This window comes from Leuciscus leuciscus (assembly GCF_965113295.1).
Source record: "Leuciscus leuciscus genome assembly, chromosome: 21".
NCBI lineage: Eukaryota > Metazoa > Chordata > Actinopteri > Cypriniformes > Leuciscidae > Leuciscus > Leuciscus leuciscus.
This window is the reverse complement of record NC_138745.1, coordinates 31,077,111-31,221,289: the sequence shown is the minus strand read 5'-3', so window position 1 is coordinate 31,221,289 and position 144,179 is coordinate 31,077,111. Positions and strand designations below refer to the sequence as shown.

Here is a 144,179-nt window from a genome sequence, read left to right as displayed (position 1 = left end):
CAACGCAGAAATAAGCATTTTTTTTGTGATTGTGTGGGCATTTCCAATCCATTAGCTGCTATAGTAAATAACTGGAAGAGTAACTAAATGCATCTTTTTTTGTTTGTTTGTTGCCCATTAAGTTTCAAATGCAAGGACAACATATTTTTTATTTGTGTTTAATTATCTTGTTTTTTCCAAAAATAGACACTACCAAGTTTTCATTAAATTTATAACAAAGAAAATGTGTAATATATACAGATTACTGTGATACAAAATGACTCATTATAACTCCTACATGCTAATTTTCCAGGTCTCGTTTGAAAAAGTTAGTCGCTGAACCTCCAGGCAAAAACCACCTTAGCTAGAGAACTTAGTTCTCCATCTCTTATACAATGATTCACTGGTGCAAGCTTCTTGAAACTGGTTTCTGCATTCCCAACCAATTGTTTGTGACAGTATATCATAACCTCAGATGTATTCTGTAATTTCAGTAATAGCGTCGCATCAGTGAGTCTGTTGATAGTCTTTTGATCATCAGAAACAAAGTCTCTGAAGAGCATTAATGAGGCACTGTGTCAGGCGTGTTAGCGTTTCCCCATTAGATCCTGTGCTTATTATTCCATATTCTGCATTATATTTACACAATAGCCTTCACAAAACACCTGATGCAGGGATGTTTTATATTTATTAGTTCAGATAAAAAGCCTTCCTTTAGGAATTAAGCTGGAATAGATGCTCCCCGCTCTCATTTCCATAATCTAATAGTGTGTTTATGAGGGAGAGTGTTTATGTCGCTGTCTGCATAGAAATGATGCTAGCAGACAAAAAATGAGTGCAAGAGAGAGAGAGAGAGAGATAGAGAGAGAGAGAGAGAGAGAGAGAGAGAGGGGGAAAGGAAGGAGGAAGAGAAAGAGAGTGTTTAACATCCTCCTCAAGACGCATTGTTAGTCTCAGTAGACGTTGAAAAATATACACACACTCTTAAACACATGCATACAGGCATGTATTAATAATTTAGTAGCAATGTCTCACTGGGGTTCCCATATGAAATATTATTTCCTTCATTAATGGAGTTTAGAAGGGGACAGAGTGCAGTTGCTCTTCTCAGCAACTGAATGTAATTGTGTGTCTCTCTTCTGAACTCAGAGCCAGAACCCCTGAACGCTCCGGCTAAACAAGAAATGCACACATAATGAAATATTCATCAAAACAATTGAGTGTAATAATTGTATTGACAGTGGGGCAGGCTTTGTGGTCAACTGTGTGTGTGTGTACATCTGTTTTTGCTTGAGGGCGTGTGTGTGTGTGTTTGTGTATTCAGAAATGTTTGTGTAGGAGTGCTTCAGAGGTCCTTGCGTTTGGACTTGAATAGATTGTGAAGGTCTGGATGCAAAAAATGTCATTCAGAATACCCATAATTGATTTTTATTTTTATTTTATTTTATTTTTTTGACAGAAATACAATGAGCTCCAAGGCTGCTAAGCAATAGTACATGCTTCTGTAATCAGTTTCATTTTTAAAAGAGATCCAGTTCCCAAAATACTACATTACTGACAAATTTGAAGTGAAATCCACCAATCAGAACTCACTGTCACCATGGAAATGGAATTTGCAAGCAGAGTGTTGATTAATTGTTGGCAGGCTAGAAAAATCTAGATACCTGACTAATGTTAGTTAATATGGGATATTAACGGACAAGAAAACATTTACAGCCGAAAAAAGAAAGAAAGAAAACTAAGGTTACACTTTATTTTAAGGTGTCCTTGTTACAGTTTTATTAATTAACAACATGTACTTACTATAGGGTTATTACAATGCGTAACAAAGACACTCTAAAATAAAGTATAGCCAAAACTAACATACTGATATACATTTCCAGATATAACTAACCAGATATATAACCAGATATAACTTAACAAAGGCCAGCTAGTAAGAGCTGTGTCCTTGTAATCGCACCTCCCATACTGTAGAGGCCGGTTCGAATCCCGCTTGGAGTGGGTTGAGTAGGACTGGTTACATTGGTGCCGTGACCCGGGGGAGTGAGGTTTAGGGGGGTGAGTGTAACGGAGGCCAACTTGTGCGGGTAAACCTAATTTCCCTGATCTCAAGGATGCACCAGCGACAAATGCTATAGAGACTGTGGTCTTTAGTGTCCTTGTTAACATGTCTTCCTTGCCAGAGACGACGGTTTCGAATCCCGCTCGGAGCAGGTGGAGTAGAACCGGTTACAGAGAATAAAACTTTTCTTTACTGGTGGATGTCTAGAAATAGCATGTCCTCTCACTGGAGATTGATACCACCAGTCGTAGGCCAGACTTGGTGCTCTGGTCCATGTTATCGTAAACCATCAGAAAACCCTATAGTGCAGACTTGCAACAGGGCAAAACACCATAATGCATTCTTTATAAATTGGGTGAAGAGCTTTACAGCAACATCCACCATCAAACAGCTGATGTAGCCTGAGATTTATGGTCGGTCAAAAGGCCAAAACATCTCCTGGGTTTCATAGTAATGTCAAAAAATTAGGAGACACAACGGGGATGCCAGAAGTCATTATGAAGCTAATCAATGAGCCATGGAGAAAGGAGTGTGTCCACTTCAAAGCCTCTTTATGTCAACCTTGTGACATATTTAACATACAGCAATTTCAAGCAAAGTGACACCCAATGGCTAACATCAAGACTCAGAGATGTTTGGTTCGATTCAAGTTGTACCACTTTTTTTAAATTCCACTTTGACAAAATTGTTAGGGGAAAATCACTGCAAATACAAACCAATGCCACCGAAATGGTGGGTGGTAAACAGACAATGCTGGAAAAAATCAACATGTAATTGATATTGCAGGTAATTTTTAATGTTGTTTACTTCCTATTCCAAAGTTTTAGCAATGTACAACTTTCAGTTTTTAAAGTTTCAGCTTTTTCCCTTTTTGCAAAGAAGAGTCGTATGTTCTCCAAGGCTGCATGTATTTATAAAAAAAATACAGTAAAAAAAAAAAAAATTACACTTTAAAATAACAGTTTTCTGTATTAATATAGGCTACTTCATTTTATTTTTTGCTTTTTTTCTGTAAATGCAAAGCTCCATTTTCAGTGACCATTTCTCCAATCTTCAGTGTCTTGATCCATCAGAAATCATTCTAATATGCCAACGCATTCTCATCCCAAGGCGTCATATATTGACGCTTTTGACATTTCGTCTACATCGAACGCACATGGCACCCTTTAGCGTCAATATGAGACGCAGATAGAAATGGGCCAGAAGGCGCCTCCTAGCGGTCTAACCCTATCCCTACACTACACCTAAACCTACCCATAACCGAACAAAGCTCTGTGCGTCTCATATTGACGCTAAAGGGTGCCATGTGCGTTCGATGTAGACGAAATGTCAAAAGCGTATTACTAATAGTTAAAAATGGGTATTCTGCTCTGGATAGTGGGTATATAGTGGGTATATATATATATATATATATGAAGGGTATATAGTGGTATATAGTGGGTATATATATATATATATATATATATGTATATATATATATATATATATATATATGAAGGGTATATAGTGGTATATAGTGGAGATATATATATATATATATAAGTGCCATCTGGAATTTTCTTCTTCAATGATAATTTTTATCAAGCTTGTATATTTAAATTCAGTAATTTCACTTAAATGGCAATGCAAATTAGCTATTAATTGTCATTTAAGTGAAATTACTAAACTTAAATATACGAGCTTGCTAAAAATGATCATTCTAGAAAAAAAATTCAGATGGCACTTAGAGGCTTTTGCATCTGAACTCTTCATATATATATATATATATATATATATATATATATATATATATATATATATATATATATATATATATATATATATATATATATATATATATATATATATACAGTGATCTTCTGTTCCCTGTAACAGCTCTCATGGTGAAAGCAGATACCTCACTTTTAAAGACAGATTGGCAACTGAGACTAACAAAAGAAGGTAATTGTCACTTATTGATTCCTGTCCACAATGACTCTCTTTAAAAGCTCGACAATACTACAGCATAAAGCATGTTCCTTCAAGCTGGTCTTTTCTGTCTTATAATCGAGAATATGTCTTCTTAGAAAATATGTCAATGTCTATGGCCTTGATTCAGTCTGAAGATGTAGCTACATGCATTATTTGCGTGTTCTTTGGGGACATTTCTCTCCAATAGCATTAGTAAAGCTCTTGTTAACGGCACATATCACCTTGGCGCTAATGTCCTCAAGGAGTTATTAGTCTTGTTTAAAATAACACAAGTTTAAATAATTCATAATTCAGGCTCATTTAGCTGAAACAGGGTGGGTGTCTCTTAGCGAGCAGGGGGACAGGTCTTGCATTATAAAGACTATTAATATTCCATAAGGCACATAAGCAGCTCGACTCATTTATCCATCACGTCATAATGAAGGACTAACACCTGGGAGCTTCCATGAAACAGGCTGATGTCAGATGACTATATTAGTGTGTTACATTGATGTGTCTGTGTGTGTATGTGCATTTAGGCGATACTCATCAGATTCAGTTACTCCCAAATTCCCAGAAGAACAACCTGCCCAAATTGCTTCTTTCTCCCTTTTTTTCCACTCTGCCACCTAAACAGATGTTGACACTCTCTATCCATCTAAGAGTCATGGACAATGCCCTGTGGAGGACTGACAGGGGAATTGAGGCTGATACACATATTGCTTCGCTCACGGTCACTGTAGGCACAGTTTGAAGTCAATATCCATCATTTGAATTGCAAATTGGTACATTCCCCAAAATCACCTCACTGTTTGCAGGGGATGAATGTGAGGACAAGGTCATGGTTATGGGATTAGAAACCCTGACCAGGTACTTGTCATTTACAGTACAGACATTGGCTCTGCTGTTATTATAATTAAAACTCTAATGGAGGAATTCACTCAACAGTCAACACGTGTCGTATTGAGCACATGAACCTGCTTATTCTCTAGTGACCACACCCAATACAGCTTTTAGGACTTGAGTTTTATTTTATATTATTTGTTTATTTTTCATCATACCAAACCTTTATGCTGTTATTTTCCCTGTTAAATGCAAAAGAATTTAGAATTATCTCACAATGCTGACTTCTTTTCATTCAATTGCGAGTTTTGCAATTATCAGAATTGCAGAGAAAATGGCAGAATTGTGTGCTGATTTATTTTTCTCATAATTGGACTTTATAACTCACAATTGCAAGTTTATATCTCATGATTAAAAAAAAAAAATTTAAAAAAAAAAAAGAATTTTGGGATATAAACTTGCTATTGCAAGAAAAAAGTCGTAGGATTTTAAGAAATTGTAAGATAAAAATGTATTTTGTGTTTTTATTTTATTTTATTATTATTATTATTATTCCGTGGTGGAAACAAGCTTCCATACTTTTTTCATACTGGTCAAAAGTATATTTTAAAATCAGCTTTGCCATCACAGGAATAAATTACATTTTAAAATATATGAAATATGTCTCACCTCAACGTCCTTTCCCTGTCCAATTCCATGATTTTCTGTCTGTCCTACATTAATTAAGGCTAAAAAAGACCAAATTGTATGGAGGTCAAGAGAGCTCAACGCGCCACAACTGAAGAAAACATGCAAATAGAAAAACACCAGCAAATTAAGAAAACATCTTCATTAGTTTGACAACACATGGGCTGCAAATACTCACTACAAAACCAAATGCAGAAACGCGAAACCGGTAATATACATTTGTTGGATTGAAAATAATCCAAGATATTTTAAATGAACAAAGATATTTGCTTTACTGTTTCCACCCCCTCTTTCTACCGCAAGGACCATTTGGAGTTCCTAAAGGCACAGAGGTTTCTGATATACCCCTTTTCCACCAACAAGAACCGGGTGCTGGTTCAGAGCTAGAGCTATTGCCAGTTCGGAGTTGGTTCGACTGACGAGCTTACTAAGAACCGGTTTGCGTTTCCACCGGCCAGAGAGCCACAACAGAGCTATATCTTACGTCACTGCATACGTATCATGTTGCCCAGCAACGCTAGTACGGCAGCGCCAAACACAAACACACCAGACTTGTTCGAGATGCATGGATCGGCTTCTCGCAGAACGATCAGCACATGAAATCAAAGCGATCAAAAAGCACAAGGAGTCGTATGATCTCCAAACACTCCCGCAGTTCTGATCGGTCCACGCTGCTCCGATGCATCTCGAACAAGGCATCAACAATAATAGATGTTGCGTTACTATGGATGCGCATGGGTTTGCGAAAATAAATCGGCATCCAAACACGGCGAATCCAACGCGTTCGTGCAGCTCGCCGTAACTTACATAGACGGATATTATAATCGAGCTGCTATTAGCTCGACTAGCTGCTATTTAAAAATGGCGGTCACAAGTTTCTCTTCAGTCTTGTTGGCCACGGTAACCCCGCCCCCAGCCTCTGACGCAAGCGGTTCTTTCTTGGCTCCGTTCTAGACCCTGCAATGATTTGGTGCTACTTAAGAACCACTTTTACTGGTTCGGAGCTGGTGCTTTGGCGGTGGAAAAACAAAGAACCGATTTGAAACTAGGCTCTGGCTCCGAACCAGCACCAGCTCTGCCTTGGTGGAAAAGGGGTAATAGTGATCTAGGCCTGTAGGCCAACATGTTTGTACTTTGGGGGTCGATGAATTGTCACACCTTTAGTACAGTGGGGGAAGTGTAATTATCTGATTGGTCAGTTTGAATGTCTCACATCTGGGTTTTAGTCACATGGTCAGGAAAGGATAAAACAATATTGAAACTGTTGCTCTGTCTCTTTGATGCTCTTGCTCTCCTTCTCTGGGTCTCTTTCTTGGGGCTCTTTTCTTATTCTTGGGGCTCTCTCCTTTTGCCTCCTCTTCTCTCTCTCTCTCTCTCTCTCTCTCTCTCTCTCTCTCTCTCTCTCTCTCTATCTCTCTCTATCTCTCTCTCTCTCTCTCTCTCTCTCTCTCTCTCTCTCTCTCTCTCTCTCTCTCTCTCTCTCTCTCTCTCTCTCTCTCTCTCTCTCTCTCTCAACATTTTACATGCTGGGTAAGATTAATGGTATAAGTTATCATCTCATACATCTATTTTGTAACTATTTTAAGTGTAACCATAACCATATTTTGTCACCTTTTAAACCTTTTCAATTACAACTAATGTGCTAACTAGTTTTGCAATACAATATCATCACTCTCTATAGCAACGCTCTCCCACATATTAAGCTATTGTAACTGCGCTTATTTCCGTCGTTGGTATAAGTGGCAGTGGGTGGAATAGACAAGAAATGTGCAGTTTTCTACCATCTTGCTAATAACGTTTCTTTAGTCTTTCGGCAGTCTTGCAGCTTGAACCACTGCAGGAATCCACCCTTACACATTAATGTTTATAGTGACCTGTCAAGAAAAAACAACAACAACAACACGATAAATGTAGTCCATGTGACTTGTGCAGGACATTTTATGTCCACCGAAAGCTATCCCTAGTTTAATGTGATGAGCAGACTGTAATTTGATTGTGATTGAAAGTGAGTATTCACTATTCTAAATCAAATCACAAAAATATTGCAAAAAAAATTGCAAATAAACGCTACTGCAATTCAGTCTTAAAATCTATGAATTTTACAAATAGATCCCTTAGGGGGGTTGGGTGGATTTAACTGCAATAAAAAAATAAATAGCATAAATAGCATGGCAAGATCTTATGTTTCTTAAACGTATTACATTTTGTACACCTGTCTAAAAGCAAGTTTGCTGTCTTGTGCTCAGAAGACGCTGTTTGCAGAAGATTAAGCGCATATTCCTTTCATCCGAACCACCCACCTGTTTCTGACTAAAGCTCATCTTTTGGAATAAATCTATTCCACACATGAAAAAAAAAAAAAAAAAAAAAAAAAAACTTTTTTGCACTCTTAATTAGTAAGAGTGGAACGCATTTGTTTGGATCACTTTTCATTATGTCACTCATCTGAAGACATTTAGAAATTATCTAATGCGAGAGTATAGCAATGGAAATCTAATTACAATCATGCGCCTGTGGAGTGCATCCAGGTTGTCAATGTGCATCTGTATAAATCATTTATTTTGAGTTGGATGTCATCCAGCTCCTTGTCAAATCAAATCTCATGATAATCAAGATAACCACAATAATTAAATCTGGTAAAATGTATTATGCGATGCAAGAAGCCTAAATTTATAAGCAACTTTTTTTTCTTTGAGGAGACAATGGAGGCAGTGCCTTCTCAAAAACAAACATTAGAATAAAATGTTAAAAATTGAAGAGGAAAGCAGTCTCTCTTGAGCTTTTTCTGTTCTCATTGAGATTCTGAGGCATGAATGCGAAAGGAAACATACAGCCAAAAAGTCACACAACAGGAGGCAGTGTCTCCATCTTGCTGTGATTGGCTGAATGTTCTCAACCACTCCACAAATTTGCCTTAAAATTGAGGAAAGAGGTGGACTAATTACAAATTAAATGGCACACCCACTCAAAAAACACCACTTTTAGTGATGTTCAAATCAGAATGAACTTGAAATGACTTGAATCTGTGAGTGAGCCAGTATTTAGCAAGCTCCAGTTTGATTAAATTCAAGGTGCCCATTTCATGTATGCAGCCATAATTGATAGAAAGGAAGGAAGGAAGGAAGGAAGGAAGGAAGGAAGGAAGGAAGGAAGGAAGGAAGGAAGGAAGAGTGGCGTTAGGCTGGTTACTGATACATAAATACTGATTGGTTTTATGGCAATATGTGACACGTTATAGTTAATTTCCTTCAGTGTGAATGCTCTGGATTGGGACACACACACACGTGCATGCACACATCATTGACACAATGCAATCTCTAGCCGCTTACCCTAACCTTACCCATCAGAACTAAGTGCCTAACGCAAACCCTTACCCTAAACCTACCCTTAACCTAATTATAACCTTATCCCTAAAACCAAGTCTTGACCCTCAAACAGGCCTTTAAAGGGGTCTCAGAAAGTGAGGACTGGCCAAAATGTCCTCACTTTACTCTCTTTGTCCTCACTCCAATGGTCTAAAACTCAAACTGGTCCTCACAAAGATAGTTGTACAAGTACACACACACACACTCCAGTGTCCAATGCAAACTAATATCCTTTTCATGATTTATTTCACACCTCAACCAAAGAAAGTTGCTCACCTTACATTGCAAAGACTGCAAAACTAGTGTATTATACTACTGTTACACAAACTACAGAGAACAAGATTAAATCTTTACTGGTAGAGGTGTAACGGTACACAAACTTGACGTTTCGGTACGAACCTCTTTATTGAAGTCATGGTTCAGTACAGCAGGGGGGAGTAAACTGAACACAAAATTGCTTATTTTTTCTTCGTTTTTTATTAAACAGTGGTTTATTGAACATATTGTGTCTCTCTCTTTAAATAAATTCAATTATAATTAACATTTTCTTAAGGATAAAAAAAAAAAAATCTATCTCAGCTAGCTAATACTGTACACTATATATAGGGAGCCCTTTCATTACACACTACAATTAACAACAGAGCCCAAACTGTTGAATGCATTTGCTATTTATTTTTAGATATACTACAAATTGCATTTTTTTTTTTTTTCTCGATTGCTAAAACACTATAACTGGTTCAGTTGGCCCAATTTCCCAAACCATTAATTCTGTTCTAGAAACAAAGACACATTTCTCAAAACATTTAACACATTTCACCTGTTTTCACACACTTTCCAGTTCCCTCAATGTTTTCTGCAAAACTCTACACATAAATGCCCTCATTTTGAGAACCATGTTCTCATTCAGAAAACACAAACACTTAATATAATTACCTCATTTTTCACACTGTAAACTCAAATAGCACACATGTATCCATGTGTAAACATTAAGTAGCAAAACAGATGACACACCAATCAGAATCTCAGGGTAATATAAAATAGGGCCACGGGTGATTATGTGCTTTGGAAAATGAATCCTAGTGGTGGGTTACAAAGAGGAAGAGGAGGAGGAGAGGATAAGAAAAATGAAGGGGAAGGGGTCAAAGGATGAGGGAAGTTGGTCTACAGGGTTTTTATATTACTTACACATACAGTATAATTACAGTACACAGTAGCAGTAATTTAGATGAGAGAACTTTCACTATTCTATGTACAACAAATTCTGTAGCACATCTTGTACATCCTCAAACTCGTTATTGTCAAATTGATTTGTAGCCAAGTACTTCTTACATTTTTGCAGAACTGAGAGATGACTGCCTAGGGGAGGGAGAGAAAGTCTGTTGTCAGAACACTAAGAAACTGCTCTAGTATGGCAGAAATAGTCATGTCAGTACTGCAATGCAATTTGGCTGAGTTTGCAGAATTTTCAAATTTTTTACTGTAATTGACAGTATATTGTATTGTATTGTATTGCAATTCCAAGTTCATGTTCAATTCTTTGGTATTTCACCTTTTGTTATCTACTGCAAGATCACTTTACAATAGTGTAATGAAAATAAACTTTTCTTAAAGCTTATTGTTGAATTTCACTGTATCTGCACCCCTCTATTACAGTTTTTCTCGATTGTTTACACACATTTTCTGGTACTTGAGACACAATGACCACAACATGTAACTCATTCACCAACCCCCTGAACCAATTCTGCTAAACTACAAGCACAATTCCTGCTTTACACTCAAATTGCACTTCTAAAACACACTTTTTTTCAAAACACTACACACAATTCTCTGCTTTTGGCACAATTTTCATGCAGAAAATCTCTTGTTTTCACAAGGAACACACTGCCATTCAAATATGCACACTGACTCATCACATAGGCAAACACCCGTCACACAGTTTTACAATTAGCAATCAGAGCTTTAGCATAAGAGGGCAACAGGTCAGCTCTTCAATGGAGCAATGGATGCCAACATTGGATTTTTTTTTTTTTTTTACTGTAACTGTATACAATAAATTCTTCTGTTGTTTTGTATGTAGACCACTGTATGTACAACTTTGTGTTGGTTGGGATGTACACTGTGTACATTGTTTTTGTGGGGAAAATAAAATATATTTGTTACCATGTATTTGTGTGTTCTGAGTATAAAAACAATATTCTCAAATATTTTACAACACACTTATGTATGTACTGTCTGTAGTAAGTGTAACACTGAACAAAAAAAGGCCTAAGTCATTATGATGAATGGAGAAGAAGTGTTTTCCATTCATCATAGTGTTTTACATTGAGCACATCAGTGTTCAACTGGTTCTTATAAATGTCTATTCATATGATGGTTTGTGTGTGTCATTTGAAAACAAAATACCATTTTGAGAAGAAATAACATTGTTTTGAATGTAAAGTTTCATTTTGCAGGAGAATTGAGGGGTTTTGCCCATTGTGTGTGTTTTTGGGGGGGATTTGTGTGTAGAGTTCTGAGAATATGAGGCATGCTTTCAGAAAATGTGTGTAAACAATCGAGAAAAACTGTAATGTTGTATACTGTAATAAACATCAAGCAGTAAAATGATACCTGATTGACAAAATTAGTTTTTTTGTAACAGTGTTTTGAATTGATCTCATAGTGTTTAAGACTATGTTGAAGTGCATGTGTTTTGAGGGCTTGTGTGTCATGTTTGAGGGCAAAGTTTGTTTTTTGAGTGGAGAGCTTCATTCTGACCTGAAAATAGGAAGTATGGGGAATTGGGTGAGAAGTTGTGGATTTGTGTTTAAAGTTTTGAGAAAAGGAGGCATAATTTCAAGAAATGTGTTAAAGGAATGGAGAAAAACTGTAATAATCAAAACTAAAAAAACAAACAAACTAAAAACTTGTAAATATTCCACTTAATTAAGGTTTTTGCATTAATTTCTCCAATTATAATTTTTTTTAAATATAATCATTAACACAGTTACTGTCAAACTTGTTTTCATAAAATGTATTTAAACATGTATTAAAATAATTAATACATTACTAACAGGTGAAGCAAATATAATGGATATGTAAGCTAATATAGTGCATATATTTAGTGAAATGCCCCCCTCTAGAGTTAATTTCTCTTGTGAACTAACACGCTGTGACAAATGACTTGCTTGAGTAAAATGTAATGCTACGTGAGATATTATTCTCAAGCTGTTTTATAAATGTCTTTCCACGTTTGAAACACTGATAGAGAGATTACACGTAAACATATGCCTAGATCGTCTGTTCTTCTTCTTCTGTGCTTTCTGTGCAAACAGTGTTGCATTACCACGTGCGCCCCCTTCTGGATTGGAGTGTGGATCGCCTGTGACTGACTGTATTCGTCGCCTGACTGTACTGAACTGTACTGTACTGACTGTACTGAAACAGCGTTACTTAAAGTTTCAAGCGATATTATGATGGCAGCTGACTCTAAAAAATATACAGTGCTGGTCTTATTGGACCTCTCATCAGCTTTTGACACAATTGATCATAATATTATGATTAATAGACTTTGTAATCTGGTTGGTATGTCGGGATCAGTTTTAAAATGGTTTCTAACTAATTGTTTAGAATGAAGCTCCAAGGACATAGCTAACTCGAAGACAACACCTAAGCTCCTGAGGCTCGGTTGGACAGATGAGCCTAAGTCACCAATATATTGTATTATCTTTGGGATTTTACTTTCAGGGCCGATGATTAGTGTTTCTGTTTTGTCGGAATTCAGACACAAAAAGTTCTCACATAACCACTGTTTAATACTAGTCAGACTATTAATTAAAGAAGACAATTTAAACAACTCAGTTTCCTTAAAGGAGCAATACAGTTGGATATCATCCGCATACAGGTGGTAAGATATGTCGCTAAACTGACTAATAACCTGACCGAGAGGAAATATATACAAGAGGAACAAGATAGGACCCAAGACAGAACCCTGAGGTACCCCACACAACAACTCTGCAGTTTCAGACATGATCTGATTCACATTAACACTAAAGCTTCTACCAGACAGGTAGGATGAAAACTGCTTTATTTTTCATTCATTCATTATTCATGCGTTCATCTCCTCCCGTTTAGACTACTGTAACAGTCTTTTTACGTGTTTGAGTAAGAAGGATCTTCATCGTCTCCAGGCTGTTCAGAACTCTGCTGCAAGGCTTTTAACCCACGTTAAGAAAAGAGAACACATCACACCTGTTTTAGCATCACTTCACTGGTTACCAGTCCAGTATAGAATTCATTTTAAAATCCTGGTTCTTACCTTTAGAGCCTTGCATTGCCAAGTCCCTACCTACATCACTGACCTGATACAGCTTCACACTCCTACCCGGAGTCTCAGGTCTGTAGATCAGATGCTATTAGTTGTTCCCCGCACTCATTTTAAAACTAAAGGGGACCAGTCATTCCAGGCAGTCGCTCCCAGGCTGTGGAATGCTTTGCCTCTTGTTCTACGTTGCGCAAACTCAGTTGATTCTTTTAAAAAACAACTGAAGACTTTGCTCTTCAAGCAGGCTTTTGGTTAGTCGAGGGGTTTTTATGGTTGTTTGTTGTGTTTGCTGTTTGTATTTTGTGGAATGTATTTAAATTGTTCTTGTATTATATTTTATTGTGAAGCACTTTGTGATGTCTATCTGTGAAAAGTGCTATATAAATAAATGTTACTTACTTACTTACTTACTTATTGACTGTATGCACCGAACCATGACGGTTTGTGACAAATACATGTACTGTATTCCAGGACTTTGTTGTCCTGTGACATTTTTTGAAACCCAAGTTGGAAAAATAAATTAATCTTTTTTATTTTTTATTTATTTTTTTTTGCTGCATGCTTTCCTCTCAGTAACGAAATAAACACAAATCACAGCGGTGACAAAACTGTATTTAAGAAAGCTTCTTATCATAGTGATGTGGATATGTTTGCACCAGCTCTGCAATTCTTCACTCCAGTCAAGTCGCTTCACATTTATTTCTATAGCACTGTATACAATAGTGTAGAACAACTTTACATATTTTGTCAGTGTCTCTTTCAATTAGAATTACAAATTTAATTTCAGCTATAAAGTATGCATGCTTTACTTGCAGATATCTGATCTCGACAGACTGAACAGAAGAAATGAACCAGAGGAGATTTCCACATCAAAGAAGGCGGAGCCTCAGAGCACACCTACCTATTACATAACCGCCAGAGACCAATGGTAGTACAAAGATGTTTACCAGTCAGAGCAAACTTTTCCGGAAAGCTGTTTTGAACCAAAAAATTACAAAACAAACTTTGTTTTGGCCTGATTTTGTTCAAATGATGTCACACCAGTTCTTCATTCTTCGGTTTTGCTTGAAGTCTGGGCCTTTAGTTTAAAGGTCCCATGACATGAAATTTTCACTTTCTGAGGTTTTTTAACATTAATATGAGTTCCCCTAGCCTGTATATGGTCCCCAAGTTTCTAAAAATTTAAATCGGTGTAAATCGAGCTTTTGCTATCTTTCTCTGCCTTTGAGAAAATGGAGGCTCATACGCGCTGATCTTGAATCTCCTCCTTATGACGTCATAAGGAGGAAATGTTACCTCCCCTGTCTCTGCTTTGCCCGCCCAGAGAATATTTTCCGCCCATGAGAAAATGCGCTAGGAAGTAGGAACGCGCGTGCGCGCGATTTTAGTTTGTCCACAAGAGATATCATGGCTTTTGAGCGAGCGAAGCATAACAATTGCTCAATAATTGGATGTACAAATGAACACCGAAGGGTCAATACAGAGCTGGGCTCGCTGAACGTCTGAAACTAAAGTCTGGATCACTCTCTTTGGCTCAGCTACACACCTCGGACAAGTAAGTCAACTAATGATATATAAGTGTGTTGCTTTACTGTTTATGGTTACCTAGATTTTACACGTAGAATGTGGCTGTAACATTAGCTATGCAGCTATGCAGTTTATGTGTGTGAATACACACACTTTAACGCGAGTGTTGTACACGTCTTTGTTATTTGGATAACCGTTTTCCTGTTGGTTATATGGTGCGCGCGATATCCGCATTTCAAGATCGCAGAGCTTGATGTAATTGTAATAAGAAATACAGACGTTACAGATCTCTCGTGAAAAGGCAACAGTAGGTTAGTTAGCTACATGATAATAACTGTAAACCATCCGAATAAAGTACCGTATCCAGACATAATATTTTAAACTAACCATTCGGAAACGTCTTGCTGGAGCCGCTGAGTTGCAACTTCTTCATCTGTTGCTTCTCCATCTGGATCAGATTCTGGGTCAAACTGAAATGCTTGAAAGACTGCGTGTCTTCGTGCCATTGCTATATCCAACGTAAACATGCACGCCACGTTACCGTTGCGCAAGATGGTCAAGGCCACACCCACCCTCCACCTTGCGCTGCCTTTCTCCTCCTCATTAGTATTTAAAGCTATAGACACCGAAACGGCCTGTCTGAAGGAAGCTCATTCTGGGACTGGCTTGTAGTGGCTATAATTCTGCACCGAGGCTGAATTTTTGGAAAGAGATTTCAGATACAGTACTAGGGACCACTAAGGCCTATATTAAAGCCTACAAAAAGTAGCATGTCATGGGACCTTTAAGAGATTCAGGCCCAACTTTGTACTCTATTTGTGGAAAGTACACCGGGACCAAATGTCAGACTGAATGGGGGTCACACAGCTAGACAATTTCATGCAAATCTTCACAAACCTGCTTATCTCTTTAAAGAAATGCTATATTGTTGCTCTCAGAGATCTGGATCACTAAAACAAAGCAAAACCCACAGCATGTCAAGGAAAGCATTTATCGACAAGCGGTGTAAAGCCTCATGCCAAGGCAAATTTAAAGCACACATATAGAAAACAACAAAGTGAAAGGGTTACATACTTTGGGAGAACTGCCTGCACTATCTGTTGTTGAAATGGTCATCGCCCGAGGAGTTCTATACAGATAGTCAGAAAGCAGACCTTTTTTCTGGACACAAGCGGGAAAGAAGAGAACAAAGGTCAAACCTATCTGACATGAAGCTGCACGGTTGAAACACAGCATAGAGGCATCCAATGCACAGGACAGATTTTAGAGGGAATTATATATAGGTTAAAGTCAGCATGAAACAGAAGTTGGGATAAACTTTTCTTCCCAATAGTGTGCAGCATAGCCGAGTTAAATTGAACAAGAAAAAAAATGTATAGGGTGGTACTTGATTTTGTCCTTCGGGAATTGATTGGATGATTGGATGGTTGTGGTTTGCTACTGCTGTGATCTCATGCGAGTGACAGGTTGTCCCGCTCTCGCATCAGTAAACACGTAATCAGAGAAGAGAAGAAAGAGGAAGAGAAAGTTATTTTGATTAAATATTATGAGGTCACGTGAATAAAACATAAAAGATGTGCACGGATAAATCTTTTTATGATAAATACTGCAATATTCCATAAAAAAACAAGAATTATCAATTTTAAGGAGCACCTTGAGGAACGTTGTGATGGAAAAACATATATCTCAATGCTTTTGCGTTCCCTAACAAATGTTTTACGTTCCCCAGAGAAACTTTGCATTTGCTCACAAAGGACTCAAAAGTTTTGCAAGCGAACGCAAAGTTGAATGGGAGAACGCAAAATCATTTTTCCTCACATCTCAGATTTATTTATTTTTTTCCATCACCATGTCCCTTTAGGGCTTCCGTATATATATTTGATTTCATGGTGACTTTAGGTCTGAAGCCACATTGATGTGTTTTATCATTATTATTCATTATTAAGCACTATTGTGTTTTATATTATTATTGATGTTGTTGTAAAATGTATCCAGTGTGTGAATATCACTCATAGCTAATCTACCAGTTAAAAATATGACCATCAATCAACTGCAAATAAGAGCAATCTGAAAAATGCCTCTTTTTGAAAGTCTTACAATAGGAAAAATGTGGGGTCAACGTGGTGTTCACGTTCACTGAAGCAAATTATTTCATACCACTTTTAATCAGAAAGGCCCTCTTAACTTCTCACAATAATTTTGACGCTTCACACTGACGTTTCATTGTGTGTGTGTGTGTGTGTGTGTGTGTGTGTGTGTGTTTGTCGTGGTTATCACAGCTTTAGACTGTGGCTCTGAGTTCTTGATGGATTCATCATCATCGAGCTCTTGCCCCTTGTGACTGCAGCAGCGCAGATGCTCAAGGTCACCGGTAAAGCTCATCAAAAAAAAGAGGGGATGAATGGAGAATAGTTAGAGATGATAGGGTAATTTGAAGTGACAAATATGTGTGTATGAGCTTTAAAAGCCATGGGTATGTTAATTAACTAGCAGTAATTGGCTGCCATTTAAAAACTGTCTATTGATCCTCTTTAATGCTGGGATTTATAGCCTCGGAAGAGATTCTTTACTGGGATTCCTGATTGCCCTTCTTCCTAAATGAAGCCTTTATGGATTTCCCTCATAAATATTATATACCGATGCTTAAAGTATGCAAAACAAAGTGCTGATTCAGGATTACCTTTCAAACTTTCAGCAGAAATTCTCTTTTTCCATGTTTCTGAAATTACATTTGGGATTTGAGCATATTTAAATTTTTATTCTCATAAATCAAATGCATTCAGTTTTAGTTTGGAAAAGTATTTTGTTGTTCATCTTTCACAATAGATAAAGGCCAAACCCATCAATTTATTGCAACGACTGTATTTCCCCAGAGAAATCAGAACATTTAACCATCAGGAAGATAAAACAAGTACATCATGGTCAAAACTAAAAGATAAGTCAAATTCTGTGGAGGTGGCAAATACTATATTAATTCAATCACTGTTGCTTTACTTGTATAAAGCCAACGTCAGCATTTGCTATAAATAGAAAATGCATTGTGTGGGTAATTCACTCGTTTTGATGTTCCTATAATGCAGGGAAAACTATGCAGTTTAAGGTCTGTGAAGGACCTTGACCTTGCAAGAAAGTGATGCAAACAGACACTTGTAAAAATACATGCTGTAGTTTGAATTTCAAAAGCTTTTAACAGTTCAGACTTCAAATTCTGAATCAATGAGTTGCATTCAAAGCAAACCAGTAATAGCCATGCATTACAGTAATTCACTGGAAGTTTTCAGGAAGAACAACAATAACTTTTTATCTCTGAAGAACCATATAGCCAACTCAAGAATCATATAAGCTTGGAGTAAAAATGTTTCTGATAAAAATATGGTTATTTGTCGAACTAATGAGAACCTTAATTTTTAAGAGTAGCTATATGTAATGATCCCGGTGTTGTTTCCCAGGCCTGTCTTGTGTTTTTGGACTTTTAAGTTGAAGTGTCCTTTACCATTGTTTATATGTTCACTTCCTGTATTCAGTTCCTGTTTCCCTTGTTTTGCCTGTCTTGTTTGTTACCATAGACACCAGTGTTAATTTCCATGACAACTAATTACATGCACCTGTCCATAGTCAGCCCCTTTGTTATCTTGTGCATAAATACCCTTGTGCAGTGGCGGTTCTAGACCATTTCAACTGGGGGGGACCAAGCTGGGGCCAGTTGTACTGTTAGAGGGGCTAGTTTAGACCTTATTGATGTCATATCATTTACTGCACTGCACTATAGGCATTAACAGGCAAAATACCATGTTTACAATCATTCAACAATGTATTTGCATTTCCATTATATTTTTTAGATTTGCATTAGCCTACATATTCAGAATCAGTCACATTAACTCTATTCTATGATTTTTGTGTTTTTTTGCAAAAAGATCAGCAAATTCATCTAGATTTAAGGCCTTTGCCTTGACTCAATACTTATAACACCTAAATTGCTTAATCTGTCATCTGACATTGTGGACCTGAGATAGGTTTTCACCAGCTTTAGTGCATACAATATAATATACAATTAAATTATGCTTATTTTAAATGTATTGTGCAGGCTAGGTATAAAAAATATAGGAAAAACCATGATAATATGAAACGCTTCAAAACAGAGCGCACAAAGCGCGTATGCGCATCGCGGGTGCAGAATGATGTGCTCAAAGCAACATGGAGTCACAGTGTCCAGCGCTGCGCTGCACAAGTGCTCATTGAAAAGTTCACGGCACAAAACGAAGAAATGTCGAGCACACAAATCCTAGTGTAGCCTATATCTGTCCAACAGTTTATTGATAATTTGTTTCTTCACATAGTGAAGTTTTAAATTCCAGTTATTGTGCGTTTGATGCCGATTCATAGCCCTTGTGGTATGAACAGGCACACGGTAGCGAGTCGTTTTAAAACAGCAACAAACATAAAATACAAATACACAAAATAAAGTCATTTTATGCAAATCCACAGCCTTTTATCTACAGATCAAGCATTATAATGTGAATATATCATATTGGAGAGAGTTGTACCGTGCATCCTGCTGTAACCGGACGAGGCGCGCGTGCTGTTTGAATACTGAATGGAGAATGATTGACAGATAATGGAAAACGAGTTTCCATAAACTTTAATTTAATGATGTAAATAGACTTCTGTCCCTCACATTAAGCTATGGAATGGCTTCAGATGACTTTGTGAAATTATAATCAGACCCTCTCAGACCCAAGTCACCCAAACTGACGTGAAAAAGAGGCGCAGAAAAGCGCGCTGTTTGCATCCCTGTTTAAGTAAAAATATTCAGCACCATGAGTTTGTTGATCATATATTTGATCCTTTTTCAAACTGCCACAAACTAACAAACGGCCAGGTTAAGATTAGCTGATCTAACGTTACACTTCTGTAATGCATTTAATACAAATACAACAACTGTACTCACCTCTATATTTCCTTCTTTGCTTTAACTATAATATTCGCGCAAAACGTCCACCAACTTCTGAATAGAAAAAAACCTGCAGATCCGATTTAAGCAGTCCCTCTAGGGTTACATTTGTGTTCCGTGTTGCCACTGTCTAATAACGGATCATGTGAAAAACAACGATAGCAAAATATAGTTTTGCAAAAATTATTTCACACTCCACATTTAGGGGGGCCACAAGGGGGTCCAAGCTTGTTGTCACAGGGGCACTGCCCCCCCCCGGCCCCCCTCTAGAACCGCCACTGCCCTTGTGTTTCCGGATGCTGCAACAAGTTCCTGTCCTGGGTTTCCTGGTGTAACATGGTCACCCAATGTTTGTTTATCTTGTGGATTATTAATATTAAACCAATCTGCATGTGGATCGTCTTCTTTGCTTCAACCGTGACACTTAACCTGATGCATTGCAGTTTGTCAGACTAAGAGAAGCACGTTTAGAGAATATGTCCTAAGTCAAGATAATAAAGATGCATATTTTACTTTAAAACATTGTGTTAATACTTTATAAAAAAATAAAATAAAAAAAAAGTCCTTGAAAATGATCTAAAAGAGCTTTCCAAGTCACATCAGCATATCAGGAGCCCAAAGCTGTTCAATTAATTGATAGATGAAGTTTTGGCTGTGGGAAGAATTGAAGAGAGGATGGTGTAGCATATATCTGATAGGACGAAAGAGTCTTAAAATGCTGACGTGATCATTAAACTGTAGATCAGAAACATAAGTGTGGTGGAGTGTAGAGACTTGAGCTCCCCTATCAGCAGATGAATAGATCACACGGTGTCTTTGATTCAATGTGCTGCTTCTGCAATTTTTGGGAGTTTAAAAAGCTTTTGATCGTGATGGTCTGCCAATGCAATTGATCTGACCTTTGGACACTGTTGAACTATTTCTTTACAGGGTCATTTGAAGATATTGGCCAGTTTTCTATTGGCCTTCATTGACACTCCAGATTAACATCAGTTATAGGCTACTGTATTTATTGTAAAACGTGAAAAGCCTGTTACCTTGAAGAGTTTCCTTGATTTGACCCTTAACATTTATGTGTGTGTGTGTGTGTGTGTGTGTGTGTGTGTGTGTGTGTGTGTGTGTGTGTGTGTGTGTGTGTGTGTGTGTGTGTAACCTATACTAGTTAAGTCATACTTTATTAAAGGGACTATGTGTAGCTTTTTAGGTATTTTATTATCTAAAATCAGTATTTTTATTCATAAATATGCCCTCAATGGTGTACAAATACCTATGCCAATGATCAGACTAATCCTCGTAAACGAAGAATTTATTATCTTTATATACATGGGACGGGTAAGTCCACGGAGGCTTCCATGTAGTTCCGCCATCTTGAAAAACTATAATAGCAGAGAGGGACAAAAAGTACTAGGCCAACGCGTTTCCACAACGCGTTTTCGTTCAGAACCAGCGTCACGTGACTGAAGCCAGCAGAAGCGGAGGAGCAGAGCAGTGAGAGGCGCTTGTCACTGCCGCGGCAAGTTTAAAAGGCTGCACTGCACGGTTATTTATACACCGTTCATTCATATGCTGAGTCACAGGATAAGGAGTCCTCGTCGTCGAAAAAGTTCAAAATAGACCGTAAAAGGAAACGTGACCGGAGATTACAAAAACAAGGGTTAATGTCGGGATAGCTAACGCAGGAGAAAGCTTTCAAAAGAGACGCTGAAGTTTCCTGCTTTCTTCTCGACAGGTAAGTCAATGTTACGGCCTTAATTACAAGCTTTTTTTTCATTGCTTGGTTGTGTACTTTATCACGAAGCAAAGAGGACACGGAGACTGACAGAATAGACAGAGCAGGTTACTTATGATATAAAAAAATCTCAGCTCTCAGATTCTGTCACTTTTTATTACGAAATTCAAACAATATATACTGTTTTTGGCGCTTGTAAATGTGACGCGAGTCACGACGGATCCCTAGCGGCACGTGAACCGATCATCTCTAGCTAGTAAATAAACACAAATGAACAATGTTGAAAGATACAGTACAACTTACCGAAATGTATATTCCTCATACATTATATCGACCAATCAATCAAACAAATGGTAAACAGCTGGAGAACAATTATGTATGTCACAACATTTACCTCAGGAAAGCCATTTAATGACCATAATAAAGGCTAGCAGCTAGTTGGCTAGAAAAAAAGAGCTATAAAGAGTATTTTGCTAAATATGTGTACTATATTACATATTTATTATATTTGTATTTATATCATTAAATAAAGTTATTATAATAATAAAAAAACGCATTATGTATCTTTCTGTATGTTTACAGCATTAGGTGAGTTGTTTTTTTCTTGAGAAAAATTAATGCCTATCTTGTGTAGATATCCCCCCACCCCCCGCTCCTCCATAAATCTCACTCCAAGCAAAACTCAAAAGTTGGCAGCTATGTTATATAGACAGTAGAACATTTATAGTTAAAAGTTAAACAGACTCTTTGATGAATAGCAGCTATTGAGTAAAGTAACGATAGAGAAGGCTCTGATGATGATGATATCTAACAATGCACGTACTTCAAAAAATATAACGAGTAAAGAAGGCATTACTAGTAATTACCATAGTTAATGTTTTTCACAGTCAGTAATTGATAACTAACAATCTTTTTTTCGTTGTTTCAAGTTTCAGTTTCACCAAGAAAAACTCGAAGTGCTATTATAAGACATCCTGTCATAGCTTTTTGGTACATAACAGCTACCGTAGATGCAACGCGCATTTGAAAAAGTGAGGCGCTGGAGAGCATTATTCATTTGAATGCAAAATACAATTTCACCACTAGATGGGAGAAATTCCTACACAGTGTCCCTTTAAAGCTAGATGTTAATTTGTTAAAAATGTAAAAGGTTAAAAAAAGTGTTTGTTTTTTTTTCCTCTTTTTCTACAATTCTGTCAGAACTTATTACATTTAGCCATGTATGATAGTTTAACTTATTAACATGGACATGCAGAGGCAAGGAAATGTTTGAGTTTATCTTTATCTGCTATGGCAACATGTTAAAAAGAAAAAGAAATGCAAATGGGTAAAATATATAAACACAAAAAAAGTAGTGACCAAATTATCCCTTTTCTATACATATCATTTTGTCATTCTAACAGATACAGATAATGTATTTGGTTTATAACAGTGTTATTTTAGTTTATATAATAAGCTTTTATTTATATATTTTGGTTTTATGCTAATTCTATTTAAATTTTTTGTATTTCTATTATGTACTTTTAGCGTTTTATATATATATATATATATATATATATATATATATATATATATATATATATATATATATATATATATATATATTGCTATATAGGTTTAATTACATTTTTATTGCTTTTTTAGTTATTTATTTATTTCCAGGTAATAGTTGTAATGCTTTAGTCATTAGTTTTTCAACTAATATTTATATTTGATTAATTTCAGCTTTATTTCTATGAACTGAAATGTTTTAAATAGCTTTAGTTAGTGATAATAACCCTGTTTCATATCATACCCCTTGTTACAAAAAAAAAAAAAAAAAAGTGGAATGTTTTGTCAGAAATGTTTTGTAGTATACACTTAAAAATGTTCTTTGAAGTGCCTGATGTAGTCAATTCTGCTTCACCACCTTCTGATTAGGTCATAACAGAAACAGTACAGTGTCAGTGTTACTCAATCCAATAATCCAAAGCCCTTCCTAGAAAATGGGAGAAAGTGATGTTTTTTCCCTCCTTTTTCTTCTCCTGAAAACTACATTAGCCTTTCACCTGTAGCTCACAGCACTGTTTGAATAGCTCCATTCTTCTCATCTACACAGTCAGCCTTTACTTACATTCTCACAGTCCCTCTATTTCTCTGTTTCAATCTATCTGTAGCCCCCTGAATGTCTTTCAATCACTATGGCAGAAATGGGGTGGAAAGAGAGACAGTGAGAGAGACGAGCGGAGGCTCCTTGGAATGTCGATCCATCATCAGTAGGACGGGTCTCAACTGAGCTCAGTCACGCTGTAATTTCTCCGTTTCTATTGAGACGCTCAGCACTCCCCCTGTGTCCTATTGACAACCGAAAATGGCTTTGCCAACCTGACTGACAACTTTGTCTACCTGACAAAAAGCATAAAGCTGAGGCACAGAGATTAGACCTATAGAGCTGTGGAGATTACACTCTTCTATAATGTTGCATTGTATTAGGGACGCCATTGTGGTGATTTTTGTGTATGGAGGTTTTGTGAACTATTTGTGTTGTCTGTGTGTGTTTTTTATTGCGCTCTGTGTGGGTTTCTCTGGAACAATCTCTTTGTCTGTTTTCACTGTACTTTGGGCCTATTTAAAGATGTTACTTCTACCTTTCTTGGCCCTCATAGAAGCTCAAAGTCATGGGTCTGAGAAAACTCATTTCACTTTCTAGATGGAGGTATGAATGGGCTGAAAGGCACCGCTTCCTTTGAATTGATTGAATCTATTTTACTGTCCCTTTAAAAAAGGTACCCTTTTCTTTATATTTTTTAAATCTATTTATTACACAGCTCTCTGGAACACTTGATTGTGGTTGGTCAGTTGAAACATTGAGCAGTCAAATATTAAGTATATACTGTATATTTGACCATTGCCCAAGACAACTGTGTAAGCAATATACAGTAGCCTACAGGCCAAAAGTTTGGAAATATTACTATTTTTAATGTTTTTGAAAGAAGTTTCTTCTGCTCATCAAGCCTGCATTTATTTGATCAAAAATACAGATTTTTTTTTAATATTGTGATATATTATTACAATTTAAAATAATTGGTTTTCATTATACTTTAAATTATCATTTATTTCTGTGATGCAAAGCTGAATTTTCAGGATCATTACTCCAGTCTTCAGTGTCACATGTGACATCCAGTCTATCACATGATCCTTTAGAAATCATTCTAATATTCTGATTTATTATGAGTGTTGGAAACAGTTCTGCTGCCTAATATATTTGATGAATAAAAGGTTAAAAAGAACTGCATTTATAAAAAAATAAAAAAATAAATGTAATAATATAAATCTTCTTTACTATCACTTTTTATCAATTTAACACATCCTTGCTGAATAAAAGTATTGATTTATTTCAAAAAAAGAAAGAAAAAAAAAATACTGACCCCAAATTACTGACCAGTAGTGTATATTGTTGTTACAAAAGATTTCAATTTGTATTTTTTTTTTTTTTTTTTTTACTTTTTATTCATCAAAGTACCCTAAAAAAGTATCACAGGTTATGAAAAAATATTAAGCAGCAGAACTGTTTCCAACTTTGATAATGAATCATCATATTCGAATGATTTCTAGAGGATCATGTGATAGACTGGAGTAATGATCCTGAAAATTCAGCTTTGCATCACAGAAATAAATGATAATTTAAAGTATAATAAATTGAAAACCAATTATTTTAAATTGTAATAATATACCACAATATAAAAAAAAAATCTGTATTTTTGATCAAATAAATGCAGGCTTGATGAGCAGAAGAAACTTCTTTCAAAAACATTAAAAATAGTAATGTTTCCAAACTTTTGGCCTGTATTGTATATATATATATATATATATATATATATATATATATATATATATGAAAGACAGCAACACTACGAGTATTTGAATGTTCAGCCACAGCTCATTGGCCGCTGATGCAACAGCAACCAATCAGCTGCACGATGCAGACGACGATGCGATTGCTACCAAATGTTAAAGACCTATCAGCCTGCGCCATCTACAGTTTCATGTCAGAACTTTGAATTTATATAAATTTTCTTTTTAATGCTTCTCAAACCAGTCCTTGAGTCATGCACCAAATATTTTGGATGTCTTTCTTTTTCGGACACACCTATTTTGAGTCTTGGAGTCTCTGCTAATGAACTGATGGGTTGAATCAGATGTGTTAGATGAGGGAGACATCCAAAATGTGCAGTGGTGGTATTGTCTCCAGGACTGATTTGAGAAGCACTGTTTTAATGGATTGTTTTTCCTTTGAGAGACAATAAATACCAGTTTCTCTGTCCTGTTACAAACAACAAAGCAGCAACGTCTGAGACGGTCTGCCATATTGATTCATGTTGCTTTACTGTCAGTCAGCTGTGTAGACAGGCTGATCGCTTGTCGAGCCTCTTGTGAAAATTACATTCATTATGTCCTGCTGCAGAGCGTGATGTTCACGCTAACAATACAACACTGCAGGTATAAAAAAAAAAAAATGGAAAGATAGGTTTCCTTGCAGCCTCCTCACAAAATAATACGTTTTTTTTTGTTGTTGTTGTTGTTTCTTTTTTTCTTGTCCATATTTTTCTTTTGAATAGGACTCTAAGCCATGTCCTAATGGCCTAGAATCCTCATCTCTTTGGCCTAGATGTGTTTCATCCCATGAGAGTAATTAAGTTACCTGTAAATATCCACTTCCTGGTCATTCATCCCTGCAACATGAGCATGTTTCTTACAGTAATTACATTATGGCTGCTCTTCCATAAAGCAGTTAAAAAAATTAATTTGCTTCAGTGTCAGGAATGTAGTTTGGTAGACCATACAGAATGGATTATTGTAACAAGAAGCGCAAATTTAAAATCCTGCTATGCATGACCCTACTCAAACTATTTCAGACAATGCATCAACACATTTAAATTTAGCAGAGAGGATGACACAATGGGGCGAATTTACTAAAAGGTTGCATCACTTTTGCCCAGGGTATTTTAGCGCAAAAACCTGCAAATTCATTCACAATATATATTAAGCAGGTGCTACAGTAATTGGCGTTCATTTTAGCACAAACATGCCTCCTTTCCGTGTAAATTAGCTTCATTTTAGAGTGCACAAAAGTCAGTGCAAATTGCCTGGATCAATTACAGTTGTAATATTGACACCTACCATAATCAGGCAGTAAACAAGTTGGATTTAAAATAGATGTTTGTGTTCATTTTCAAGTGATTACGGCTGCCATCGAATTGTGATAAAATTATAGAGATGAGTATTAAATAACTGGGCATATATCCAGACTTAATTTAAATATACCACTTCAATCAAATGCACATCCACCATGTGCAAACAACTGGGAGGATGTTGTATAGAAGCAGCACACCTGGAGCAAAAGAGAGATGAGAATGAGCCAGTAACTGAGCATGTGCAAAACAACTTTAACAAATTGGTTAATTAAATACTTAATTATATCACAATTAAACGCATATCCAAAACACAATGAACACCATACGCCATTCAAATTACCACAAAATAATATGATTATTATTGTGGTCAAGTTATTGATTTATAAGAGACCGACAACGGCTATGATATTGATATTCAGACCATAAAGTAAAGTATGGTACTATTTCAACATCTTCACTTCTGTCATTCATCTGCTGGGATCCTGTTGACAGTGCAGATAGGCTGACTAGATATAGGCTCATAATTATCTCACTTACTGTCATGCTGAGAAATATACTGTTGGTAAGACCAATTACATGGAATATCATTTGATGCCTATAATGATAAATACAGCAGCATGAATGGTTATAATTTATTGGACTATACAAATACACATGGTGATAAAGAGTCATACAAGTGACGCAATTATTGTTTTCGTTTTGAATCAAATGTTAGGTAAAAAAAAAAAAAAAACATTGGTTGTCAAATACATTTTTGTCCTTCCCATGGTAACTTGCCCAAATTGCCCTAATTATGGTAACAATGAATAAATGAATGAGGCATTTATATAGCACTTTTCAAATGTACTACTGTACACCCAAAGCGCTTTTGACAACAATGAATGTATGGATGATTTTTTTTTATGTTTCAGTTTTTTTTTTTTTTTTATCACACACACACACACACACACACACACACACACACACACACACACACACACACACACACACACACACACACACACACACACACACACACACACACACACACACACACACACACACACACACACACACACACACACACACACACAAATGTCCCCACATGGTCAAAAATTACTACTGGTCCCCACAACCTTAGGGTTTACCAGGACCACACACACTTTTTGTAGGTTGATGGTCAAAAAGCAGCATGACGATTCTTCAAAAATGATGTGTTCCACAGATAGAATAACCACATATAGGTTTGGGACAACATGCGTGGGAGTAAATAATGTCAAAATAAAAATTTTGGGGTAAACTAATTCCTCCAAAGGAATTACCCTGTGGAGTCATGGAGAAAAAGGCATGCGGTTATTACAGACTGTTTTACGATAAGCTCCACAGATTAGACAGTGCGCTGAATTCCCCCGGTGGTCATAGTTCAGGAAAACCAGGTGATTGGATATGCACCAGTAGAGGAGACAGATGCAGAGTTGTGTGCAAGGTTGTTCTTATTTCCATCCTCCCTCCCTCACTCACTCTCATCCTCCAGGGATCTGGGAAGAATCTAGCTCTCTCTTCCTCTTCCTTTCTTTCAGTCCCGGCCTCTCTCTCTCTCTCTCTCTCTCTCTCTCTCTCTCTCTCTCTCCTGCTCTCATAGGCAAACATTCTCCCTTTTCTCTCTCTCTAACTATAACCTCAGACTGATGAAAGTCAAATCCAGGCCCAAGCTGAGAGAGCTCTCCCAAATGTCATAAAAAGAGGAATAGAGGGTGTGTTGGGTCAAAGGTGGAGCTATCTAAAGAATTCTGATTTTTTTTTTCTTTTTCTTTTTTTCTTGCAGGACATGCTATTTGTATTCTCTGTGATGTGTGATCAGAGAGAAAGACTTACATGCATTAATAAACAAGCCCATGCAAAAAGTATGGCATCACACCGATGATGCAATAAGAAAGAAACAAAGGGCATATGTGTGAGAGAAAAGCTTTTTGTTAGGCAGGGCTAATTAACACATAATCTGAGAAAGAGACCAGCTCATCACTCGCTCTCACTGAATGATTTCAGACTTATGTTCTCGAGCTTCGGTCTCGCACCTCTAACAAGAGCCAAGCTTCTTTCTCAAGACATGTTCCACAGGGCTCTTCAAGATGGCATTTGCAACTAAAAAGACACTTTCTTCAGAAAGTCAGAATGACTTTTTTTAATTCTGTCGAGTCATTCTCAACCCTCTGGAGTCTGAGCTGTTTTATGGCCCTGGAGGTGTTCTGACATGCTCTGACATTTGTGCTTATTTCTGTTACTTGTGACATTTTCATGGCTAAAGTCTGATTACACTGTATTTAGCACAAACTCTGCTACAATAATATATCAGCAGCATGTATGTAAAAGTTTGTAGTTTTGAGATAATGACATTTATGCGTGGTTTGTGAAAATACCAAAAAAAACAAAAAAAATGTGTCACTGAAATAAGGCCATGAAACCCATACTGATTATTTATTTACAAGACTTTTGAAAATTGTATCACGTAGTCTAGAATATTTGCTTCAAAACTATGTGAAAATCACCCTGACTGCTCATTCAGATAAGACAATATATTGATTTAAAATTTGTAAGACGTGTTTTGTGTAAGAAAGCTTTATGCGAAGAGGTGTGATCACATCATTAATATGTATGGATTTCACACCTGAGAAAGACAAAGACACTCCCCTAATGCCCTATTAGGAGCGATCAGGCCCTGTCATTCAGAGCAACCTTGCACAAAGAATGAGGAGATTTAAAAAATAATGGCTTTTAAATTGTTTGGATTTATTTACAACACAACATAATCCAAAGATACACAACAAATGACAAAAAAGCACATTATTGAAAACAATGATCCAAAGACAGAGACCTTTGTGCCATTCCTAAAAACATTGTACATACCTTTTAATTCCAAGGTGTTTGATTTTCACTTTACCATATTCATGTACAGAGACTCATGTGAATGTTGAAGTCAGCAGGACTCAGTTGCATCTGGGCCCTGAAAAAACAAACAAAAAAAACGTGAACATACTGATATCAAGAGAAACTATAGGGCTGCACGATTTTGGGAATAGATTTGAGATTTTTCTGCTTAAAATTTCTTTTTAAAATTCACAGAATACACACACACACACACACACACACAAATGTTTCCAACAATATATAATGAACAGGTTTGTTGTGCCTTGTAGGCATAGGCTATGCCACAGTGCTGCATAAAATAATAATAACAATAAATGAAATCTTCCAAAAGATTTCAGTAACAACTACGCTAGAGAAAAATATATTGATTACAATATAAAAACATGAAGCCTATTGTTTGGTGCGTTTTGCTTTTCAAACGCACAGCGCGCTCCAAAATATGAAACATTCAAACGCAGAGCGCACTCCAAAATATGATACATTCAAACGCAGAACGCCCTCCAAAATATGAAACATTCAAACGCAGAGCGCGCTCCAAAATATGATACATTCAAACGCAGAGCACTCCAAAATATGATACATTCAAACGCAGAGCACGCTCCAAAATATGATACATTCAAACGCAGAGCACTCCAAAATATGATACATTCAAACGCAGAGCACGCTCCAAAATATGATACATTCAAACGCAGAGCACTCCAAAATATGATACATTCAAATGCAGAACACGCTCCAAAATATGATACATTCAAACGCAGAGCACGCTCCAAAATATGATACATTCAAACGCAGAGCGCTCCAAAATATGATACATTATGGTTACCATATTATACATATCTACGTTTGAGCAGATATCCACAAACACAGTAACGGTTCAACTGCAATGTGAAGTTTATGCAACAATAACATAAACTAATAATTAAGAATTTCTTACCTTACATATTTCTTGTCTTCAAATCGCGTTCTTCTTCTTCTGAGGTAAATCCAATGTAAGCTCACGGCGTGTCTTCCAAACTCGACGAAAAGCAGAGACTTTGGTGAAGTTTGGTGCTTTCGTGTGAGGCGTGGGCGATTTGCATGTCAATCTCTTTTGCGCGTGTGGGCGTGGTCAAATTAAAAATAATGAGCAAGCGCTTGAGAAACTGGACATCTTGTTGGTTTTATACAAATGACTTAAGCAGAGAATATTTGTTTTCAGTTTGAATCAGATCATTTAAAAGTACACACTTGTATAATGATTATAAAGATATATGGCTCATAAATGTGTGACAAGTATTCGCTGAGTTTTGTTTCAGTTTATAGACGTGCTCAAGAAAAAAAAGTTCAGCGAGACGGAGAGGCAGAAAGCACACCCTGTTTATTTTCTTTATTTAAAAAAAAACACAACGTTTTGATTTGATTGTAAGTGGACACATACAAAAGTAGACATCTCACAGATTCTTTTTTTATATTTCTTTTTTTCTGTATGACCATAAATGACGGAGTAATTTAAGTTTATTGTGCTACAATGTGAAGAAAATCCAGCAAAACGCTGGACTGAAAATCCAGTCGGCACGTTTGCCGACCCCAGAGGGTCATGGATCGTGCTCCAGGGAAGATAACACGTCCCGGATCATTTTAGTAATTGGAATTAGACAATTTGAAATGTTAAAACTTGAAAATATATCATTATTGAAGCAAACTCGGAAACACTTTACTTAAAGTCTTTATATATAATGCATTATAAAAGTATTTTAATGCATTAATTATGCCTTGTAATGCATCTTATAATGCATTGTATGATCTCATGAATAACTGTCACCACAGTTACATTTTAATACATTATAATACTTATCGATTCATTGTTCCACCTTTAGAAAGTATAATGCATTAAGATAAACATTCAATTTCAAATGGAACAAGAATCTGCAAATAAAACAATGATTTGTAACGTTGGTTATTATTTAGGGAAATATATGGTGCATTTTAACATACATTATGAATACCTTTATAATGGATTATACAAAAAGGCTTTAAAGGGGTTATGACATGAGAAATCAATTTGCCTTGCCAACATATACAAGTTTTTTGTACCATTAAAACATCCTGCAAGTTTCATAACTTAAAACATCCTCCTCATTATGAACAAAGCATGTATTCAATCAAAGCATTTATTTAATTTAATTTATAAAAAAAAAAAAAAAAAAAAAAAAGTCAAAATAAACTCCGAAGGTAGCAGTGACCAAGAAACATAGTGATAATGCAGTTTACACTTCATTAGAAACCTGATTATCTTAGTAGTGTGGGAGGAACTGGATATATTGAAGGAGAGGTCAGAGGTCAAGTCCAGAGCTAATTGCGGCTGAAAAAGAATGCCAAAAAAAATGCTTTTTATAAAACTCCAGTATACTCAGTGAGATGCCACCTTCAGGGCACATTACATTCTGCAAGCTGTTTTACACTAGTTCCTTCTGCACTTCACTGATTTAGAACCTCCAGATGAAACATTCCTGTAACTCCAGTCTGATTCCCAGGGATGCATATACTGATAAAAAATAAATACAAAAAAAGATATCTTGAATGCACTATACATTGATTTGGATAAACGTGTCTGCCAAATGCATAAATTAAACTAAAATGGGTAATGTATGAAACAAATGCATTAAACCCCAATATAAGAATAGGGTGAAAACCCATTTGCACACAATCGCACCTAACTGTGTAAGTCATCAAAACACACAGCACTTGTGGCGTGTGCCACTGAAAATATCCCAGCTTGAGAAGTATATATCCCAGAGGGTCAACAACAAATGAAACATAGCCAATTCTAAATAAACTACACAACGGGAATTTTTCTGTCCTAGCAGGTTTGTCCCCCTCGTGTCACAATGGGGAGCGTGTAAAGAGTAGGTTAGCAATTTGAGATTTGCTAGTGCTGCATGTGAAATGCAATCAGTCAGCAGCTGCTGAGTAATGTGGCGTGGCTGTCACGCCAGTGCCACCTTTTTTCTCTTTGCCACTCTTTTCCACCGTGAGTGCGGCAAGAATTTCAATGGCTGCTCTCATCAAAAGAGGATGTTGACATGCATCAGGCGAACAGCACCGTCGGCTCTGACAGAATGTTAAACGCTCCCGTTCCACGCTGCAGTCTGGGATCTATTTGCAGTTTTTGCATTTTTGTCATTTTTCATCATCAACATTTTGGTAATTAGAGGAGAAATCCCACTGCTGTGGTTCCTTAAGCACTCACAGACAAAAAAGAAAGAATATTTTACATTCAAAGGGAGCTTTGAGTTGCACATCTAAGAATCTGTGAGAATAAAAAGAGCTTTAACAAATGAGGACTCTTAGGAAAAGTGTAACTCCCACTATGATTTGAATATCATAAATGTCTATCTATAGCACAGCAAGCACTTGAAGAAAACGTTTCAATGCCTCATGATTGGGTCATAATGTTCAAATGCGATTTTATTCTTTGAGAGATAGGATTTTGATTATGAGTTGATTGTGATTTTGATATTATGATTGCCCTTCACTAAAGACAGAATATCTTAATTTCTTGAATGTGCATTTTGTTAGTTGTTCACTAACAAAAGAATAGTTCACCCCATATGTTATTTAAAAAAATATATATATTATATAATTATATATTTGTTATATAAGAGAAAGATATATAAATTATAAAAGTTGAACATAATTGTAAATAAATTATTTACTCACCCATGCCATTTCAAACTCATATGCTGCCCCAAAACCTTGAAACAAAAAATGTTTATGATCCTTTTTGGACTTTGATAGACATGGTCACTATGAATTGTCACTGTATTCTGCAAAAATCATCGTTTGGGTTTTTTTCATGTGTTGCTCCACTGCCATTCATAAATCCTGTCCCGTGGCCTCATGCGATAGTGAAGTGTCCAATGCGCACTTCAGAATCTCTGCGGAAGTAGTAGATCATCCAGGGACTTTTCTCTCTAGTATTCTTCGAATACTGACTAACTACTTTTGGCAATGGTTTTTCGCATATTTGCATAGGATATATATGAAGAGTTCAGATGCAAAAGCCTCTAAGTGCCATCTGAAATTTTCTTCTAGAATGATAATTTTTATAAAGCTTGTATATTTCAGTTCAGTAATTTCACTTACATGACAATTAATAGGTCATTTGCATTGCCATTTAAGTTAAATTATTGAACTTAAATATACGAGCTTGATAAAAATGATCATTCTAGAAGAAAATTTCAGATGGCACTTAGAGGCTTTTGCATCTGAACTCTTCACATATATGTATATATATATATATATATATACATATATTAATGCAATTATCTAATCAACCAATCACATGGCAGTTGCTTCAATGCATTTAGGGATGTGGTCCTGGTCAAGACAATCTCCTGAACTCCAAACTGAATGTCAGAATGGGAAAGAAAGGTGATTTAAGCAATTTTGAGCGTGGCATGGTTGTTGGTGCCAGACGGGCCGGTCTGAGTATTTCACAATCTGCTCAGTTACTGGGATTTTCATGCACAACCATTTCTAGGGTTTACAAAGAATGGTGTGAAAAGGGAAAAACATCCAGTATGCGGCAGTCCTCCTGTGGGCGAAAATGCCTTGTTGATGCAAGAGGTCAGAGGAGAATGGGCAGACTGATTCAAGCTGATAGAAGAGCAACTTTGACTGAAATAACCACTCGTTACAACCGAGGTATGCAGCAAAGCATTTGTGAAGCCACAGCACGCACAACCTTGAGGCGGATGGGCTACAACAGCAGAAGACCCCACCGGGTACCACTCATCTCCACTACAAATAGGAAAAAGAGGCTACAATTTGCACGAGCTCACCAAAATTGGACAGTTGAAGACTGGAAAAATGTTGCCTGGTCTGATGAGTCTCGATTTCTGTTGAGACATTCAGATGGTAGAGTCAGAATTTGGCGTAAACAGAATGAGAACATGGATCCATCATGCCTTGTTACCAGGCCCGGAGTGGGTAATCGGGAGAATCGGGAGAATTCCCGGTGGGCCGCTTCACTTTTGGGCCGGTCGAGGATATATATATATATTTTTTTTTTTTTCACATTTCAATGTCACGTTAGTTACATTAGGCTACACACACGTTCCGCATTCTGACACCGCAGCGCGCAGCCTCTGCATGGGTTGTACCATGTGAGGGAGTTCTCCCCTCCCCTCCTATAGAGTTGGTTGGGTCCATTACACGTCTTTTCCAAAACGTTTTCTCAGGTAGGCTACCGCGGCACCGCCGGCGCCTACCGAGCTGGGCCGGCCCTACCGTAACGGTACGCGTCAGGGAGGATGGATGGGAGGAAGAGGCCAGGAGGTATGGAAGCTTTGTTTCTGCCACAGAATAAAACATTTTAAAAGATAATTGCGAGTTTACAGCTACGCAATTCTGACTTTATTTCTCAGAATTGCGAGATATAAAGTCAAAATTGTGTGAAATAAAGTCGCCATTGCGTGTTATAAAGTCAGAATTGCGAGATATAAAGTCAGAATTGCCTGAAATAAAGTCGCAATTGCGTGTTATAAAGTCAGAATTGCGAGATAGAGTCAGAATTGCGTGATATAAAGGCGCAATTGTGTGTTATAAAGTCAGAATTGTGAGATATAAATTCAGAATTGTGTGAAATAGTCGCAATTGCTTCTTATAAAGTCAGAATTGCAAGATATAGCCTAAAGTCAGAACTGCGTGAAATAATGTCGCAATTGCTTATAAAGTCAGCAAGATATAGAGTCAGAATTGTGATATAAAGTCGCAATTGTATGTTATAAAGTCAGAATTGCGAGATATAAAGTCAGAATTGTGTGAAATAAAGTCGCAATTGCTTCTTATAAAGTCAGAATGGCAAGATATAAAGTCAGAACTGCGTGAAATAAAGTTGCAGTTGCTTATAAAGTCAGAATTGCAAGATATAGAGTCAGAATTGTGTGATATAAAGTCGCGTTATAAAGTCAGAATTGCGAAATATAAAGTAAGAATTGTGTGATAAAGTCGCAATTGCTTCTTATAAAGTCTAAGTGAATTATTATTTAACCTTTACATTATTTGTTGAACCATGGTATTAATACAAACTACACAATAGCTGAACTGTTGCTTCATTTATCCAATTTAGAAAAAGTGCTAATTTGGAATTCCACCATGGAAAAAGTGGGCCGGTCTTGGGCCTGAAACTCCCGGGCTGAAAAGTGGCCCCACTCCGGCCCTGCTTGTTACCACTGTGCAGGCTGGTGGTGGTGGTGTAATGATGTGGGGGATGTTTTCTTGGCACACTTTAGGCCCCTTAGTGCCAATTGGGCATCGTTTAAATGCCACGGCCTACCTGAGCATTGTTTCTGACCATGTCCATCCCTTTATGACCACCATGTACCCATCCTCTGATGGCTACTTCCAGCAGGATAATGCACCATGTCACAAAGCTCGAATCATTTCAAATTGGTTTCTTGAACATGACAATGGGTTCACTGTACTAAAATGGCCCCCACAGTCACCAGATCTCAACCCAATAGAGCATCTTTGGGATGTGGTGGAACGGGAGCTTCGTGCCCTGGATGTGCATCCCACAAATCTCCATCAACTGCAAGATGCCATCCTATCAATATGGGCCAACATTTCTAAAGAATGCTTTCAGCACCTTGTTGAATCAATGCCACGTAGAATTAAGGCAGTTCTGAAGGCGAAAGGGGGTCAAACACAGTATTAGTATGGTGTTCCTAATAATCCTTTAGGTGAGTGTATATATATATATATATATATATATATATATATATATATATATATATATATATATTTGGGAAGTATTCAATTTCGGTTGCAGCGCATGTACTTTAAGATCTTCATTGAACTAACTGGAGAAGTGATGATGCTGTACTCAGATTTAGCTGAATGCACAAAATGGCTCAGTGCAGTCACCAGAAACAAAAAACAACTAATGACATGGTAGGGGTCAAAGGTTATGCTTTCTGGAAAGTGTGAAGGAACACACTACCATACACTCACCCTGGAAAAGAAGAATAAAATACGAATGGTTTCCTTCATAACTTTTCCTTCACAGCTAATAGAATCCAGAAGACCCAGAGAGAAATCTCTGTCTCACTTTTTCAATAACATGGCCTTTATTTGTGAAGTCAGCACATACAGGTGATCAGGTGCTGTGGTGAAAAACCCATTCTGAGCCCCATTAATGCAATCTCAGGTTTAAAACTATGTGCTGCAAAGACCTGGTTTCATATCTCACGAGACAAAAGAAGGTTGATTAAATTGTGGGTTGCCTTTCTTAACTTTTCAAAGAATTATCGTGGCTAAGGGGCGCTGCAGGTGATTGTGAAGGAAATAAAGCTTTGTGTCCTAAGAGACAGAAGGATAAAAACAATGAAAGTCATTTACACAGATTTGTAAAACTAAGCTGTGGTCGTTGCATGCAGCCAATACATAGAAAGAAAAAAGGTGAAGTCACAAGGGATGAAGATCAATTTTAAACTGTGTGTAAGTGAGTTTGTGTGCTTGACTTAAGAAATTCAGAATGACTTCTACTAATAATCACAGATGAGGATACTGGGGGCTGTAATTAAAACGTATCATGGTCTAGTAGTCAGCACATTATGGCATATGCATATCAAACTAGAGCAACCTTTGCTCAAATGCTTGTTTCACTTTTTCAAGGATGAATGCAATCACTGATGACATCTAGGTCATATTCAAAACTACAACATACAGGCCAGATGTACAGAATATATGGGGAGGTCGTGGCCTAGTTATAACATGAATCACAAAATATATTGCAAAATATATTACACGGATTAAAACGTATATAAAATTGTTAATTATGTACAGTATTGTAAATTAAGGAGCTCCATGCATGACATGCAGGAAAAAATATGCACATTGTGGCCATGAATTAAATCGTTCCCACTTTCGTTTTAAGTAAATCGTGCTCACAATACAATGTTGTTCCCTCGATTTCCTAAATCGTGCACACAAACTAATAACATTGCTATTTATATTAAATATATATATCTCTAGATAATTTTAGAACATTGAACGTTGTCTGGCCCTTCTAAAAGACCAGCAGTAGTTGATTGAATTGTTGCACCTATTCTACTTTAGATTTTAGCTCATTTTGATTTACATTATTTGCAATTATGTTCAGTGTAGTACATAAACAGGTTGCAGCACACCATGATGGAGAATAAAACAGCAGTATTAGCCTTTGCTTAATAGAGGGTGAACTGTCACCTCCAATTGTAATGAACTGGATGATGGCCAAACATATGCAATCAAAATAATGGAGGTTATAATAATAGAGTTTAATAAACAACTGCTCATGGAAGCAGCAAGCTGTGGTTCTAGATGTATACATTTAAAAGACAATGTAATGTTGTAACTAATGGTGACAAATGGATGATAATATAATTTATGATGATATAAAACATAATTTATGAAATGCTGTGACTTGAAAGGACAAAACGTGCATTTTATATTTCAAAGAATATAATTAGTCAACATGAATGTTTTGCCTTGATTTTTATTCTTGCAATATTACTACGCTGAATCTTTATGATGCACTTTTTTATAACACATAGTCAGTGTTTGTTTTAAATATAGCCAGTAAAATATGTATGTGCAGAAATGTGTCCTTACAATCACAAAGATTAATTTCACTCTAAATGCTGTTTGTGCAACAAATTAACCTAATGTTTAGGGGGTAGTTTAGCTAAATGCAGCTCAATATTTCCAATTTTGCCACAGAAAGCTGTTTTCAAACACAGCCCATTGATTTCAGTGAAGATCAAGTAAAATGTTTCCTGAAATTGACAGCTTTGTACATATATCTGTTATCATTGAATTGCTTTAAGCAGAAATATAGTGTTTACAGCCATTCACAAATATCACCAGACATACACTCAGCAATAAGAGGTGAATATATGTGAATTATGTGAATGAAAGTCCGTTTGTTTTCATGGCACATGTTATTTCAGCTGCTTAAAATGTTATGTCTGAAGAAATCATATGCATCATCATGCTAATAACACATTGCTTGTCACATTTTTTAATAATTTACTTTCCATACCCCGTGGCTGAATAAGTGAAAAGACGGTAGAATTAATGATTACAAATGGTGTGATAAAAATCCAAATCAAATAGTATGTCATGACATGGTATGATCCTGTTTGGACACTGGATGTCAAAATAGATTCAGATCAGCTACTGGAATCTGGAACTAACTGTACACCGAGTATGCAACATATAGACAGCTCACAGCTAAGCGTGTATGTACAATTAAAAGGAGCCATGTTCTATGCTTTTTGTGTTGCATGCATAATGCACACTCTTATTCATCAGGGCATGTTAAGATGCTGAATATATGTAAATAAGTATGATCATGGCCAGCCATATGTTAATGTGCTCATGATTCCTTAAGGGTTTCTGAATGCCCCGTATTTGAAGCACACGTTCCAAAAATGATCTCTGTGGAAGCTTATGGGTAGCAATATTCAATTTGAAATGTAATATGCAAAATGGCAATGCAATATGTAAAATGGCAATGTATTTCTGTATTTAAAGCTGCAGTCCGCAGTTTTTCCTCTTTTCTGTTCGAAATCTGCAATTGCAGTTATTCGCGGAATACTCAACTTTACGTGGGTTGTGCCTCGGCATGGCACAGCGCGGATGAATCAAATGTTTTGAGGAGAATGTGCGGCTGTCAGTCGCCGCGCTGCTGTGGATACTGTCATTCACAATCACAGATTCTACTTTTTGGAAGTATGACAAACATAAGAATTTTCACCGGAAAATGTTGTCTGAACAAGTCAGTAACATCCACTTTTTTTCTGACCAACTAAGGGGAAAAAGCATTGCAGTAAATCGCGCTGATTAAATCTAACAATCGCTTATCATAACACGTCAAACCATGCAAATTATACTTTGTTCTCAAATTGTTAATGTTAACAACATCAGCATTGCGTGACTACATTTAATGCCCTTCCGATATTTATCCTTGTTTTCGCATGGGCCGGTTGCAGTCTCTTTTTTTTCTCTGAAGTCTTTCGCGTTTTACAGCGGGTGAATCTCCTGGTGATTGTCGTTTGAACCTTTCTGGATCCGCCATCGAATTGATAAGTTTAATTGTATCAAGTGCTGTGAGAAAAGGCTGTAAATCTCCACCTCCAACATCCTCACACGCAATATAGCCTAGCCGGGACACCTTCTTTATGTGTACAGATGTGACGTAATAACGCAAAGACATGCTCGAATTTCCCGCGGAAATCCACCAGTACCACTGGAATTAAAAACATTATTACAACCTTACCGTTTTGAATCGAGCTAAGACAAGCAGATAGTGTTGAACACTGGCTGGTTATGTACTTGCTCAAAAAAATTTAACCCAAAAAAGCAACGGACTGCAGCTTTAAATGAAAAATGTCTATACCATAATGTGCAATGTTTGGAGCAAAATTATAATAAAAATTAAATAATATAATTGACATTTGGTATTTCCAACATAAATAAAAAAAGTATAACGTGACCTCTGGTTTCTAATAACTTACTGGATCCATCACTGATGGACGTGCATAATCTTTAGGAACATTGACATTTCTCTGTTCTTGCTCCACTTCATCTGCCAGTAAATGCCTCGATCTAAATAGCTCTGCAGCCGCCATTTTTCCAACACTTGGCCCTGCCTTGATGCAGTGATTGACAGGGCATGACAAGGCATGGCAGGGGATTGCATTTTCAATTCCACATACAATTTTGCTACATTCATTGCGGACATTTAATGAAAATGCAATCGCAAGTGTCATAACTGAGTGTAAATGCAATTAAGAAAAATTATATTTAAATAGTTATTTTGCTTCAATTTTTGCTTGAACATGTTAAACATATCTAATCATTTCTGCTTATAAATCGTAAAATGTTTAAATGATATGTTAAAGCTGCAGTCCGTAGTTTTTTCCTCTTTTAAATACAGAAATACATTGCCCTTTTACATATTGAATTTCCATTTTGCATATTACATTTCAAATTGAATATTGCCAACCATAAGCTTCTATAGATCTGAGGGGACTGGAGAGGGAGATTTGCATTGCTTGTGATGGCGAAATAATGCCTGAAACTCATTTATTTTAAAAGTACAAGGAAAAAACTGTTGTCCAAAGTATGTTCTTCATCTTGTCTAGAACATGTTTAGGCAATTTATCACTTCATGTTAATGGGGAACATAAAGTTTGGGAGACCAGAATTAGTTCCTTCCTATGTTTTAATCAGTAATCCAACAACATTTAGGGCCCTATCTTGCACCCAGCGCAATTGAGTTTGTACAGCGACGCATGTATCATTCCTATTTTGCACCCGCGCACAGCGGACTTTTCCCTCAGACGCACGTCGGTTAACTAAGAAATACACTTGCGCTCCCCGGGGCGGTTCAGCGCAAAGAGGTGTGTTCCGGCGCAAACGTTCCCTCATGCTATTTTGCAGGTTTAGAAAACAATTCCTCCACTGACCAGGAAAAACCTAGTCTAAAGTCAGTGGCGCGTTGTGTATGTTATTCATATGCTATTTTAAGGGTGCATGCTTGGCCATAACCAATGTAGCGTGTGCACAACGCCCATACACTTTGCTTATCTCATCTACACACAGACGCAGCAGTTCTCATTTTTAGAAAACCATACTTTATTACAAGGAAAAATATTACATGAGGGAAATCATTGTGGTGTCCATGAAGATGTGAAAAAATAGGCATAAATCTAGCTTACACATTTACCCAAATTTGTATACGCCTGTTTAACCGTGCCTGCTCTTAAAGGGAATGTGAGATGTCGCTCTGATTGGTTTATTTCACGTTACGCCCAAACCACACCTATGAATAATGAAGCTACTTCAGACCAACCCATTTTAGATTTGCGTCGGGCGCAAGAGTCATTTATCCCGCCGGTATAATAGCAACAGCGCCCCGAGACCCGCCCACAAAGTTACTTGCGTTTCGCACTTGATACTTGCGTTTCAGATCGTTAAAATAGGGCCCTTAGTGTAGTGTATACTTAAAACAACAAGAAAATATAAAACGATTTGCCAGTGGCAGTTCAATCCGTGTATCATTCGTTCAGTCGTTTTTTGAATTAATATTGAATATAGAAAAATAAGAAAACGGTTCCTTTTTCGTTTTTTCATTTTTTACAAAAAAACGAAAAACAAGAATTCAGCTGGATTTCTCGTTTTTCGTTCTCAGTTAGAAAAATGAATAAACAGCTTGAATATTCGATTTCTACACGTGGGCGGGAATTAAACGCCCATTTCCTCTGATTTGTCAGCCGAAGATCAAACTGTTCCGTCATCAGTTCTGCACAGCAGAATAAGAGTCCTCCGTTGTGCGGATTCCTAACGCATTTATTGCAACTACATTTAATCTTTTTCTCATCAAATAACCAGACTAACGAATGTCTCGACACAACCCGTACCGGGGAATAGACTAGACGGGGCTTTCTTCTGTGTAGACCAGGAGTTCTCAAGTGCCAGGGGGTCCGTGAAATAATTTGCTATTTTCCGGATTGTAAAGTCAAGTCACAGGGTTTTTTTTTTTAACAAGCACGCTGTGATTAATCTTAATGTTGACCTTCAAAAATATATAGGCGCGCCAAGAAGGCTATTGGCTGTAGGCTATTTTGGTTGATTTTTGGTGTGCGCCAGAAAGAATATAATAATCATTTATAATAATTATTATTCTTATATAATAATTTCAAAGGCATATGATATGTTGTAGTCATTTTGAAAGTACACAAATAGACATATAATGTTACTGTTTCGAATGAGAGTATTAAACGACAGAAGCTATTAAATCCCCTGTTGAGCAACACATCCAAGTGATGTCGGGTGTCGCAGCCTGTTCGTTATTAAAATAAAACAGTCAACCAAACATATAAAACGTTATTCTGCTTAATTGGTCTGTTGACATTCCAAACTAATTTCCCTTGCTGTGGAGATGCTGATTTACGTGTAGTATTGGGACTCGAATGAAGTACGAAGCCTTCTTTACATTATTAATTAGCATCCAAATGTTACATTGCAAATATGGATAGGCTACTGGACGAATGAGAGATGCCCGAAACCAACGTCTGCTCCTGTACAGTTTCAGTTTCTCGTTAAAATACGCATATTATGTTATTAATAGTGTTTATAATGTTAATGTTGTATTTTATTTACCGGTCTTTTACACTATTTATGAATATGCTTTTTTTACAACGATGTGACGCGCGCGTTTCCCTCTCAACATGACCCGGCGCGCCACGCACAAGCGCGCATCCTAGAGATATAAATTATAATACATTTTAATGAAACACAAGGCCTACATCATAAAACTTCTCCAGTTGTTAGATAGGCTAGTCAGTCTGAATGACAGTTTATACGTTAACGTTAATATAGGCCAATTATATAGTCAATGCATTATTCTTTTCTTTTTGTATTAGTGTTAAAAATATTTAATTTACAACTAATTATATTGATTTATATCTTAATTTATATATATATATATATGAATTACTGGGCGAGTGCGACAATATAGGCTAACAGCCGGCTGATGCAAATCGTAGGTGAATTTATATACACAGAAGAAAGCCCTATCTAGTCTATTCCCCGGTACGGGTTGTGTCAAGACATTCGTTAGTCTGGTGGTTTGATGAGAAAAAGATTAAATGTAGTTGCAATAAATACGTTAAGAATCCGCACAACGGAGGACTCTTATTCTGCTGTGCAGAACTGATGACGGAACAGTTTGATCTTCGGCTGACAAATCAGAGGAAAGGGGCGTTTAATTCCCGCCCACGTGTAGAAATCGAATATTCAAGCTGTTTATTCATTTTTCTAACTGAGAACGAAAAACGAGAAATCCAGCTGAATTCTTGTTTTTCGTTTTTTTTGTAAAAAATGAAAAAAACGAAAAAGGGACCGTTTTCTCATTTTTCTATATTCAATATTAATTCAAAAAACGACTGAACGAATGATACACGGATTCAGTTCATTCATTCCCAGTTAATACAATTTTGCTGTTCAAGTTTATATCTAAACATTTTCAAAACAAGATAAATATATTAAATAAAACTAAGACATATCTACATTAATATTAATATGGAATTTTTCTGCAATTCGTTAACCAATATTTATATTTATTTATTCTTTAAAAACTGTTATTTATCATTTAAACTATAACAATCCATCATGACTCAGTCAATAACTTGATTTGCATCCGCTCTCTCCTTGTGCACTTTTATTGAGATATGATATTATGATACTGTGCTATATTCAATATCAGGCCCTTCAGCTTCTTTTTGATTCTTTTTTCTCTTTGGTCTGCCTTTGAGTCTTTGAGGTGAATCTCTCTTTGTGTTTGGCCTTTGTGGAGCATTTTCCTCCTGACTTTGAAGCTTGGCTGAACGTCCCACAGCCTTAGTGTTTGTTTCTTTGCAAAAAGAAAAAAAAAACGATTCCTGCCTGTCCTACTTGGTTTCTCACCCCTGACAATATGCTCCTTCGAATCTCCTCCACAGCTGGGTATGGAAGTCTGTGCTAATTTTGGGGGTCAGTAAAGGATAGACGTTCTACAGGAGGATGGGATCATATAACTGGAGCGGATTCTAGACCCAGTTGATCTCTCGGGAAGTCATTATTCCTTCTAGGGGACCGCTGGGTGGTACAGTTCTTACAAGTGCATACATTTCACAGATGAGAAGACCGATGTCTGATAAAAAAAAAGAAAATTGAATTTTTACATCAGTTACATAAAATCTTCAGCAACTTTCACAGTTTGTATCTATGATGTTCACATTTATATATCCATGTATATTTTTAATCAATTTGGAGGGTTTTGAAACTCTCGCTGTCAGCTTACATATTCTATTTCTCTTTGTAGTTTCTTTTGCGTAGTGTCTCTGTATATATATGCGCTATGTCAGATTTAAACGAGCTCATCATTAAGGCTGGGGGCAAACGTAATATCTTTGAATATCCTCTAAAAGTTTCTCTTATTTTGAAAATGCACAGAGATAGAGAGAGAACAAAGGCAGACCTTATCAACATTCACACAGCTATATTTAGAGCTTTCCTCATGGCCTTGCTTTTATAGGTTATATTGTGTTGTAAAAACAATGTCCCTGGGTGAAGAACTGTCATACATCAAGTCCAACAAAGATCTGACGGTATTAAAGGTACAGGAGTACATATGTTGGATATCATTTCGCCTCTAAAAATAGATCAAAACAACAATCAAGCTGCAGAAATCAGCTTAGTCTTTCCTATGTACTCCATTAACATCAAATTGTTAATTTTCATGTCTTCATCGTACATTCAATTAATATTAAATATATGTCTTGATATATTGGATAAAATATTTAAATATGCTATTAAATGTATATATTTTAAATATTTGTATGCTTTTGCCTGAATGTCATATGCAGGGCTCCGTACAAAACATTATTTAAATGTTTTTTTTTATTTTTTTTTATTTTTTTAGTCACTATTATTATTATTATTTTAATCATTTTAACAATCAAAAGGCAGATTCTTAATGACATCATCCTTCAGGAAGTGACATCATTTTTGGTCACAACAGTAGCACTAACATCAGTAGGTGAAACATCATATTGTTCATGATTTTATGATGCTATTGTCAGATTTTATTAAATGTGATTGAAACAAAGAGTTAGATAGTTTGTATAAATATCTCTTTACATTTGGTATTCGAGTTAAAAAATTAGTTGGGGCCTGAGATTGACCATATAATATTTCTGAAAGTACTAGCCTACTGTTTTATAGATATAAATAATTAAGGCTACCTTTAAAAAAAAATAATAAAAATTTTTTTTGACAGTTCAAGAGGTAGTGTACAACAATAACTAAATTCATAAAACCAGTGAAATTGTGTTATCATTTCAAAAACACTTCAAGCTGTGCTTCGAGAGTACTGGAAATGAGAATAATTTTAATATATTTCATGTAAGATGCTTTAGCTTACATGTGCATTCTGAAGTCTGTCAGACTCCACACTGCCACAAGCAAAAGACTTACAACAAATCTCATTTGACTGTCACAGTTGATGCGTCGTGAAAAATAAGAGCAGATTCAGGCACTCTTCTGTCTGGGGGAAACTTCTCACAACGATTCATTAATGAAGCTATCACACACATGAATGGTTTTATATTACTAGTATTTCACTGTCCTCTCCTGTGGATATTGCTGTTTTAGAGTGAATTGCCCTGATGCAAAGGATCTCTGGCTGAAGTGAAGACGCTATGTTTCTGATCATTCAAAATAGGTCTTGGCTCATAAGCATAATATCTTAAAGAACCCCAAAATTCATGCCAAGACACTGCAGCGAATTGTGATTTTCAAGAGTGAAGCTCAGATGTCGGATATCAATAGAAAAGTTAAAATGTTGGTCCCTACAATGTTGCTCCTAAAAGATCTCAAAATACTACTAAACATGTTTATATATATATATATATATTATTCTTAAATAACTGACCCATATCATATGTGCAAAAGACAAGTGAAGTGCTCATAATGCTGAAACAGAATCCCAATGAAGTGTTCGTTTTTCATTGATATTTTACATTTACATGTTGGTATTTAAATGCTGCTGTTCACCGTGATATAAAAATTGGAATGTTTCTCTAGTTCTATAGTGTACATATATTGCTGTCTGCCTATCTGAGTTGTTAATCTTCATTGTTTTAGATAAATGTTTCTCTAAATGTTAACGCTAATTGTATGTGTAATTGACTTTAAGATATATCTCCCTTTTCAGTTTGTTAGGCTGCTTTTAGCTTGTTTTTTTTTATTAAATAGCTACAGTTTTAAAAAGTCACTCCCTCAACACAGATAGCTATGTAAAGTAAGGCTATCATGCTTGCAAACATTCTCAGCAATGTTGTTTATAATCTTTTTTTTATTTTTATTTTTTGTTTTTTTATGGCGTGCGAGCTGAACTTTGAGATTTTTATTTTATTTCACTTTTCCTGGGTTTTGTTTCTTTTCTCATCTGAGAAGAATGCAACGGCCTTGAACAGAGTGGAGCTTCTTTGATACCGACTTTCACTTTTGATTAAGATTAAAGTGCATCTGGCACAAAAGAGGGAGGAAAAATTTACTTCAGACGAGGTTCATCATGGCTGCCAAGGATGGAGGAACAGTGTGTTCCCCTTCCTACTTCTATTTTGTTTGAAAAATCCTCCAAAGACAAGCAGGGCTATTCAGGAGGGTTTGAGATTAAATTTGTTGAATGGGAAGCAACATCCATTTCATCATACAAAATACGTGACCTATCTCACTGTCTGCATCTATGGCAGGAATATATATATATATATATATATATATATATATATATATACACATATATATATATACAAAGAGAATCTGGCCATGGGCCTAAAAAACCTTGTGCAGTTGATTATCCAGTATTATGATTTTGCCAGCCTTGCCTTCAAGGCCTAATCAGTACCGTAACCCACAGCTTATGAGGTCGAACAGAATTTAAAGTAAGTTTTTCTTTTTTTGTAATAGCTTATTTCCAAGGTACGCATGGATACATATTAATATGCTGAGTTTTCATGGCTTGGCAAAAAAAAAAAAAAAAAAAAAAAAAAAAAAAAATCTGCTCTGTCAATAACTTCGCAAGGGCAAGTCGAAACTCACAAAATTATTATATATTTAAAAGAGAAAAATGTCTGAGCTTGGCAATCTTCTCTGCCTGCCATACACTCAACAATCTCTGGTAAGAGCCAAACCGTCAAAATCCAGCAGACCACACACTCTTTGGGATACTTTTTTTTTCTTTTTAAATCCTACAATTGTGAACAGTTCTGAATGGGAAATGCTTGTCACATAAATTAAATACTGTGTTTTTGAAAAATCACTCAGCATAGATGCAATGAACCTCTCAGGCTCTCACCTTTCACCATTCGAATGAAGTAGGGAGCCAGACATACAGATGATGGAAGCTGGAGAACAACTTAAAAAAGATATATGATAAAGCCTGGGCTGGATTTAATGTACTTGTGAAGAGGTCCCCGTAGGTCTGCACTAAAAAAAAACATCTTAGAAAACAAGGCTTTTGATAGCAGTACCAATTCACAGTGGCTTCACCTTTCTGTGATGTAAGAGCCTATAACAAATTAGTGAGGTGCTCTCTGCTGCGGATACAAACACCTGTGCACCGACAGCACCAGATGAGATGGCACACTACAATTCACTCTCTCTTCAACAAATACATATATTTTTAGTTTATTTAGTTTTGTAGTACTTCAACCTAAACTAAATGAAGTTGCCTTCACTCTTAAAAATACATCCATTGTATTTTTTGTATTACAAAATATATTTTTTAATAATAATTATTAGTAATATTTTTGTAATACATCCATCGTATCCAAAAATACACTGACATCCATGGAACCATTCCAAAAAATATAAAAATCTTCTCCTCACTAGTTTTTTTTATTATTTTTGTAATTATTTTGTAAATTTTTTTGCAAGATAGATAGATAGCACGTATGATTTATAAGCTTGTTTCCTCATGGGGACCTCAATTTAGGTCCCCACAGTGACACAAGTCCCCATGAGTCAAGTCCCCACGGGAATAGAAAAACAAGCACACACACACACACACACACACACACACACACACACACACACACTACACGCCTATTGACTGAAGACGTATTACGCATGTGCATGATGTCACCATTTTCACAAATTCGCGTTTTTTTTTTTTTTTTTTACATGCATGGGGATGATAACGGTATTGTTTTCAAAGGCAAAAAAAGTTTTCCGTTTTTAGTTGAAAACGGTGTAGTGTAAACGCCCCCCTCAGTTAACAATAGTAACCCTGCTGAGGACCACATTTATTTTTCCTGCATTTAACCGTGAAAGTTTGGAGGTTGAAGAATGTAAAAAAAGAAAAGAAATATTTAACATGGACTATTTGAAGTTTATTACTGTAATCAAATAGGTGAATGAGTGACATCTAAGTATATGTTAGATGTTCTTGCTTCCATTGAAGCACAAGCTCTTTACACATTCTCAAATCATGCTGGAGAACATGATCAAGTTTTCATGCTGCTCGAGTGCAGCTGTCATTTGTCATTAAGTTTTGTCTTATGGAGTCCTGTCATAGATGCATATCAGAGGAAAAAGGGAAATAAAGTTATCCGAGACTTCTTAGCTTTCATCTTCCGTTTCCCAAATGACAAACCCGAAAGAAAATTAATGTTTGAGTTCAGGGAGATCATCATTTTCAATAGCAAAGAAAATAGTTGTCCAGCCAAAACATATCCTCTATCTTTGAACCTAACTTTACAGTATGTTATGAACAATATCAGAAGTTCATATACAATGCCATAGAAACTTCACTAAGCTACTGACCTTTCTCAACATCTGAATTCAATAACTTGTCTCTCATCTTGACACTCCATGGCTATCTCTTTCTCGCTCACATTTGTGTACTGCACACTTTCCCCATACTGAGAAAGACACCCAGTGCTCCAAGCTGGAGAAGCCCATTGTAGACCAGTCTGGACTGAGCCAGACTGTGTTGACTGCTGTGTTTGATTGACAAAGGCTGCAGAGAGATAAGACCACAAGAATAGCTACTGAAAATAAAAAATAAAAATAAAAAGAACTTTGATCATGATCTGGAAAAAAAGGTATTAATCAGCACTGCGGTTACACAGAATTCAATAAAACATTCAGTCATTAGATAATGACATGGATCATTTTTAAAGGGACATTGTGTAGGAATTTCTCCCATCTAGTGGTGAAATTGTATTTTGCATTCAAACGAATAATGCTCTCCAGCGCCTCACTTTTTCAAATGCGCGTTGCATCTACGGTAGCCGTTATGTACCTAAAAGCTATGACAGGATGTCTTATAATAGCACTTCGAGTTTTTCTTCGGGTGAACATGTTTGTTATTTAAAACAAACTGAAACTTGAAACAACGAAAAAAAGAATGTTACAGTATGAACTACTGACTGTCAAAAACATTAACTATGGTAATTAGTAGTAATGCCTTCTTTACTCGTTATATTTTTTGAAGTATGTGCATTGTTAGATATCATCATCATCAGAGCCTTCTCTAACGTTACTTTACTCAATAGCTGCTATTCATCAAAGAGCCTGTTTAACTTTTAACTATAAATGTTCGACTGTCTATATAATAAAGTACACAACCAAGCAATGAAAAAAAAGCTTGTAATTAAGACTGTAACATTGACTTACCTGTCGAGAAGAAAGCAGGCAACTTCAGGGTCTCTTTTGAAAGCTTTCTCCTGCATTAGCTATCCTGACAGTAACCCTTGTTTTTGTAATCTCCGGTCACGTTTCCTTTTACGATCTATTTTGGACTTTTTCGACGACGAGGACTCCTTATCCTGTGACTCATATGTATGTATGAATGAACGGTGTATAAATAACCGTGCAGTGCAGCCTTTTAAACTTGCCGCGGCAGTGACAAGCGCCTCTCACTTCTCTGCTCCTCCGCTTCTGCTGACTTCAGTCACGTGACGCTGGCTCTAAACGAAACGCGTTGTGGAAACGCGTTGGCCTAGTACTTTTTGTCCCTCTCTGCTATTATAGTTTTTCAAGATGGCGGAACTACATGGAAGCCTCCGTGGACTTACCCGTCCCATGTATATAAAGATAATAAATTCTTCGTTTACGAGGATTAGTCTGAACATTGGCATAGGTATTTGTACACCATTGAGGGCATATTTATGAATAAAAATATAGATTTTAGATAATAAAATACCTAAAAAGCTACACATTGTCCCTTTAAATAATATTTTAATGATCATTACAATCTCAATGGGGGTAGATGAAATACAGTTTATATAATAACAAAATCCAGCAATAATATAATATATTAAGACTTCTTGGTTCTTTTAAGGTCCGGGAAAATTATTTAAACTGAAACTGTTGATTAATTACATGTGCTTTAATCTAAAGTGCACGTGTAAATATATTTTAAATGATAGATAGATAGATAGATAGATAGATAGATAGATAGATAGATAGATAGATAGATAGATAGATAGATAGATAGATAGATAGATAGATAGATAGATAGATAGATGGATAGATGGCATGCGATTTATGCAAACGTGTGCAGACAGTCAGCAGGAATAGAAATCCAATTTAATGCATAATAAAGAACCTCCAGCGATCTTATGAAGAAGGAAAAAAATAACAAATACAGATGCCTGCGTAAAATCAAATGACTAAGGTGAACCTGTGTGCCAGCTGCCTTTAGTGAGGGCTTCTGTGTATTAGCTGAAAAATAAATCTCCCTTGCTGAGTTTTAAAGACATTTTTCATTTTACAGTGACCTGAGAGCTGGAGGGCTTGAGAATGTGCTCTATATGGTTATGAGAGTGAGCTGGCTGGTGATGCACTTGAGTGCAAGAGGGGATTTCTGCTGTGTCATTGTGCAATGGTTATGTTATGTTGAATATGATTTATCCATGATTTGATGTTCCTCATCTCCTAAAACACTTGGAAGGACAATTGTCATGTTATATATCGAGGTCGTATGGTGGATCGTGTAGTATTTCTGAAGGATATCAGAGGGATTGGAAAATAATGGGAGGACAGAGTAAGGGAACGTTCAACAATCCCTTGGAATCCCTTTCGATTTGATTCATCTGTCCAGAGTATTGATTTGTTTTTGTTGTAGAGATGCACAGCCCTAATCATGCTCACTGTGGTTCTTTCTGTATTTCATTTTCAACACAGAACAGTATCATCTCCTCTGTTTTCTGACATTTATAACTTTCTTCCTTTTCCCCCTGAAATCTATTGTGAAAATACAATTTCCAATGCTGTTTATCTGTTTAAATATGTATTTGGTAGGATATAGGGCACTATTCTTCCTTCATCTTGTTTTTCCTGCAGTGTTGCAATGGCTCTAAAGAAAATATGTATTTACATTCTAACCCAGATTTCATCTTTTATTCTAAATACATTGAATTTTAAACAAGTCGAGCTGCAGTGCAGCTTCCTATTTCCCATCAAACAAACAATAAACAATGTTATACTTCCACATAAAAATGAAAATAAACCCATGAGTGGTGCGGAAGGAAGGAAGGAAGGAAAGGAAAGGAAGGAAGGAAGGAAGGAAGGAAGGAAGGAAGGAAGGAAGGAAGGAAGGAAGGAAGGAAGGAAGGAAGGAAGGAAGGAAGGAAGGAAGGAAGGAAGGAATGTATGTTGCAAAATCATAATGCTATAATTAATTAGTCTATAAAAAAAAAAGTGTTCAAATTTCTCAGATAACCTCTAGTTCCGAACAAATAATCAACAATATCATATTTCAACATTAAATTAACAAAATAATAATAATAAAAACAGAGCAATTCCAATAGGGTCCTCACACCATCAGTGCTCGGGCCCTAATAAAGTAAAATTATAAATAAACTAGTGCAGTGCCTGTGCAAAATCAGTTTTTGTGTGTGTTTTTAGTAATTGATGGTTTGGTGTGTTTGAGTGCTCATTGTTACAGTGACATTTTTATTTGTGCATGGTAGAAAGCAAATGCTGATACTGACATACCATAAATATGGAAAACTGAACTACATGGTTGCAAAACAATTTATAATGGTGATATTAGGTGACATTAAATTAGATTAGATTTACATTAGTTTCAACTTTGTTGTCATTGTGCAGATTACAATTATAGAGACAATGAAAGGCAGTTAGCGTCTAACCAGAAGTGCAAAAATGCAGAAAAGTGCAATGTGAACAGTATAGACAGGTAGTGCAGTATAAACAGTATATGACATATAGTGCAGTGTATACTGTAGACAGTAGTATACAGTTAATGAAGTGGTATGGTGTACAGTGAGGATATGGGGATTTGCCACACTGTAAAAAAAGAAATACATCCCCAAGTCAAAATTTTCTAGTGACTGGTTACATCTAAATTTTTCAATTAGTCTGACGTATTATTTCTCATTATTTCTCATTGAGCCAATGTTAACAGACTATTGCAACAAGAATTGCACTTGGGCCAATTTAAAAATGTAGATGTTATCAGTCACTAGAAAATTTTGACTTGGAGAGGCTAGACATTTTTTACAGTGCATCACGATCAGTAAGAGGAGAGTTAACCTTGTTTAAGCCTGCATAGCCTACATGAGCTATCCTGTTGAATAGGCAGGGCAACTATATAACATAGCATATTCAACATCACATAGTTACAGGCTAACTTCAGAGCCCATGACACAGTAATAACTTAGCATTGAGACCAGGCTATGCTTGAGCAAACAGTTTGTGAATAGGCTACCACAAATGATGGCCACGAAAGAGACTGTGAACGCATTGAATAGGATATGTTTAGTTGGTGCATAGACTACTAGCATTTAATAGCATAGGCTACTATTACACAGTAGCGATGACGTTAAGCGCACAAGAATAAAATATAATATTCAGAAGTAAACAGTGTAGCTGACTTACAGATTCAGTTAACATCCACAAATGAATAAGCGCAACGATTCAGGGAGCAGGCTACATAGTGAACTCAGAGAAAACGCTACTTAAGCGCCGCTGCTTTCTTCAACCCTGTATGTCTCTGGTCCTATGCTGTGCTCACTCAGTGTGTGTGTGAGAGGGGGCAAAAGTCAATGTGTGCTTCTTTTACCGATATATTTAACTATATATTTTGCATTTCTTATCCAAACAACATCAAACTTGGCACTGCACTTACTTGTGCCCGTAGCAAGACACCTGTCAAGTTTGAAATCCATCGGACTAATGGTTCGAGAGATATGCGAATAACAGACACACAGATAGTTTAGATAGATATGACAAAAAGCAAAAATAGGGTATCACATCCTCAGTCATCTGTCACAATCCTCAGTCACCAGTCTATCACCTCTGCACACTTCATCCCTCCTTCTACTCACCTGCACTCCTTCAGCAATCACCCACACCTGTTACGGATTCATCATCACTCAGCCACCCTTATTTAAGCACACACCTCACACTCAGTCATTGTCTGATCTTGTCCATATTTCGCAGACACACTTACCTGCTTACTCACCTGAGATCACTGAATCCTGTCAGCCATCTTCTGTCTTCAGTCATCATCTATCTGGAGCTTAGTAGTGATGGGAAGTTCGGATCATTTTACTGACTCTCTTGTTCGATCTCGTTCGATCTCGTTCATCAAAATGAACAAATCTTTTTTCGAGTCATTTCATTCATTCAAGTGGCTTTAAATGTTATACTTTTAACAGTCAAATTCCCTGAACAAATCCACCTACGCAATCGTGATCATAATCTGAATTAAGAAATCATTATAATGCAGTCAAAAAGAATTTACAGGGAACATAAATAATTACTTTACCTTCCGAGTCTTTCGTTCATTTGTCACGTGACAGACGCAATGAACAGTTCATTCACGAATGACCCATCACAAGAGCCTAGTGTTTCTTCTCTTCTCGATCTGCATCTGCAAAGGAAAGAACTCTGTTCACCATTCAGCTAAGTCACCATCAGATATTCCTTATGCCATGGACTCACCATTGTTACCTTCCCGCACCTCTCCTCCCTCTGCATCAATAAAGATTTGTTAAAGTTTACTTACCTGTCTGTTATGCATATAGGGAACGAAAAGATGGAAGGAAAAACTCTCATAGCACAAAATTAGATTCTAAAGAACGGAGCTCAAATGTCACAAATAACTCTACAAATAAATCAACTCAACAAATAAATGTGGAGCAGAAAATGCAGTTTTATACAAATTATTAAAGGAACACACAACTAATAAACACAAAAACAAGAAGTTAACAGGGAAGGAAGAAATGCTGCTTTCTAACAAATTATCAACAATATCTTTTGACATGAAAATAACAATAAACAATAAACATAGCAATTCCAATTCCCATCTAAAGTAAAAAAAAAAAAAAAAAAATCCCACATAGCTACTGTAGGCTGTATTAAAGGATAGAAAAGCTGTATCAAATGTCTTGAAAAACTCAAATGTTGAGCTGAAATGCCTTTTACACAAAACAATGAAGTAAAATAACAAAAAAAATAAACACAAAATCAAGAAATCAACATAAAATAACAGCAAATTAAAACAAAGTAGAAAGCAAGAACAGTTTTATACAAAATATTAAAATAAAACTATATTGAGCAAAGGCAATAACGAGAAATCAACAGGAGGCATGCAGACAATCAAGCAAGAAATAGAGAACAAAAAAAGAAAATGATGAAACGCCCTCATACTCATAACTAGATTTGATCAAAAGAGAGAACAGAGCTCAAATGTGCTTCATTTTCACACCAGGATGAATGTGAAAAGGTCACATGCCAACCAACAGTTTCCTACTAATAGGAACCACTCTAGCTGTAAGAGGTGTTATGCAGGTTGTTAAGAATGAGACCATAGGATAATAGAGACTTTCTTCATTCTCTGGACTTTCTCTTTTGTGTAACTCTTGATCTGAGGACAATTTATATGATTTAAAATGTTTCTAAAGAGACTAATTTGGAATACAGAGATTATTTGAAGAGCAAGGATTTAGCGCCGCACTCTATGGGTCTCATACCTCGCAGATACATATACCTGATGAATGTTTGTTTGTGAGCTGTATAGTTTGGATCAATAGAGAGAGTCAGTAATGAAGCCTGCTGTTCAGAGGATTAGAGTTTTGCAGCTGTGTTTTAATTTAGACAGTGATGGAATAAAGCAGCAGGTAGAACCATCTACCCATATATTACTACATGGGATTTTTATTACATTCATTTGTTTGTATTTCCTAAAAGAACCTTACTGCACGTTTTGCGGTTTCTTTGACAATTTTAGATGGACTTGTACGCTTTGTTGTTTGGATCTTAGAATCATTCCCTTCATGAACATCTTCTAAAGACTGAGGATTAGAGCTAAACGTAATAAGATAGTGATGTTTACAGGGCCGAAGCGCATCATGCACATTCAAACATGCTCCTTCAGAACATTTTCAGAATTTCGACAATAAAGTTACATATTCATGGCAGGCAAGGTGTTTGTCTAAAACACATAATTTACTTAAACTGAAAAATCTTCCATTTAATCACCCTCATGTCATGTGATATATGTATATATTTATTTTTTTACCATTAAACACAAATGTAGTATTTGCATATATCTGCATATACTGTGTAAACACACTCACAAAATTGTATATTTAAATGTAATACATATACAGTACATGTCCCCACAAGGATAGTAATACCTGAAATTGTTGTCCTTGTTGCATCATTTTTGGTCCCTATGAGGAAAACAGCTTATAAATCATACTCTGTGTGTGTGTGTGTGTGTGTGTGTGTGTGTGTGTGTGTGTGTGTGTGTGTGTGTGTGTGTGTGTGTGTGTGTGTGTGTGTGTGTGTGTGTGTGTGTGTGTGTGTGTGTGTTGTGTGTATGTGTGTACCTACAAATGTCCCACCACAAAAGGACAACCTAAACAACTTTATTAGCAAACATTTTTACTAAATTATGAAAGTGCTTTAACAAAAATATGCCTACAGACTTCCACTTCAAGTGCATTATTGTACAATATAAAGTTGTATTGTGTTACTGTTTCTCAGTCCTTTTAATTGATGAGTTGAAAGGATTGTCTTAACATGCAACATATGCAGTTACATGAGGTTGAAAATAACCTAGAACACTCTTTCAATGCATTTGCGTTGTTGTGGGCAGAAGTTCATGAGTGTGAGGTTGAATGTGGTTTGGAGGCAAACAGCCACTGTAGATCAGCTCTGATGCCCCTGCTAAGAGAGATGTTACACTGCTGGGTGGAAAGAGAGGTTATCGAGTGCAGATAATGTTCTATTCATCGACAGTGCTATTTTCTTTAGACTCTGCCATTTGAATACATTATTTATTTTTTAAGGTCAGGGCATTTACCACCACAGCCCCTAACGTGAGCAGAGCAGAGCGGGCGTTTTCAATTCATCTCTATGAGAGCCGAGCACAACCATTTGCACGGTGGATTGTGAGATTGACAGCAGAGAAAGAGCTGAGAGCATTCCAAAAGTTGTTGAATGCACAACTTTATGCAAATTAGGAGTGAAAATGACGGCCGGAGTTGCAGGTAGTGAGTCAATGTGCTAAAGTTTCCCCTTAATTTAGTGTGTAAATTATATTGTTTACAGTTGATATAAAAGGTCTACAGCTGGTTTGTGTGATATAAAACATGAAACAAAGATACTTTTGCATCTTTAATGTAAAAAATACAACATAATACAATGTCAAAGTGAATTCCAAAGTGAAACATTTCAACAACAAAAAACCCCTTCAACTAAGTATTCAGGGGTGTGCACTGTGCACACATATGTGGTTAGTTATTCCAAGTTTCTCTTTAATATTTTTTTTTATTATTTTTTTTTTTTTACTTTTTATATCCACTGTACATATTACTACATTTCATTCAGATTTCAAATGGAATATTTAATGGCTGAGTTAGCAAAAGTGTATTAAATTGACACCATATCTTGAAAGTGTACTCAAAAGTTTATTAATCTGACACTGGCGTTAGTGAGTGAGGTTATGGCTCTGAAACATGCATACTAAAATGCCCCTCACAAGTTAATTGCAATATTACTTGCTATTTCTTAGAAATTATTCTTTGAAATGTATTATTAAAACATGGGGTGGATAGATAAATGCACCGCAATAAGATTTGTTCAATCGTTCTTTCAGACAATCCCCAATCTCCACATTTTAAATATGAATGCATTATTAAATATAGATCAGACTTCGGATTAAGAAGTTTTAAGAACTCTTTAACACTATTTTGTAGTGCAGACTGTAAAATGTCAATAAATATTGAACTTTGTTTCTTTCTTTGCTTGAGATTTTAAAAGGCATGACAGGTATACACATACAATATACTAGACTGTCGTATTTTGTGTTGGTATTTGAAGAGGAATATGTATGCAACATAGCAGGTCAAGGCACACTTAAACCTGTGAGAATATCTCTTGCTGACAGTGAGGTGGAAAATGTGGAGGTAATTTGATATTGTGTCTTTATTAGATTAAACTCAAAAAGGTTGCCTTGGGTACATTGGCTCAGCTGTATCGTGTAACATCATCAATACACGCAGGAGCAGCACAACGACCTTTCTTCTGGCAAATAACCTCAGTTTACACACCCATTTAGTCATTAATTCTGTCCTCATTTGTCTAATCTTTAGAGGTCAAGTCAAGCACAAAGAAACACTAGAGGTAAATCCACTCCATACACATGGAGTTTGACATCTTGTGTTTTACATTTTAGATTCTAGAGGGCTAAATTTACATTGTTTTTCAAAAGGGCTGGATCCACCAGGATCCAAGATTAACAAAAGCCAAATGCAAGAAAAAAATAAATAAAATGGCGTTGGCTAGCAGAAGTTCTCTATCAGTTGGCTGGTAGCTTCACTGATTTTTCAACCTGCTTTGTATCGTTCATGTCAGTAGTATATGTAAATGAACAATGTTTACTCTTACCTGGACTGCGAAATTCCCATTTATTTATCAGCAAAAGTCTGACTTTTGAGAGGGCTTTTGTGGAAACTATACTTCTGCATGTTTATACCCCTGCCCATGGACAGTTGTATTGACAGAGTGTATGTTTATCACTAAAAATGGTATCGTAATTTTTCTATTCTTTAAACACCATTATGGTAAAAATGGGACACTATGACAACAGCCTTCTTACCTGTAGGCCTACGTGACAGCGTTTTGCTTCGGTTGCTTCTGACGGAATAGCAGTTTCTTTCAGTTTTCTTTCCAGTTTAAAATGTTGATTACAAACACAGAGGTTTTTCAGATTCTCCATCATGCTGTTCTCTTCATATTATTTGCATCCTTTTAGCCGCTGCCTAAAACACGCTGGATCCTTCACTGGAAACCACAACAACAAAAAAATCACTTCCACTAAATGTTTATTCTTTGAATTCTTGCACCCCGAGAATACAAGTCAACACCATTATGACTAAAAGTTTGCTTAAAAGTATTTTCTTTTCTTTTCTTTTCTTTTTTTTGCCTTCTGGATAGGCAGCCAAATTTGCCAGCAGTGAAGTACCCCTTTAATATACTATACAAGGGTGGATGAAGCTAACAAATTGTAATAGCGAAAAAAGAAAGAAAAAAAACAACTAAATACACTACCAGCCACATAAAATGAAATGTTGAAAGAGAGCAAGAGTATATGTTGTATATTGCATAGAGAGAGAGCAAGGCAAACACAACTATTTTTTTCATTTGTAAATGTGTATTTTTGTTTGCATTTACTACTAAAAGGTGCTTATGAAAATGACTCCCTGTGTCAATGTGGGTTGTTCCATGGATTACTAAATATATAAATAATATGAAAATGAATAAATGTCATCATCATTGTCATTTTCATCCTCATTATAACCACCAACACCAAAATCACCAACAGTGACAGTATAATTTACCTTCTTTACCATCAGGTGGATCCACTTGTTCTCCAACAGCTGAAGTCTGACGCGTAGGTTACGACTCCAGCCACCACGACTCCACTCTGCGTGCCACTGCGGAGAGAGGAAATGTCAGATTTCTACACAGAGTGCAATTCAAGCTGCCGAACCTCAAAAGTGATGGGAGCTTTTCAAAGCTGACACTCATTAAATATAGACCCATAACATGTACGCTTTGAAGAGCCTCTTTGAAAACGGAATCTTATGGGAATGTCACAAATGAATGGTTTCAGAAAACTAGCAGGTGGAAAGATGAATATGGTCTTTTAAAACTCGCTGCTTGAGATCTGTCAGTGCTAGTGGCCAGTGTTCATGGCTTACTGAATCTGTTTCAGTATTAGCAATATAATACATCGATTCATAATCAGTCTTTATTTAATTGAAATCAACCCTTTAGAGTTTTTTAAGAGCTCACAAATGTTCACACCCTCCAATTTCAATAAAAGCAGGAGAAATTTGTGTCCATTAACTTGTTCCCCAGACTATGCCACAAAAGTAGTAAATAATATGCGATTCATCAGACAAGTACCACAAGAATATTGCTCATGCTATTTAATTACAACGTGACCTTTAAATACCTTTAATCTCTGTTGATTTGACAAACTACAACATGGTATAACAAAAGTAGTAACTTGTTCTGGCAACACATGTGCTTGTGACACAATTACAACCCCCACTATGCGTCATATAATTCATGAGATTTTTCTTTTCAGTAAATTTAATCCTTCAAGTGGTTAAAACAGGTTATAGAACTTTAAAAGACCTGTAAATGCAGTATTGTATGAGGTATTATTTTAAACAGTTAGAGACTCTCTAATCTAATGTTATATCTGTTTTGATGTCAGGTATAAAGAAAATATCTAAAAAGATCCCTTTTAAATAAATGTTCTTGTTGTCATTGATTATCTGCTTTATTGTCAGGTATAAAGAAAATAAGTAAAAATATCCCTTTTAAAGAAACTTTCTTGTTGTCATTGATGAAAAAGATGCTCTGAAATAAAATATAATTATGCTGGATTTTTGTTTTAAGTGCAAAAGGATAGGAAAAGGAGTCATCATGCCGAATGCTAATATATTCTGAAATTTATGTTAACATTTATTTATGATTATAATATAGTTTGTAATGAAAACAATTGTATTAAAGAGATAGCTCACCTGGAAAAAAAGAAAGAAAATTGACTCATACTCAAGTTGTTCCAAACCTGCATGCATGCATTTTTTATTTTTATTTTTTTTAAAGGAACACGCAAAATAAGATATTTTGAAGAACGTTGGTGACCACAGACTTCCAATGTATAAAAAATAAATAAAACTAAAAGCTATTTCTCCAAATATCTTATTTTCTGTTCCATAAAAGAACGAAAGTCATGCTGTTTTGGAACAATATGAAGATGAGTAATGATGTTAGACTTCATTTTCGTGTGAAAAAAATAGCAAAAGTGCTGTGTAAGTAAACCCGCAGAACACATTAAAAATTGAAAGTTAAAATTGTGTAGCACTATAAGAAATTAGATTAAAAAAGAGAGAAGCACAAAAGTGCAGCTGTGTCACTGACTTCATTAAACCGCAGGAGTTCATTGCCGAATAATTCTTGAAAAAAAAAAAATTGTAATCAAGTTATCTCGTGTGAACCCCATGTACTCGAATAAATAGCTGTTCAGTCGGAGGGCTCCCCTGATAGGTTCAAGCTGTTATCAACTCCAGATTAATTTAACTGCAGATCACTACATCCACTTCTGAATGAAACACTGAAAATTATAAGATGCTGCGCATCACATTTGACCATGTTAACTAAATTTCCTTTTCTTACAGTGAATCTAAATGGACTGCAAAATGAAACAAACAAGGGTCCCAGCAAGACGGTAGTAGCCGTGTGGCTAAAGATACAGGCCATGCGGGTTCAATGAGCCAGAACATCAAGAGCAACCCAAGATCACGATCTTTGCTACACCACAGAGCTTTAGTGCAGGGCACTTAACATTCAATTGCGCCAATGAGTCTGTTCTTGTGACTAGTTCACAGTCTTGGTGGATAAGAGAGTCAACTAAACAACAAATGTCACTGGACAGCAGTATTTCTGCTAAGATTGCTAATAGATGTGCCACTGACTTTTGATCTTCTGTGTCAAACTAAAGCTCTGGCTTGATAGAATTGTGTGGGAATTGTTTTCCACCAGGAGGTTGATGTTATATTGTGTGGTGGAGTGAGTTAAGCTCAGGGATAGAAACCGTAAGGTTGGTGGTTCAAGCTCCAAGGACACACCAGCATTGTGGCCTTGAGCAAGGCACTTAACCCTGGGTTAGTCCAAGAGGATTGTCCCTCTGCTTTGGATAAAAGTGTCTGCTAAATAACTACTACATTGTAGTTTTCTGAGAACAGCACATGTTTTCAGCTTTTTCCTCAAAAAATTAATAAATAAATTGTAGCCTATCTTCCTAGTTTCAGTATTCTAAAGCTGCCAACATATACCAATAGATTTGTGTTATGTGTCAAAGCATTTGCATTCATAGGTATACATACTTAAATATGTGTTCACACATACTGACATGGAAACAAACGAAATAAACAAGTGATGGAATCAAAAAAGTAAACCATTTTACACACTTTAACAAATCATCTAAAGACTCGTCAGAACTGTAATTACAGGAACCTGTGAGGTACTGCCGCAGGTAAGTGAAGAGAGTTTCAACCAGTATAACAATATTGGGTAGAATATTGTCTACCCAAGCTTTAAGAGTGATGCAATTATGTTATAAACACAACAAAATCAACCTATGAATTCAATATTCTATAAACCTCAAATGATTCGTAAATGTGTACTTCCAACGCTATCTCACGACCAATTCGAATGAGTGAGTAAAAGGTGGCTAATTTGTACGAATTTGCCTGACTTCACTAGAACAAATTTGTACGATTTGTCTAAACCCCAGTGATGGGTAGGTTTAGGGGCGGGGTCAGGGTAGGTAATTCGTACCAATTCATATTAATTGGACAACTCGTAAAATATGTATGGTTTAGCAAAAATCTTACGAATTTGTACGACTGAGGTCGTATAAATTCATACAAATTGCCGTGAGATCGGGTTGGTACTTCTCTAACATTTATTAGTAAATAGTTTACATTTTAGTAGCTGTATGTTGAGATCTCTTAAAAGACATACAGTATTTTCCCCTGTCTGCTTCCTTTGACGCAGGATAGTTGCTAGTTATAGTGGTGCCATCAGACATCATTGTTGTCCTGACATAATCTTGTTGCTGCTCAAGAGAAAACACTAGCATGGCTTTTACAGCTCATGTTATTGGGTCAGAACGACATTTTGACTGACCTGGGCGCCTATAAGGGATTTTTTTGTTTGTTGGTTTTTTGTTACTTGCATGAAGGTCTGACGTGAGCCGAGCAACCGCCACTGAGATTTCTCTAAATATTAAAGATTTTCTTCATCTAAATTGCCTTGTTTGTGCAGATGTGCCCTGCAACTTGGAATGTTGCACTCAGCATTGTTTCTGCATTGCAAAACATCCAAAGGAGATGTAGAAGCGATCAAATCTGGCAGTGGTCCTAAGCCCCGGGATAAGGCCAAAGACCAAATACAAAGATGGAGGGGAGATGAAAAAGTATAGATACATCTGAAGGAGGAGGGGTGGTGGAGTAGAGAGCAAACACGCTCTGGGCAAGTGCTTGTTCAGTGCCATCACAGAGGGTTTGAGAGGATTCTCTCTTGTGCAGTGCAAAAATAATATTTGCTGTTTCATATTTCAAAAAATATACTTATATGCGGCTGCACAGTGTGTGGAGCTGTGAGGCTTGGGAAGGAATGAGAGAACTAAGGCCCTAATGTCTACGGAAAAAGTGTGAAAAATTGCCACTGTCCCTTTCATCTTTTTTTTTTTTAACCGCTATTGAATTTTGTTCAAAAGCAGCAGACTTCAAAGAGTTGGGGGAAAGTCATGAGTGTAGGGAGTAATGTAATTTATTGGGAACTGAGAGAAGAACACTACATAGGGGTTCAGCTGTTGTGCCTCACATTTCCTGGACAATGTATCTGTTTAAATTTCATTATTAGTGACTCATCATCAATCTGTTTATTAATACGTTTATAATGAAACAAGTAATACGCTAAATAGTTAAAATAGTACTTATTTTTTGTTTGTATATATAAAAAAAGTGTACACATGTAATGATGCTATCCTGACCCATAAGTAAAAAAAAACAAAAAAACAATGTTCCTACCATCAGAGCCATTGCGAGTCCAAAACAGTGAGATATGATGGAAAAAAAGTATATAAAGTGTACATGGGATATGAGAACATGTTCTGTGTGAACGGCCTCCGCTATGAAGAACGGATTGACAAAATTGATTGCTGCATAGCTTTTCAGCGCTATGGCAAAGTGAATATTTTACAAAATAAATATTTTACCTGAGAATAGGTTTGCAGTCTGTATTCAATGTGATGCAATAAAAACACAGTGTGTTGTGAAATAATAATAAGAAGTGTCTTTCTACTGAGTTGTAGTCGTATGCTGCATGTAAAAGTAAGCAGTTGTGCTGTTTTTTTTGTGCTAATTTCACAACCAGTGTTGGGGAAAGTAATGCATTACAATATTATGTTACTCCCTAAAGAAGTAACTAATTGCGTGGAAAGTAGTGTTACGTTACTTTTATGTTACTTTTTCTCACTTTGACAAATGTAAATGCACTTTCACACCAAAAGTGAAATGAATATGCCTCAGTCTGAAGGAAATGCAAGTTCACACATGTACAGAAGAACGTAATACTGAATCTGTATTCCTTACTGAATGCATGTTCACATTTAGTCGACTACAATATCCATCATGTTAAGACAGCCCACACAACTCCTCTGCTCTTACTGACAATTTCCCTCAACATAGAGACAGGAGAGCTGTCAGTCAATAAATGGGAAAACAAAGTAACTGGTGTGACTTATTTGAAAAAGTAACTCAGATATTTTGTTGTAAATTTAAAAGTAATGTATTACTTTACTAGTCACTTGAAAATGTAATCTGATTACGTAACTCGCTTTACTTGTAATGCGTTACCCCCAACACTGATTCACAACCGCTTATGCAGTCTGAACAATATAAATATGTAAGACTGTGGGCTGTAATGATAGATTTATGTTCAGTTATATAAATGAATTAAACTACAACTATCTAACCCCCTAAATGAAATTATAATTTAATTAATCTGATTAGTATAACAAGATTAGATATAAATAAATGATCACATCTATTAATATAATATTTTCAGTTTCACACTACTACTCTGGTTGGCAACTGAAGGATATAAGTGCATTAAATGATCATGATCATTAAAAAAGAAAACGCACCATTTTCCACTTGCTTCTTGTTGCCAACTCCAGAACAGAAGACTGTGTAAAAAGAACTGACTGAACCAACTCTTAAATGTAGGTCATGTAAAGGCCTGTTGACAAGATATGAAACTATAGGTGACTTCGACTCCCGAGTTTAGAGGTACCGTGGACGATTTAGCGAGTGACTGGGCTCTGATCTTCAAGCCTGACCTCCGTGCAGATGATGGATGGGTAAGAGCCAGCACTGATAGCTGCATATCCATCAAACAAAGGCTCCCTTGATGAATGAATATGTCCTCTATCAAACGTGCATCACCTCATGAGCTGTCATTTGTGGTGAAATGCGTTCTTCCTTTAGCATGAGATTAATGAACTCAGGAAATGATTTAGTCAGCAGCTCACAGAAGGTCAAAAGGAGGTGAGTGTAGGTAAGTTTGGGAGCTGAAAGCTAACCGTAACTTGATCAGGAAGAGTGATCACTGTCAGGGCAACTGCCACTGCGTCTAAGTGAGATTTTACATTTGGACATATTGCTTATGTTCTGAAGTCATTCAACTGAAACCGAAAAAGGAAATACCAAATTTTTGTAGTTCACTAATAACAGTCCAGCTCACATCTTTTTCTCATTTAGTGTTAACCCTAGAATGCCAGAACCCTAAAGTCCTGCCATTTAGTCGACGGTCTGGCCTCTCAAGACTAGGCAAAGAGAAATTTCCTCGAGTTTCCACAGAAAAAAAAAAAAGTCTTGAGGGTGGCCATACGATGACAGAATTTTCCGTTTAAAGCAAATGATCTACAGAAGGTGCAACTCGGACTGTCACACCTTCCTCTCGCAGTGTGAATGGGCATGATGCTTCTGTTGCTAGGATACAGACCTGGGCAGTATATTAAAGGGTTAGTTCACCCCAAAAAATTAAAATTATGTCAGTAATTACTCACCCTAATGTTGTTCCAACCCCGTAAGATTTTTGTTCATCTTTGGATCACAAATTAAGATATTTTTTATTAAATCTGAGAGCTGTCTCACTCCTCTATAGGCTTCTATGTTATTGAAACTTGCCGGCCCAGAAAGTTAGTATAAGAAAGTTAGCTTCTAATAACATAGAAGCCTATGGAGGAGTGAGACAGCTCTCAGATTTAATCAAAAATATCTTAATTTTCTGTTCTGAAGATGAGCGACAGTCTTACGGGGTTGGAACAACATGAGGGTGAGTAATTACTAACAGAATTCTCATTTTCGGGTGAACCCTTTAAAGTATATCAAAAAATGACGTCAGCAGTGCTGTTTATGTGTTATGCATTTGAAACATCAAGGGGTCTGGGAAGAGGAAATGATGAGCTAGAGATTAAAGGCTTGAGGTTTCAGGAACACAATCATTATGTCTGAACTGTGGTTGGATTGGGATAGATGTGTAGAGGTGACAGGAAACAAATAGATTTTTGCTTCATGGATGGGAATAAAGTCCTGCTATCTCTATGTGTATATGGCGCAAGTCAATAGTTTCTAAGATTATTTCATTTAAACCATGTGTCTGTTGTATTTATGCACATTTGTTGAAATAAAACCAAGGATGCTTATTACTTTGATTTTATAATAAGAAAAGCATTTCTTCTGAGACTCTATCAGACACAGCTTTCGTATTGTCAGCTACAGGTTTATGTTTATAGCCCATGGGGAGACAGCCTGGGGTCCCAGCAGTTTCTCTCCAGCCGTGTCTGCCAATACTAATGTCGGTTATTTTTTTTGTCCCCTCCATGAAAACAAACCCGGAATGAAAAAATGGTCTGTATACCTGTTGCTTTTACCTATCTGTATGTGTGTGTGTGTGTGTGTGTGTGTGTGTGTGTGTGTGTGTGTGTGTGTGTGTGTGTGTGTGTGTGTGTGTGTGTGTGTGTGTGTGTGTGTGTGTGTGTGTGTGTGTGTGTGTGTGTGTGTACTTGTACAACTATCTTTGTGAGGACCAGTTTGAGTTTTAGACCATTGGAGGGAGCACAAAGAGAGTAAAGTGAGGGCATTTTGGCCGGTCCTCACTTTCTGAGACCCCTTTAAAGGCCTGTTTGAGGGTCAAGACTTGGTTTTAGGGATCAGGTTGAAGGTTTAAGGTCAGGGTTCGGGTTAGGCACTCAGTTGTGATGGGTAAGGTAAAGGTAAGCGGCTAGAGATTGCATTGTGTCAATGAATGTCCTCATAAAGATAGATGTACAAGAATGTGTGTGTGTGTGTGTGTTGTGTGTGTTCTTTACTTCTATGTAAAGCACTTTGAATTGCCATTGTGTATGAAATGTGCTATATAAATAAACTTGCCTTGCCTTGCCTTGCCTTGCCTTGCCTTGTGTTGTGTGGGGTGGGGGGTGAGGGGGGGATGTTGGAGAGGGAAAATAAGAGGTTGATTTCCGATTAAACAGAATCAAAGGTCTTTGTGGCATATTATTTTTTGAAATAAAAGACAAGAAAAATGCTGTGCTGTCATATACTTACCGTATATGTCAGAATTCTCAGGTCTCAGAATTACTTCTTATGGACATTAAATATTTAAACTTTCTTTATTGTATTATATTGCTGTTTGAGCATAAGAAGGTCTGCCGAGTTACAAAGAACAAAGTCCACTGCAAAGTGTTATTCTCTATATTAATAAGCACTGTTCATTGAAACACCTTGACAGTAGTCTTTAAGTTGTATTCTAGGAACGTACACGTCACAATATTCATAATTTAAATCATTTAAAGGCATATGCAAAATAAAGAGGGCAAGGCCTGGTTAAGTTTGTTAGTGTTAGTAGTGTGTTCTCACCATGTCCCAACCTGAATCTAACACGGTTATGTTAAAGGGGCGTGACATTTCCCAAACATTCTCGAAGCGGTTGACCAATCACCACATGCTGATTCAGCCAACCAATCAGAGCACATTATGCTTTTCAGAAGGAGGGGCTTCAGAGACAAGAACTAAACAGAGCATTACTGACACACTGGGAAGAGAGGTGCTGCAACAATGTAAAATATGTTTTTTTGTACATTCAAGCATGAACACATATTCAAGTAGACCCCAAAAACAAAATCAAGACTTTATAAAAGGGCATTATAGGTCCTCTTTAACAGATAATATGTGCACCTTGTCAACATTGTGAATAAATTAACTTAATTTTCTGAATGTAGTGTTTACTGGACAAATGCATACTCAAAATATGACCAAATTCACACTGGCATACATATAAGGACAATGATCAGATTTATAAAATCAGATTTGTGTCCCTTTTCTGTAGAACCAAATCCAAAGAATTTAGAAACAAATCTAGTGTGCGTTTCATATTCATCCTAAGATGGTATTCAGAATCTAAGGTCCTGATCTGAAAACTAGAAAAGTGCACAATATGCACTCTTCAATATATACTGTTCAAAAACTCAGTTTTGCAGGCACAACAATGCCACTGTAAACATGTATGATGTATGCTATGAGAGATGTGCACACACGCACAGTAGACAATGGGTGAGCTACTCTGATACAGAAAAGTGCTTTTCTTGTCACACTGTTTGCCACAGCAATGGCTTCAAGAGGGATTTCAAAGGATTAGGCAACACAGAGCTGTCAACAAAAGAGTACAAAGGAGAGAGTATGAAGACAGAATAAAGAGAGAGTTGAGCTCTGCATGTCAACATACAGAAAAGAGAAACTAGGCTATATTTGCAGGGGAGAGATTACTGACTTACTGGATGCAAATAAGTTACTGGTGTCCATTTATTTTGGATTTGAAAAAGATTTATTCACAACCAACTGTCAGGGTTTAGATGGTTAGTGCGACCCATTTAGCCCCTGCTGGTAGATGTTGTAACTACACCATTTGGGAACAAAAAAACTCATAGTATTGTAGACTAGGGGTTTCTTTTTTTCTTCTTCTTTTTTTTTAGGGAGTTTAATTAACTTGCAGCCTCAATTTGATAATATCACCACATCACGATTATCCTGCAGTGCAATTAATTTTTATTTTTATTTTACAAGGGCTCTTTAAATAAATGTTTATTTGTTCCCATGCACATTCTTGTGGGGCTTCATCCAATCAGCATTTTCATATAATTTACAGCTCTGTTGATTGGACAGCAGAACTGGGTGCCCATGAGAAAAGACAGCTTTTTGAATTGAATATTTCAGCTGCTTCGAGTTGCTATTGGGACGAAAATTTGGAAATTGAAAAAACTGTTTTCTCAAGGTATTATAGACCTCCTTGACCTGTACCAACTGAATATCAGTTTGTTGTATAAGCTTTGAAAGCAGAAGTAAAATAATGTTGTTTTTTCTTCAGATTTTCAATGCTTAACCAGAATGCAAGGTCAGAGAGTTTCTATGAGTGCTCAGGAACAATAACTATGGGCAAGTGTATAGTGGAGCATGACTGTATTTAAACAACCCCTGTGTAATTGAGTGTCAACAGGTTTATGCAGAGATGCCAATTTATTTAAGCAATAAAATTGCATCAGAATGTGCAATGATTGACATACGCAAAACAATGTTGCAATAACCATGCCACTCACAGGGAAGATCTGTTTATCTCCATAGGACAGATGACTTCAACCAAAGCCAGAAAGAAGGGCTGAAAAGACCTCATAAATGCAGCAACATTGTACTTAACTAAATGCTCTTAGCAACTTCTCTCCTCTATAATTCAGAAGCCACCTCCACTTTTGTATTGCCTGATTGATCTTTTATTTTTATAAAATGTTTTATTTAAATGACCCGGGTCAAGCAGTATAATGGACTGGCCTCCTACGTCATTTTTCCTCATGTATCTGTCTATTTTTACTTCACCCATCGCTCCTGGTGTTTCATAATCTCATCGCTCAGACACCATTTCCTCTCAAACATCAGGGGCAACTGGACCAAAAGTTTCATTTTCAAGCCACAAACCAAATCTGATGGGAAATGTTGTGTTAATGCAGTCATTATTGGCACCGTATAAGTCAAAGGCAAGATGGGAATTGGCTGTTAACCACACGTTAAATACACTTCACTTAAGCACACAGCAGTGTTGTGACATTTTATCAATCAATACCCTGTTTCTGGGAGAGGAAGTCCAGAACTCTTAATATATCAGATATAATCTTTCATATGCAGACTAAATCTTTGATTTTTAAAAAATAAATACCATTTTGTGTTGAGAAATCGCTCTAACTGACACAGGGTCATTGAGAACTTGAGACAAGCACTTTGAAAGGAGAACAAAAGAAGATCATATCTAATTAACACGATTATCTGCTTCAGGCTATTGAGAGTTGTGCCTTTGGATGCTCAAGGTTCCTCATAAATATACATTTGGATATGTGTGTCAAGATCAAGATGTGTCTTGTGACATTGGAGATGGTGAGATCATCAAGATCCATTATATAGCTGTAGCAGGATCAGAAGAAACGGTTTAATTAGTATTTATGCATGCAAATAAATGCTTTGTTTATCAATCTCATAAGAAAAAAGCGCAAGAGGGTTAAACATTTATCCAGTGGACACTTTAAATAATTATTTTGCATTCAAATACCTAATTAAACCATTAAAATAAACTTATAAGATAATGGGGTTTCAGTTGTTGCAGAACATAAAAAAGGATCATAAGATATATGGGACACCTCTGAAAAGCCCATGGCACATCTAGATGCATTTAAAGTGTTATGTGGGAGTAGTGTCAATTATATAGGAAGTATAATGGTCTAGGAATCGACTGGCCTGTTAGTTTCTCCAACAGTGCTGAGAGGATCAAAGTGGAAGAATACAACTTCCAAGGAAAATGGCAAGTTGGGGAGGCAAAGGGTTAGAGAAAATCTTGTACATAGAGAAAATGTACAACCCCAAATCAGGAAAAGTTGGGACAGTTTGTACTAATGTTTTCACTGAACAACTTAGTTGTATTTTGGAAATATAAACACATTTTGATTGCTGCTACACATTCCAAAAAAGTAGAGACAAAGGCAAAATAAAAGTGAAAAGCTTATAGATTATCAAAGTTTAACTCTTTTGAAACAGTCAGTCCACAATAAGGTGAATAAGGGTATTGTGATTGAGTGTTAGCAAAGTGTTCGCAAGCAAAGATGGGTCATGACTCACCACTTTGTGCAAAATATCATGAGAGAATTGCTAAACAATTAAAAAAATCACATTTCTCAATGCAAGATTGCTTGTATTTGCATTGCATTAGGTCTTTCACCCTCTGCCTTACATAATATTGTGAAAAGATTCAGGGAATCCAGATAAATCCCAGTACATGTAGGGCAAGGCAGGAAACCTCTGTTAAATGTATGACCTTTGAGCCCTCAGACGGCATTGCATGAGAAACCATCATGCTACTATGTTAAATATAGCCACATGTGCTCGGTAGTACAGTGGAAAACCATTGTCACGTAACACAGTCTGCTGCTGCATTAAGGAATGCCGCTTGAATCTCTTTTACGCAAGGAGAAAGCTATACATCTGTTCAGTGCAGAGAGTTCCCAGGGCCCGAGCTCATCTCAGATGGTCTAAAGACAGTGGAAATGTGTTGAAGAAAGGGACCATCCAGTCTTTCATCAGCGACAGGTGCAAAAGCAAACATCTGTCATGGTATGGGGGCGCATCAGTGCAAATGGCATGGGTGACTTGCATGTGTGTGAAGGTACCACTGACGTGGAGGTGTGTATTTGGATTGTACAGAGACTTTTAATGGCATGGGTATTTTGATTTAAAATTATGAGGGCATAGGATTTGTATTTTATTTTTTATAATGATGTGCATGGATGAAAAAAAAAATATATATTTATAATAAATGCAGAAATATTCTGTTAAAAATGTAAATTTTTATTTAATGGTGACTTTAATAATGTAATCATAATCACACACATAATATTCTTTTTTCACAGTATGAATGGGGCCTTTTTACATGAAAATACTACAATATTTAAATTTTAGGATGGGGGCTGGTCCCTTGCATTAGGACAGTGGTTCTCAAACTTTTTTGGTCATTCCCCACTTTAGACAAGGAGGAATTTTCAAGCCCCATCGCCCCAACACAATGCTAATGAAATGCGCAACAAGCTTAACATGTTCCAATTTATTGAACTAACAAGTAGTATCAGAGTAACAAGTTGTATCTAAAATACAAACTATATACATCAAATAACAGAAAGTTAAAAAATAAAGAAAATAAAAGTGCAGCTGTGTCGTAATAACTTGCATGAAATTAAAAAATAGAGAAAATAAAAGTGCAGCTGTGTCAATTTTTTTGACTAATTTCAAAAATAGAAATTTATCCATGTTTTGTTATTGTTGTTTTTTTCAAGGCGACTGTTATTTTAGAACGCCTTTTTTTCAAGGCGACTGTGAACATTAATCACAGATCTTGCGGTCCGCGTCGCCCGCGACGCGTAGTTACATTTTTGAGGAGGTGCGCGTCAGGGTACGGCGAAGGGTACGACGTATGGTACACGTCAATGCGTATGCTACGCCGTACCATCTGTATGACTCCTTCAGTCACCATTGCTCGTAGAAACCTAAACTCAAAATAGCCGTGAGGAATGTAAACACAGTGGAACTGGAACATTAAAACCCACCCGCGCCAACTAGCGTTTCGGCGGTGTAACTGCACATCAACACAGACATTCGCAGAAGTATAAATGCTCACGACGGCGTCGCCTACGTGCGTAGCCTACGACGTACACTACGGCGTACACTCGACGCAGAAGTATAAATTGGCCTTTAGGGCTCTTACAGAGTCAACGCATTCGTTACGCATACGCGCCTGCAAGGCTACGCATCGCTACGCTTCGGCCGCCATTATGCGTCTATGCGTAGCAAAATGTGTCGTCCCAGTTTTTGATACGCGACGCACCGTTGCATGCAATACTATGCGTTGTTGGTGGGGGCGATACTGCAAGTTGCTTGCGTCCGACGTGTAGACTATGAAAGGGAGCACGTTGCTCACGTTGCTCGCGTTGACTCTGTCAGAGCCCTTAATGTTTCCATGGCGACGCGTCATATTTGTCACGTGACACCGCAGCCACAATAACACTGTATGACAGATCGCCTTAATTTCCTTACACTAAAGGCGGCCGCACACCGGACGCGCAGCTCAGCGCCGCGCCGCGCCACGTCTAGGACAACTGTCACCTGAAAATCTGATAACATCAGCAATTTTCTGATTTCTGTAAATAAATATAAAACTAAATGTATATTGCAGCACAGGGTGAGGTCCGTATATACATTAACTACGATTTGAGACACACACAGGTAAATTTAATATAAAACTATGTAAATGGCGCTCTGTGGCGCGGCAGGATTTTGAACACGGTCCTGAGCCGCCGCGGACAGACGCCGAAAGGCGCCGCCAGTGTGTGTACTCTCATAGAGAATAGTGTGTTCGAATTTAAAAGACGTGGCGCTGCGCGGCGCGCCGCCGAGCTGCGCGTCCGGTGTGCGACCCCCTTTAGTGTGTATTTTACAAACTCCAAATGTATTGTTTTACTCGTGCTTATGTGTATTTAAATGGCTGAAACCTAAAATAAACATTATTAGGTTGAAAACACTGCAAAGTTGTGATATATGACAGCGCTGAGCTCGTCCGTCTCTGGCTCAGCGCCAACCAACGCGCGAAAGCACAATTTGAATCTGGCAGTGATGTCACTTCACTGAACATTCTAAATCCCATATGTGGGACCGTACTCTCAGGGGCACAGAAATAAAAATCTCTACTCTCTAGTCTAGTGCGCGGTCTTGCTCCAGATTCCGGAAGATTTGATCATTACCATATAAGGCATAAAAAGGAAAATGTCCTCCTGTTTGGCGTGCCCCACCTGTCACGTCTCTATTCCCCACCAGTGGGGCGCGCCCCACAGTTTGAGAAACACTGCATTAGGATGATCACATTTGGGGGTCTGTGGCATCTAAAAGATTGAAAACCCCTGGCATAAGGTACATGTAAGCCACAGAAACGTCTGGCATATTGGGTTGCATTTAAAACTCTTATGTGAATGCAACTTTAATTAGACAGAAGGCATTGTTTCAAAGTGACAAACAGCATGTTTAAATAAAGCTGTGTGAATGATGTTGGATTTATACACATAATACTGTAAGCCAATCAATAAAGAATGCAAGTAAAAAGAGGATTACATCAAAATAAGCTTATTTCCAAGCACTAGTTGAATGCTGAATCTTTAAGCCTTGCCAGAATTAAATGAGATAACTTTTGTTTGTTGATATGATGTATTACAATGTGTATTCATTTTCACTTTTTTAAAGAGTTGGATCTTTATCAATATTGTAGTTTTTGCACACCTTCATCATGTCGTGAATTATTTATGCGCTTAAACTTCGTGTAACTAATGCTGTCTTCGTGTGAGTAGTTTATATAGGGGTTATTGTGTCATTTATGATGTATGACCCTATGATTTATGGCCATTTATGACCACCAGGTCTTCGTTTGTGACCTTTTGACCATCCGTTTCCGGAGTGTTTTTGTTTGTGTCTTTACGACCCCAATCTGTTGTGTGATAAGGAAGTGAATGTTTTTTTTGTTGTTGTTTTTTTCAGGATGTCTTTTTATTATTGCAGGTTAACGGCAGGTCGCTGAATATGAATTTATGTGAAAATGAAATGATGCAAATGAGTTTAGAGAAATACGAAACATTGCTGATAAATAAAAGCATATAAAATAATAGACATCTGAAATAAGATGAAATTTGATTATTTTAAAGATAGGGTTCAAGCTCATCAACATGAATTGAGATGCAGGGGCACTGCTCCCCATCCTGACTGTGTGTTGTTGTTATGTATTTGGTTTGCAATTTGTTTCTGGAAGCATAAAACAATTAAAAGGCAGGATAGTCACCTCTAAAGTTTTATTATTGAGTGATCATAAACGTGAACGAACGTAAACCATCACATACAACTGTCTCCCATCCTGTATTGTCTGGGAGACCCCAAAATGTGATCATTTTGACACCTCTACAATGACCAATAAGATCAATAGAATTAGATGTTTATACCTATGTCTTCAGGAAAAAGTCAGTTACCCCAGGAAGAAAGGACATTTATCTTAATCAATGGATAAGATTATATACAATTTAACTTCCTGGCCATTTTGTTTTGACCCCTGACTTTGACCCCTGACCCCCCAGGATGGTAATAATTTTTTTTTTTTTTAAACAAGATTTTTAAATAACTTTTTTGATATATTATTTAATAGTTTATTTTTTATTTAGTTAATAGTTATGAGTAAATGGCTCTGCTGTTTTATTTATTTTCAGATGGTCTACACTAAAATAAGCTGTATACTTTTCACTATTGGATTAAATTAACCTAAAAATAAACCTAAAATTGCATGACAGATCATGTAATAGCCATAAATTGATCAAGAAACAGAGATAAAACATTACATTTTTACATTTTTGATGGTTTACATTCTACCTATTCTAACTAAATCATTATAAGGTGATGTGAAACATAATATAAAAGCACACACCTCTGTCTCTAAAAAACACTCAAGAGAATTTATATTTGTCATGACTCTGCCATCTAGTCTTTAATTTTCCCTGGTCTTGAGGCAGGATCATGACAGACCCATGTTTTATGTGTAAGCACATGGCCATTTGTTTGGGCTGTGTGCTTGCGTTGTCTCGTCACGTAACCCCGCCCACTTGTTACCCTCGTTTAGTCATCATTGCTTTACCCTTGTCGCCTGTTTCCCTCATTAGTTTCCCCCTATTTAATCCCCTTGTGTTTGCTGTCCTGTGCCGGTTCATTGTCATTCATTGTCAATCAATGTGAAACCAACTGTGAGTAACCTGTTGAAAGTCTTGTGAAGAGTTTGATCCTGCTTAGCTGTTAGTTTATTGTTCAGTTATCTGGCTGAGTCTTAGTCTAGTCTTGTTAGTCTTAGTATTGTCGATCCTGTCTTGTTGTGCCCCCTCGTGGGTTTTGTTTTTCTGTAATAAACGTAGTTCACTTGAATACTGTCTGCATTTGGGTTCATCTCCTTGCACCATCATAACAATATTTCTACTTGCATTTTTGTAAATCATTTCTTACATGGTTTGGTCATTTCTGTGTAAGATCTCTTCCTGCTCTCTGAAAAATGTAACGTGCTTTTTCTATATTAATTTAGCTAAAAATATAATAATTGGTTCAGAAAAGGTTTATTTTTATATTTTGTATAATCATTCATTTTCATTTGAATTATATTTTACTCAACCGTTTGAAATATTGTGTTTCATATCACCTATGTTTAGTTAGAATGGGTAGAATTTATCACATTGGCTTTAATGCATAACTGCCTGATAATCTTTCTAACTTCTGGAGAAAAACAAAACTAGACATTATGGCTTGTTACATTCCGAAAACAAAAACCACTGACTTTCTTCTGCTCAGAAAAAGTCAAAGAGCTGTGGACTTTAATCAGCCAGAGAGAAAAAAAGACAGTCTCATTTCATCTCAGGTAAGATCACTTCAACTCGTGTTTAAAGGTGAACTAAGTAAGTTTTTTTTTTTTTACCTTAACTGAACAGCTTCGGAGTCATTGGAATGGTTATATTACTTATTTCGGGTTGAATGGTGGTCGTTTCGCACCCCCCTGGTGCCCGTGAGCGGAAAATACGCACTTGCAACTTTGAGCCGGCGGGCCGCCGGCCGCTGCGTCAGGAAGTCTCGCGTGATATCAGGTCTCGCGATGTAAACAATTGCTTTGCGGCCAAAAGAAATCTGCTAAAATGCTGTCATTATTGCGCTCCCTCACGCTGTCCGAACCCGAATGAAGACGACGTTTTAAAGAATGTCCCATCTGCTTTGATGTCGTTAATCTATAGCCTCTGGTGTCTGAGAATCACCAACGAGTTTTTACAACAGTGTTGTCAAATATCTATTCCGAAGCTGTGGGGGGAGCTATAAAGACAGACCTGCGAGCAAAAAGCGAGAATACAGCGGAGAAATCCCGAAGCTACTGAGTGCTGCTTTAAACCCTAACTTTAAAATACTATCAATTATCATTTATCTATTTTTTTTAAATAGTTTTATTTATCAGCAATGCTTTTTATTTCTTTAAACTCATTTGTGCCGTTTCATTCTCACACAGACATTATGGACGTTGCTGTACAATCTGAAAACCAAGCCTCCGACCCTTTGCCAGGTCTCTTCTGATCATAAATTCAACAACCTGGGGTCGTTAACCTGCAATAATAAAAAGACATCCTGAAAAAAAACATTCACTTCCTTATCACACAACAGATTGGGGTTGTAAACACACAAACACAAACACTCCGGAAACGGATGGTCAAAGGGTCACAAACGAACACCTGGTGGTCATAAAAGGTCATAAGAGGCCATAAATCATATGGTCATAAAGTGACACAATAACCCATATATAAACTACTCTTATACTAATACTAATACTAGTCATTTTTATAGAGGTGATGATAGAAGCCGGGCTGTTTGAGTCAAAATGAATAAATAAATCTCTCCGTGCCAAGTCTCTAAGACATCTCCAGCTATGGTCTAATTACAGATTTCTGATGCTTTGTTTACTAGACTTTTGACATGGCTTTAAAAGTGTTCATTTTTTGAAAGCCAGGAAAAACATCTTTGGAGTCAAGGGGACCAAACAGCTTTAGAGTTTAATCTTACAAGTTGAAGACTCTAAGCCTCATATTTTGTGTAATTATTATTATTTATTTATTTTCAGGGTTTTGAAAAAAACACAGGCCTACATATACTGCAGCAAATCTTCTGTAAATCTTTTCTTGAAGCTGCCCGTGAACGTAATTGGGACATAACACTTTCTGGTGTTGCTTTGCTGTTATACATTTAAATGAATATTGAACAGAAGAAAATGCATTATTCAAAAGCATCAGTGTTCCCAGGGATGTGACTGTAGTTTAGTGAAGAAAAAATAAAATATATTAATATCATGGCTTTTTCTGACATTAATCTATGGCTTTAATCTGTGCCTGAGTTTTCTCTACCGCTCTAATATTAATTCAGTAAATTAATGAATTTATTTGTTTCTATTGTACTCAGACACACAAGCTGAGAGGTGTGTGTGGTCCATATACTATTAATAAGTTGTTATCTTTTATGTCCTCATTTGTTCCATAACTTTTCAGCTCCAAAATGAGATGTTTGAACCAGAGGGGGAATATTCTATTTTGTTTGATTTCAGTTTAACAGTCTCGGATTAATTTATGATGGAAGTATATTAAGAAATCATACAATATAAATTAACAACCTGATATAGGTTAGAAAACATGAAGACCCAAGAGAGAAGTTGCCACATTATCTTAAACTTTCAAGTGCTCCCTGCGGGCACATGATAAATTCATTGCGCTGTTTGGCTTACGTTGGCACATAGAGGCATAAAACTGTACCAGTCAAATCATCCAACCATAAACAATAACATTAAATTTTCCTTTTCCTTTTTGGAATATTAATCAAGCCGTACTGTCGTCTTGTGGGAGCGACTCTGTCAAAACAGATATCGCTCACTCTCTCATGAGCACGTTTCTCAACAGGATGCGAATCTGCCGCAAAGTCCGCCAACAAAGCTCAAAGAGAGTTCAGCGGTAATCGTACTATCTGAAGAAAATGTCAGGCCTGACATTATCTCAAGCATAACAGCCGAGAGACTCCCCAAGTTAAACAGCATTTTAAAACCAAGACAAGCACTGAGGTCATGGCAGACATCCGGATGACCTTCAAAACAGGCAGAAGGAAATTAAGCCCACTGCATGTCTCTGCCTGGACTACAGCCGCCGCTGGAGAGACTCACCGTGTTTGGGTTTGTGAACTGATTCATTATGCGAGAACTCAAAGGCCGATGCATGTAAATGAGGAGTATGAGCGGATATTGTTGTGCTTCTCTTTTGATGTTGTCGAGGTAAAACATCTCAAACAGACTGGTGCTAAATGTTAGCTGTATAACTTGCCGTGGAACCATGCACATATCATCACTCCTCCACTCCAACTCCTCACTGTTGAATTTTCCTATCCTATCCAGGGATGGCCCGAACCCAGAGTACACACCTACTCTGGGTTCAGGCCAAATTCCAAGCTCGGAGTCCTCCTCTCGGACTGCACGGCTAATACGCATATTCTGTAATCTGTACTATCCCCGGTTTCACAGACAAGCCTAGTCCCAGACTAAAATGCATGTTTCGGCTGTTTTAACTGAAAGCAGTTTGTTTTTGTTTTGTCTCAAGATGGACACCAGTAATGTGTTTTTTTTTGTGTGTGTGTTTTTTTTAAGGCATGTTTATTAAAGGTACTTAAATGTCCTAATTGAACTTAAGCCAAATCCTGGCTTTATCTAAGCCCTGTCTGTGAAACCAGGCATATATCTGATTAGAGGGAATTTGTGAATACTATATATTGTAAAAGCACTACAGATAAATGCAAATCAAATCTAATTTAATTAACAATGTACCATTTAAAAAGTCAAATGGACATGTAACTTAAAATATACATGTATTGCAAGAAAAATGACAAGTAGATTGCCTGAGAAGCTGGTATTTTTAGGCCATTTGACGCCACATCACTGCTTCTAATATGCAAAGACTGCAGTGGCGTGATGGAATGATGCAGAGGCGAGAAGGTCACCAGAGCAACATTTTAGTGGTGCATGGTTGCCTGGAAGCAAACTGAACAGCATTATTACTAACATAAAAGCATAACATCCACTGATTTGGTACACTCTGTGGGGTGTATCTAACAGTGTGGACACCTACCAACCTCACAAAAGGAAACACCAACCTCAGACTGATAAAACCAGTCAGAATCAAGTCTGCTGCTGAGATCAAAGTGTCAAAGTAAACATCCAACTCTCCAACAAGCAGTAAACACTGAGAGAAACTCTCTAGGGGAGACAGACAGAGCAAGAACAATAGAGATTTACCAACAGCTTAATTCATTAAATTGACTGGACAAACCATGGTTAAAAATCATTTGCATTTCAAAGAGACTGAAAAAAGCAGCAAATGCAGACATGAATTAGAACATTAATCTTAATTTGCTGTGCAAATAGTGTCCTTAAATAGGCCACATTATGAAGTCTTGATTTTGTTTTTGGGGTCTACTAGAATTGGTTTGTATGCATGAATGTTAAAAAAACAAACATTATTTTTCACATATTTCACATTGTTTCAGCACCTCTCTTCTCAGTCTGTCAGTAACGTTTAGTTCCTGTCTCTATGAAGCCCCTCCTTCCTAAAAGCACAATGAGTTCTGATTGGTCAGTTGGACCAGTGTGTTGTTATTGGTCCACTGCTTCGAGTGTTTCGGAAATGTCGTGCCCCCTTACCATAACCTTGAAGGCCAAAGTATTATTCACTTTTTATACTTTTGGCTTAAGTTTTAACACACTACTAACACAACTCAACCAGGCCTCGCCCCTTTTGTTGCATATACCGGATGGGAGTTATTTAAATGAGGAATACTGTGACGTGTACATCCCTGTGCTCCACACTCCAGTCCAGTAGGTGGTGAAAGAGAGAGAAGAGAGTGTATGTTCCAGGAAGAAAACTCAAGTCTACTATTGAAGCGTTTCAGGGAGTTCAGAAATTGATATTACAAAGATCATTCGATCATGCCGGTTTGCACTGCACAACATCAGGAAGATCAGGCCTTTCCTAACTGAGCATGCAACACAACTTCTCGTCCAGGCCCTGATCATATCTAGGCTTGATTACTGCAGTGCTCTTCTGGCTGGACTTCCATCATGTGCAACTAAACCTCTACAAATGATTCAGAATGCTGCAGCTCGTCTTGTCTACAACGAGCCTAAAAGGGCCCACGTCACTCCTCTGTTCATCTCTCTGCACTGGCTACCTCTCGCATCAAGTTCAAGGCTTTGACGCTTGCTTACAAATCTATCACAGGCTCAGCTCCCTCCTACTTTCACTCGCTCCTACGAGTCTACATCCCTATACCAGAAGCCTACGATCGTTCAACGAGCGGTGACCAAAAATCACTCTCCAGAACATTCTCATTCACGGTTTCCATGCTGGTGGAATGATCTCCCCACCCTCATCCAGAATGCAGAATCCCTGACAACATTAAAAAAACTGAAAACTCATCTCTTCCGTGAGCACTTAATCTCATAAAAAAATAAATATAAGAAAATATTTACTTTTCCCTTAATCCTCCCTTATCTGGCTTATGCTACTCTGAGCAATGCCTGCACTTTGTATTTTGAGCACTTCTCGCGTTGTTTTTGCCTCTTCACGATGACTCGCTTAATTTGGTCCTAATTTGTAAGTCGCTTTGGACAAAAGCATCTTCTAAATGACTAAATGTAAATGATGTAAATAAATAACTACCTTTAGTTGTAGATTTAAAAATCTTGCTTTTCCCCTGTTGTTTAATTTCATGGAAACAGACACCAGTTATTCTGTCAAGAGATCTCTTATTTATTTAATTTTTTTATATAAGACATAGGAGAGAGTGACTATAGACCAAACAAAGGTCTTCATTCCAGCTTCTCGGTCATCTTCTCTGCAGTAGACAAATAATTTAAGTTCTTATATGCTGCATTACCAGAGAAACATGTGGCTCCCATTTACATAGGAATATACTATGCTATGCTTGGTGGAAAACACTGCATATATTTCAGTCTAACTCCAGCACACACTCAAAGTCACCCAAAGTCTCTCTCCCCCACATATGTATTGAAGAACATTACAATGATTACAAATGATTATGAATGTATATGGACTTTGTGCTTTGTAACTTTGCAGTCCTTTTTCATGCTCAATCAGCAACATTACACACTAAAGAAAGTTGAAAATGTAAAAAATCTAAACAGAAGCATCTCAGTGGATAGTAGTTCTCATTCACAATCTAAACCTAAACTGCATTTCGTTGCCTTGTACCTGTACTTGTGTAATGACAATAAAGTTGAATCTAATCTAATCTAATCTAATCTTCAGTCAACATAATGTTACCCCATGTGTAGCATTGGGTGGGTACGGTGAAAAACTATTGTGAAATAAGGTCAAATTTTACAGTCGAAGATTCATTCTGAACAAATTGTGATTGAGAATAGGAAATTACCTTTCGTTTTTGAGGCATGTAAGAGGCTTAATCTGTGCCCAGGAAATTTGTTCCCTGGTTGCTGCAATAAATGGAGAGGGACAGCACTTGACAAGAACAAGCCAATTCAAAACAAAGAGGCAAAGTGCCAAAATGTTTTTGCAATTCTAATACCAAGAACATGGTGTTCAAACCATGGACAATAATCACAATTATCCACTTACAAATCCACTTGTGGCAATCTTACAGCAAGACACATAATATGAGAATTACAGTCGTTGATACAAAGCTCACAAACGCAGCGCTTAGTTTAGAGAACAATTTAAATTCATATTAACTTAAAAACATGACAAGAAAGGCGAATGTCAAACAATCGACCAGCCACTTAGCATGCTCTCATTAAGAAAATTTACTTCAAATTGGAAACGTGATGGGTTTTTGTTTCTCTTAATTGAAATGAAAATAGATCATTCTAAAACCAAAGACAAAAAGGAAAGACAATTATAATTCTAACACTACATTAAAAGATATTAGTAGAAATGATTTAGGCATAAAAAAAAAAAATACAACACTTTTGGGGAATGTGTAGGAAAAATATCCTCTATATTTGAATAAAAGACAAGACAGTGTAAGTGATGAAAGATTGTAAACTGTTTATTGAGAGAGAGAGAGAGAGAGAGAGAGAGAGAGAGAGAGAGAGAATAACAATTAAAGAAATAGGTCACAGACAAATGCACCGAACAGCCTCATATTTAAGAATGGTAGTTCTTCATTATTATATATATATTTTTTTTAAATTCATCCTTCAACCTTTTGCATTTGTATAGAAATAATTCAACTGTACACTAAGCCTGTAATCAAAATGAGCATAAAGCTCTGAGAGTATGGGAATATGGACCTTAAATGAAACAAAACAATGATAGCCTACTTCATCCATGGTCATGAAATTTAAAGTTGAATATGAAAATTAAGTGGTTGATAGTTGAGTTGAATACATACTGTACATATAAGCAAAATTGTGTATTCTTTAGAGATAATTTGTGATTATTAAAGAGAGGGTGAAATTAAAGACAGATACTAAACATCTAGTTCAAGTAAACAATTCACAGATTTGCCTGAGTCTCTAATTTTATTTTTCTAAATTGCAATATGTAGTTAAATGCTGCGATTCATCAATGTTTTTACTCTTACTTAATTGAGTATTTTTTTGTTGTTTTTTTGCCAGAATAATATAATTCTGAATAATATAATAAATATAACTCTAACCTATTTCTTTAATTGTTATTCTCTCTCTCTCTCTCTCTCTCTCTCTCTCTCTCTCTCTCTCTCTCTCTCTCTCTCTCTCTCTCTCTCTCTCTCTCTCTCTCTCTCTCTCTCTCTCTCTCTCTCTCTCTCTCTCTCATTAATTGTATAATGAAAAGTAAAACCTGACTATAATTGGATATTTAAACTGATTTTGCCCTTCAGTGTAAGTAGCTACTTAGCTTGTAATGTAATTATTTATTTTTAAAAGGTGTCTTGACTTTAGCTTAACTAACTCAAACTATTTGTACCCTTTCAAGCTATGGTTTCAAAAAAGTTTCCAGGAAATTTGCAGGAACATTTGTTATATATACAAAATCACATTTAGAATGATTGTAGACACATCTTTACAAATGAGTCTCCTGTCTGCTAATTCAGTACATGTCCACGAGTCGTGCTGACAGCCGAACGTAATGGTGAGCTCAAGAGGAATGACTGCTGCTACCAGACCTGCCTGTGAGAAGAATTCGTAAATAACACACCTCACATCCATGGACCTCAGGGGTGACTACAAGTGTCCAACTTGATTAGCTCAAACTCTCAGAAGGGGTCCAATCTGTTCATATGTTCCTCCAGCATAAACAGCATTTTAACATATCAAATCTAATCTACTGCTATAATGCACAAGCAAAACAATTACTCTAGAAGGCCTGCTGGTTTGTAGCAATTAAATGAAGGTTAATTAAACACACAAACAAATAAACGAGGAGCTAATAACAAAGTTGAATTTGATGATATATGGTTAGGTTTATTAAGTAGAATTCACATTACACACGTAAAATCTGTTGCTCATGCTCTGACTTGATCTGTTCGTGTGAAATAAAGGAAATCGAAGAGAGTCTGTCTTAGACCTGAATGATTGTGTTAGTGGAGACTGCGGACAGATGGCTCGGGACCCGAGTGTATCTGCTGGAATAAGTTGGTTTGAAAACTTATCACACAAACAGACCTGACACGTCAACACCCCATCTCTCGTATGGGAATTGAAAAGAAAACTGAAAAGGCCAGTTGCATCCCCAAAAGATAAAAAAAAAACAGCTAGATGGCAAGCGGATAAAAACGAGGAAAAGCACCAGGCTTTTCCAAATACATTGTACAGAACGTATAGTGTAAATGTAAATGGGTTCCGGAACAACTACTACTGTGTGGAGACATGCAGCCACTAATAATCCAATGCTATCTCACGACTAATTCGTACAAATTCGTAAGAGTGATTTCGGGGTAACAAATTCGTACAACCTCACTTTTTGTCTAAATCCCAGTGATGGGTAGGTTTAGGGGCGGGGTCAGAGGTAGATAATTCATACGAATTGGGCAACTCGTAAAATATGTAAGATTTAGCAAAAAACGTATGAATTCGTACAAGTGAGGTCATATGAATTCGTATAAATTAGCCACTACACAGTAAAATACACATGAATTGCCGTGAGATCGGGATGAATAATCACACTCTCTACTGAGTCTGCTTGTGAAACGCGGCATTAAGAATGTAGAACTTGTAATTACAACGTGTAAACTCGTAATTTTCTGAGAGCTATAACTTGTACCATGTGACCGCTGTACCACCTGTCCACTGCAGATGTACAGTGTGTTCGACTTGAAGTGGCACTGTGCATACCGATCGGGGTATGACATCAAAGTACAGCTAGAGTGATTCGAAAGCATACAGAGCTTTATTTACCGTAATAACGACCTCTTTCCTAAACGCGGAATTATCCTTTATAATATCCTTTAATATCCGGTGTTATTAGTCAAATTAACGTATGTTCGTATTTTAGAGTATATTAGCGTATTAGTTTTGTTCTCAAAAGGATAAGAGTGCACATATACCTTTTATGAGGAGTATTTTAACTTAAGTGCTGCAAGCCATGCTTGTTTAACGGATATATGGACCTTCTTTTCAGATTTGCTTGTGCTCAAAACACAGCAAACAACAGCACAACAACACAACTTAACCCTGCACTCATTTTAGTTTTTATTACTGTTCAAAAAGTTTCTGTACAATCGATTCAGTCAGGGTTTTTTTAACAATGGGTTCCTATGGAGACTGGAGCAGGGCAGCATCCAAACAGAAGTTAGAATCCATAATGGCGGAGCTCATTGTTTACTCAGGAAAAGGGTGGATAGAAAGAAATGGGAAAATTGTGACAAGTGGTCTTAAACTTTTGGTCCTCACTATTTGTGATTTTAATTATATTCACACTGTATTATGTGTAAAAATGACCATAAGAATGTACATAATCCTACTTAAATTTCCAAGTGAATGTTTGACACAGTGTGCACAAAATGTCTTCACTGTTACACAGAAAACAAATAGCTTTTTTTTTTTAAGTTCCATGGTATATAATCTGTACAATATGAGGTCCTGGACTATGTTGAATAATCTTGGACATAATCTATATACGTATCTTTTGTTTGTTATGAAGTGTCGATAAGAGATTAGTACCTCAGATTAATCGTGTGTTAACAAGCTTTGGTGACATCAGTGTCACACTCATTCAATATCTTCCTGTCATTGCTTTGAAAACACCCGCCCATCCCGTCGATTGTGTCTTGAGCTCTTGGGAAAAGCAAACCTGCCCGAATGTGTGAAAGGTTAACAGCCTAAAAAATGCTTGGACTCACAACAAAAACTCTCCCAATAGTTTAGCTCCTGTCTCTCCACTTTGGGTTGCTTTACAGAAACTATAAGTTTATTCATGTGTCATAAGGACAGAGGTTATGATGTGTTTCAGTGTTTGCAATTATATTTATTTAAAAGAAAATGTCACTACTCATTTAACTCCTATCTTAAATTAAGAAAATATTGAAGCATTCTAAAACATCCAAACAGGCCTTATGTGTAGATGCCAAACTCATTTGGAATGAAGTCTTGAGGGAAGCCTCGGCATTAAGAATGAATCTCATTTAAATTGAAGGAATTATTCTATGAATGAGAAATACGTTATGCATTATATCAGAGAAACATCATTCTGTTGATTAGCTTGAGGAAGAATTTGGATGAATTCTGACTGCAGGGTCTCCAATTGACATCCAGTTGTGCAAGAAGAAGAACATTTTGTAAATATGTTTTTTTTGGGGGTTTTTTTTTGGTGACAGTAAAGTTATAATGTTCTAAAAGATTTGTATTTTCTCTAACTTTCTATTCATCGAAGAGTCTTGACATTTTTTTTAGCACTTTTTCTCCCAAAATATGAAGCCGCACAATTGTTTTCAATATTGATAATAAGAGATGTTTCTTGAGCAGCAAATCAGCATATTAGAATGATTTCTGAAGGATCATGTGACACTGAAGGCTGGAATTAACCTTTACATTTCTGGGCTCCGGTGTTATTAGTCAAATTAGCGTATGTTCGTATTTTAGCGTATATTAGTGTATTCGTTTTGTTCTCAAAAGGATAAGAGTGCACATATACCTTTTATGGGGAGTATTTTAACTAAAGTGCTGCAAGCCATGCTTGTTTAATGGATATATGGACATTCTTTTCAGATTTGCTTGTGCTCAAAACACAGCAAACAACAGCACAACAACACAACTTAACCCTGCACTCATTTTAGTTTTTATTACTGTTCAAAAAGTTTCTGTTCAATCGATTCAGTCGCTCTTTTACCTTATTTTAACAATGGGTTCCTATGGAGACTGGAGCAGGACAGCATCCAAACAGAAGTTAGAGTCCATAATGGCGGAGCTCATTGTTTACTCAGGAAAAGCGTGGATATGTAGAAAGAAATGGGAGAATTTTGACAAGTGGTCTTAAACTTTTGGTCCTCACTATATGTGATTTGAATTATATTCACACTGTATTCATAATGTGTAAAAATGACCATAAGAATGTACATATTCCTACTTAAGTTTCCAAGTGAATGACACAGTGTGCACAAAATGTCTTCACTGTTACACAGAAAACAAATAGATTTTTTTTTTTTTTTATTACATGGTATATAATCTGTACAATATGAGGTCCTGGACTATGTTGAATAATCTTGGACATAATCTATATATATCTTTTGTTTGTTATGAAGTGTCGATAAGAGATTAGTAACTCAGATTAATCGTGTGTTAACAAGCTTTGGTGACATCAGTGTCACACTCATTCAATATCTTCCTGTCATTGCTTTGAAAACACTCGCCCATCCCGTTGATCGTGTCTTGAACTCTTGGGAAAAGCAAACCTGCCTGAATGTGTGTAAGGTTAACAGCCTAAAAAATGCTCGGATTTTAAGAGTGGTTTATGAGCACGTCTGCTGACACAGCACTCACAACAAAAAGTCTTCCAATAGTTTAGCTCCTGTCTCTCCACCTTGGGTTGCTTTACAGAAAGTTTATGAGTTTATTCATGTGTAAACTAAATCATAAGGACAGAGGTTATGATGTGTTTCAGTGTTTTCAATGGAAATAAATCCATGTCCTATATACACTTGGCATATGTAAATATACCAAGATTGTTTTCATATAGGTATAATTTTATATATATATTTTTATTTATTTATTTTAACTTACCACCACAGGGTTCTTGACAAAGAATTCACAAGTCATGCAGATGTTTTAGTGATTGCTCATCACAGGGTTAACACTCGTGCAATATTTATATAAAGAATATAAACGAAAATGTCACTACTCATTTAACTCATATCTTAAATTAAGAAAATATTGAAGCATTCCAAAACATCCAAACAGGCCTTATGTGTAAATGTGAGACTAATTTGGAATAAAAAAATAAAAATAAAAATTCAGTATTGATTATAAGAAATGTTTCTTGAGCAGCAAATCAGCATATTAGAATGATTTCTGAAGGATCATGTGACACTGAAGACTGGAGTAATGATGCTGAAAATGCGGCATTGCCATAACATTTTAAAAATTACATTTAAAAATATATTAAAATATGAAAAAAGTAATTTTAAATTGTAACAATGTATCATAATATTGTTGTTTTTATTGTACTTTTTGATCAAATAATTGCAGCCTTGGTGACTATAGACTTATTTAAAAAACAAAACCCCTTGCCAACAAACTTTTGAAGTATATAGGCTATGAAGAGTTCAGATGCAAAAGCCTCTAAATGCCATCTGAAATTTTCTTATAGAATCATCATTTTTATCAAGCTTGTATATTTAAATTCAATAATTTCACTTAAATGGCAATGAAGATTACCTATTAATTGTCATTTAAGTGAAATTACTGAACTTAAATACACAAGCTTGATAAAAATTATCATTCTATAAGAAAATTTCAGATGGCATTTAGAGGCTTTTGCATCTGAACTCTTCATATAGTTTGCAAATGTAATTTTGACATCACACCTAAGGCTGAAATTATCTTAAAGTTTGAATGGAGTCAGTATGTTCAGGTTAATACTGAGATACTGCAGGGACATCTCAAGCGTGTAAAAAGCATAATTATTATGCAACCTTGCATCTGTTTAGATCAATGAAACCAATGACTTTCTTTCTGTGCCTTTGTCTGAGTGTATACACTAGGGATCATGTATAAAGATGCACTAATGGTCTTTACAAAACACTGAATATAAATATAGACATACAATCCAATTGTGTAATCCTCTTTATCACTGATTGTACAATTCATTTTAGTGATTTATAAAGCAGTCTCAGACCTAGAATTATGAAAATGAGTGGTGTGCACCTCTTTACCCATGAATTACAATCTCACCTTTGCCATCGAGTCAAACTAGTGCATTTTAAACAAAACTCCAAATTATTGTTTCACAAAATAGCACAAAAAGAAAGACAGATTTGTGGAGACTATAATGAATAATGACATTAATGTGCCTACTGCGGAAGGATTATTTTCATATGACAATGCTAAGAGGGAAACTTACTCTTTTATTTGTTTACTTTTTTTTACAACAACAGGGAGCCCTTTAGTTTCAAAGAGGGCAACGTTTTATTACATAAGACAATGGAAAGCACTTATTGCATTGCCAATTGCACTGAGGCCTGAAGGCTGAAAACATATTGCCATTTTAAGCAATCTTTAAATCTCACAAGCACTTTTAATTCTGCGGGAGTTGAATCATCCGAAGGTAAACCAATAAATACACAGACTCATATTAATTTAGCTCATATTGCAGGAGCATGATATCTACACCTGGCTTTAGCTGATATTTCATATTTATCATTAATGCCACGTCTATAAATTAAATGACTCCCAAAAAAGCGCTTTTTACTTATTCATTCTCGTCTGATGAGCAGCATATGTCGGTTGAATAATAAGTCCTTTGGCTCTGTTTACTCAGCCCTTTGTTTACATACTGTAGCTGGGCATGGGGTGATAATTTCATTAACTGCTCAGGATATCATTGATCTCCTTCAGCTATTATGAATTCATTATTTTCGTTGGCATTCTCATAACATCCCGAGGCCGAGGGGCCTCTAATTAGAGGTAGAGGGATGTCTCATTTCAATGAATTTCACAAATGATCTTAAACCTGACACTGCTAATACAAGATTTTTCATTCATTCTGCATATTTCAAGTGGTTGATGGAATAGCAATGAGATTATGCTAACTATTTGTATAAGATAGCATCAGAGGCAAGGGATTCATCTGAATTAAAAAGCCTATACCTCATTTTAAACTGTCAGAGGTAGACTAACTAACATGGTAAAATTTAACAATAATGTTCATTAGTTAACATTAGTTGATGTATTAACTAGGACTAACCATGAACAATACATTTGTTACAGTATTTGTTCATCTGTTAATGTTAGTTAATTAATACAAATAAAGCTGTTCATTGTTTGTTCATGTTAGTTCACAGTGTATCAACAACATTTTTAATAAAGTATTAGTAAATGTTGAAATTCACATTAACAAAGATTAATAAAAGCTGTATAACTGCAATTCATTATTAGTTCCGGCTAACTAATGCAGTTAACTAATGTTAACTAATTAACCCTATTGTAAAGTGTTACCACTAACATTCAGGGTATAAAACAGACAAACTTAAATAGAAAAGAAAAGTGTGCAATATGTTGAGCAAGAAATTAGTTGGACAAAAGTAGCACCTGCTCATTATCAGTTGAATTATTTATATTTGTACGTGTTTTACTTGCGTTTGTCTACTATGATGAGCCATACATCATTAAAAACTAAAATTGGATCACATGCATGATTCATGAGTTCTCAGTAGCGATCAATGTTTATTTTACCTGCATCTCATGCTGAACTCTTTTCAATATCGATTTCAAAATAGAGAAATACAAGGAGTTACATGCACATTCAATTAATGAAAGAGAATTTTGTATCAGATAAGTTATAAGATATTCAACTCTTTCACATAAACAGATGGTCCTGGCCTTAAAGTAACAGGATAGGCCTACCACAACAAGACTATAGGTCATATTTATTTGGGAGACCAAATGTGCGGCCAGGCCCGCTCAGGAAACATGAGGGGTTTGCTAATGCCCATTAGGACAGGACTGCAATCCGACACCTGTCAGTCAATATTCCCACCAATCACCTGGCCTACAGCTGCTCTCTCCACCCCCATTTTAGAGAATAAATTAAATTATGCTCTCTTCGGTTTATAGCCACATTGCCTGATCAGGAAAGAGACGTTTGCTTAATACAATTGCGAGACTTTCATTAAATTAACCTTTCACAATCCATTACTCACCTACGGCAGTCATAAAATGATCCCATGTGTTTATTTTAGGGCTGTCCAACCATATGGAACCAAGTCAATCCTCATTTGCGGCATGATACAAAGGCATATGGTTGTCAGGAGCTTGTAAAAAAAAAGTCTGGAATATTTTGAAGAGAATTGAGACACATTAGAGTACGGTCAATATTGTATTAAAAGTTTCTTAATGGGCCTTCCCAGGCAAGAGTATAAGGGGTGAACTTTTTCTTTTAATCTATAACTTTGTTTTTGGCTGCACCTGGTCTCTAGCTGATTAAAGTACCCTCTAAACCCCTCCTTCATTTATTCGTTCAGCCATATTTCATTTGCCAGTTTTCTGTCCCTTTCTAATTACCATAATGCCCTGTTGGCTTTATAGCTTCTGAGTGAATGGAATGCAATTATGCATTGGTCACCATGCTGCGACTCACGCAAATGTTTTTAGCAAGGCACTGGGCAACTTAAATGGCAGAGAGTTTAAGAAGTGAGAAACACTAGAAAATTGGCAAAGGCAAGACTCATGAGGATCCTTCAGAATATTCCTGGAATGAGATGAAGCATCTTTTCTACTTTGAAACAACGTTTTTGCTCCTGAGGGCAAGGCTGTCATGAGTTATTTGATGTTTTAATACTCCGCTACATAGACGTCTAGAAATGTTTTCAGAGATTTTACTAATGAAATTGGCCCATTGGTAGCTGTGGCTTTGTATGATTGCGGGTGGCAAAATATCCAGGAGGTACAAAAAGATTTTGGCCTCCACTCAGCTAAATGAAATTATATAATATAGATTTAGCCATTCAAACAGATGACAGATATTATGCCAAAGTTATATTGCGCCAATCACTTAATAAAACATATACTTTATGATCCTTTGTTTTTCTTTGGCGGTAGCTTGTCCTGAGGGAAATTCAGCTTTAATCAGTCACCAAGTTAATATCGAGTGACTGCAAAGGTCACTGGATGGTTTTGAGAAAGTATGACAGGAAAGCAATGAAAGATGACATCTCAGATTACCAGACCCGTAGCATCTAATTGGGGGGTAAACAGGATCCAAGCTGACATGATTTCATATGAGCTCCTTAGGATGGAGGCAGCAATGACAAGGTTGTTTTTAAGACCACCTGACAGTCAGTGTAAAAAAAAAGACAAAGGTACATTAACAAACATTTAGCTTTCCTTGCCTTGTTGGTGCAGCACTAAAGCTTTTGAGAGAAAAACTTCACCTGAATTAATTTTAGTAATTTACATATTCATTAAAATACAAAAAGTGGTTATAGATCAGCAGAACTACTGCTCTGCTATTTTTCAGGGATATTACCCTGCTGGATGGCCTATAAGTGTGCAGGAAAACACATTGCACTGCACATCATTTGAGAAGGACAATAATTATCCAAGTGGGTGGTGAAGGTCGCTCGGGAGAAAAATGGGAGGGAAAAAGAAAAATGGTAAGAATCAAGGAACATCGAAAGATGATCGTTTTAAAATGTCAACGTTTCACTGGGTAGTCAACAATTTCAGATTGCTGTACTGCATGTTATAACCAAGTTGCATCCCTGTCTCATTAAATTGTCATCCTTAAGGAGAGATTACATCAGTATATTCAGAATATAGATAATAGGTTGCTCTGTCACTTCATCAATCTGAGTTACAAGATCTCAACAACGACAATAAGAAGAATATCAATCCCTGCATTATTGCATGCTCAGGGGATATGTTTCGCATACAGATAGCTGTATTAATAAACAGGATCCTGACAAATAAAGAGTCCCTTATTTCGATTTATCATTTAAATTGCATCTAGTCAGACAAACCTCAAGTTGTAAAACCATCTGGGAGAAGAAAAGCTGAAAAATCTCTGACATTACTGCCTGTCTTTATTTGAATTTGCTGAAAATTGACAGATGCATATTAAGGGCAGCTGAATGAACCTTTTCCATTTGCTGGATGTACTGTAGTAGCTCAAACACATGCAGTCAAATTGATGGAATCAAATTTAAGTCTGACACCTGTATGTACAAATAGGAATAGGCAGGTAATCTTCATTAATGGAAAAACACAGCACAGCATATATCAATATCTGCTGCCGCCTGCCTGAGATTAGATTTATACATGCACGTCAAGTCTCAATCTAAATTCACTATTGGGAAACTTCGAGGTTGGAAAACCAAACATGCGTGTTATTAGCAACGCATCAACTGTCTGCATGTATTTACTAACAGAATTAAAAAAATTCACAGTTGGCTGCTAACAATAATTACTGTTTGTAGAATAATTTTTTTATTTGAAACTTCAATCATTTCAATGTTCTTCAGGAGTGAAAAAATAAAAATAAAAATAAAAAATAATATATATATATATATATATATATATATATATATATATATATATATATATATATATATATATATATATATATATATATATATATATATGGACTAATGTATTGATAGGAGCTGGTCTCATTAGTTCACAGTCATTAAACTCTTATTACAGGCCTGTCTGCAAAAAGTCCCCTCAATCATTTTCCATAGTGTCATTCCAGATTTAAATCATCAGGTCTCATTTTTCTTTGTCTGTGGGAGGATTTCAGGCTTTTGTATGTGTAATTGTTTTGATAGTAAACATATCACTGAGCCCACTTGAGCATAAACACAAGACACTTTATTTAACCACACACAGCAACTAAATTTCAACTTTATGCAAATGAGAAGCGATTTTCACGAGCGACAACCAACAGGAAAGAAGCCTTTCAGTGGAGCTCAGTCAGCTCTCCCATCACCGTCTCGAGTGCAGTGCACGCAAGACAGAAGAGTTCGCGGGCGATTTCACTGTTTTATATGATTTGACTGTAAAGTTCTAACCACAAACATGGATATAATAAAATGATGCATGGAAAAGAAACTGTCGACCGTCTCAGTGAGTTTAATTCATACATTTCAAGTGTTGTAGTTTTGTTGTAGTTTTATGATGCAAGTTTAGCACTGCTGCAGTTCATTTTACAGTTCCCCTGCATTATGTTCACTATTAGGGACAAGAAAATTGATTATTTGTCAAATTCGGATGACGTTTTAGTAATTTATGACAGTATGAGTGAGTTTAATTTGTAGATTGATCGATCGTTAATCTGGTAAATTATTTAATCCACTGAGCACTGCTGTGTGGTAATATAAAAACACTCTCCCAACAGCATACTGTTTCTTTTGAGCCTAATTCCTAGTCAAATTAAAATAATATAGTTGTATCACTTGTGATGGTGTTTTGTATAGATGTGGCCAGACGAGCAGTCTACCAATAACATTAGAGCGATAGCACTACCAACGCCCACAAGCGACTTCACAGTAGAGACTAGCGACATACAGAGACAAAATCTGACAAGTTACAAAACAATATGACATTTTCAGCTCATCATGAACCTGAATATGGGAGGCTCCTGAACTTGGGAGGCCCCTGGGCTTCAGCCCAGGTAAGCCCGTGCATTAATGCGGCCTTGGTTGCATAGCAACGACAGACGCAAGCGCTTGTGGAAAGAAGGAGATAGCGGCGCGGCCGCGCTTTCCATGCGTTTTTAGACGCGATAAGTGAACGACCCCTTACACAGTACCTGCATTTATGACACGTCTTCTCTGTTGAAGCCAGAATATTGCCAACACAGTTCTTTTTAGGCACAGGTTCTTCGCTGTTGTCATTTTCCTCGCTTGTCTCTACTCCCGCCATTAGTTTTTATTTTCCACTCTCTGCTCCTCTGAGCCACTAGGTTCCCCTTTGCGCCTGATCTAGCCAATAGCATAATAGCACCTACTGGGGAGGTGGGTATAAAGATAGTAAGGCCCCATTTGATTGGTCGAATTTGGATAAACAACATGCATGCATCACACAAATGCTTGGCATATAAAATAAATGCAATTTATTGCACCTCTCTGCGATACGGATATCGCATATACTATTATCGCGATAACGATAATATTTCGATATATTGTGCAGCCCTACTATGCGTATGTCATATAATGCCACATATTGTCTGTGTTTGGGTTCTTTTGGGTTTATTTTTTTTAGCTGTGTTTTGTCCCTGTGTCCTTGGTTGCCATGATTTCTTATTGGTTGATTGATCAGTCCCACCTGTGCCTTGTTTTATCCCTCATTATCTTGTTTATTTATATTCCCCTGTTAAGTTCTGTTTTTGCACCCACGCATGCGCACACACACACACACACACACGTATCATATAACACTTGTTAACATTTAACACTTTTACACTCCTTAAAATACATTTGCATTTTAAACTGTCACTAGTCACATTATCGCCATGCTGAAAAATGGTCCAAATTAATTTCCAAAGTATGGATGCATCAACTGTATGATAAAATATATGCCCTGTCAAAACTTCAGAACAAGCAATTTAAATTGAAGGATTCCACTGCAGATGGTAAGATGCTCAAAGATAAAGGTCACCATAAAAATAAAATCCCACATGGATCTCATAAAAAATCAGCACTGATAAAACGCAAAAGCTGCCTGCTACAACATTCTCCTAAAATCAATTATTTTTACCTCCAAGACAAATGCTCATATGATCATATACAGGCAGAGATTATGGCTGGGTGCTGATGATTTTAAATCATTCTGAATAGAGGGGGGAAAATGTGCCACTTCTGGTTTTGTTAAGTGCTTCCGTTTCTACAGCCTACAAGAGTGCGAGGAATGATTGGAAATGAGAGAAAGAGAGAGAGAACGACTGTGAAAAGCAGCCAGCCTAGCGTGACCCTCCTCATTCTCTGCTACACATAATTAGACTCCTAATCAAATTTCACTCATACAGTGGAGGACAAGCTGACCAGGCCCTCGGCCTCCAACTGAAAGAGCCTTCTCAGTATTCAATGCACATAATGATCAGCCAGAAGTTGAGATGGACTGAAAGACTCACTTACAGCCTTATGCATAATAACTAAACAAGAACTTGCCAGAGTCGCAACTACTCATTGCATTGCTCCTTAATGAATGGAGAAAATGGCTGAGAGACATGAGTGCACAAATACATTACAGTACCTTTTGGAATTTCTGCCTTCATAATTTGCCTTCCTTAAAGTGATTCACACATGTTAAGAGGAGAAACAGCAGATATTTACATCTTATCGGCCGGGAGTAGAGTATTTTTATAATGAGACCCAATTAAAGGTTATGGCAACGCGGTTTTGGCGAGAACGAGTGGTCATGCCTCGTGGCACCTGCATAATTAGGAGAGAAATACCAGAGGAAAGTACAGCACGAAAAGCCTAGACTGTGATCGAGAACCGGGGAATATTGTGACATGTTCACGGTCTCGGGAATCTCTGTGGGAAGTCGTGCTCCCTGGGGATGCCGGTGACTGTTGGCAGTAGCCTTAGGTAGAGTCTCAGAGGAAGCACAATCCTATATTCAGGCACAAAGATTCAGTTTAATAGATGTCTCTCTGCCCATCTTTCTCACCAGTGGGGAGATTAAATGGTCCCCGTTCTTCAACACCTCCCCTCCATCTCAAATAAGGATTGAGGTCATTTTCAAGCCTCTCAAGGATGAGCTTAACTGCAGGATCAATAACTTTGCGAACTTTTCTTTGGCGCTTCGGTGGCCTTGGCGCTTCCGAAAGGGTCATCTGTGATTGTTTGGCTCTTTTATTGGTCGGTGACTGGGTGAATGCATGGAGAATGTGAGTGGCTGTAAAAAAAACACATTTGCAATTCATTCATATTTCCGGCACTCTATACAAGTTGTCCTTCAACATATACAAGATCTCAAGATATAGACACGATGATTACAGGAGAGTGTTGTGCTATTCAGAAGATAAATACATGAACAGTCCATGTGGTATTTGAATCTCTAACCTTCTAATGTTCAAAGACACACTGTCGATTCAATCATGACAAGCTGTTAAAATTCTATCCCTTTTGCAACGTGTATATATATGCTCAAGAGCATTATATTGATTTTACTTTAGCCATTTTTGAAGCAGTGTTCAGCATACTCATATGATTCAACTCCATTTCATAGTGCTTTGAAACATGAGAGTGGGGTTAAACATCCTACTCTGTTAAATTGTCCTCATCCTCATACACTTGCACTCAGATCTATGAGTGGGTGCACCGAATAAGATTTATTGAAAGAGAAAAAATGGCTTTTCCTTAAACTGAGGAGTACGCTGGCTCTTGAAAATGTATGTCTTCATATCGTGATTTCGGTGAGAGCATGAGTTTGGCTGGGCTGTACATAAAGACACTGTGAAGGCAAAATAATAAATTGCTTCATCCTTAATGACCCCCCACCCCACCCCCAGTTTGGCTCATCTCTAAATTTAAACAAAAAATGAGCAACAATCAGCAGCTGCCATTAGCTTGTAATCGGTCAGCACTGAGCAAACCCATTCTCAACCTAATGTAATAAACCTAATATCATTAACAGGTAATTTTATTCTTATAATAAAGCAAAGTCTTTATTATTTCCAATTCATATTTTTGTCCAACCCACAGAGCTCAGGAAAATCAAGGAATAATAGCATAAATAAAAGCTCTTTATAGCCAAAACATGGGAATAAATGTATACGCTGAATATTAATGGGGGAAAAAATATTGTAATTTTGATTGCTTTCAAACATCCTGGGTGGGTATGAGCCTCTGGCATGCCCCTCAAAACTATTTTGTATTGCAAGTTATTGCAAGTAAATGTGTCAACATGCTGAAAAGATTAATGAATCCAGCAGAAGATTATCTCTGAATATCAATGTGCTAATCATTTAGCACAAGCTTTTCATCTGAAACGTTTTGCAGTACGGTGGGATAGTTTTAGTTGGGTGATGTGAGCATCTCGGTGACCCTCTCTTATCTCATCCCTGGAAGTTTTCTCTTTTCTTTAAAATAATGCAGTCTTATTTAGGATAAGGCTGACGCCAATTTTCACGAATCATAGTTTAAAGGGGTGGTAATAATGCCCTTTTCACAAGATGTAAAATAACTCTTTGATGTCCCCAGAATGTGTATGTGAAGTTTTAGCTTAAAATGCCCCACAGATATTTTTATATAGCATGTTAAAATTGTCACTTTTTGAGGGTGAGAAAAAACGCACCGTTTTTGTGTCTGTTCCTTTAAATGCAAATGAGCTGCTGCTCCCAGCACAGAGGGCGGAGCTTCAACAACTTGTGTCCTTTTACCTCAAACAGACACACACTGAAAATGTCAAAAACTTTGACCCTTTTATGTTCAAACCGGAGTCAGACAAAGATGGAGAGACTCAATGACAACATGTAGAAGCAACAGGACATTTCTGAATGGTTAGTTGATGGATTTATGTAGCTTATGTGTAGTTATCTTCTAGTCATTGATTAGCATATTCTGTCATGATAATCTATACATCGTGTTCCGGGGTCGGGGTTTATGTAAATTTTAGGGTTTGTGATGTCACTAACCCGGGAGTAATGTCGTGTAGTCTCTACTAGCCATTTGTTGTAGTCCTTAAAAAGTGATTTATTTAAAAGCAAATATCTCCCTTTGCTTTGAACTTTGGAACTTTGCAGATGCTGTTTATGCTCAAACAGCGACATTACACACTAACTAAAGTTACAAAAGTGAAATCATAATCAACCAACCCTTCAATTGCATTTGCTCTACACTATTGTTTTATCATTGAGTCATGACTATTGCTCTGCTTTCAGAAAATCAAATGCAAGTCGTCAAAAGTCACTGAACACAGTTAACAACAAAGATGTCAACATAGATTTTAATTTACGCCTCATCTTTTTTTTTTTTTTTTTTTTATTAACATAATTTTTTCAAACATTATGAAACATTGTTTCAGTCAGACAAAAAAACAAAACAAAACAATGCAATCCCAAATGGATGTCCCATTAAAACTACAAAAGGACAAATGCCAAGGTAAGAAGAAAAAAGCAAGACATGGGGTCAGGAGTCGAATCTGAGATATAGGCTAGTGTAAGTGTAAAGGGAAAGTCATGAAAAAAAAAAGCTCTGCTGGGACAAACCAAAAAAAAAAAAAAAGTCTCTTTCCATTAAACTCTGAATTCTAGGATGCATTACTGCAGAACAGATGAAGGACAATTCACATAACCTCTTGTGATTCTAAAGACTTGATTGATGAGAGGACTTGAGTCTTGGTATGATTGCGGTACAAAGATTAGAACTTTGAAAAGCAAATTTTATTTTAATGTAATTTCAGAGGACACATAATACCACATAAAAGTGTACCTCAGTTGCAATACATCTTCATCATATATAGGTATGACTATATATAAATAAGATGCTGTTGACAGTGCTTTATTTGTATTTCTTTATTGGCTGATTATCACCCATAGCAACAATACACCATGCATATGTGCATGTGCTTATTTAGATATTTTTACAGCACACCAATCTACACTGCAAAAAGTGATCAGTTGACTTAACTTTAAAAAACAATTGAGGAAACCCGTTGCCTTAAAATTATTAAGGCTAATTATTAAACGTCATGTTTAACCAAAAAAAAAAAAAAGGTAATGTGGAATTGTTCACAGAACTTATTTTTTTCAACTAAGCATTACATTTATTTACTTAATTTTAAGGCAGCGGGTTTACTAATTTAAGTAAGTGAACTGAACACTTTTTACAGTGTACATTAAATATACAATCTATGGTTACATGTAATTTTCAGGTGTCTGTTACATAATTAACTACTACATGTACTCACTATAGGGTAAGGGTTAGTTGCATGTAATTAAGCATTATTTATAGTTATTACTACAGTAACTACATGTAAAAAAATAAAAAAATAAAGTGTTATAAAATAACACTGTAAAATAAAGTGTTATCCAATCTACATAACATTAAATATACAACCAAAATGATATAATCATTTGCTCATTCTCATGACATTCCAAACCAGGGGTGCGTTTCCCGAAAGCATCGTTAGCCAACTATGGTCGCAAGTTCCGTCGTTATCAGCATAGTTCAACGATTTGGTGTTTCCCGAAACCATCGTTCCAACGAACGTTCGCAAACAGCATCGCAAACTTGTGTGGTTGGAACGACAGCTCTCGAGCTGTGGTTAGAAGCATAGTTTCTAGTTTACATGAGATGTAGAATGAATAAATCCTTATCTTTAGCAAAATAAGCAAGCTGACATTCAGTACAACCTGTGTTATTTATTTAGAATTCATACAAATGTAATTTACTGTACGTCTTTTAGTTTGTCAAGAGATTTAAAGCACCGTTTTTGAAGACTGCGCATGTGCGAACGTGCTCTACTATGTAAGAACGAGCCAAATATTGAGTCTGGTAATGAAACAAAATAACTGAGAAAAATTAGAAATGGTCTTCAGATGTCATGTCTGTAACTTATATGACAAAATCTAGCGTTAATTTGATCTGAAACAGATTAATTAAAATAAGTTATTAGTCCACCACGTGCGAGACGTCATAAACCAACGTGGTTGAACGTACTTTGCGACATACGGTTTCGGGAAACAGTCGTGACTAGCTAATTGATTTCTCCAACGATGCATCGTACTATGGTAGTTAAGCAGCGAGCTATATAGTTGTACGGGAAACGCACCCCTGTTTGACCTTCCTTCATCTAAATGACAAAAGAAGATGCTTTGACAAACAATAAAATTGGACCCTGTTGGCTTCATTGTTTGGAGAAAATGACATTTATTAAGAAGACTTTTTTAAAAATCTAATTTTGTCTTCCACAGAAGAAAGTCATACTAGTTTGGAACGACTTGAGGCTGAGTAAATAATCACAGAATTTAACTTTTTTGGTGAACTATTATTTTTGCTACGGATCTCTTAACATTGCCACTAAATCTGACTTTAATTTGTCATTCTTCCATTCTGTCCATTATCATTGGAGCTTCAGAGCTGCACTTCATGTTGGCAGTGATTAAAACCCTTTAGAGCGGGGCACCTAGCCAATGTGACTTGATGCCAATGCAGCAGAGACCATCTAAGACGCTCTCAGAAAAAAAACAAATCATACACAAGCCAAAGCTCTCTTAACCAACGGTTCCTTTCAAACTGTTCAAATATATTCATTACATTCATACTGTTTCATTTCAAAAGTTCTCTATTGCAAACCAAACACACACACAAGAGATGAGACCACTCAGAATCTTTTACTTTCTGTGCTGAACAAGGATTCAGAGCTTGTTTTCCAAGGCTCCATAAAGCCGCTTACATTTTAACACCTCAGGGTAGCATTTTGCTCTCTCCAGTCTAAATACGACACATTTTTTAGAGGAAGTCTGGAACTTTCTTTCAGGGACTAACACGTATTACACTGTATTCCGCAGGGAAGGATGATGCAAGCATTCTGAAGCTGTTCCATGCTGCTTCTCTGTTCTTATCATAAGAAAAAAATGGTAAAGCTTTTCATGGTTGTATGACTGTAGTTAAATACAGCAGATAAGACACTGATGTCCATGTAATCTCTGCTCTGAAGCAGTTACAATAAATATAGAGGTTCAAAAGGGAGAGCATTTGATACTGAATAGCTCTTTCAAATACCATATACTCCAAGTGTAATGTAAACCACTGTTAAGCACAAAATACTGAACATTATACCTCCTCGCTAGCTCTGCAGCTTTACAGAAATCTTTAAATCAGGTCAGGAAAACAATTAGAATATGCATTATTTTACATTACTCTAGCCTGGGAGGTAAATCATTTCTTGCCTGTTTTGCAGTTAAAAAAATAATGATTGTTGGAAAATTGCCTATTTGTTCTCTGCATTAGGCCACAGATATGGGATCTGTGTTATTAACAACGAACGGGTCTCTGCATGTTTGCCAGAAATTTAGGAAAATAAAATTTATTTTATATGAAGCATGTCTTGACATAAGCACAGAAACTTATCTGACACTATTTATCTCCTAATTAAAACTGGATGGATGGATGGATGGATGGATGGATGGATGGATGGATGGATGGATGGATGGATGGATGGATGGATGGATGGATGGATGGATGGATGGATGGATGGATGGATGGATGGATGGATGGATGGATGGATGGATGGATGGATGGATGGATGGATGGATGGATGGATGGATGGATGGATGGATGGATGGATGGATGGATGGATGGATGGATGGATGGATGGATGGATGGATGGATGGATGGATGGATGGATGGATGGATGGATGGATGGATGGATGGATGGATGGATGGATGGATGGATGGATGGATGGATGGATGGATGGATGGATGGATGGATGGATGGATGGATTTAATACAAAGAAATATGTTATTGTAAGCTTTTCTATCCTTTAAAAGCACAGATGCTTCCAGCCTACTTCATTTGACCCCTGACACTCTTTATCTCCTAATTAAAACTGCTTTTACAACATCATCAACTGTTACAGGTGCTATGGCTCACATGGACATAAAGTGTCTTCTGTATTTCAAGTTTTATGCAAGGTTTATTTCAGCTCCCCCCTCTCGATTTGGATTAAATTGCACAGAATTAAAGAATAAACTCCAGTAATAAACTCCCACATCCAGTAATAAACTCCCACATCAAGTTGTCTGACACCTTGACAACACAGCTTTAAGCGCACTGCAAAGACAAACAGGTATATGTCAGTCTGACCATGTGGGGATACGGTTAATTACGAGACAGGTTGTGTGCAAATGTTGGGTTGAATATTCTCAAGTTGTCGCAGAGGAGTATTCGAGCAAGCGAAGTCAGATCAATGCTAACTCATTTAGGAGTTTAAGCTCTTATCAACAGAATTTCTGCTTTAAAAAAAAAAATGGCTGTATCAAATCTGTTGTGTCTTATATTGTTTGTAAGAGCCATTTTAGGTATTGCATGTACAGCAGAGAAACAGCAGATGGGCACTGTAACTCTATTTCTCTCTCTCTCCATCCTTCTCTGTAAGGTAATTGCGTTATACTGACAGTAATTTAAAGGTGCTTTACTCTTAGTGACAGGAACATCAGAAAGAGCTTGCGGAGAGTGGCGGAAACCACTGAAAATAACTTTTCAAGTAAGACGCCCACACGGCACACTCAGTACATTGGTTGCATTGAATTACTTTTCAGTTCCTTTTAACAGGATAAAAATCAATGCAAGATTAAAAAGGCTCGTAATTGTTTTCAGTCGGATTGTTTTATTCTGGAACTCACACATCAGGGTTTCTCTGCTGAGATTTGCAAGGTCAAATATGAACTTGTGAAATTTTGGGTAATCCATCATAGTCCATCATAACAAACTGTATATGTCTTTTTAAATCACAATGGTTGGTGTGCAAGCTCAATCACAATCATATTTCAGTTTGCTTTGCATTATATGTTTTGCCCCACAGAATTAAAACTACAGAGCTTTGATCATCAAAGACATATTATTACTTTCTAATTAATTATTATGACTTATTACTTAAGACATATAATTAGGAGATATAGAGTTACAATTGACAACTGATATATATATATACATTTTAAGTACTATACTATTATAAAGATCTCATTGATTTACTGTGCAAGCTATCAGAATTTCATCTTTTGGACAAAATAAATAACATCTGCACACAACAAATTTCATATTTTTGCTCAGTTTGGGCCTAATTGAGGGGTTTATTTTCTCTTTGAGTATGAGTTTCACATTCTCACTATATCATACTAGTTGAGCCATAAAGCCTGATGTGTCAAATATGATACTGTGATATACTGAAAAAGTTTACCAAATATTTACAAAAAGGTTCACCATTTTCTGTTATTTCATGAAATTATTATTAATCAGTTGTTTGAGTTTAAAGCACAACATTTCTTCTTGTTCTGTGAGGCTATGACTGAAGGAACATCCAGCTCAATTCAGTGAGACTTCAGTGAGCACAAACCCCAGAGCCCTATAATGTGCCTTTCTTATTTGTCACCACCAATGTGCACAATTAAAACCCACCACCAGCCTAATGTGTGTAATTGTGCTTATTCTATCTGCACACCGTGGCAGCTGGCCCTTCACAGATTGGTATTTGACAAGAGATGTTCTTGTTTAGAAGCAATGCGCACTCTAGTGGAAGTCACACATTTGATTAGTGCTTGAAGAACATGTGAAAAATAACAGCTGATGAGGTGTGACTCTTATTGGCTGTTTGTTTGGATCTTGAATGCTGAGCGCAGACACACATGCAAGGTTCAGAATGGCATATATGTGAAAGCTCCAAATGAACTTGTCAACTCATTCTCCACATATGTGCTTTTTTTTTTTTTTTTGATATCAATTGTTTGTAATATACAGTGTATATATATATATATATATATATATATATATATATATATATATATATATATGATGACGATGGCAGGATCACATGACTATAACAGGGAATCACATGACAACAGGAAACATGACAAAGACATGACCAAAACAATACGTGACAGAGTGATAAGAGGACATGAATGAAAAGAGGTGCGAGTTCACTTTCAAACAAAAAATTAATAAACAACTAGTTGTAAAAATTAATTTTTGATGCTCTAAATACAATATAAATTATCAGGAAATTATATCAAAGGATAAAACAAAACAAAAAAAAACATGGAATTAAAATCACACAAATACAAAAGCAAGCATTTCAATCCATCAGGATCTTTTTTTTAAAGGCCAGGTAAAATGTGAACCAAACAGGTTCGTTTGAACTCGCTTTGGGTAAATTATCAAAGCATGAATGTTATGAATGAAAAGCAGAATAAACTGGGATTACAGACAGACAGAAGGGCTTTTCACACAGCGCTTAACCCAGCGTTATTCTTTCTGAACACCGCTTTTAACTCCGGGTAAAGGAGCATTTCACACTTGCAATTTAGATGCGGGGTTAGCGCCGCTTTTGTGATATTAACTCCGCATTGCGGTGCTAAAATTGTACAGTGTGAAACAATGCGGCGTTACAATGTTACAACTAGTTGCTTAGCAACCAACAACCAATTGCGTGCCATATACTCGTGCGCTTTGGGCAGTCACGGAAACACCACACAGTGTTTATAAACAATCGTTTCTGAGTATGATAGGATAAATGTCAAACAGTGATGGAAAACGTGAGTTTCACTCTTATCTTTATAAAAAAAATTCAGTCAGCAGTGTAATATGAGGACATGCAATGCCAGAGCCTTTATGTAAACAGGTCACGTGCTGCGTTTGTCCAGTCAGTAACACTGACACCGCAAACATGCAAATAAGGACTTTAACAGTGCTGTGATGTTATGAAGTAATAATGTTTAATAATGTTTTTGCGAGAAAGTTCAAACAAGTGCTGGCACAACCGCAGTTGCGTCTGTTGCTGGAGCGGTGCGCTGCCATTATACAGTATGAGAACGGCCTCTAGAGGTGAAATAAAACTATCACTGACACCTCGTGGAGTTTGTTTTGACACGTGACATGTAGGGTGACCAAACGTCCTGTTTTCCCAGGACATGTCCTGTTTTCAGGTCCTGTCCTGGCCGTCCTGTCTGTTTTTTATAAAGTGATGAAAATGTCCTGGTTTTCATTATTTTTCATTGGGCCATTAAGCGTGTACTTTAAATACATGCTTGCCTTTGCACACAAAACATATGAAACCGGCTTCGCCCCGTCTTGTTATAATCAGCGCGTTCCTCAATCCACAGCGGAAAGCAGAGAGCACGTCAGAATACAGAAGCCACTGTGTGTTTGTGTGTGTGTGTTCATCTCAGCCTCATTGGTCTGTCACACTGCTCCTCAATGTCAGAATATTTGAAATGACCAATCAAATCAAAGTAGGCGGACTTTACGTTCACAGACACAGAATTTCAATTTTAGCAGCGTGACTCGACCAGGACTCGACGGTCGATGCTTCAGTTTACGGTCAAGTGCGAGATAAGATGTAAGTAGCTAACAGCAAAAAAAAAAAAAAAAAAAAAAAAAGCCCAAATGTAAATTCACAGATAATTTACAGAGAAAATTCCAGTTTTTTTCGTTTCGGTCGGGATCCGTGTAATTTACATTTACATTTTACATTTATTCATTTAGCTGACGCTTTTATCCAAAGCGACTTACAATTGCTATATATGTCAGAGGTCGCACGCCTCTGGAGCAACTAGGGGTTAAGTGTCTTGCTCAGGGACACATTGGTGTCTCACAGTGGATTCGAACCCGGGTCTCTCACACCAAAGGCATGTGTCTTATCCACTGCGCCACTACCACCCAATTTAAAGCAGAATGCATGAACTGCAAAGCTGGAACGTACTTGTCAGTGTCAAATAAAGGTGCTAGCGAAGTAGAAGCCCACATAAAGAAAAAGCTACAAGAGAACATCAGGAGGACTGAAATTGATTTTTTACTGAAATAGTGTAGTAGATTTTTTATTTTAGTGGTAGATTTTTAAGCTATGCTATGGCCATGAAAAGAAATAGTGTCATGTAAAAGGTGTTAAAAGCTCAACTTTTTTTTTTAATAGTAGGCTATTCTATTGTTGCGGGCCAAACATTGAATGGAAAGGATGTATTAGGCTACTTTATGTATTAAAGTACAATAACATAGTTGCAAGGTTGTGAATGCATTTGTCAAGTATTTTTTGATGCATTCACCCCAACCACGCCCCCACCCCTTAACCACGCCTCCCAAACCACGCCCCCGTCCTGTTTTCTGAAAACTAAAATATGGTCACCCTAGTGACATGAGGCTGTTTGCTGGACAGAGTGGGACACTTCAAAAACGGATTTAAAACATAGACAACACAACAGTATTATGTTATACAGTACATCTCACTGCACGCAATAGGATAACACTACGACCAATCACAACAATAAGCCCCATACGCTTAGCTACCAGCGGAGCTAACTGGTAGATTATACTTCTACCGTATCTGGTCGGCAAAACAGCAAAAACGCCCTTCTTGCAAAGAAACGATTCGAGCGGCGTCTTCTATTCCTGTTTTAGATAAAAAGCCAAGTCTAACTCGTTCATTGTAGCGGCCAAAGCCGTTTCAAACAACTGGTGTTCATCCATAGGCATCTTGCAATGTTTACTAATGACTTTGACGTCACAGTGCTGTCGTCATCTGTTTAGCTCGCCTCTGGCCCGCCTATATCAGATAACCCGATGTGATTGGTGCAGCTCAGATCGAGGGGCATATTTAATGAGCATCGTTACTCGACACCAGAGTAACTCGCTGAGCAAATTCAACTTGTGCTCTCGCGAGAACTCTGGTTTACCAGGGTAGGATTAGTGCAGAACAGCAGTGTGTTTGCCTTCAAGCCGTTCGAGGCTGAGAGGACGCTAACATTAGTACCTCAAGCGGTTAAAACAATGTGACAAAACCACATGCAATGACATGTTTAATGTCAGGATTGTTACCATCTATTTGTATTAGTATATATCCATTTGTTCGCTTTTATACACTCGTTATCCATCGAAGTTGCATGTTTAAACTGAATCCTCATGCAGCCTACAAAAACATAACAAATCAGAAATACATTCAATTTCAGTTTTTTTATCGTCACTGTAACACATATTTTGATTAAATAATCAAGTGTTCTAAAATAGAAGCAAATAACATGTGAAAGTATACATACAGTAGCCTAATATAGGCCTCCATACACTCTAAACAAAAATGGTGCTAAATAGCACTAAAAGTGGTTCATTGGCTTGTAATCATAGGGGAACCACTTTAAGTGCCATATAGCACCTACCTTTGTCAAATGGTGCTATGTAGAACCATAAGAGGTGCCATATAGCACCTCAACCACCCCAAAGAACTGCTAAAGAACCGCTGAAGAACCAAACTGGGCTTAACAGGTTCTTTAAATGGTAGTGGTGCTATATAGCACCTTAACCACCGCAAAGAACCCCTGAAGAACCATTTTTTTTTAGTGTGTATGTTTCTAATTTCAATGCCTTTGTGTGTAAAGATGGCCATCTTTAAGCATGACTGTTTGCATTTATTTGAAATGGTAACACTTTGCAATAAGAGTCAATTTGTAACATTAACTAAGGTGAATAATATTGTTCATTGTTAATTTCAACATTTACTAATACATTTTAACATTTTGAAGTTGTCTCTTATACATTATTTAATGCACTATGAATTAACATGAATGATCAAGGTATAATTCATGTTAATATATTTTATATATATATTTAAAACTTATAATAAACATTTTTGCCATTTTTTTAACTCAAGGAAAATAAAATGGAAGAAACAGAGTTTCTTGCTGCTCAAACAGTATAGAATATTTTTTAGCTCCTTTTGTATTTTGCATTTACTTGCACTTTTACTTTCAATACTTGAGTATGTTTAATATTAAGAAAAAATACTTTTTATACCTAAGTACAATATTTAAGTAATAAATATCAAATACTTTTACACAAGTGTGGCTTTCAAGTAATTTATCAACCACTGGACTTTAACCCGGGGTTTAGGAATGTGCAGTGTGAAAAGCCCTAAAGATAACCCAGGGCTATTACAATTAAATTGGCTAGGGAATACGAAATGGAAAAATGAACCTATTTTAAGGTTGTTGTGAACTGTCCACCTTAAGAAAGAGAACCATGGAAGGACAAACCAAAGGAAGAAGGCAGAAAAATAGAGCGAGAAAAGAGCACAAGGTTATTTCCTTCTTTTATCCGCTATTTGACCATGTGACCTAGTAAATCCCAAGACATTTAGTTTGATCACCAGCAGGCCACAGTTTATTCCCACTGCACTAAAGATGTTAAGACTGAGCAGACCGCCAATGTACAAATATCTCATCCAGCAGGCTTCCCTTTACTGTGTTTTCTGCTGTTTTGCAAATTTAACAAAAAAGAAAAAGAAAAAAAACACACAAAAAAAAACACCTTTTCAGATGATGGTATCTAAAACTGTCATGATTATATTTGATGATGGCAACTTTGATAATTAGTCAAAAGCTTTTATGAGATAAATCATCATTTTCCACAGCATAATCAGCTAACATTTCTGTCAGTGTTATATTGATGGTCTGAGCACTTATGCATAATACATAATGCATAATGCAGTCATCTTTATATCAGTAAAGACATGAAAGTAAGATCTGTAATACGATTGGCCTAGCTTATATAAGAGCTGTTGTGTAATTAAATCCCTTATGTAAAGCTGTTGTTTTGTAACTGACTCAATGGTTTTAAACAGTGTATCTTAAATTGTTTATATTTATCAAATAATCCTGTTTCCACAAACATATTAATCAGTATGACAGTGTTCAACATTGATAATAATACAAAATTTTACTTGAGCACCAAATCATCAAATTAGAATGATTTCTAAAAGATCATGTGACACTGAAGACTGGAATAATGGCTGCTAAATTGTCATCTTATGTATTTTTATTTTCATATATATATATATATATATATATATATATATATTTTTTTTTTTTTTTTACTGAGGATATTCAGTGTGGTCTCCAGCTTTTGGAGCCCACTGTATGTAATATAATACATCATATTACAGACCATCTGTGGGGGTGGTTGGCATTAGCAGAAAGGACACAGTCATACATGTATTACTTGAACTGTAAGAGTTTCTGAGGAGTGTGTAATAAACAACACTGATTATCCACCAAGACCTCTTGTTTTCATGTGATTAAAGAAGAGACATATGCAAAAGAAAGAGAGACTCACGAGAGAAGCTGAGGTGAAGTGGTGCAGGAATAATGTGAGAGAGAAGAAATGTAAATCTGACCTTTCTTCATTTTTCTATGCTGATCTGAGGTCAGTGCTTTATCTCTTGTAACATTTATCTGCATTCAGTAATGACCTTCCCATCATGCTCGACTGGAATACTGATGGGACTTAAACTTCACTAGCTGTCAGAGGCCATTAATACTTGCACTTAACATGATGATGTCCTGCAGTCTTTAAAGTTGTAGGAATGATAACAAAAGTTCCTCTCAAAACCGGTGCTCTGTTCTAAAACCATTCTAAGTTTTCAGGCATTCAATATGGTGGTTATGATTCCCATATAAGTGCATTTGTTTTAATTCTTCTAAAGGCGTCTTGATCAGCAGAGTTAGGGCTGCTTTGTGCCTGTTCAAAATTCTTTGTAAAGACATAATGCTGCATAAAAGCCAGACTAAATTATGCATGCTCTGAACCACTTCAGACCCTAGTATACAAAGTATACAGTTGAAATTGCTGTGTATGCCACCTCTGAACAGCATTAAAAAGTGTGTAAAGACACCTAAATGCCAGCTCAGAAACACTTACACCAGTGTGAATTTGGCATTAGACTAGAAGACAACTCGGGTAAAAAAAATAGACCTGTTTACCCCACTGTCCTCTATATAACTAGACTAGGATTTATGGAAGGACAAAACTCTATTTTTCCACCACCCCAATTTACCATTTCATTATAATTTATTTATTCTCTTGCTACTTTTTGATTGAAATGCTAATGATTGAGATAACAGATTAAATATAATTAATTTAGAAATGTATTGATACAGGGATTATAAATGGAATATTCCTTGATCTCAGCCAAAGTTAATTGATAGTTAATTGATGCAGAGCGAAAGGCTGAACCTAATCTAATTAAGCCTCATTAATACCAGTACTTCAGATGATTCCACATCGGTATGCAAATTGCACTGTGACCATGATGAATGTCTCTTAAATGACAGGTATGAAAAAAATAAAAAATAATTCAGATAAACAAAATTACGAGGTCCCAAATATGTCCTGAAAGATAATAATTTCTGTCAATCAAAAGTTCAGCCAATCAATACAATGATCAGTGTAGTAATTATACGAAAAGCCCTCAGTCACCTCTCAAAAGAAATGTCACTTTGTTCTTTGTAGTCTATCAATCCTTCAGTCTTTCTTTCTCTCATGCACTTGCAGAACGTGTGGTTTTCCACATTGCCATGTTAGATCCGACAACTTCCATGATGGATGTGTCACCAGTCGGCGGCGTCACTTTCCCGAGGCTGGTTAAACTGTCAGTGATCCGCTCTGTCACAGCAAACTAATGGTGGTTGACAGACTCAACGAGGATGGATTTTGTTTTGTCTGGCTTTGCTTTACAATGACGGATGTCTGTCAGAGCAATCCCTGACTATCATCAGACTTCAGACTGACTCTGAACTTTAGAAGCCATGGATGGTGTGAAATGAAGCCTGGATTACCCCGCATAGTAAATTACAGCAGTTTTCACTTGAGCAATTTAGTGACAATGCATGAAAATATAATATGCTTCTTTTCTTTTCTTTATTTATTTTTTCTTTAGAGCTGAGACAGAAAAATAACCAGGAATGAATACATAGAATTAGACATTTCATGACTTTGCTGTGAACTTTTCAGATAACCATGACTTTCCCAAGCCTGGAAATCTATCTATCAATCCCATTCATCTCAATGGCAGATGCTCAGCTGGTTCAGGACAACTCTTTTGAATTTTAACTCACACACTTTTGTATATCTTTAAGTAGACTTTCTATAGACATAATGTTTTTTTATACCGTACAAACTGTATGTGCTATCCCCTTACACTAACTCTACTCCTAAACCATCACAGAAAACTTTCTGCAATTTTACATTTCAAAAAACATCACTTGGTATGATTTATAAGCTGTTTCCCCAACCAGATGGCCCCACAATGTCAAAACATTGGGGTATTGTATCACAAAATGATGTTTTATTAACAAAGTTCGGGAGGAGCACATTCACATAATTAACACGAGTGGAGAACACTCAGCAATCAACGATCCCTTCTCCACACTTCTAGTCCTAACCATTTACATACGGGGGGAGTACTCTGGGTTCGGGTTGAACTCCGAGCTTGGAGCCATCCCCCCGGAGAGCACGCCAAATACACATTAAACTTTACTCCCTCTAATTGTATGTAAGTGTGAACTCGTGAACTGTTGTTATCATCCTCACCTTTTCTTATGCACTGTTCCTATGTGGCAGACTTCAAAACAAGTTATTTCTGGCCACAACCCCCTCCGAAGTGAACCTTTGTGGTGATTAACAGCATCTGGAAAATATTCATCAAATAACATTATAAAAAATTAATCAAACATGTTAAATATTTATCAATCCCTAGAAAGTTGTTAACTAGAATGTTAGAAATTCAAATGTATTTACAGCAGGTGTCAATGGAATGGGAGCTGCCTCAATGGTGTGGTGAATGGTTATGGGCAAAAGGTTCCTTCCCATGAACAGAAAACTTCAGGTTCTAATCTTGCTTGGAAAATTGCCTTTAACCACTGCTCATGTGCCCATCTGTCTGCTCCAGGGATGTCCTACTTTAGTCCCTTCTCTCTGCTTCTGTGTCAAGTGAGAGTCGGATGTACTCACTGTCCCTCATGGTTAAAAAAAAAAAAAAACTGAAATCCACTGCAATCTGCAGAAAACGGCTGAAATACTGTGTCTTCTTGGATTAATCAACATATTTAGGGTACAACACTGTTTAGGTTACCCCCAAACATACTGGGGGATATACATTCCCCATAATAATGATTACAAGCTCAGTTATGGGACTTTTTTAAATCAGCAATCTGAGTTTCTATGTGGGAACATGGATTTTTGGTTCCATCTTCCAAGCATATGATACAAATATTCCTATGCTGGTCTAGTTAATTAGACAGTCAAGACTAATTAACAGTTGAGGTAGGTGTGTGTCGGCCTCTTTCAGTCATTGTCCTCATGTGAATGTGAATTGACAGCTGAAGGAATGTTGAAATGAAACACGCCTCACCGCCGCTGACGGTGCTGGAGATGAGAGGTGAGGAGCTCAGAGAAACATGCAGAGACACCAGAGCGCCATTCATTATTCCAGCAGCGCTTGTCCTAATGTTTCTTCTGCAAAACTTGAGGAAAGCAGACATTAGTCAGGCATAATCTCCATGAGAAGGCCTGATTCTCTCCCTGTAACTGACAGCCAGAGTGATTAAGAGTCTCTCTGACTCTTCTACTGAATATTTGGACACATTACATCCAACAATGAGAATGTCAGTAAAAGTGAAAATGATCATGTCATTTCAAACCCTGAAGCCATACGATATGAAAACAGAGAAACTGACTTTGTATTCAATGATAACCTTTTGTGTTTGTGTTTGTGAAAGTCATTGGTTCCCATGTATATTGTTATTAAACCAGTGTTGTTGTTTTTATCTAAAACTACAACTATTAAAAATAATTTCCATTCATTAAAATAAAGCTAAAATGATATATAATATAATATAATATAATATAATATAATATAATATAATATAATATAATATAATATAATATAATATAATATAATATAATATAATAAGAACTAGAAAATAGAAATATTGGCAACAAACTGAAATTTAAAAAGTACAAAAAATAATAAAATGACAAAAGCACATGACAAAATCACTACAACATAAAATAATTAAAAAACCTAAAATATAAAAATAAAAGCTAATTCAAAATGTTAAAGATGGATGGAGAATGTGATTTGTGAAGAAAAAAGAAAGAAAAAAAAAGGTTTATTTGTCATTTTTGAAGCTTGCCAATATGAAATTAATGAACAAATGAGGGCGAGTCAATTGACCAAAAAATAATTTTGGGGTGAACTGCTGTTTACGATGTTTCAGTCTGAAGTGGATAGATCAAGACTTTGAGAAGAAAGCAGTTCTCTGAACTTAGATTCAGTCATTATTAAACAGCAACAAACACCAAAGACGTTGAGCTTGGTCCCAGAGACCTCCCAAACTAGCGTCCCTCCATATGGTCCACACACACTGTGTCATAAACCTCAAAACATTTGATTTTACATCAGAGTAATCCAGAGCTCATTCCCATTTCCACAACCCCCTTGGAGGAGTTCACAGTCCGAGAAGCATCTGTTGAGTTAGCCCAAGAAAACTCCCCCAGTCGCCAACAAAGATGGAGGGTGTGCTTTAGGGCCTATTGCCATGCCAACCAGGGCTTTCCAAGGATAAGCTTAGCATCTGGACTGGTCTGTGATCAGTCTTAAGCTTATATTGCTCTGAAGCCAACAATTCCCTCTGTTAAACTACCAGAAGAACAAAACCTCATTCACTAAGGAACAGTGTAATTAGACTAGGCTAAATAAAGCACAGCTATTATAAGAATGGGGTGATGAATCACTCCAGAAAATAATTTATCATGGTAATTTATGATAAATGTTTGTAATTTATATAAAATAAGTACATCTTTATGGATTTTTATGTTAATCAATGCCTGGAAGTCAACAGTCAGGCCATATTCTATATGCTATGCTCTCTGTATTTTCATAAACCATTGCCTCTCAACGAAAAGTGTAGCATAGTCTGACATATGCCTGCCCACTCTTGCCTTGCATGTCTTCTTGCTTGCTTCAATTGTCAGAACAGACAGAACAAAAACCAGTAGCCGTCAGTTTATGACACAATGCAAAGAAAACACGAAAGAGGAGGAGGATGAGAGGGAGCAGAAAAGAAGTACGACTGCCAGTGAAGCAGGGTATATGTGCAGCCTTAATGGGAGAGTCAGGCTAGTCAGCCGTGTCACATCAGAGAGAGATGGAGAACCAGAAGAGAACTTCACCTATAAGTTCTGTAAGCTGGAAAAGAGACAGCTGATTTTGAATGACAACTTTTCTGTCACACAAAGACAAGTGAGAGTTGACGAGCACGCATCCAACTGTGAAGTGTTCATATCAGGACGTCCAGTTCTGCAAACTGAGAGGTCATACATCAAAGTAGACACTGAGAAAAGCAAGTTGTAGCATTAGGACTGATATTTCTAGGCATTTGAAATACAGTTTAAATGACACTTTAAACAAGCAACCAATACTTTTTTTATATATTTGTATGTTTATACTATATTGTTGTAACACTTTACAATAAGGTAGGTTCAAGTTTTTTGTGCATAATTATGACAACTAAAAATTCAACAGTTTAATGGGCATTTCTGCATATTTAGGCAATGTAATATAACTGATCACTAATGTAGTATTGTTTAAAGGTTTGGGGTCAGTACAATTAGTTTTTTACTCAAAAAATATATAATTTTCCACAAAAATGAAACAATTTTCAACATTGATAATACATTTATTGAGCACCAGCATATAATTCACAATAAAAAATAGCAATAAGCAAGAAAAAAATACATTTTAAAATATATTACAATAGAAAACAACATTTTATTAAAAGCAAGTCGTAAAGTTTCATCAAGTTTGTACCTTTTAAAAAAGTAATGATGTAGCATGTTGTGTATTATATTTACCTTACTGCCAAGATGTTGATCCACGTCATTCCATGTTGACATCAAATAAGTTTTAATGCCAGTAACAGTTCTGGAGGGGACATTCAAATGTTGTATATAAATTGCATCATAAACATGAATGAGTGCTCTATGCCATTGCGGCCATTAAAAAAAAATATATATATTGTTTATACATGAAACATACAATCTCAGAAATGTATTGTCCCCACATGATCAGAGTCATTATGTAGTGCATAGATTAACTTCAACTAGGGTAAGTTTTGTTTTGCCTCCTCAGAGAAAACGTCCCTGATTTTGTGTCTATGAATCACTGCCAAACAACAGAGATTCAGAGACAGAGACCCCAAAAAGGTTGTATCTGCATTAGGATGGTTAAATACAGCAGCACATGCCATTATTTCATGAATCATTAAAGCATCATTAACTTGGATTCCTGTTTATGACACTGTTTCCTAGATAATTCTGCTCTCCGGAGGAGACAAGTACAGGTAATGTCCTACTGGTCTCCGTGATATTAGTTTTTGCTGTTTTAATGAGTTCTGCGCAGATCACATTTCTGAGCCAGTGATATCAATGTATGTCACAATCATTTAAATCAAACATGCCACAAAGTCAGCATTTCATTATGGAGAAAACGCAGATAGAAAATCCACATAGACACATGAATGAATGGCCGGGCCAAAAGTAATCAGCAAATGTCTGTGCGTGTCTGTGAGCGTGTGTGTGTACATCTGTGACACGATGACTTCTCCCGCTCATTCTTCCACAGAACATTTCATTATCATTCATAAACCAGTTTCTTCTTATATTTGGAGAGGGCATCATCTGTGATGAGACTGTTTCAATGTTCCAGCATCTCTGATTTCTGGCTCAATAGTTGAAGTAAACAACAAAAAGAAAAACTGAAGTCATAGCTGAACTTTTTTGTGTGTTCATTATTCGTGTTAACGACTCGGTAACATCATATGTTAAAATCTCCAAAGCTAGTGAGTTGCAGACTAACAGGATTTTGTAGAATCACAGGCGCTTGTTATTAATCTTTCTCTCCCCCTCTCTTTTTCTCTCTCGTGGCTGGTTAATGGCCCTTGTCCTCTGTTTGATTAGTTCATCTCTTTGGCCTTTAAATAATAATTCACCCAGTTCAGGCTTTGGCAGGATAGTCAAGCCGCATATATGCATGTAAAGTATGGAATGTGTATGGAATAGTTCACTGAGAAAAGAAAATTTTGTTATCATCTCACCAAATCTCCCCTATCCTGTATGATTTTTACTTTTACTATAATTATTTTCTGGAGCTCAAAAGTAGATGTTAGGCAGAATGCCTGAGCCGTTTTTTTTTTTCCCATGCAATGAAAGTGAATGGATAACAAGGATCTATCACTGTCAGGCTCAAAAAATGACAAATAGCACCATAAAAGTAGTTCATATATCTCTTGTGCTTTATAGAAAGGAAGCATCCACTGACCAATTCTGACCAATTCAATTAAGTCAATAATTATTTTCATGTTATGGCTGAAAACTGATCAATAAAGCACACTAAAAACTAAAGCAACTCATAAAGATAAAGCACTCTTCACAAAGTATAGTGCCCTTAAATCTTTGCTTATAATCTATCTATTTAGTGTTAGATAATGATCTACAAACTATATTCACAGTTCTTGCGTAAACAAACATGATACATCAAGACATGTAACGCATTGATGGCACAATAACAATAAATGACGGCAAATCAGATTTTCACATTCACATTCAATTTGCATGAATTCGATTTTTAAAGTGCAAGAGAAATGTAACAGTAAACAACAGTTAACAGTCTCTTAAAAAAAAAAAAAAAAAAATCTAACACACAGTATGGCTTAAGAGAAAATACATCCGATGAGTCATAATGGACTTTTGTGTTATTTTATGGCCATCATTCACTTTCATTGTATGGAAAAGAGCAGCTTGAACATCCTGCCTAACGTCTCCTTTTGTGGTCTGTATTCAGTATTCCATTAAAGCACTGACAATGTTTACACATTCATATGAGGATACGGGATGCATGAATGTAATTATATTCTACCTGAAAGCCTTGATGAGCGTTTGGGCATCAGTGTGCCAGACACTGTACCAAAGAGCAAATGCTGGGATCGTTGGCATCATATTACATGTGATTCTGTGTCAAAAGAACAACATGCTCCTAATAACATTTTCCTAATAGAGTGAGATGCACCTCACATTTTAAAAATGCAAAAATCTTAATGCATTATAAATGAAAGTGTTTCATCTTTATAGTTAGCTAATTACGCATTACTCAAAGTAATGGAACCACAGATGGAACAATATCTGCTGTTGAAAAATGTATGTAAGAGTAGGTGTGGTTTGATTATAATTCATGTTGGAGTACAAAAAACCTTGAAACGTTAAGGAACTGAAGTCTCAAAGAAACCATCATGACCCTTTTATATCCCTCAGACTTGTGTCATAGCAGACAAAGGAGATGCATCACAGGGTGGATCTTTTGAATAACACTGTTCACAAATCAATTTCAATTTCATCCCCAGCTTGACGAGGTGAGAAGCATATCGATCATGTTAGACAAACATGATTCTTTCAGCGCCAGAGACACACACACACAGTTACACACTGCACCATTAAGATACAAATGTCTGCTCTGCAGAGAACTGAGGAAATTATGCTGATACAAATGAAACTCCCTGCCTTTATGTGAGTCCAGGCTCAGCACACAAGTGTTTGCATGCAGTGCCATCTAATGTTCATTGCTCAGAATGCGGTTTAAAGATGCAGATAGATTGGGGACTGTCAGTCTGTCGTTACAGAAACAAACAAATAGCCTAATGATCAATTTAAATCAATAAAGAATCACAAAGACCTAGGGCCCTAGACACCTTGACTTGTTCTGGAGCCCAAATATTTGTGGGGTAGGAGTAGGACATGGCCTAGTGAGCATTTAGGGAAATAAACAAAAATGAGTATGCATGACAATTTCCCATCATCTGTGAAAACAAGAAAACCGAGCCAAAAAAATTAAAAAATAAAAAAGATTATTGAAAGCTGAATATTAATCACTATTGGAAACACTGAAATGATTGTACCTTGCCTTGAAACTCTGCACTAAGGATCTCGGCGAAAGCTCAGCCAGGGTAATGCAACGTTTAAGCTCAAGAGTTAGAAATGGCCAAACGTTTTCAAGGTATTTGGTAAATCTATCAACTACTTTATACCAATGTTCTCAACAGTCTAGTTATGTTTATTGTGGGAAGAGCGTCCCAGGAGCTGACTGCATAAAATGCTTAGACTATAGTCTTATGTTTTAGACATAAGACTGGTTTCTTCAATACGGAAGCGTATTGCATTCACTTGAGAAAAAAAAATCTACTCTGTTTTTCTGAATTAACGAGTTAATTATCTCAGAATTACGAGATAATTTTTCATGAATAAAAAGTTTTTGCTCTGTTTTTCTGAATTAATGAGTTAATTATCTCAGAATTATGAGATAATTTTTCATAATTTTTTATTTTTATTCTGTTTTTCTGAATTAACGAGTTAATTATCTCAGAATTACGAGATAATTTTTCATGAATAAAAGTTTTTGCTCTGTTTTTCTGAATTAATGACTTAATTATCTCAGAATTCTTTTAAAGGAATAGTTCACCCAAAAATTGTAATGTTGTCATCACTGACTCACCCTCAAGTTATTCCAAACCAGTATGCATGTCAAATCACACAGTTGAAGGTAGCCATTGAATTAGTAGGAAAAAAATACTATGGAATTCAACAGCTACCTTCAACTGTCTGGTTACCAACATCTTTTGTGTTCAACAGAAGAGAGAAGCTCATAGAGGTTTGGAACAACACGAGGGTGAGTAAATTATGACAACATTTTCATTTTTGGGTGAACTGTCCCTTTAACTCAAATTCAAAATAATTTGATAATTCGAAAATAATCTATCCCACAGAATAATTTTAGAATCAGACATCATTTTGATTCTACACGACCTTTACTGAAAATTGTCAAGACAAATGTAACGTAGAGTTTCACAACGCAAATATTGATATTGATTTTATTTTAATCAATAAAATATAGCAGGCTTGTGCACAATTCAGAATTGAATTGAGAATGACTCTTTAATTCCAATTCAATTCTTGAATTTGAATTGAATTTGAATTGATGTCAAAAACAGGATCTAGAATTACAATTCGAATTTGAATTAAAGGAAGCAGAATTGCAATTCAATAAAAATTCAAAGAAATTCATATACATATTTTAAGTGAAGTGTTTAACAATGAAGCTTTACAGTATATGTCAGATATGTTTGCATTATATATGATATTAGTTTGAACTACTTGTACAGATTACATTAAAAGGATATGTTTTCCCCCAGCAATGAATGTTAAAAGCTCTAGTCACAGAACAAATAATTAAGTTTGATTTATTGTAATTGTAATTTTGTGGAACATGACTCCATTTCCCAGAATGCTTTACTTTAACCAAGTATTTAAAATGGTTGCTAAACAATTTGAGGTGGACATTTGCTTGAAAGGCAACACTGGACTTTTTTAAGTTTCAGATGTCCCTTACAACTTCACTCTGCACCTGTTGAGAGAATATTTAGTGTTGCAGGAAAGATATTCAGACCAGAACGGTGCAGACTCAATGAAAAAAACATTTGAGGAGCTATTGAGAATTATATGCAACAGTGTTGCTCAGTAATTTTTTGCATTGGAATAAATGATAACTGCATTTACAACAAGTTTGTGTTTGTGTGATTACTTTGAAATGAAAATTACATTGGAACAAAACTAATTAAACAACATTGAGGGGGTAATTTATTTCAAGAATTTGATCAAAATCTATTTTAGAACAAAATGTATGCAGGGTTGAGAAGTAAATAGTTACGTGAAATGAAATTTCTGTTATTAAATTACAAAATTAATGTAATTGTATTGCTGAGGTAAAATGTTTAATTCAATTAGTTACTAATCAATTTAAAACGAAATTGCTTTGCATTGATAAAGTTATCCAAATAAAGTAATCCAAACCACATTTATAATAACTAATAACAGTAAGCAATAACATTTTCAAAGTAACCTTCCTAACACTGAATGCATGCAAGACTCAACACATTATTTCTGTTGTGTGACTGTGTGGAATTTCTTTGAATTGCCATGAATTTAATTCCACTTCCTGTCATTCCAATTCAAATTCAATTCAACGTCCTGTGGGGCGGAGTAAATTCAATTCAAATTCCAATTCATGAATTGAATGGAGGCCATGGAGGAATGGAATTTTGCACAAGCCTGTAAAATAGCTTCGTTAATGAATGATTTAAAAATACCACCTAATGAGAAAAATAAACACCTTAGAGTACCTCTAATGAGACATGTAAACAAGCTTAGCGGATTCTTTTATCGAGGCATTCACTGCAAATCAGACAGTAATTTCAGTAATAGGTTCAGTAATTTCACTTTAATGTTAATGGAAAGGTTATTAGTCAGTTACTGAAATGTCTTATTTCCAAAAATGTCACTGAAATTAAATGAAAAACATATAAATGGCATGCTGATTTTAAACAAAAATGTCAGATGTTTTTGCATCTGAAGTCTTCATACAGGCCCAGCAGCCTAAAGTTTACTCTTAATATCAAGGGTCCCGGGGAGAGAGCAATGCGGATCATGAGCTGTACAGAAGTCCAACAAGTGTCAGTCACTTAGGCTGTTATTGTCTGTCAACTTCATGTGATAGTGGCGTTTAAACTCGGCTTCACAAAACTTCCAATCTTTTGTTTCAAATCAGAGCTTCAAAGGTGTGTGGGTGTGGGTGGGTGTGTCTGTGTGTGTGGGTGTGGGTGTGGGTGTGGGTGTGGGTGTGTCTGTGTGTGTGGGTGTGGGGGTGGGGGTGGGGGTGGGGGTTATGTAGTCAATTATGTAGTGTTCTTAGAATTCTGTTTGAAGATTAGCTATACTTTACCAAAAGCACTTGTTTTGTTGAATTCCGCTAAACTATTTGTATCATCATGTCACTATTTGTAGAACTACTTCTTCAATTAGAAGCTGATACACATAGGCCCACACTTTCACACTAAATATAGGCCTATGAGATTAAATAAAGCAATTATAATATAACTTTTAATTCAATAATTATAATTATTAAGCAATTACACACACACACATTCATGCATCATGCCTTTCTGTCTAGCAACTGTGTGATACACAAACAGCATCTCAAGCATGAACTGATTGCATTTATCCAAGGAAACACAAGGTAGAACACTTCCCTACTACTGTTGAAAAGTTAAAGTTTGCTTGTCGTGCTTGTTTTATCTGTTGCATTTAGATCATCATTTATTAGTCATTTTAATGAGGTTAGGTATTTTTATATTCTAGTTTTAGTAGCCTACTTGAACAGTTATAGCTCTAAACCTGAATTGAGAATTACAAAATAAAATAAAAAATAAAATAAAATATTGAAGATTTAATAAGAGCCTCCAGATAAATGTGTCAAACAGTAAACAAATCTGTAATTGAAGTTAACTTCAGTAATATTTGGAAGAAACAGGACTAACATGTTTCTGGGATTTTCAAGAAGCATGCCACAAATTCTAAACACATTTTGACATAATCTCTTTAAACTTTTTTTTTCGTTACTGGAGGGGTGTAAACAGCATTAAGTTGCAGTGTTTCTGCAAACATATACGGAAACTGTTTTAAAATCACATTCCAAAATTGTTTTGTGATTTTGACAATGATATTGGAATTCTTTGAGATGTATGGCAGAGAAATAACCAAGTTTATACAAAATAAATGAATGTCACAAAATAAGTTTGTCATAAAAATGTCGAGTAATATTAAATGAATAGAATCAACTATCTGAGATTCAATTTTGATATCTGCAGAATGACATAAATGTCATTATTTAGAGTTTTAACATAACTTGAAATGATCAAACCAATTTTTTCGTTTTTATTTCATGCAACGTGATAGAATCCCCATGATATCCCATACATCTCCTATTTAGAAAGCAATACTGTATAATGGTTACTGATGGACTGCAAACTTTTCCAATTTTATAATATCCTGTGTATCACAGAATAAAACAGAATTTGTTCCAGGTCATTATAATTTCATTTTAGGTATTGTATGTGCAGCAGTTGTCTTGCTGTTTATTTGTGGATCTGAATAATAACCTGAATAATAACCTTAAGAAAGACACTTAACCCCAGCTTTCTCTTTTGTTCAAAGAATGAACAAATGCCACGTAACAGAAATGTGTTCAATAGCCTAGCAGTTGGTGGACTGAGCACATTCTGTTGGTGCTTTACTGACAGCAAGAAATTCCCTTCTGGCATTGGAAAAACGTAATTCTTGCACCACCCTGTCTGTCATAAATCATAAATGTAAGTCTTCCTGTAAAACCAGATATGAACTTTGACTTTGCTTAATTATGAAATACCATCTTCAAGCTCATACTGAACCTAGTAATATATTATTATTATTATTATTATTATTATTATTATTATTATTCAAATTGAGAATGATTCCTTTTGATTTCCAATGAAATAGTATTAAATATTAAAGTGCCCCTATTATGCTATTAAAGTTTCCTAATGTTGTTTCGGAGTCTCCTACAACAGGTTTACATTCATCAAAGGTCAAAAATTTTTTCATTTTCTCATAATATACATTTGCACATCACCACATTTTTCAGTGATTCTAAAACGACTCTCAGATGAATCAATCTCTCTAAATCCCTCCTTTCCGCGAGCTACTCTGCTCTGATTGGTCAGACAGCTCGGTCTGTTGCGATTGGTCTACCGCATACAGCGTGAGTGTTGAAAACAAAAACACTCATTGCCATAACAACGTCAGCTCTGCATGTCCTGAGGCTTTCTACACCGTAAAACACAGTAATGAACAATGAGGTTGATTTAACCAAATCAATCCGAGCGCGAGTCCGTTGATGAAACATTGGAAGAACTAGTTATTGAACCCAAACCTCCATCGCAAGGACGACTCGAGCAGGACGTTTCTCAGCGATACACTCAGTTTGAGGTGCATGACATGAGATGTTGCAACTGTAATTCCTCACCATCAGCATTAACAAGTGCATGTCCATCACAAACCGATTATTTTACTTATAACATTACTTATTTATTTACCATGTATTTTTCTAATTTATTGTGGTGAACATGTGGAAACTATCAATAACTGCATACATTAGCCGAGCTCTAGTGTGAATGACAGATGTAACATAAACGCTGTAAAACAAATCTTGCTCCATGCTTAATCTTTCCTCAGAGTAGTGAGAGCGACAGACAATCTGTATTAATGTTTTAGGTAATAGTGGCCCACAACTGATTAGCATAAGTATTTCAGTAACATGGAAGCATATGGGTAGCAATATTCAATTTGAATTGCAATATGCAAAATCACAATGCAATATGTAAAATGGCAATGCATTTATGTATTTTAATTTTAATTTTCCCATACATTTGTGCAACGTTTAGTGCAAAATGAAAATGAAAATTCAATTATATAATTTGCATTTGCCCTTTCATACACTAGTTTTAATATGTAAATTGAATACATTTTTAACGCTTTATAAGTTGCAAAATTCAAATAAAAAATGTATTACAGAAATTATTAGATATGTTTAACACGTTCAAGCAAAAACTGTAGCAAAATTGTAATTTAAATGTAATTTTTTCTCAATTGCATTTACACTGCAATTGCATTTACATTAAAGGTATTGTGGAGGATTTTCCCGAATTTTAGAAAAGAACCGCCCTCTCCACTTTTTGAAAAAAATGCACATGCGCAACACTCCCGAGAGGAAACGCCTATTAAACGTGTGCACGAGAGACGGCTAGCATCGCTAATCATAGCTTACATTAACTTTTACCAGCAGTGATTTTCAATGGATTTCTCCAAATAGCATGCCAAACTTGACCTGTCGAGTAGAAACTTCGCGACTGAGGCATCAGTGGGAAGCCCAACCTGTGCTTTTAGCGCACGCCAGCGTGTGAAATATTCTCCCAAAAACACTCTGGTCTTGTTTCTTTCTTCAGAGGCCTTTCTCTTCTTGTCATACCATTCGTAGACACTTTTTCTCTTGCGACCCTCAGCCATTTTGAAAGACCCAGTGAGAACGGCAAGCTTCAATGAATGGCTGACACCGTAGCTCACCACACATATACACCTGAAAGTGTGCATGCGCAGAAAGCAAAAACTACCTAGGGACGAGCACGTACGACGGCCTTACGTAAACATATCACCAGAATGATTGACAATTAGGAGGACCAATAGTCTTGATGATCCACCCGGAAAAAGAAAATCCTGCACTATACCTTTAAGTGTCCCGCAACGAATGTAGCAAAATTCAATGTGCAATTTGAAAATGGATTCTGAGCCGATCACGTGCCCAACCTGCCCTGTCAATCACTGCGTGAAGGCGGGGCTCGGCAACAGGTAAACATAGGCTATGGTGCGTATTTTGAGGTGTTGGAAGGAAACACGGCGGCGGCAGAGCTGATACGAGCATTACATTCACTAGCAGATGAAGTGGAGCGTGAACAGAGAAATGGTAGTATTTCCGAAGATTATTACGCGCCTGCAGGTGATAGAACCAGTACGATGTTGGACCGTCTGGGTCTGGGAGAATGTTCTGCCTTATCAAGCGTCGACACCCGTAAACATTATGCTGCGATGCTGTTGTCTGATGCTGGACTGTGTTGATGGTTTCGTTTTGAATAAAATATGATCATTGTCTGATGCTTATCTTTATTCTTACTAGCCTATTAACTGTAATACCCAATAATGTTGGAGATCCTAGTTTTTCCTTGCAAATGCATAGGCCTATTACTCTGAGATCACATAATATGTATGACAAAGCTCCATTAGTATTCGGTATGTGACCGATTTATTTATTTATAACTGACTCTAATGTTCAATAAAGTGACGAATGTGATGTGTGACCATCTCTATTTATGCAGCTGTATAATCATAAATTATGAGGTGAGTCCCTTTCCATTTTATAAAGAATATTGATAAGGTATTAATACGTACATGGTCACGGAATCTGACGGGTCAAATTCATCGACCTAGCCTTTTTTGGGTGAATGTGGAGCAGGTCAAGGGCTGGTGACGTCATCCTCTATAATTCAGTGTCTAATATTTGATAATCAATTAAGTGCATGTAATCCTTTGAACTGCTTCATTTGTGTAAATGCAAATATTATTATGTGTCGTGGACTATATGTAAACATTTGTTATGTAATAAAACATTCAATAAAGTACTAAATAAAAATCAACATGCAATTTATAATCTCTTTTATTTATTTATTTTCTAAATTAGCCTATTAATGTTTTTTAACAGATTTAACTAAATTATAACAGATTTTGCAAGGTGTATGTAATGTATGACTTAAACTAGCCTACTATACAACAATATGCTGAAAAATATGTTAGAGCTAAGCATAACTGAGCAAAACTTATATTTTACTCAAATAGTTCCATATTTCCATGATTTCCATGAGTTGTGTTTCTCAAAAGCATCATAAGTAAATTGTACATAATGATTTCTATGATCTACTTAGGCTTACAATGCTTTTTGTGAAACACAGCCATTGCTGGTCACGCATATTAGTTATTCACATTAAATGGCACATGCATGTTTAATGTTTGAAACATGAGATATAGCCTAAATCAATAGGTATACGTATTATTGGCTCATGAATGAAAACTCAAAGATTTTGAACTGACACGTAAATCACCAAAACAATTCAGAAATCAGTTTGCTTATTGTATTTATTTTTTACATATTATTTTGAATATTCCATCCCATGAGTAAAAAGACATTTATCAAAATAAAATCAGTTCAACAATGTCTGCAAATTTGAATTTTTAGCATAAGGAGACATGGTAAAATCATGTGGTAAAGAAAAAAAGAGATTACAAAACCTTAATCAAACAGAGATTGCTGGGAGAATCCCTAAAACATTTCTTAGTGGAAATAGTCTAAAAGGATATCAGGACACACATCATAGAAATTAGTAAAACCATCAGAGAAGCACACAGACTTGGTTCCCTGGACACCTGCACTTGGAAAACTGGGAGCTGCTCACCTATGAAGAGTCAATGTAAAGTATAGCGTGTGATTTGTGATCAATTGCAAACATGAACTATGTCAGATATGCATGAACAATATAAATTAGTCTCTTTTTTAATTCCAAAAATCACCTTTGTTACTGTCAGACCACATAAATGGACCCATGGATACAGAAGTGCTGTCATGGAAGTCCACAGATCTGCCCTCTCTCACGCCTTGTTCAGAGTCACAGTGCTAAAAGTAACAAAGACCGGAAATTTAGGCGGTATGCCAAATTATGTCATCAAATAATTATCTTCTTAGTCACAAACATTAACAACAGAAGACAACCACAAGTATCCATTATGTGTGTATGACCTGTTAATTAGTTTTAAGGGACTGTGCTGACTGTGTTGTTCTGATTTGTGATCACCAGGGGGCTCCACAGCATTTATTATGCATGCTCTCACATACATATGGTACGTGTGTGATGTTTCTCTTGAACGCACACACAAGATGTAACTAAAATGTCATCCTTCTTCTGGGCGGGCCAAAACTAAACCATCAATCACATATCAATATCAAATCAGGCACACCTTAAAGTCCCCCTGTAGTCAATAATTGTATCCCTTAAAACTCATCTTTGATCACTAAAATGACATATTTAAAAGTTTTTTTTCCTTAAAAAAAAAAAAAAATCCATGAAAATTATTCATGCCTTAAAATAGCTTGAATGTTGCCTACACCCTTGCCTCATTTAGTATACATGGTTCTATGGATATGCAAATTAGCCCCGCCTCCACTCACTCACACCAGCTCAGAGATCCACTCGTTGAGAATCACACGTTGACGTACAAGGTAGATTGTGACGTCAGAAACACAAATGATTTCAAACCGCATTTTTGAGACTGTCTTCGGTTCACTGCAGTTTTAAGGGGAAAATACTCAGCAATGGTGTTGACATGAATTTGCACATGGTTTGTCATAAATCATAATAAAAACACCATAGATGTATAAACAACATTAAAAACTTGATTTTCACCACAGAGGGACTTAGAGAAAACTTTTCACAACTCAAAGTAAAATAAAAACTATTGCTTTATGATTGCAGAAAAAAACAATTTTATGTGAAAATAAATCATAAAAGTGGTTTATTTTGTTTAAAAATCTTATAAATGTATGAGGTGGCAAGGTTGGGCCTTTTAACCCACACAGGGTAAAAGGCTCACCAGCATAGGGCAAATACTTTAGCTAATGTATTATGTTTTTAATAATGTCTAAGTTAATACTTGTTCATAACAATTACTTTAGCAAAGTTTGTAGCCTAGTATTTTCTGTTTCTTTTTTTTTATAAATAAAAGAGTAAATTTTTGTTCAATAAATATACTGTAATCAAAATATGTTAATATAAAAATATATTTTAAATATATAGAAACTATTTGAATCAAATGCGCCTTTAACCCTGTTGTACCCTCCTATGAAAAAATACTGTGCCTTTTCATCAACTCCATTTGTGAAACATTATGTTGCTACAGGATTTGTAAAAACTCACCACTGAGCAGCGACTGTCTGACAGAAGGCAAAGGTGAATAGTGCAGTGCAGGTAAACCTTTGTGGAGTTTGTAGTGAACATAAACATGCTGAAGGAGAAACGGCTGGATGTGGAAACACCATTCTGCAGAAGCTCCACTGAGTCATTTGGACTGGGACACCTGGGCATATTGAGAATGATAATAGAATAGAATGAATAGAATAGAATGAGGCATTTATATAGCGCTTTCATATGTACTACTGTACACCCAAAGCGCTTTACAATCATATCAGGGGATCTCTCCCCAACCACCACCAGTGTGCAGCATCCACTTGGATGATGCGACGGCAGCCACAGTACAACGGCGCCAGTGCGCTCACCACACACCAGATATAGGTGGAGAGAGGAGAGAGAGTGATAGAGCCAATTCAATGTAAGGGGATTATTAGGAGGCCATGATTGGTAAGGGCCAATGGGTGGAATGTGGCCAGGACACCGGGTTTACACCCCTACTCTTTACGAGAAATGCCATGGGATTTTTAATGACCACAGAGAGTCATAAATCAATCAACTTGATAATGATAATGATCAACAAATGAAAAAAAAGAAAAAAAAAAAAAAAGAAAATGGAATTGATGGGTGCCTTGGTACTAGAGATGCACCGATGTATCGGCCAATAATAGGTATATGGGTTGATAAAATTGGGCCAATTATTTTCTCTATAGGCCTATTTTAAAGGGGTGGTTTATTATGATTTCCTAACTTTAGTTAGTGTGTAATGTTGCAGTTTGAGCATAAAAAAAACATCTGCAAAGTTACAACGCTCAAAGTTCAAAGCAAAGGAAGATATTTGCTTTTAAATAAATTGTTTTTTAAGGACTACAACAAATGGCTGGTAACAAATGACTACACAACATTTATCCCGGGTTAGTGAAATCACTAACCCTAAAATGTACATAAACCCTTGGTCAAGGTATAAACTTTGTTAATAAAACATCATTATGTGCAACTGAGTTGTATACAAACATTTCAGTTGTATTTATTTGAGTGTAATTATAATATCTGAAAATAAATAGCAGTTCAATTTAATAATTAGGGTTTTAACTTCTAATATAAATGTACCACGTGAGAAGGTTCCCTGTATTGTTTACACCATTAACTGGGAGAAATTTCTCCTAAAGAAAATCAAAATATCGAAATAGATATGGGCAGATATCATTCTGAACAATCAGTATTTGCGGTATCAGTGCTCTATCTCTACTTGGTACATTTCTGTTTATTATACATTATTGTTTATTCTATTTATTTATGTTCTCATTTAAATCTAATGTCATATATGTATGTATGTACCAAGAGCTCCTGTAAAAACCACAAAAAATTCCTTGTGTGTTTGTGCACACTTGGCAAATAAAGCTCATTCTGATTCTGATTCTGATTCTGTTTTGCAATAAAAATAAATAATCTAAAGCAAATTCAAAATTATCAATCCAAAATTATAATTTTTTATTAATTTATATGAAAAAAATATAAGTTTTAAATTAATTAATTAATTAAATTAATAAATGTATGAATTCATAAAGAGTTGCATCTCATTCATCAGGATTGTGCCTGATGAAGACCTGACTGGTCGAAACGTGCAAGGTTTTATTAATAAACTTTGTGGAGCTGTAATTTTTGTGTGCAGATATCTATCCCTTTTTGTCAAAATAATGAGTGTCCAATAAATAAAAGATTTAAAAAATATATCCCAAATGCACCAAGTTTAATGTATTTATAAAAATATATATATATATATATATATATATATATATATATATATATATATATATATATATATATATATATATATATATATATATATATATTAAAATAACACATGGCTTACATGTCAACAATGAGGTCCCAGCGGACAGAGTAATGAGGATCATTCACAGGTGTAGCCCAACATGTGTCTATCACTGAGGCAAACTGACGGCTGTCAACTCCATCAACACGAACTTCCACAAAAATACGTCTGTCCAGCTCCACGTTCACACTACCAGTGAAGGGACGGGTGAATTCAGCATCCTGATAGGGAATCATCCTGACCCGATATGTCCCTTGACCAGCAGGAAGGATCCTGTGCACAATGCTGTTGAAAATTAAATAAATAAATAATTTTAAAGCAATTCAGAGACTCTTGGTTTTATGTATGTATTTAGAATTTATGTACAGTATTCTTAATATGTGAGTCCCACCTCTCCAGAGGGTTGATGTCCATGGAGAGTGATAGGGTTTGTGAGTACACACAGCTGAAGTGGATCCTCAGATTTTCCCCCCTCCTGATGATATTCCCAGATCCAAATTCCCCCAAAATAAAATTATCATAGATGAAGTGGGTGCCATTGGCCTGTTGGGAAATATTGTTTGAATATTTTTACTTGTATAATAGCTAAGAATTGTATATATATATATATATATATATATATATATATATATATATATATATATATATATATATATATATATATATATATATATATATATATATATTAAAAAAATACATAAGATTTGTTGTACTTTTGATCACTTGAGCATGTATGCAATGATTCCTACCACAAGACTTGTACCACAGATGTGGTCATTGTTGTCAAAATAGAACTCCACTCTGCCATTCCGGACTGTTCCTCTGCAGTTGGGGTCATTGAGGTGTAAGATGTCAGAAGGAAAACCAGCCTCAAAAAGCTGACAGCGAGACAGAGACATGGAGCCAGAGATGCTTTCACAGGTTTCAATGAAATCTGAGGGAGAGAAATGTCAGCTGTGATCAAAAACAAAAATATAATCAATGATGAACATAGACAGCCTGGGCAAAAAAAAAAAAAAAAAACATTGTTTGGATTTATAGGAAAATGTTTAAGAGTGAAACTAACAGTTGGGAATGGCATAAATAATAATTTTCACACATGAATTGGCACCTCTGAGTCCAGACCTTAAATTAAGTGAAAGTCTTTGGGATGTGCTGGAGTAGATTTTCAATACAAGATCTTTACCAAATATTAATGCACCCTCTGATGGAAATAACAGTTCCATCAAGAGGTGCACATTTTTGGTCAAGATCTTGTGTGTAGGAAGACACATTTGTATGTAGGAAACAACATTTCCATCAAGACGTTCATACATTTTTGGTAAAGATCTTGAATTGACACTGCAAAAATCAAACACTCTATAAAGTCTCCTCCAGAACATTCCAAAGACTTTCAATGACCTCAGAGGTGCCAATTCATGTGTGAAAATTATTATTCATGCTCCCTCCCAATCATTCTTTCACAATTTGAGCTTGATGCATCTTGACATTGTCATCCTGGAATATGACCATGTGTCTTCCCACATGGTTGCTTAAGAAATGAAAAGCTACACACTCCATTAATTAGGGTTAAAATAACTGTTGCCAAACATATAACATGCTAGAAACATAATAATCATTGCAATAATGATCCAATCATTGACTCCTAAGCATTTGCCTATTTAAAAAAAAAAAAAAAAAATTTGTTGGGTTTTTTTTTGGGGGGGGGGGGGGCTGGGCTGTGTATATTTCAAATGAGTCCAACCAAAGGATCCACGCTGAGATCTGTGATGGTTGTCCTTGCAAAAACAGCCATAAACACCATGTTCCTCTTCACAGCTTTCATCCACAGTGCAGTTGAGTTTAGAACAGCGGTCTCCTTCACCTTAGAGGAGAACCACAGGATTAATGACAATAGCTGGGTTAAGGCTTGTTTTAGTAATATTTAAAGGGGGGGGGGGGGGGGTGAAAAGCTATTTCATGCATACTGAGTTTTTTACACTGTTAAAGAGTTGGATTCCCATGCTAAACATGGACAAAGTTTAAAAAATTAAGTTGAACGTTTGATGGAGTATTTCTCTGGCAAAAATACTCCTTCCGGTTTGTCACAAGTTTCGGAAAGTTTTTTTCGAGTATGGGCGTGTGTAACGTCAGATGGGGCGGAATTTCCTTATACGGGTCCTGGGCACTTCTCCCGGAAGGGCGCGCGCGCACCCGTAGAACAGAGCGAGAGAGCGAAAGCAGTACGCCCATCAAAGCGCTTTGCTCGGCTTTAGGGAAGTCATCAACGGAGTTGTGCAAGTGTTCTTGGTTGTTCCCTGCATTTCGACGATGATTGTTTTATAAAAAAAGGCCCAGTTCGACGCCAGATTTGCAGATCGTCTAATGCTTAAGGATGGAGCAGTCCCAACGGTAAAGGTTCACGGTCGTGCGTTGGAACCGCAGGCGGTGAGTAAAACTGCTTCAAATGTCTGTGTGTTGTTAGCTATCGGCGCATAAGCACAGCAAGTAAACAACATGATCAAGTATAGTTAATGTATCTATGGAGCATGCGATGTATGGTGTGTGTGTGATTCGCGCTCGTGATTCTTTAGCTCCGCCCACACGGCACGCCTCCAGCCGCTCGTTTTTTTCCGGAAAGACTCGGTACAGCCTATCTTTCTTTTATAAATATAATAAAACTAAAGACTTTTTGGAGATATTAAGGATGCAATACTACTCTATAGGTACTCAAGATTAACATGAGATTGACTGAAACTGAGTGTTTCACCCCCCCTTTAATGACATGACCCCATATTTAGCCATTAGTTTCACAATCACTTACAGGCGGGATAAATGTAAACTGGGTATTTTAATTATATTAATTTGATCATTAATTGGAGTCCTTGTTTATTGATGAGATTAGATAGGAATGAAATTAATTAACTTTTGTAAAGTTTTTTTTTAATTATTATTATTTTTATTTTTTATTTTTTTCATTTCATTTTATTTCAAGTAATGAAAATGTTTTTGATGGTTTGAGTTTGAGTTTTCAAAAATATCCCTGATATAATTGTGTTTGTGACTTGGAAAATGTACATACTGATGTCAATAAATGACCCCAAAAAAGTCAAAAATATATATTTTTAAAAAACATAAAAGAGCACATTTAAAGAATATAAACTTTGAGTCAACCTGCAAAAGTTTCATGACAAACTTTAATCTCTAATGATAATACTTTACCACTGGTTTCTGTGACTGGTATTGCCAATGTTGTTGTGTGCATAGTTGTCGGGTTTGTGACTTCTGAAGTGGGAAGTATGTATACAATAATTTTCAGAATTATAAATCAATTATATATATACATTAAAAAGAACAATATGTTTACCTGCACAGTAAGCTGCACAGTATAGTGGCCTGAGAAACTCATACACATAATAATTTCCTGGACAAGCTTTGACTTGTATGGGATGAAAGGTGTAACCACAGCAGTCGTTCCCTGTGGAACCACAGACTTTCCGGGTGACCACTCCATCTTCTAGCTGTGGGTGAGGGCCGTTGAGCCACAGTGGGTGATAAGTGCCACACATGCCATAACCAACACATGACTCTGGCATCTGGGCACTCTGATCATTGTAGAACAGCCTGTACCAGCCATTCCAGTTGACATCACTATCACATCTGGAATTGAAGTAATCACCAGTCGAAGTTTGATCTACTCTCCAAGGCTCATCCAGACTGTTATAACTGTAGCAAGGGTCAACACTTGGTGGACTGGCGACAACAACTGTTAAGGAAAATTAAAGAGAGAACATAGTTATTTGATTTCTACTACTGCTAATTGCAGTATTTTCTCTAGCAGTGACGTTTTATATTGTTTTTCAAACACCACTTTGTACACACGAAATGTTACATGCCTATGAAAAACAACTGCATGTGCATAGGAAAACTAGATCATATGCATAAACTGAACACAATAATATGCGAGCACAGTATTTGTTTGGTTTAAATTTCTTTAAGTTTTAATGTTTATGTTTAATTAGTGCACTAATGTTTATTATGCGTTAGCGGAATTTTACTTGTGCGCTTTATGTCACTTTAGTGGCTCTATAATTTTAAATGTAATGTTATACGCTTCATAAACAACAATAATTATTGGTCACATTTTTTTAGGATATTTTATACTTAGTTTCATGAATTGTTGGGTTTTTCATTTTTATTTTTTTATAAATAATTTTTATAATAACCTATACTAGCCTTTTTTAAATTGGCAAGTCTGAAGTTCCATATTGTGACCTGGGAGTGGTGAAAACAACTGTTTTAGAAACAGTAAAGGGGTTGCTAAAATTTTATTGAAACACAAAAACAAATCCTTTCCATGGTAAATTAATTCATCTTAAGCAGGTCTGGGAAATGCAGTCTTTAGCAAAGCTCACAATTTAATTCGTAATTAAGTAAAAGACATAAGAGAATGACTGTACCTGCACAATATGCGGGGGCTGGGATCATTCGATTTAATCTTACAAGTTTGTAGACATAATAATTTCCAGGACAGGCTTTGACTTGGATTGGGTCAGATCTGTAGAAACTGCACAATTCGTAATAAGAGCCGTAGACGTCACGAGTAACAACTCCATCTTCCAGCTGAGGGTGAGAGCCATCAAGCCACAGAGAACTAAAACCTCCACATGACATAAGACTGAAACACCACTCAGGCATCTGAGCACTCGATCCATTAATGAAGAGACGATACCAGCCATCCCATTCAATATGAGTGACATCATATCCATATATATGATTATAAACAGCAAAGAAATCATCTGGGCTTCTATTTTGTTCATCAAGAATGGTGTAGTCATAGCATGGGTCATCATCTGTGTTGGTTGCAGTTGCTGAGATCAAACAAAAGCAACAATGACAAAATCAATGAGGGGTTTGACATTCTGGAGCAGTCAAAGCCAGATACTAAATCCATACATATTCCAAATATTCCAGATTCCAGATACCAAGTCCATGCATATTCCACATGACTGTTACATGCATAAAACACTTGTTACTCTTTGAACATTCTAATGATCCTAAAAGTGTAATGATACCCAATTACTTTACATCTACTCAACTGGGACTTAAAGGGGCTATATGTAGAATTAAGAAACCTTGTTATTAGCGACACCAGTGGCCGTTAATTGAACTGCTGCCATCAACTTATTCATCGTGCTCGCGCTCCTGCACAAGTAACGTACACAAGACTGAAATTGATTCAAGGACCGCATTTTCTCACGTCGAAGATCTTTTTCATTCTCCCCTTATAAGTAAAAAATGGAAATAGGCTACCTTTGCAGTGAACATCCAGACACCGCTGCTGAGAGCGACGGTGCAAACATGTGCTGCGTGGTTTCAACTTAATAACAAAATAAACACAACAAAAATCGGCAGTTAAGCGGAGAAAGCGGCAGTTAAGAAAGCATCTAATCATATTGTGGATATGTTTGCATCAGCTCTGCAATTCACCGGCATCATGTCAACATGAGGTAATTAAAATTATACTGGTATGATAGTTTGATTATAAAGTCTATTTGAGACTACGGACTAAAGATCTGGCTATGTATGTCTTTGCATGACACGTTTACAGTACAGAATAGCTCTTTTGGCATGAAATATTGAATGAGCAGTCATTTCATGTCATTGAGCAGAAGAGAGGTTCTCTGGAGCGCGTGTAACCGTCACATCCTTTGGAGTTCCTTTACATAAAAATCAGTCTACAGGTTTTCATATACAACCTAGTCAGGGGAGGTATCGTTTTTAAAAGTTTTGTTACAAGCTGTTCACACATTGGCAATACAAAAGCGATTCATAAGTGGATTTTTTTTTTTTTTTTTTTTTTTTACAGATAGCCCATTGAAAGTTAATTTGACTGTCTGTCAACCTACACAAAGTTATGTCGAATGCGGAAACTGGAGCTGGAGTTGTAATGGAAGCTGTCGGTGATATAGTGCTGACATCTGAAAGGAAGAAATTTGAAGACATGATTTAAAGAATAAAGAAATAATTCAAAGATTATTTGAGAAAAAAATGGAGTAAAACAGTATACCTATACAGTAACTTGCACACCAAGATTGTTTTACAAATTCATACACATAGTAATTTCCTGGACAGGCTTTGACCCTGATGGGTAAAGAAATGTGATCACAGCAGCCCGACTCAACCCCACAGACCTCCCTGGTCACCACTCCATCTTCTATCTGAGGGTGAGGACCATTGAGCCACAGACTGCGAACTGTGTTACAGCTGTATTCTCTAACACAGCTCTCTGGCATTCGGATGTCCATTCCATTGTAGAAAAGTCGGTACCAGCCTTTCCAGGAGAAAGAGTCATCACAAATGTATAATCCACTTTCATTTGTGGCTCTCCAGGGACGATCCAGAGATTCATAGTTGGAACAAGGATCATTGCTGATGCTGTCGAAAGCAACTGTTAAGGATGATAAAAAAAAATCTTAATTCTTCATCAAAACTGAATCGAGCACGGTGACAGCTATATGTGTATTGTTTTATCACCGGATGCACTAAAGAAATGATGATGCATGGTGCAGCACTATTTCAGCGCATGGTTATATTGGATTTCATGTGCTTGGTGAATAAGAAACATGGGTTTTACATTGAAATACTACATGCTAAAGTGATGTGAATGTTAGTAAAGTTTTTCGGAGTGACTGTGACATTATTATAAGCCTGTCTTAAATGCACAATGATGTAGCGTTACTACTTTTAGTATGTCAAGTCTAACTGGCTAAAAATAGGCACATTTCATAATAATGTTAAAATGCTATAATATAAACTAATATCAACTTTGGATACAGAGAGAATAAATATGTCATATACACAAAAGTCCAACCCAGGCTCATTTGGAAAAACATGCCCTTGATGACATTTCTGCAAAATGATATTACGTTGGGTTTTTCACATTTCGTGACACTGTCGAAGTGAAATATCCAGTGATTGGCGCTAAAAAGTGCATTCAGTTTTATCCGAAATCGATGGACCGGATACTGGCAACGTTTTATTACATTGGTTGTTGTTCATATCCCGGCTGTTTGGAAATTAAATGTCCAGTGAGTGATGCCTTGTTGTGTTTGAAAATAACATTCAAAACCCCACAAAACCCCAGGAGCGCCGCTATGGTTTCTGGGCCCCCCAGATTTTATCCCAGCAAGCAATTTAGCATTTAAAAGACATCTAATAGCCATCCAAACAAAGCCTTGACAGCTTGGCTAAAACAAGGCAACATTTGGGCTGTCAGTGAAAATTTTATAGTCGTCTAAACCATAGCCCAAGAATTCACTAGTCATCAATTAGATAACGTCAAAGAAATGAAACCAAACAGCTTGTAATCACTGTTGACTTTGCTTAAATGATGGAATGTCATACATCTCTCAAGTTATTTTGGCAAAAACAACATGTAACCAAATTCAAGGTTATTTTGGCAAGAAGTGGGTTACTCATATATAGGGACTATATCGGGTATAGTTAACTGAGACAATGAAATGACGGCTATTGCTTGCTGGGTAGCCACAGCCCCTGTCACAATCACTGATTGGTCGGTCAGTTGGGGGAGGGGGGTGGATTTATCCTAACCATCCGTCCCGTTATAGTGGTCCTGCAAAACCCTACCCTAAACCTAATCGATAGTGTTAACAATATAGCAAACTTGAGATAAAAACTTATTTTCTGAAGCAGCCATGCCATTTTTGCTTGTTTGATCAAGTCACTTTTATTGTGACTTGTGTTTCAAGGGACCCGAGCGCTCTGCATCACAAATGCAACCCTGTTCTATGTCAAGGCTATGTAACAAAAGCCATACATTTGGAGCTGGCTATGTGATGCAAATGTCAAAATGTAACTATTAGTGTACAAATAATCCACTATGGTAAAAGTTTTTTTAAGTGCAAGGAACCACGTGAAAATAAGTATTTATTCAATAATCCGTTGTTTGAAATGGAATAAAAGTTTCACTGCCTCTACTGTTTGTTTCAGCTGGAAACTGCAATGAATTAAATTGCATATATAGGTACTGAATGTTTTTGGATTTTGGAGTGCAAACATTTAGATAGAGAGGCGCCTTTTTCTAATGACCCTGGGTTGGAAAAGTCTTTAACAGAGCAGAATGTGAACGTGTAATGCCGCACCTGCGCAGTATGAAGGCCTGTGGATTGACTCATCAGGTCTGACAAGTTTATAGACATAATAATCTCCTGCACAGGCTTTAATTTGGATGGGGGTGGATCTAAATTCATCACACTGACCCATTAGATGATATCCCAAGACCTCATTGGTCACCACCCCATCTTCAAGATGTGGATGAGAACCATTGAGATACAGTCCAGTATCACCACCACATCCTGTGGTATTCACACACCACTCAGATATCTGAGCAGTTTCTCCATTCAAATACAGTCGATACCAGCCATTCCATTCAACAAGAGTGTCATCATCATGGTTGTCTTGATCACCCCGTATGTCTCTCCATAAGTTATCCAGCACTGTATATTCAAAGCATGGATCAGTGCCCAAAGTTGTGGCTTCTAAGAGAATAGTGTCAAAAGAGACAAAGATGACAGGTATAGAGGCACAAATATGACAAACTGAATCATTACAATTGCTTTTCTGAACTGGCAATTTGTTTGCAGTATTTTTTTAACCAATGAATGAATTACTTCTGAACTATTTATATTCAATATTTCCAAAATTACTAAGTATCTTGACTTAGGTGCCTCAGTACAACCACTGACGGATTTTGTTGATTTGGGTGTTGAGTGCATTAAAAGTATTGCAGATTAAAAACATCCACAAAAATATAAATGAATGTTTAAAAAAAGACTACAAAAATGATTATACAGTAGGTTACTTTTGATGCATTTTGTCAGTCCAGAACATCTTGACTAGTACTAGTAAAAATGTTTTGGAAAGAATATATTTTAAAGGATTGAAAGGGAAAGAATTGAAGGGTTTTAGTTCATGATGAAGCAGACCCCAAGTAGAAGAATGATTAGCTTACCTGATGTTTGTCCATCGATCCTTTCAACTGTTAAATACAAAACGATTCCAGTCAGTTCTATTGACTTTCAGTCACCAGTGTGTCATTCTTAAATCACAGATTATTGGCCACAGGTTGGCAATTTTATAGGTGTAAAACTCACCATTATTCAGCAGCTGTAGTGTCATGCACAATGAAATTAGAAACCTCATTGTTGCAGACTGCTCATGCAGACGTCAAACTTTTCTGTAAAAACATATTCTTGATAATATAACAATCTTTAAGGTTAAACGAGGTTTAAGCAATATTCTTAGTTCGGAAGGAGAATGTGCATCTAATCCTGTCAATCACAACATGCAAATTGTCAAGCCCTTATTTGTAATGTCTTTATCATAAATTAACATTACTTAACAGAGTACTCTATTGTCAAGTCAAGTCAAGTATATTTGTATAGCGCTTTTCACAATACAGATTGTATCAAAGCAGCTTCACAGTATTAAATTAAAAAAATACAACAAGGTTTGTTTCTAGTGGAATTTATTGATTGATAAAATTTAATTAAATATCCCCAAAATATCCCCAACTGAGCAAGCCAAAGGCAACAGTGGCAAGGAACCGAAAAACTCCATCAAGTGACCTAATGGTGTCCTAAAACTCCATCAGGTGACCTAATGGAGAAAAAAAACCTTGGGAGAACCCAGGCTCAGTCGGGGGCCAGTTCTCCTCTGGCATTTATGAGCTAGAGGCCGGATTGTAGTTTGAACTGTAAGATTAAAAATATTATATGAATGCCTGGCTGAAGAGATGCGACTTTAATCTAGTTTTAAACTGAGAGCGAGTCTGAGCAACGGACAGTATCAAGAAGACTATTCCAGAGTTTTGGAGCCAAATGTGAAAATGCTCTCCCTCCTTTGGTGGTTCTGGATATCCTAGGTATGACCAAAAGCCTTGAATTTAGTGATCTTAAAGAGCGCGATGGATTATAGGGCGATAGAAGATCCGTTAAATAGACTGGAGCTAAGCCGTTTAGGGCTTTATAAGTCAGTAGCAATACCTTGTAATTAATACGGAACTTTATAGGTAACCAATGCAGTGATGATAAAATCGGTGTTATATGATCATATTTTCTTGATCTAGTAAGAACTCTAGCGGCGGCATTTTGGACTAACTGTAGCTTGTTTATTGAGGATGCAGGACAACCAGCTAATAAAGCATTACAGTAATCTAGTCTCGAGGTCATGAATGCATGAATTAACTTTTCTGCATCAGAAACTGATAGCATATTACGTAGCTTAGCAATGTTTCTAAGGTGGAAAAAAGGCTGTTTTTGTAACATATGAAATATGATTTTCAAAAGACAGGTTGCAATCGAGTATAACACCCAGGTCTTTTACTGTAGAGGATAAAGTAACAGGACATCCTATGATGTTAAAGTTGTATTGTGCGAGGTTTTGTGGGCGGTTTTTTGAACCGATAAGTATTACCTCTGTCTTTGTCTGGATTTAATAAAAGAAAATTACGCGCCATCTTTTATATCTTTAACACACTCTGTCAATTTGGAAAATTTAGCGTTTTCATCCGGCCGTGATGAAATATGTATTTGAGTGTCATCAGCATAACAATGGAAACTAATTCCATGTTTCCTTATAATATTTCCAAGTGGCATCATATATATTGAGAATAACAGAGGGCCTAACACAGATCCCTGCTGCACTCCATAGTTTACTGGAGTTATGATAGATTTTTCTCCATTTAAATAGACAAAATGGTAGCGGTCAAATAGGTATGATTTGAACCAGCTTAATGCTTGTCCTTGAACACCAGTATAATTTTGTAGTCGATCTAAGAGTATTGTGTGATCTATAGTATCGAACGCAGCACTAAGATCAAGTAAAACTAAAACAGAAGCTAAAAGTAAATCATCTGTGATTTTAACGAGCGCAGTTTCAGTGCTATGGTGCGGCCTGAATCCAGACTGAAACTTTTCATAGATATCATTTTGTTGCAAGAAAGAGCCCAGTTGAGCGGACACCACTTTTTCTAATATTTTAGACATAAATGGAAGATTTGAAATGGGTCTATAATTTGCTAGGTTATTATGATCTAATTGTGGTTTCTTAATGAGAGGTTTTATAACTGCCAGTTTAAATGTTCTTGGAACATGACCTAAAGATAAAGACGAGTTAATAATATTGAGGAGAGGCTCTTCCACTACAGGTAACACTTCTTTCAATAGTTTAGTTGGTATAGGATCTAATAAACATGTTGTTGTTTTAGATGAAGTGATAAGTTTATTTAACTCTTTTTGTTCTATAGTTGTAAAGCACTGTAATTGTTCTTGCGGGGTGATAATTGAAGCTGAATTATAAGGCGCAATTGAAGATTGAACGTTTACAATTGTGGTTCTGATGCTTTCTATTTTCTCAGTGAAGAAGTTCATGAAATCATTACTACTGAACTGTAACGGGATATTTTGTTCGGGTGACGTCTGTTTATTTGTTAGTCTAGCCACGGTGTTAAATAAAAACCTTGGATTGTTTTGGTTTTTTTCTATTAGTTTGCGGAGGTGCTCAGCCCTAGCCGCTTTTAGGGCCTTTTTATAACGTGACATACTGTCTTTCCATGCGATTCTAAAGACCTCTAAATTAGTTTGTTTCCATTTACGCTCTAAAATACGGGTTTCTCTCTTTAGAACATGCGTAGTATTGTTATACCATGGTGCTTTAATTTTCTCTCTGACCTTTTTTCATTTAATAGGTGCAACCACATCCAATAATCTAGAGAGAATGGTGCTCATAGTGCTAGCTAGTTCTTCTAGATCATCTGTTTGTTTGGGTTCAGGCAGCAGCTGAGACAGATTAGATAAGCAATTTGAGAAATTATCTATGGTGGATGGGAGGATTGTTCTGCCTGGTTGATAATGCGACGCTGCATGACATATTACAGCAGTACGTAATATGCAAGTTACCATGTAATGATCAGTGACATCATCACTTTGTGGAATGATATCTATATCGGTTGGATCGGTTCCATGTGATATAATTAAATCGAGTGTATGATTAAGACGATGAGTTGGTCCGGTGACGTTTTGCTTGACCCCAAATGAATTTAATAAATCTGTAAACGCAGCTCCTAACGCATCATTTGGATTATCTATGTGTATGTTAAAATCTCCAACAATTAATGCTTTATCGACATTGACTAATAGGTCTGAGAGAAAATCTGCAAACTCTTTTAGGAAATCAGCGTAAGGCCCTGGCGGTCTATATACGGTAGCCAAGGCTAGAGATAATAGGGATTTTTTTCTAACATCTAAGAGCGTAACATTTAGTACAAGTACTTCAAACGAAATAAACTCATAACCCGTTTTCTGAGTAACATTGAGAATATCTCTATAGATTGTTGCAACACCGCCGCCACGACCAATCAGACGGGGCTCATGCTTATAACAGTATCCTGATGGAGTAGACTCATTTAGACCGAAATAATCATTTGGTTTAAGCCAGGTTTCAGTAAGGCAAAGTACATCGAAGCTATTATCTGTGACTATTTCATTTACAATAACTGCCTTAGGTGTGAGTGATCTAATGTTTAGAAGACCTAGCTTTAGAAATTGTCTTTGTTTACTAATAGCAACATTTTATGTTTTAATAACAATTAGATTTTTCCTAGATCCTGCAGTAGATTTATTATTTGATCTCACTAAACGAGGAATAGACACGGTTTCTATGCAATGTTCTACACTAGTATTTATATCAGTTAAATTGGTGCAGCAGAGACTATGATTTGGACTTTTGGTTACTAGTCAAACGGTATTTAACATTTTGGAGATGTTATCCGACAGAAGATCTGCTCCGAATTTGCTTGGGTGTAAGCCATCAGCACGGAAAAGCCTAGGACGCTCCCAAAACAGATTCCAATTATTTACAAAGAGCAGTTTCTGCTCATTGCACCATGACATTAACCATTCATTTAGTGCAAATAATCTGCTGAACTTTTCATGCCCTAGTCGGCACGTGGGAAGCGGTCCTGACACAATGATCGTTGTTTCAGGCGATGTGCTGCGTACCGTATTGATCAGGCTCCTGAAGTCTTTCTTCAGAACCTCCGTCTGGCGCAGCCTGATGTCGTTCACTCCCGCGTGCAGGACCACAGTTCCGACGCGCTCGTCACCGTTCAGGATCTTGGGAACGCGAGCAGCGATTTCAGAAACACGAGCACCACGATCGCGAACTCGGCGCTCGGGACCGATGCTGAGAAACGCACGGAGTAGACGAGGTCGGAGTCAGCGGGTTAGTAACGTTAATCACTGATTTGTGTACATCGGCGCGTGATGTTTCAAGAGCTAAACGCCGGTCTCTCAGCTCGGCCTGTCTCAATAAAAGGTCGTGGATCTGTTTCTCAACAGCTTCCAGCTCAGACTGCAGTGCGTGCAGCTCAAATGTGTCCTCACCTGCACCAAAAGGTAGACTACTTACATCTGATATATTCGCCATTTTAACAGATGGACAGTGAGTTAGCAACGAAGCTACCAGTGATGCTATCAATATTAATACTAATTTATGACTGAAGTCTTGGATATAATCCATCTTTTTAGTGGTAAGGGTGTAGAGTAGACGCACGATAGGCGAAAAAAATTTTGTTTGTAAGTGAGTGTGGAGAAGACGTGTTCAGCCGTGATCCACTGGAGTAACCTATAAGAGTATCCGGAGTTGGATCACTAATAGGCTTGAGACGCGTCTGCTCAACAGTCCGCGTTGTAACTATGAGGTTTGAGCAGTAGTGCTTCTCAGTGAGGAAACGTAGAAAATGTTTGTTGTAAGTGAGTTTAAAGAGAAAAATCAAGAATTATAAATCAAATCGATAGAGCTCCAAAGACAACAGCGCGTTCAGTCGCGACGCATGTTGTGATATTGTGCCATATTGTGATATTATTACGTGCTGTATAATATATACAGCACATATAAACATTTAATCTCATGAAATGAGCAAACGTTTCAGTGGTGATAAAACTACTAGTATTGAGCTACTGATTATTTTGCTGAACAAATACAACTAGACTATCATACAAAATATGCCAATGAATATGTCAAATCTTTTTATAATTTTGTTATTCTGCCAAATTGTTTAGTTTTGTTCCATTTTATCACAATCTCTCAATGACTTTATCGCACATTTAACACAGAAAGAATACCATCCTTTAGTATAAGCATTATTGGCAGTGTACATTTATAAATTGCTACTTCACTTTAATTATTTAAAGTAACAGAATTCGCTGAACAAATCAATAAAATGCAGTATTCAAGGACCCATAGACAAAAAGGGAAAAAAAATAGTGCAAAATAATTGTTGTATAATAATCTACATCAAAAGCAACTGACTGTTTGCTTAATATAAGAGCATAAGAGCAAAGTCAGATGAGATGAACTTTACCTGAGCTGAAATGTGGCAGCAGAAGTTGTCTCTTCGACAGTTCAAACAGAATACAATGATGCTGAACTGCAAGTTTCCAATTCTTATATTTCTAAAATGGTAGGCGGACCTAGGAGTTATTTCATAGTTAAACCAGTTTTTCATTACATACTGTTGTGTGAGGAGATCTATGGTATGTCTGTTATGATGTGCCTTTAGTTGACTTTTTAAAGTCAAAATACCATGTTTTGTTTGTTCAGTCCTGTTTTCCCTCATAGAAACAAGTTTTTTATTTATTTTTTGCCATTGCCATTTTGAATGCAAGCACACTTTTTCTGCCTTACATTTACATGTATTCATTGAACTTACCCAGATTCACTATGGTAAGCCTATTATAAGTGTTTCGCAGGAAATTGTGTATCACTCGCCTGTACGTGTCTCATAATATCCATAAATAGAGAAAAGTTGCTACAGCTACTTTTACATGTATGGTGTGGGAGTGGCATAGGTTGATCACAACTCAGAGGAGAGTCTGCTGGCAAAAAGAGAATGTGACAGATCTGGTAATAAAACAAGAATTAACATTTACCGTGGCTTTTCGGAGATGGCAAGAACTGAGGGATTTGAAATGTTGTAAAAGCGACGCAGAGATTGTGTCTTCATTACTCAACATGTGAGTAAGGGATTATATTGAACAGATCAATTGGCATATGTAGCTATCTGAGTTCACTGTAAAGCATCATGTATTGTGAAGGGTCAATTGATTATGGTTGTAGCAGCAGGATAACCATTCATCCGCACAGTCAGGCAGAGCGAAGCACAACCAAAACGATTTTCTTCAGCAA

At 36.5% G+C, this 144,179-nt stretch overlaps 1 protein-coding gene across 1 annotated transcript; it reads right to left on the bottom strand.

Annotated features, from left to right (window-relative positions):
- Positions 1-48,942: 48,942 nt before the first annotated feature.
- Positions 48,943-132,579, bottom strand: LOC309485643 (uromodulin-like; the record flags this gene model as incomplete). Its single annotated transcript, XM_082152575.1, has 8 exons — positions 132,277-132,579; positions 130,675-130,794; positions 129,680-129,864; positions 129,322-129,473; positions 128,970-129,215; positions 127,106-127,265; positions 58,934-59,029; positions 48,943-49,071 (listed from the first exon to the last, which is right to left on the bottom strand). Exons 1-8 carry the CDS (start codon positions 132,503-132,505, stop codon positions 48,943-48,945), a joined length of 1,317 nt encoding a protein of 438 aa, XP_082008701.1. The 5' UTR covers positions 132,506-132,579.
- Positions 132,580-144,179: the final 11,600 nt, after the last annotated feature.